Raw genomic sequence first — 144,179 nt, 5'->3', positions numbered from 1 at the left:
TTGAAAGCGTGCACAGCGGTGTTGATGTTGTGATGGATGTATTGTTTAATGTTTGAAAGTGTTGTTCTGTTTCAGTTGTGAAGGCTTCTCAGTTGGCTCTCTCATAATTAGTGTACAGTATGTGTGTCTGTGGGCAACTGGGATGATTCTGGTTTTAGTAGTGATGGTGATTGGGTAGTGGTCAGAGCCAAGGGTTCTGACCATTCTCCAGAATGTTGTGGGAGCGAGGTATGGGGAGCAAAAGGTGATGTCTGAGGATGATGGGAGGAAGAGGGTTTGGTGTGGGATTTGGGCATTTTGATGGAGATTATTCAGTATGAAAAGATTATCTGTTTGGGATTATAGTACCAGCCCTCTGTCTGTGTCAGGGTTGTCGACATGCCATGCCGACACCTTGGTGTTGAAATCACCACCCAGGATGATGATGGATATGTTAGTAATATGGTGTTTTGTGGAAAGTAATTGTGTGGTACTGTGGGGGACGATTGGAGGGGAAAGTATGTGTTGGCGATTGTTATATGTGATTTGTTACCAGTGCATATTTTAATTGATTGTATTTTTGTCGTGGTGTCATGTGGGGGGAGGAGTGACTTTGTGTTTGCACTGGTACAGTATCTGAAAAGTTCATGTATTAGTGTACCAGGGTGACGAGCCCACTGCCACCACCATCTGCCCGGTCTTGCTGATGGTGGTGAAATTTATGAAATGTAGGTGTTTATTGTGTTCTGTGTGGTTTTGTTTCTTTCAAGATGGCAATGTGTATGTTTTGTTTAATGAATTGTTTGAGTTCTTATTTTTGGGTGTTTATGCCATCTACGTTTAACTGAAGGATGTTTATGTTGCGTGTGCAATGTGTGTTGGGTGCTGCAGCACGGGGTGGAGGTGGTTGTGTGGGTAGAGGGAAAGGGGTAGGTGAAGGTTGTGATGAAGGTAAGGGTTGGGGTGGAATGGGAGGGGTTGGGGGACTGGATGGTGTGGGAAGGATCGGTGGGTTAGGCTGAGGAGGTGTGGAGGAGTAGTAGGGTTTGTGGGGTGGTTAGTGGGTGGGGGGAAGGAGCATAAGGAGCAGGTCCAGGGGTTTGTGTAATGTTTTCTGGATGCAGGTGTTGTGCAGGTGTTATATGGACCTGGAATGAGGTCAGTGTGTGTGAACTCAGGGATAAGGAACTGAATAGGGAGGCTGCCAGAGATCAAGCAGCCATCAGGTGACCAAAGCCATTGCAAGCTTGTTGGAGCCTTTACAATTGATATATGACCAATACAAAAATATTGAACCACATCTAAAGGCCCACCATGCACTCTTAATTTCAAGGTTATTTAAAAAGCTCAGTATATTTGTGCATAGGACTGAATTATATTAAAACACATCATCTGAGATGTAAGGGCACATTTTCCACTTACAAACTAAATACCTGTATGTGCAAATTGTGTTTTGTGTATAATGCCAGCAAAAAGTAATTCCTCATTTAAAGTTGATATATATCCCCATAAATTGCTGATAGGTGAACATTGCATGGGTTAGGGTTAGGTCCCAGCAAGGACTTTTTCTCAAGCATTTAAGGATCATATGCAAGAGTAACTATCAAGATATGTCTTTTTGTTAAATTTATACTATTTTTAGATGAATTAATCTTAACATTTCACAGCACACTTTTTGAGATTAATTAAGAAGAATATCATGTGAAAAGTGTTTGTATTTTTGACCGACAGATTGAAATTGTGCTTAGTGAAAGTATCATAAATGGGGAATTACTGATAGGGGTTTGCCAGTATGTTATTATTATTATTGACTAACAAGCAGTTTCTGAAGCTTAAACTAATGATATCCCTTGTTGGCATTATTCTACAAATGAAAAAGATTTGAGTGTTTATTTTCTGTGCTTTTGTATTTCATACAGATAAGTACTGAATTAGGCTCCTTCCCTCCATCTGCTTCCTCTTCTCTTCTTCCTTCCTTTCTCCTCTTCTCCTCTCCTCTTCCTTCCTTCCTTTCTCCTCTTCTCCTCTCCTCTTCCTTCCTCCTCTTCCTTCCTCCTCCTCACCTTACCACCCATCTAACCTCTCAACCACCACCACCCTGCAACCCATCACCCGCCAGATGTCCCTTGCTGTTCCTGCCAACCCTGTCCAGCCATCACTTACTTGCCCTACGCCCTTACAGTCCTCCCCTCCCCTGCATCCTTGGAATAGTCATATTCTCCTCTACACCCTCGCAATACGCAGCCACACCCTCCCCTACATCCTTGCAAAACAGCCATGCCTTCCCCTGCACTCTTCTTATGCTCTGGCATGTCATCCCTGCCCTGCCATCCCTATCCTGTCCTTGATCTGTCCTGCACCCTTACTATGCCCTGTCGTGCCCTTCCTGTCATGCCCACCTTTGTCTACCGTGGAACTTGCCCTGGTCTCATCTGCTGTTTTCTTCCCTCCCTGTCCTGTCCTGTCCTCCCATCCCTGCCCTACTGTCCTGGTGCTGACCTGCCCTGCACCTTTGCTGTGCCCTAATTTGCACATTTGCCCTGCCCTGTCCTGCCAAGCCCATCTTCTGCCACACTCACCTTTCTGTTGTGTTGTCCTTCCTCTGCTGCTGCTCTCATCGCTCTTTCTGTAATTTAAGTTTATATATATTTGGTTTGTTTTATATATTCCAATATTTTAATTAATTTCTTAGCCTCTATAATAATCAGTCCACACGCAGAAGTGTATCTCATGAATATAACTGTGTTCATGCATAGGATCTGTTTATAAGTCCCTAAGTCATGCTGCAGATATTGTACTAAGTCCCTCAGTCATGTTGCCGACGTTACCAAGTCTCCAAGTCATGTTGCCAATGTTATACGAAGTCCTTAAGCCATGTTGCTGCTATGTTACGAAGTCATGTGTTATCTCAATATTTTTCTAAGTAAAAAAAAATTCAGTGCATAAACAAATGGCTTCTTTGTATATATAGTACTAAGTGCTATCTCATTCATAGTGTGTACAAATTGTGTACTTTGAGAAAAATATCAGTGAATGATACCAAGACATATCAATAGTACGAAGTGATGTCTCCTTCGTACTAGTCATACATGTCTTGGTATTATTGTGATATTTTTTCAAAGTCCACATTTTTATATATGTGTACAAAAAATAAATGTCAAGAAAAGGTATATAATAAAGACATTGTAATAATACACAGGTTTTATTTCCATAGATATACACAAGAGTGGTGGAGGTAAAAAAATAGTTTATCTCGATAAATGGGCCAAAGAAATACGGACCGGTATCCCCAAGGTGTGAGGGTTGCCAGTCCGTATTTTCGTGGCCGATTTATCGAGATAGGTTCTGTGCCCTACCCCAAGATGCTTCCAAGAGCGTGCCCTTCAAATCACTTTGTAGATGCCATGTCTTGTATTGCTCTGCCCAGCTAATACCAGGCAGAGCTATACAAGAACACATGGCATACAACAGTGATCAAAAGGGCTACTTAACGTGCATTGCTAAACACTGTGTGCACCACGCAACGTGTGTTTGCTAATGCATGTTAATCAACACAAAATTGTTTCAGACACAAATCACAAGTCAAATTGGCATAGCAAAAGGACTGAGTAGGGACATTTAACCTTCAGTACAAGGACGTTTTATGCTTGCTGACACCACACGATTTTACTCAGCTCAAGGTGACATACTGAAGGGGTGCCATACAGGATAGGGGTGGGGAAGGGCATAGCTGGGTATAGCAAGGGGGTGACTTCATACTGGAGGGGTAGGGCAGAAATGGGAGGGCACAGCTATGCAGCTATAGCAAGAAGGCAGAGGAGGGCAGGGATGGAGAGAATTCCTTCCTACGATGGATAAAATTGTGTGGCAGCGGCAAGAATAAACCTTAATATGTGGTACGTAGCAACAGTAAACCGGGAAAAGACATCACAGTACTGAAGGGGTTCAAAGGTACTAACATGCACTGGTTGTGATGCATGTTAAATTTCCATCAACAAAAATCACATCGCACTGAACCTAACAATTTTTTACTCTTCACTGTAGTTTGGCCCAATTTCTCAATCTTTTCAAACTGTCACAACTTGGGGCATAGAAAGACAATAGTTATGACTCAAAATCCTTTTCACAGTGTTTGTGACCAGCATCATGTTTTCAGACTATTACAACTCATAATTCAGGTTGGAAAGGTTTAAATTTACGGCCAAATTAAGTGTTCCGAGTATAATCTTAGCAAACAAACCGGTAAAAATATGTAACTCAAGGCCATATTACTATAACCGAAAATGTGAAGGTGTGAACAAGCTAAGGTGACCCCGTCCACATGAGAGGCCAGTGCCCAACGGGCACAGCCCGCTGAGTGGATATCCCTCGCTTTTTTAGCAGTGTTTTCAGAACAAGCAGTCTCCGGCGGCCGTTGGTTACATACCGGCCATTAGCCTAGCAGGCAGTGCCTCAACAACGGGCAGGGAATTTCGATGGTTTGCCCGTGGTTTCCCTGCTTATGACGTCATCTACACTCGTGCCCTCCACCCACACTCTAAACGTTTGAATTGGAACGTGATTTGGTAACAATGTTTGCCCGTCGGGCACTGCCCGCTCGTGTGGATGGGGCCTTAGTCCCCTACTCTCCATTCCCCCAAACAACATCCCCCCCCTCTCATCTCTCTCTCTCTCCACTCCATCCCTCGGTCTCCCTCTGCCTCTTCCCTCACCTCCACCTCACGCACATACACTCCTAGTTAGTCTCCCCCTCCATCCCCCCAACTTACATCATCCTCTCTCCTATATCTCCACTACATTCCACTACCTCATCCTCCGTCTCCCCCTCCACCTCACTCACACACAGACTCGTAGTTAATTCTCTCTCTCTCTCCACTCTACATCCCTCCATGTCATCCTCAGTCTCCCCCTCCACCTGACACACTCTCCTAGTTAATTCTCTCAATCATCATCACTCCATCTCCAGATCCTCGTCTCCCCCAATTTTTGGAGCAAAAGACAATAATGACCTACAGTATTTCTGACTAGAAGCTGTGGAATGCAGGCATAACAGATCTACCAATAACAGATCTTCCTTAAAAAAACACCTTCACCCCAGTGATGGCCAAAAGTTATATATTTTACAAGTTAAGAAGTAACATTTCTCGCCTTTAGGAGTTTGTTCCTTTAAAAACCTTATGGGGAAAAAAAGGGGGGGGGGCTAGTTTCCGCTCTTATGAACAGCCTCCTACAGTTTACTCCACTTACTAATTTGATCATATAATAAACGCACACGCATCTTGACAGACGGGTTTAAGATTACATTTATCACTCATGGTCCGCTGCAAGTAGGTAATTAATAAAGTACATATAAAATCTGTATGCTATTTCTGGCCTACTTTGCCATTTAATACCTATGGCGGCAACTGGTCTTTGATAAGTCCAACATGACAGATGAACACTATGGCAGCTATACAGTTTTTTGGCGATGTTGTTCCTAGAACGATTTACATTAATTAAAATATTTATTAATGCAAGAAAGAAGGAACCAAATGCTAAAACGCCTGAAGGATTTTTCTCTCCAACAAAAAATAAAAAGCTGAGCCAAAGTCAAGATCCGTTAATTTTGAGATGCCTGGACACAAAGCATTTAAAAGAATGGAGGGTCATAGGCAGAAGGAAATTAAGAGGAAGGCAGTTCCAGTGTTTGCCTCTTGTATACAAGAAGGACTGGGAGTAACTGCTGATTCTTGCATTAGACAGCTGGACAGAACGGGGATGGGAGTTTGCTGCTAGATGGATGCTATGCACGCCATAGTGGTGGAAGGATGAAATCAAACAGTTCAGAGCAGCAGTGACCACTGACAGCGATAAAAACGAGATAAAGACGCACAGCTGTAGTCAGAGGGAATAAAAACTGGCATGCTGCATCACTATGTGCCACTAAGCAAAATGTCAAAAAGTTTTTAATAATTTTTTCTCTGCACCAGAGGCAAGGATTTTTTTTTTCCCCCTGCGGTTTTCAGGTTACGTGTTTAGTACGGTACCGGTAGTTTCTTTAAGAGTTACCTGTACAAAAAAAATTCACTCGACAAAAAAAAAAAAAAAAAAAGGCCGTACAGTGAGATTTTAAAGAGCATAGGCCTAATTTTTACGACTGCCTTGTTAAATTCAAGCGGTTTTTCATATTACAAACGTCTTTAAAGGCGAAAAAGTGTACTGCACTAGATAATACATTTTCATAACAATCATTTATTGGAATAAAGAATTATATTGTATGGTCAGCACATATAAATATATAAATATCGTAATGGATGTAGGACCATGAAGGCTGTTTACTAGAAATCTACATGTGAAGAACTACTGAAAAATCAAAGGATCTGACTGACGGGCCAAGAGATGCTCCCACATCCACAAATACATACTGTATACTGTACAGTGCATATACAGATGTCCTCATTTAATGTCACAGGCATGGCCTAAACTAAAAGTACTCCTCCATACAACTGGTAAGATTCTGAAAATTTTATACCCTGCTTAAGCCTTATAGGTAGACTAAAAAAAAAAAAGGGGGGGGGAGTTGCACTGTTAGACCCTTAGTTATGAGGTATGAATTAGTCTCCTTGGTCACTTCGTTTAGTTTCGTATTGTTTAAAAAGGCTCCAATATGCTTGCATGCGTTGGCCTTGGTCACCTAATGGCAACTCTATGCCATTCAGTCTCTGACGTCTCCCTGTTCAGTCCCCTATCCTTGACGTCACACTCTATGACTTCATCCCCAGGTCTTTATAGTCTGGCTCTCACAACTCTACCCTCATCATTCACACCTCTCACCCTCCACACCCAACTGCCATCCTCTATCCTCTCCACATGCTCAAACCATCTCAATCTACCCCTTCTCATCACAACACCAGTGCATTCCAAGTTCCATCCTTCATCTCAACTCTTCAATTACAATCCCAACCCCCCCAAGCCTGTTACTCAAGGACACAATACACACAAATCTAATCTTTATAGTTTCTGTATGTTTCAACCTATGAATATCCTCTTCCTTCACTACCCATATCTCACCACCATAGAGCATTACACTCCTAACTTGCCACACACAAAGATCCAGCCCCCAAAATTTCCTCCACCCACTCCTCAATCTTGCCACCGAGCTAGTTCCAACCCCACCTCCAGCACACATTTCACCAAAATAAAATTGACACAAACTCACGAGCATGAATCCTTTCATGCCTGACAACCTCCATGTGCTCTCCCCAACCCACCGCACATATGAAATCAGCATTATCTTGCAGTCTACCTCCAACACCACATCTCTTATGCACTCATCACAAACACTGAACAAGAAGGGATCAGGGATACCGTACGGAGCGAGTTACTTTCATGAGTCTCCTTGGTTACTAGTCAAATTAACCCTTCCATCTGAGAACTATCTATCTATCTATCTATCTATATACCTAGGCTGCTTCCCCCAAGGAAAGGGAGGTAGCCGAGACAGGACGACTCACTCTCCATTTACTCATCCATTCAAACACATTCATTCGCATCTTAGCTCCAAAGGGGAGAACGGACAGATCCTCACCGCATCACACCGCACAAGGGTCAACTGCGCTATGCAATCAGTGACATCCGCAGCAGGGCCCGACAGCAGAACTGGTTTACCCCTGCCACATCATAACAGACCCATCCCCTTACCCGCACCTGACCTGACTAGCTGATCAGACATACTGCCATCAAATGAAACAAAATGGAATAGGGACCTGTCAGGTTTGAAAACATTCTATACTAATGAAACTTTATAAGCAACAGAGTTGCCTTCATGAGGTCACAGTCTTCTTGGTTGCTAGTCATCAATGTGGTACCGTACCGGTATAGCAAAATGACTTTATAGGCACAGGAGACTGTTGCTTTCATGTCTACTTGCGTACTAGTTCCTAAGGCGGCAACCATCATGCATTTTCACCTCTCATTCTGTTTGTGTGTACCCTCTCCTGTCTTCCTACTTCTCCCTTTCGTTTCTGTCACTTCTTTTCTCTTTATGTGGAACTACACTGAGTGGCAAGCCAAACTGTTTCCTGCAATCCAGGAAACCATTTACAATGGTGGGTGGTAACCATACAACAGGCTGATGTGGAGCCTGCTACTGTGCCCATGTGAACTGGGTGGAGAGATGCAAATGCAGCATTCATCCAGGAACCAAACCTCCACAGTTTTCCCTGCACCTCGTTGTTGCAGGGCACTGCCAGCCACAAGCGAACACTGGTTCACTGCATGGAGTGGCCCTGTAAGGGGCTGTTGCTTGCCAGTGGTGGATGGGTCTGCTTGGCCCAACTGACTGGGGTTGATCAACAACTAGTTCCTCAATTCACAATCTCATTAAAGAAAACATCCCTCAGTTCCCTTCCTACCCTCCCTAAGGATAATAGTGGACTATAGGAGTTTCCTTGGTTACTAGTCATATACCTCCCTATCCTGCCAAGAACAATGGTGGACTACAAACGAAGGGCAAATTCAACTTGTAGTCCATTATGTTCGAACACAGATAAGCCTGGGGACAAAATAATTCAGCGCTTCTTCATAAAAAATAAAAATAAATAAATAAAAAAATAAATAAAAAAAATGGATTGAGAAAGCTACTTAAAAAAAAAAAAAAATAGCGCTTTCAGTATATAAAACTATTATTTCAGCAATTTCCACAGACTTCTTCGTGACTAGCACAAATGAGGACTTTCTGTATAGCCAGCACAACTATAGTTCTTCCACTTCAGCTCGGCCAAGATCTATCCTTTAGTAGCTTCACGTACTTATAAAAATCCCAAAGCAATTCTTCGTGACTAGCACGGTATTTTACAGAGGATTCAAACATCGTAACTTTAGGCCAAATTTGAACCCTTCCACAGCACTTCTTCATGACTAGCATGGTAATCTTGGGCCAAGTTAAAGCAAAAAGAGAGATGCAGTTTTAACACATTACCAATCTTCTTGGAACATAAGGTATATTTCTTTACACAGCTAGTTGATTTTGCTGTCTTGATACCAGCTTCAACTATCTTGTTAGAAGTCAACTTACCTCCTGCAAAGAGAAAAATATTAGCTGCTTTGTTTTCACCTGATGGAACTGAACCACTTCCAAAACTGAAATATTAAGCTGTGGATGCTGAGACACCAGGCAGCTCAACCCACTAACCTAGCCTCAGCCCACACCAACACACCTAATGTATTCAAACACCTGTCAAACTGGATCAAAGATCGTAAGTTTAATTCCATACCTAAACAAGAGACTATCTTTACAGATCTGCAGACAAAACTACTATACTGCCAGTTTTTAAGTTTGAAACTCATTGTGGAACTTTAAAAATTTATGACCAAACCTGAATATTGCTAAATAATCAGTTCATGAAACAACGGACATGTCAGATCAACTCAACACTTCTAGCTAACCAACTTTGTAAACTTAAATTGCTACAATGCCTCCTTATACCAAAAACTGAAAATCACCTAATACCGTTGTCAGCGGATACATCTGACGTCGAACTAAAAATTTCAAGCTTAGCAACTTTATAGTTCATTAGAAAATTGCTGAGCTTAATGACGGCTGTGTCTTCCAGTGCAAAATATATATGGTAAATAATATCTAAAAAAAAAGTTTAGTGGAACTTACAAAAAGCATAAATTTCCATACGAGAGTGTCAACACTACTGTCCCTAGAATAAGTGGAGCTTCCTAGAATAAGGCGTTCAAGAGCTTCCTTTTAAACAATGGGGGCTGCAGTTGATTCTGGTTTAACTCCATGAATAAATTGCTAAGGAAGAGGTGTTGGGGAGCCTGTCACTTTTAATTAGTTCCTACCAATCCAATTATTTTATCCAGCTTAGGGTTATTTTTGTAGTGAAGGGGTATGAACAAGTACTTAGCTTACGTAATTAACTGATTCCTGCTGTTTTTGTTTCGAAGTTGTGGATGCTGAGACACCAAGCCCGTCACACCAAAACCCTTGCCACACCATTTCTCTCTCTCCTCACTCTTAATGATGTCCACTGTCGTTTCCATCATTAGTGTTTTTTTTTTTCTGCTGCTCTTACTACCATCACTACCTCTCCGTTTTTGAGACATGCTGAGGGCCAAAAATAACGATAAACACAACCAAACAACCACACACTTTCCTCCTGAACAATAACCGCACGCGAACTGTAGTCTGGAAAAACTACGGGCACAGACGCCACGGTCGCCACCTGGTGCCTGACTAACGAAATAGGAAATGGCGCGCATTTTAAATAGAATACGTATTTATATATTCTTATCTTTGAAATTAGTTTTTACGTATTTTTGAATTTATGTAAGTAAAGGGATACCTATAATGGCTACATCTTCTACAGTTGCAAAACTAATGCTTAATAAAACCGTGTACTTGTACTAAGGAAAAACATTTACGAAAAGAGGTGAAAATTATGGTTGTTAGGCTTGTACCTACTACTATACTAACCCAAAAGGTATTTCCATTTAGCAACAGAGTTTTTAAATTTCATAAATACTCTTTGGTTATCTCTTCCTTGCATATAAACTATTACGTAACAGGCAGACAGATTGGTAGGCAGGTAGGTAAGGAGGTAGGTATGTTGGAACGTTAAGGAAGCATATACAAATTTAACTTCGTAAGCTATTTAACTATAGCCTTTAGTGCATTCTAACTTTCTATCAGCTATTGAGGCAAGTTTGGCAACCAACTGGATCTTGAATTTGGCTCTCTATTGTATTTTGTTTTTCTCTTGGAGGGAACTGTTACTGCGGGCTCATGGCCTTTGGTTCCTTCTTCCTCGCATAAAAAAAAAAAAAAAAAAATTAGCAAAAGCTCGTACCAAGGCAAGATTTAAAGAGAACTATACTAGTTGATGTATAGTGCACTCCACTAGGCCCATCAATGGTTATTTCACCAAACTGGAATCAAAGTAACGAAGTATAACATTTTAAGAAATATTCATTTTGGTATCCACCCGAGTTGCTCTCCCATATCAAAGGTGGTGGTGGTGGTGGTGACACTTGTGAAAGTGGTCTCCACTGCTATCAAGCTGCCCCTACCCTCCAACTGCCCTGAAGAACATGTAGGCTACGTTTTAGAAATTAACCCTTTAACTACAAAGAAGTGCTGCCTCAACACTACATTTTATGCTGAATGTCATAACTGAAGGCTATATCTAACCCATCCATCCCAAGTGTATCTATCCCTCAAAAAGGAGGATGGTGGACTGCACAAGGGTAATTTCGGCCTCGAGTCCCCCAGATTCACGTGCCGATAAACATGAACCCACAACTGAATTATGGGTTCTAGTAAACAAGTTTTTCTCATTTAAAAATACTATCAAAATCTGCACAGTAACCAATGCATCCCTTAAACAGTATAATACTACTTCCCTATTCGAGTTAAGCTAATGCAAAACGTGAATTATCTAGTGACAATCAATTTTCCTTCATCCCCATCTTTTCCACCTAATGATGGGGTGAGCTAGGGAGCAGAATGCAAGGGTAGAGAAAACACGAGGGGAGTTTTTATATCTAGATCATCTCAGTCTCTTCAACCCCCTAGGGATGCAATTGAGGTACAGTTCAGAAAAAGGGGGAGAATTAGCCAACATTTCCTTCATTCTTTCATTTATGAGGGCTCAAAGATGCTGGCATATATCGGTCTAACTCACCTAATGGCAGCTCTCCATGCTGTTTATCTCTAACAGCATCTCTGTTCAGCCCCTCATCCTATTGGTCACACTATGACCGTCCGAAGTCTTTCAGTCTCCCACTCACAACTCCTGTCTCACGAATCTCACCCTCTGCACCTAGTTGTCATCCTCCATCTCCACATTCCCAAACCATCTCAATCTACCCTTTCTCATCACAACACTAATACATTCAAATCTCATCCTTTCTCCCAAGCCATCTCAATCTACCCCTTCTCAGTATACCCCCTTCCTTTCAACTCTGCCCCGAACATTCACTTCTCTCACACTGCACCTAGTTGTCATTCCCCATCTCCACATTTCCAAACCATTTCAAGCTACTCCTTCCTCTCAACACCACCCTCAGTGTCCATACTTCTCATACTCCACTGTTATTCTCAATCCTCCTCACATACCCAGTGAAATGGACCACATTAAATTTCTATTTACTGCACCTACATCTTTATCTCTGCTTTCACCCACACTGGATAAAACAGTTAGGTCTCAAACTTTCAGTCACAATCGTTTTCTAATATTTCTTGCATGGTCTATGGTATATTCTGTTAACTTTAATTTGGAGTTAATCGGGTGAAAATTGACGATTTTATGCTCATTTGAATGTGAGTGCATTCACGTACTTGGGTAGTGTGATGAGTAAGGATGGAACTTTGGGGAATGAAGTACGTGAAAGGGTACAGCAGGGAAGAAAGGTTGTTGGTACACTGAAAGCAGTGATGAGAAATAGGGAGGTGAGTATGGAAGTTAAGAAGTCACTGCATGATGGTATTGTGATCCCTACCCTGACGTATGGAAGCGAGGCGTGGACCTTGCAAGAGGGGAACAAGTCAAGAGTGAGAGCAGTGGAAATGAGTTACTTGAGAGGAGCATGTGGAGTGACGTGGAGGGACAGGTTGACGAATGAAGAAGTGAAGGAACGTTGTGGGGTAGATGTGGATGTGGTTGAAAAGATTAGGAGAAATACACTGAGGTGGTTTGGACATGTGGAGAGAATGGAGAATGAAAGACTGACTATAAAAGAGGGTGTATGTAGGTGAGGTGGAGGGAGGGAGAGGGAGGGGTAGACCGAGGATGAGGTGGAGGGAGGGAGAAGGAGGGGTAGACCGAGGATGAGGTGGAGGGAGGGAGAGGGAGGGGTAGACCGAGGATGAGGTGGAGGGATGGAGTTGAGAGGTATATGAGGGAGGGGAGGTGAGTTGGGGGGAGGGGAGTCAAATGGTGGGTGACAGAGTGACTTGGAGGCGTTTTGTCTGCGGCCACCCTTTGCGGGATTAGGGCGTCGGGCTATAGATAGATAGATAGAAATTTTAGGCCCAACCCACCTGACACTGACCCCCCCTACCGCAAGCTGGGGGATGATCCCCCTGATGTAATGAGGCATGTTATAGGATCCAGATTTGAAAGATGCACCTTTAGATTTTGGCTTCATGTCGATATGAATTTGAAAGTTAGAGAATTTTTTTGTTTTACTTTTTTGGGGGCCTACAGCCTTTGCCTTTGCGCAAAATTTAATCAGGTGATCAGGTCACAGCCATCATCCTTGTTATTTTAGTCAAAATCGGAGGTAGGAATGAGTCTCCTTGGTTACTATAACCGGTTTGTTTTCACTGGACAAAGTAAACACTCCCACAACAATACTGTGTCGTTGCTTGAATTCATTTATCTATCGCCAGATATCTAAATCCCATAGGGAGTGGCTACAGACAAACTGCCTCCACACTGCCCTGTCCTCTGCCATTTGATTGCCCTTCCTCTAACTCACAGCCCACCTCCGAGCCCTCTCCCATCTCTCTCACCACTCCATCCCTCAATCTCATCCTTGGTTATAATGAAGGAATGAGTTCTTGGTCCATTCAGCCTTCCATGATTACCTGACTACACTAACAGCTGAAAATGTTAAGGAAAGCTATCAGGTAAAAAATGCTTTAGAGTGCTGTACTTATCTGAACAGACTTCTGCCACTCTCCCCAAGGCCCCTCGCTAATTGAGTCTCCAGGGAGTCTCCCACCACTCCACCTGAACCAGAATCAGGCTGCCCTCCGTCTGGAACAAGGCTATCTTGAATCTTTTTCACCCACACGACCTCATAGCCGTCATAGGAACACCACTGCAATGACTGTAGAAATATAGTACGTTTTTACATTTAGAGTAGTCAGTTATACGATAAATAACACTACTACTTCTACCTTCTACTTGCCCTAGACTTTGCTTTATGCAGCCCATTTCACACAGTACACTGACAGAACAAGATAATGCTACAGCTAGTTATCCTTTCCACAGCACTTTGTCGTGGTCATATTCTAGTATTCATCTACTGTCAACTCAAAATTCAAGATGCCGAGATATTTTGGGCCAAGTTAAAGTGAAGGGCATTGCATCATATTCTAATAACTTTTTGTTACAGCTAAGTATTCAAGGTGGGTAGTTGTCGCTTCTAGATATCTTACAGCCGGTTTTTCTGACAATGGGTCACTCCTTCAAAATACAAAGATGTGGTTGCATGGACTTTGATGAGCCGTAGTTAGGAGTTGGGAATTAGTTCCTGGTTACCATAATACTAATTCTCTAACTTGGCCTAAAGTTCACATATCCCCATCTTGAATGCTAAGTTGTTAATACTTAATACTAGAATATGATATAGTCATGAAGAGTTATAGGAAGAATGTATAACCATACCATTATCTTTTTCCTAATGAGCTAGGTACAATAAGTTACGAAATAACGAAAATCTGGGCCAAATTATTCTGAGAGTCAAAATTACCCTCCCAGTCTGACTATACTTGGCCATCAACGAACTGAAAATGGGCTATGGATCATTGTTAGATAAGGCTTATTATACCTTTTTTTTTTTTTTTAGTGTGAAAATTGAATATCTAATCTTCCAGAAAAGCCATGTGGAAATGACAAGCATAAACTAATTAATAATAATAATATTATTATTATTAGTAGTAGTAGTAGTAGCAGTAGCAGTAGTAATAAAGGCTAATAACTAAAGACTTGCATACTCACCAAATCAGTCCCTCCAAAGCATCGGTTATGGTTTTGTGGTTGTGCTAGTAGTGACTGTGGTAGTTCTGGTAGTTGTAGTGGTGGTAATACTCTGCAGCTAATTTGAAACCGGAAATGGCTGCCATTAATTCACCTCCCTGTCATTGTTCGCCATCATGCTGCCCTCTCCCTCAACTCACATTATGAAAAAGAAAATCCTTGTAAGCCATCACACTGAAAACTACAAACATCAACCACAAAATACCCATATAATACACATTGAAAACCAAAATTCAACTTCCAAAACCTGAGCACCACACCAATTCAAAACTACACACGAACGCACACATATACATACATACACGCACACATACAATACATACATACCCCAATCTCCACACACACACACACACACCACCGCCAAGTCCACACACAGCCCTGTTATCCTTCTATTTTCAATCATTTCAATTATCTGAGTAAGCTAAAGATATGCCCACGAGAGTTTACAATACAAACTACAATCAACATTATCGTCGAAAAAGCAATTGGAGCATGAAAAAGGGGGAATAAATCTTACCAAAATCGTACAGAGCCTTCACCAGTTCACATCTCATGCCAGACTGAGCAAAAGCCGGCTAATTCTCCCTTCTCCCCCCAGATTCCTTCCACTTGCCCCCTCTCCCTACCCCCACTAGTTCTCCACCACCTCCCTCCCGTCACATTCTCTCTCTCTCTCTCTCTCTCTCTCTCTCTCTCTCTCTCTCTCCCATTCCCTCCTTTCCTTTCCACCTCTTACTATACTTCTTCCCCCCACCTCTTCCTTCGCGCTGAAAAGCACTCTTTCTCCATCCCCTTCCCTCTCCCTCCATACCCCCCTTACCTCCTTCCCCCTCCATCCCCGCTTACCCCCTCCCTCCCCTCCATCCCCCCTTACCCTTCATCCCCTCTCTCCTCCTGCCTTCCCTCCACCCCCTCCATTCTCCCCCTTCCCATCTCGTTCTTCCATTTTCTCTGGCTTTCTAGAACATTCAGTATTTAAGGACTTATTCCACACACACACACACACACACACACACACACACACACACACACACACACACACACACACACACACACACACACAGATTATCTATAGGATGATGATGATGATGATGATGATGATGATTACACCACCAACCATGGCTCCATGACCTCAAACAGGATTATCACCACCGCAGTTATTACCACCAACCATAGTCATTACCACCGTTAACTACCACAATTACTATCACCACCACCATCAACAACAACAACTACCACAGTTACCACTACTGCCACCACCACGACCAATTACCGCCATTACCATCACCACAACCATTACCACCAATGCCTCCACCACCACCACCACCACCACCACCATCACCATCTACCACCATTACCTCCACCACCACCAAACTAACACCATTACCACCACCACCACCAACTACCATCATTGCCACCACCACCACCAAACTACCACCATTACCACCACCACCACCAACTACCATCATTGCCACCACCACCGCCAAACTACCACCATTACCATCACCGCAAGCAATTACCACCATTACTATCATCACAACCACTTACCACCATCTAGAATCTTATGCTAGTCATGAAGAAGTGCAATGGAACTAGAATACCTGGAAAAGTTTTGCACTACCTTTGTTACTCTCTCCTGGCCTAAAATTGCAGTTTAGAGTTCCAACAACAGTTTGACAACTAGAATGATGCTATTTAGTCATGAAGAAGTACTGCGAAAAGGGTGTAAAGCTTCAAAAGGGGGAACACAGAGGCCAGGTAGTATAACACTATGGCAGTGTTGGCAACAAATAGATATACAAGAGGCATAATGGTATCACAGGCATAGTGGTGTCAAAGGCATAATGGTATCAGAGGTAAAATGGTGTCAGCGGTATAATGGTGTCAGAAGTATAATGGTGTCAGAGGCATAGTAGTGTCAGAGGCATAATGGTGTCAAAGGCATAATGACGTCAGATGCAGATGAGATGGGGTAACAAGAACAAAAATAACTTGAAACTCTATCCTCAGTGTTCACATCTCTCACCCTCCAACCCCAGTTGCTCTCCTCCATCATCTTCATATACCTATACCATCTCAATTTAACCCTTCTTCGTATCGTTTATAAAAGCTCCAACATGTTTGAATGCTTCAGCCTTGGTCACCTACTGGTGGCTCTCCATGCTGCCTCCCTATTCAGTCCCTTATCCCTGAGGTCACACTCTATGACCTCATCCTAGGTCTTTTTCGGTCTGCCTCTCACAACCCTACCCTCGACGTTCACACTTCTCACTTTCTACACCCACCTGTCATCCTCCATCCTCTCCACATGTCCAAACCATCTCAATCTATCCTTCCTCATCACGACACCAATACACTCCAGTCTCTTAGACTTGTTAAGATTTAAAAATTTTCTGAAATTTATGTCCTACTGAACTGATTCCCATTTTTTTTTTTTCCTGAAAAAGCCAAATATCTCAACCACTTCCTTCTCAGATGAAGGAAATCCCTGCCTCAAAGGCCATGAAGTTTTAGTGTCTGAAAATCATGAGTCACATTGTTTGTAACACGTGGACTTGCAATTTTGGCGATATCTTCCTTAATACTCTAATCGGATTATTATAAATGGCACCATTAAAATGCTCACAAAATTTTCTTTCGGGTGGTGTAAAGATACTGTGTATAGATACGAATATTCATTTATTCATTCATCATCTAATCCAGTGTTGCCCCATGATGAGCGTAGCAACCCAGGGCTAGGCAAGTTGGTCCTGATATTTAAGATGAGTGACCAGCCTCACTCATCGCTGAGTGGCATTAAATTATGTGAGTAATAAACCCAACCATCCCTTGGATATAAACCTGCACCGGCTTAATCCGACTGGAGAGTCTTAATTGCCCACTAAACCACCGGGTGCCATTATTTGGTTATATGATTACCACCCAGCGTAGTAAGCGGTTTCCCGGTGTACAGGAAATCATTTGGCTTGCCAGTGTAGAGTCACCCGTAGGCAGCAAGACGACGACAGAATGAAGGAAAGAAGGACAGAAGGGGAAGGAAGGAAAGAAGAGAGGAAAGGGCAGGAACCCGAGAGGAGCACTACATCGAGTGAATGGATGGTTAGCGCCCCCACTTACCACCATAATACTATTATTAGTATCGAAAAATAATAGGAATTTGTGTTAATTTGACCGACTTCCTGATAAAAATAGGATTCCTATTAATATATGTCTAATACTTTATAAGATAAAAATATAGTTCAAAACAAAATATTAGTACCTTAGGACATTTCCATGCAGACTATGCATGTATGGTACATAAACCTACTTTAATATATTAAAGTACTGTAACTACTTTAATGAAAGGTGAATGTTACCTGTCCAGCTGTAATATGTCTCCTGATGTGAGGAAAACTGTATGCAGTTGTAAGAATATAATGAAAAATACTGTACGGCATGGGAGTGAAGGTGTTAAACATTTAAATACAATGTTTTATGTTGCCATCACCAGGCAGTGTAAATGTACTCCACCTTGGACTGGTATTGAACGGGTTGCAAACAATGTGAATTAACACCTTCATTTAGGAAGATTACTCAAACTGGAAAATATCTCAAGATAAGCCACATCTGGCGCTTCAAATGCACGATTATAGGTGACTGCTGCTGACTATCGCCCTACATGAAAGATGTGGCAGGCAGGCATTTAGGTGGGGGTGTGGGGGGGCTTACACTCCTGCTAATTTCAGAAGGTCAAGGATTACTTATAATAAAAAAAACAATGTTGTTTACCAAGGTTTTTGCAATATATATCTTCTTGCACTTGCATTGGCCTACACTCTTGTACTCCTGTCATTTAAACTGCTGAAGTAAAAATACAGGTTGATTTTTTGGTTGTTTAAATACATGGAAGGAAGGAGGGAATACTGAAGGACCAGCAGCAAGCCCTAACATAGATAAATGGCACAGAAGGGAGCAAGGGAAATACTTATATTAAATGTATGATGTGTAGAACCAGTAGGAGAGTTGGAATGGCCAATAGGAGAATTGGAATAGCCAGGAGGAGAGTTGGAATAGCCGGTAGGAGAGCTGGAAGGGAGGGAATAACGAAGAACCAGCAGCAAAGCCCTAACATGGCTCTATGGCACTAAAGCAGAAGGCAGCGGTGGAAATACTTATAATAAATGTATGATGTGAAAAGCAGTAAGAAAACTGATAATATTGGAAACAGAAACAGTGGGGGAATCACCATGGAAATCAATAAGCTGTGGGGGCCGACGTAGTGACGACAATTAAATACATGTAGTAATATATCTGATATCGAACAACCACACCACATAATGAAGCTAGGGAGGCTAAAGTCATATGTGATCAATTTTACAGTACAATGACAAAATCAGCAACTTCAGTGCTTATCGCAGAATGATGAACATCGTTAAATGGCTGCAAGTGAATTTGTGTTGTCTTATAAATTGTAAATAATGTATATGAAGTTATGTTTTTAACTTTTCGAATAATTACACGTAAAATTAATGTTTCCCTCGTTTCAGTAATGAACACATTTTATTTGAGGGAGTCATACTAGTATACACAGTGTGTCCTCGTGAATAATTTATTTCAAACATTGATCATTACCTCCGCCAACGAAGGTGGAGGTAGCAGCCAGTACTGTCAATGGTTGATAATTACAGATGGAAATGTATTTATGTCAGCAACCATTACTATCAAGAATGAACATTAATCCAAGGATATGTGTGGGTGAAGGGAGAACGTGAGTCTATAAATTTAAATTGGGTTGAAGGGTGAAAGACTGTATTTCATAAAACCTTAGGTATATTGAAGGCGACTTAATGAATGAGATAGAGCTCGAGTACACCTTACCCACCATCTTTAATATATCCTTTAGACTAGAGGAAGCGTCACTGCCTGGTAGCTTGCACGGAGGGACGCTCTTGCGTGGGGAAAGACGATAAATGACGGACTATGTGGCCCATGAGCCACAGCCACAGCCCCGAGTGAGCCTTATGACCACTGCCTTCCCCACACCTTGCCTCAAATGAGCCATATGACTCCACTGCCCTCCTCCCCCACCTTGCACCAAGTGAGCCATATGACTCCACTGCCCTCCCCCCCCCACCTTGCCCGAAGTGAGCCATATGACTCCACTGCCCTCCCCCACCACATCTTGCCCCAACTGAGCCATATGACTCCACTGCCGCACCCCCCCCCCACCTTGCCCCTTCTGATAGAGCTATTTCCAGTCACTTACATTATTCCCACACGTACAGTCACCTTCAAAAGTATCTTTCCCTTCTGCCACTTCATTGAAGCTGAGCTAATAATGAAACTTACTGTACAACAAATGGTGAGTTGCAAAAAATACTGCAATGATACTTTTGTACATTCATCCTTACACAAACGCAATATATAACATACTCATTCTTGGAGATGGAAAGGAACTTCTGCTCCCATCTGTACACTCATATTCCGCATTAACACCATTTTTTTTTTTTTTTTCATTCAAAAAGACTCACTAAACATTTCGTTGTCTACTCCCCATTAATTTTTCCTTTTAAAAAATTATTTCGTTCATTACTTTTCTGATTACTCATTTTCTTTGCATGTCCCCTTTTCACTCTCCACTTTCATTTTCTTTCTTTTTTTCTTTCTCTGTGTGAAACAGCCATAATGATCACTTGCTCACTTCTTCACTGCCACACCCATACTGACAAAGCCAGCACACACACACACACACACACACACACACACACACACACACACACACACACACACACACACACACACACGCGCGCGCGCGCGCGCGTGGATTCATAAACTTTGTGCCTGATGGTATTACAAAATAGAGAGAGACCAGGAAGTGAGGAGGGGGGGGGCCATTAGAGACGGTAGTCATAACAGGGGAGAAGAAACACCGTCACAACCACTACCACCACTACCACGTACATTACCACCAACACCACCATCACCACAGCTTACCACCACTGCCACTACTACAACCACTGCTACTATTACTACTACCACCACCACCACCATCATCACTACTACCACCACTACTACCACTACCAGCACCATAACTACCACTACCACAACCACTACCGCCACCACCACTACTACTACTACTATTACTACCACTACTACTATTATTACTACCACCACTACTACCACTACCAACACCACCACTACTACTTCCACCACCACCACCATCACCACCACCACCACCACCATTAGTACCACTAACACTACTACCACCACAACCACCACCACCACCACCACTACCACAACCACCACCACCACTACCACCACCACTACTGCTACCACCACCACCATTACTACCACCACTATCACCACCACAACAACAAGTACTACTACCACCACCACCACTACTACTGCCACCACCAGCACCACCACTATTATCACCACCACCACCACCACTACCACCAGCACCACCACTACTACTACCACCACCACCACCACCACCACCACTATTACCACCAGCACCACAACCACCACCACCACCAACACCACCACCACCACCAACACCACCACCACCACCACCAACACCACAACTACCACCACCACCACCACTATTACCACCAGCACCACCACAACCATCACCACCACCACCACCACCACCAACACCACAACTACCATCACCATCACCATTACTACCACCATCACCACCACTACTACCACCACCATCATCACTACTACCACCATCACCACCACTACTACCACCACAACCACCACCACCTCCAACACCACCTACACCAGTACTACCACCACCATCACCACCACTACTACCACCACCACCACTACTACCATCACCATGACCACCACAACCACCACCACTACGACTACCACTACCACCACCACCAGCATTACTGGTGGTGGTGGTGGTAGTGGTAGTCGTAGTGGTGGTACGGAGTGGTGATAGTGGTGGTAGTAATGGTGGTGGTGGTGGTGGTGGTGGTAGTAGTAGCAGTGATAGTAGTAGCAGTAGTAGCAGTAGTAGTAGTAGTAGTAGTGGTGGTGGTTGACAGTAGTAGTGGTGGTGGTGGTAGCAGTGGTGGTGGTGGTAGCAGTAGTGGTGGTGGTAGTAGTAAAATTGGTAGCGGTGGTGGTGATGGTGGTGGTAATGGTGGTGGTAGTAGCGGTAGTGGTGGTACTGAGTGGTGATAGTGGCGGTAGTTGCGGCGGTGGTGGTATAGGTTGTTGAGGGTCGTTTTTACTGTATAACCTGAGCCGCCTGGTTATATCGGTGCCACCATGTGAAGGCGTCTCCAGCCTCCTTTCACTGACATGAGGAATTAGTTGAGCCACCTGGCTATATACAGTAAACAGCTATGTAAGAGATATATGTAATAAACAGCTAAGAAATATATGTAATAAACAACTAAGTAAGGTGTATATGCAATAAACAGCTAAGTACGAAATATATACAATAAACAGCTAAGCAAGAAGTATATGCTATAAACAGAGAAGTAAGAGGTATATGCAATAAACAGCTAAGTAAAAGGTATATGCAATAAACAGCTAAGAGAAATATGCAATAAACAGCTAAGTAAAAGGTATATGCAATAAACAGCTAAGTAAGAGGTGTTAGAACGCCTCATAAGCCCAGAAGGATATGACTCAAAATGTGAGAACGTCCATGCTATATAGTCAGGGGAACAGTTTGCGGTGCGTCATAGTTATTTATTTATTATTATTGTTATTATACATTTTTTCTTGAGGGTGGGTGAAGGCTCTCTGGACCCTATCTCACCCTATACTAGTGTGGAAAAAAAAAAAAAGGGGTCAGGATGATGATGGCGATGATAGAGGAAACAGTATAACTGTACTTGTGTTGTCCGCAGACAGGGCACCACAGCATGACCAGTATCTAAGCTACGAGGGCATCGGAAGCCGGACACTAAGCCAGCGACAGAAGCAGTACACAACAGTCCGTGGCCAGAGAGCGGAGTCTTCTGGGTTAATCGAATAGCAGAGAGTCACCCAGACACAGCACTGGTGGATAGAGACCAACAAGAGGCTAGGAAGATTCGTACGAGAGAGAGAGAGAGAGAGAGAGAGAGAGAGAGAGAGAGAGAGAGAGAGAGAGAGAGAGAACCCTGGTTATGAGGTAAGCATAAGTCTTCTTGGTTACTAGTCAAATCACCCCTCCAGCTTGACTATACTTGACCATCAACTAAGGTATAAAGGGACAGGGTTCTTTGCCAGGTTAGAGTAAATGCACTATAGAAAGCCTAAGGGATGGCCACAAATTGCTTCCACGTCACGATGTCCTCTGCCATTTGGCTACCCTTCCTCCAGCTCCGATATCTCCACTTCACCCCTCTATCTCACCCTTGGCCTCCCCATCTACCAAACTCATACTCTTCTAGTCAGTCTCTCATTCTCCACATAGCTACACCATCTCAAAGTATTTCTCTTAACACTGAGTCACAGAGAAACACCCAGGACATCCTACTTATTTTGTTACCGGCCGCCTTTAGCAAGGCGAGGCAGTATAGCTTTTGTTTGTGTCTGTATGTGTGTATCTGTTGCCAAAATGTCTCTAAAAGTTGTGGACGAATTTTCATCAGACCATCAGTAAGGACAACTATGTGGATGTACAGAAGACTATTACAGTACTTTTGGTGGATCAAAGACGACCGAATACCAGCCGTTATTGATTTTTTTTTTTTTTTTGGGGGGGGGGGGGGGGGAGGTGGACGGATTTTGTGAAATGCGGTGACTGATTTCCGTAGAGTTTTTGCGATTTTTCTTCAAAACTTGTTTGTAGGTAGCCTGTACCTTAGCCAACAACATATTTTGGCTGGCGATTAGCATTCGACCCCTGAATGCTTGTTTTATTTATATATTTTTATTTACTTATTTATTTGTCACAAGTATGGCATCGATCGCAAGGTTGATGATGTCATTCACGGGGTCATGGCACGAGGAGAATTTATAACCTGAGTCTTGCTGGAAAACACCTGCCTCAGCGTACCGTCAGTCCTTTTGTTGATACCACGCATTAAGTTTAATGAGGTGTGATTACTTCATGATCATTATCGTCCTCCATCTCATCACTATCATCATCATCATCATCACAGTCATCATCATCACTCACCATCTTCGTCATCACTGTCATAATCATCATTCATTGTCCTCCTCATCATCACGGAATGGAACCAGAAATACTGAAGACTGGAGTGTGGAATTATGGGTTATATCAGTGCAGTACTAGTACTTGCAACTCCAGGCTCATCTGAATATGAACCCGTGGACGGCAGGCCTAAGCTGCCTCTATCCCATAGTCCACCATGATCCTTCCAGGGGGGTAGGGAGAGGACTGAGGTACATTTTAATTCACCTACAGCTAAGAATACGGTTACCTAAGCGTCTTACGGCCGAAAGTCCCAAACTCCTTCGAAAGATGGGGAATCACTGTGATGGGGAATAGCTCAAGGGCCAATTTTGTTTTGCTTGTTTACAAATCATTTTGCAACTTCGATTCTCGGTTCCTGCTTTCTGTGTATAGATTCATTAACTTTCCTGTTCAGTAACAGTCTACATGAATATTTTTATAGGGATAGAAAGTATTATTATCATCAAAACACCTAAGGTTATTATAATTCAAATTTCTTTCACATGACCTGAACCGAAGAGGATTCATCGCCGTGTAAGTAATTCTCCAAATATGTTGTCAAGAAGCCGCAAACATTGGAGAATTGGTTATGTTTGTTCAATCAGCCAGGGTAGACAACACATAACCTGTGGTATCAGAAGATGGTTGTGTACTGATGTACCCACAACCCCAACAATGAAAGGTAATAGGCAATAAATCTGATCACACACACACACACACACACACACACTTCATTCCAGGTATTAGAGGAGGTCATTATGACTTACTGTCGCAGATGCTTCACTTGTTCTTGGCCTAGTAAGGAGGAGAGGGATACTATACACTGAAATAAATTGAAATATTTATTGTAAAAGGTACAGAGTGTTAATACAACAAAAGGTGGTGGGTCTTGCCACACACCTTCAGCCAACAGTTGTATCTATCTATCTATCTATTGCCAGACGCCTCAATCCCGTTTGGGGTGGCCACAAACAAATCGCCTCCTTGTTGCCCTGTCCCCCGCCATTTCGCTGCCCCGCTCCCAACTCACACCCCCCTCTCTCATATACCTCTCCATCATATACCTCTCCACCCCATCCCTCCATCTCATCCTCGGCCTCCCCCTCCCTCTTCCCCCCTCCACCTCACTCACATACACTCTCTTCGTCAGTCTTTCACCCTCCATCCTCTCCACATGGCCAAACCACCTCAGTGTATTCCTCATAACGCTTCCTATCACATCCACATCCACACCACAACACTCCTTTATATCCTCATTCGTCAGCCTGTCTCTCCATGTGACTCCACAGGCTCCTCTTAAATAACTCATTTCCACTGCTCTCACTCTTGACTTGTGTTCTTCCAACAACGTCCAAGCTTCACTTCCATACATTAGGGTTGGTATCACAATACTGTCATGTAGTAACTTTTTCACTTCCATGCTCACTTCCCTGTTTCTTATCACTGCTTTCAAAGAACCAGCAACCTTTCTTCCCTGCTGTACACTTTCAAGCACTTCACCCTCCAAACCTCCATCCTTACTCATCACACTCACATTTTCCAATTCCTCACCATCCAACCTCGCTGTACATTCACTGACTTCACCTCTCTCAAAGACCATCACTTTATTCTTCCCTACATTCACCTTTAGATTCCGTTTCTTACACACTCTCCCAAACTCGTCCACCAAGCCTTGCAGCTCCCCTTCGTCTTCACTCAACAATACAGTATCATCTGCAAACAACAGTACAGGAAGTTTCCAAACACTATCCTCTCTCACCAGGGCCATTCCAACATCCACTACCCTACCTTGTACCTCTTTTATTACCCCATCCATTTACAGATTGAACAACCATGGAGACATGACACATCCCTGTTTCAACCCAACTTTCAAAGAGAAAAATTCACTTAGTTCACCATCCACACGCACTGCAGCCTTCGCACCATTGTACATACTCTTCACAGCATTCAACAACTTCCCATCTACTCCATATATTCTTAACACTTTCCACAATCCTTGTCTCTCCACCCTGTCATATGCTTTCTCCAAATCCATGAAAGCCACATACAACTTCTTTCCCTTCTCTAGAAACTTTTCCACTTAAGATCTAAGAATGAATATCTGATCTACACAACCTCTTCCTTTCCTAAAGCCTCCCTGTTCTTCTCCAACTAATTTCTCTGCTCTTTCTCTAACTCTGTCAATAAGTATCCTACCATACACTTTTCCTATTATACTAAGAAGACAAATGCCCCTATGATTACCACACACTTCTTTTTCCCCTTTTCCTTTGTACAAGGGAATAATTACACCTGACTTCCAATCCTCCGGGACTCTACCTTCCTCCCAGGCCAATCTGCACATCTTCCACATCCATTCTACTACTATCTCTCCCCAATGCTTCAGCATTTCACCACACACTCCATCAATTCCTGGGGCTTTCCCCGATTTAACTTTCTTCATTGCTTCCACAACTTCTATCCTACTGATTTCTTCCTGTCTTCTCACCTCCCTCCTTCTCCCAGCCATTCCCCAGCCACTTATACTCGCATTACTTCCATCCTCTGTGTTCAACAATTCCTTAAAGTGTTCTCTCCATCTGCTCACTTTTTCTCCCTTCTCCACTAGTAATCTACCATTTTTATCTTTCTCTCCCCTGCTACCTTCACTTCCACCCAGTCTTACTCTTTTCACCTCTTTCCAGAATATTTTCTTACAGTCCCTCCACTTTACACTCAAATTCCTTCCAAATTCCTCATCCACTCTCTTCTTACTCTCTCTTACTAATCTTTTCACCTCTCTCTTTCTTTCTACATATAACTCTCTCTTCCGCCTCTCAACTTCTTCCACGCCCCTATTTCTCATCCATTCATTGTATGCTTTCTTCTTTTGTGCCACAGCCTGTCTCACCTCTTCAGTCCACCACGCTGTTCCTTGCACCCCCCTCCGTCTTCTCTTCCTTCCACACACCACATCACATGCTGCACATATTTCTTCTGTAAATATCCTACACACACCTTCCACGTATCCCATCTGCTCCAGTTCATATTTGCCCAATCTTTCCTCCACTTCTCTCTTATACTCTGCCTTTTTCTCATCCTCTTGTAACCTTTCCACTCTCCTTGCAACTACTCCTTCCTCTCGTCTTTCCCTTCTTCTATTCCTCCATCTTACTTGAATTCTAATTCTGGCCACCACCAAACAGTGGTCAGAAAGTCCACTCCCCCAACCTCTATAAGCTCTTGCATCCATTACACATCTTCGCATCCTTTCATCCACACACACATAATCAATCATTGCCTTCCTTTCATTGAATTCACCACCCACCCTTCTCATCACTCGCCAGTTGTATACAGGTAGTAATTGGACATTCATGGGTGTGGCCACACCACTGTTTTCAGGTGCAGCCACATACTCTTTAATAAAAATAAGTTACACTATGTTATGAAATACAGAGGCATTCATATGATGTATTACATACAGGAGTAAGGGGTAATATTAGAGTTTTAAAGGAATACGGTGAACAAAACAGTACCAGCCCTGGCCAAAGCTGATGAGGTAAATTTTTACAAGTGGACAATACACCCCCCAGGTAGTGCAATATATTTTTCTGGCAGTTTTTGATGCGATTCAAATGTTTCTGACCTTCATTTTTGTCGGAAATGCCCCTCACCGAACACAGTAAAACTAACCAAACCAAACCCAACATACCTAACCTATCTTAGGGGAGTAATAATCAATTTCTGAATGGGGTAATGGGGGTTATTTATGATCCTTAGGGACTATACTATATGATAATGGTGCTAAACTTCCAAAACTGCATATTGTCCACTTGTAAAATAATACTGCTGATGACATAGCATTGGCTTATCAGCAGGTCAGTGAGGGAGACTGTACTGTACAGCTTTAAGCTTTGTCCACTGCCCTTTATGCTTTGAAATTAGATTGCGAGGTTATTAAAATGATGTGATAATGGTCCCAACTAAGGGCAGAATGATTCCCCCCCAACTTCCTTGCTAGTTACTAAATGAAGCATTTACACTGGAGAAGTCATAGAGAAGACCTCCTTAACCCCTAAAGACTCCAAATCTCACAGCTTCCCCATCCCCAGAACTGCTAAAAGGGTCCAATTATTTAACTTTTACCAAGGTAAAAGTTTTTTCATACAGGTTTCAAGAGCTTGAGTTTACACACCTGAAAATTTATATTTCACTCTTATGACTAATGGTTACCACAATATCGAAAATCAAAACTGAAAATCGTTACTCCTTGCGTGTAGAGAGACTGCAAAAAAAAAAAATTTAAGAGCTCGATTTTATATACCAGAAAATGTATATTTCACTCTTGTATGTCTAATGGTTAGCTGCCGCAGAATTGACCATCAAAATTAAAAAAAAGGCCCTGTTAGGATTACGGCAGCCAAATTCTAGCAGATAAAGCTGAATTGTAGAGGTATTAACATAACCTATTCTAACCAAACCTAACCCAACCAAACTACCAAACATAACTGCTAAATTCTAGTGGTTTCAGCTGAACTGCAGCAGGAATAACCTAACCTAACAACTCTAGCATTCCTTATGTATAAAAGCTCTATCATAATCGTATTCTGTGAGTGTATGTGTATACTTATGGCTGCTGTAATTCTAACCACTACCTAAAAAAAAAAATGTCACCCCCTGCTATGAATGAGAATGGGACATCCTTGAGAAATAAGGGGGAATATGGAAGTGGAGGGAGTGTGGGGGGCCATCAGGAGGGAGGGAAAGGATGGGAATATGTCTGCCACACACACCCAATATGGTGTAAAGGGGGTATGGGGGTAGTTTGGGTGGTGGGGACACATAGGGCAGGATCCAATGGGGCAGAGAAGTGGAGAGATGGCCTCAGGAGGGGGGCATCCCCACACCCAAGGAGGGGGCCAGATCATGCCTTCTATTACCTGATCTCTTAAGGGGGTATCACATGGTACCTCATATGAAGTTTGCCAAGGAAAAGTTCTGTGGAACCGGCCACAGACCCTATCACACACATTCCTCATATTGTCGGCAACAACGACACCTCTCACATTGTTGCCAGTGTCCATTTTGCTTGTGCCCACTCAAGGTCAGTGGAGAATGAGGTTGCTGACTCAACAGAGAAGATGGAGAAGCATTATTGTATACAAACAGACAGAATTGTCCAGAGACCCCCATTGGTTAAAGTGGCATTCTCAGAGTTTTTAGAAGCCGTGTTGGTGCTGAAGATATTGCACTGCTTAGAGGTACTGCTTTCCTGTGCTGTGTTTGCCTCATGGAAAAACAGACTGACAAATGAGGAAGTGAAGGAGCATTGTGGTGTGGATGTGGATGTGAGGGGAAGTGTTAGGAGAAACACACTGAGGTGGTTTGGCCATGTGGAGAGGATGGAGAATGAGAAACTGACGAGGAGAGTGTATGTGAGTGGGGTGGAGGGGGGGAGAGGGAGGGGAGAGGCCAAGGATGAGATGGAGGGATGGAGTGGAGAGGTATATGAGAGAGAGGGGTGTGAGCTGGGAGCAGGGCAATGAAATGGCGGGGGACAGGGCAACAGGGAGGCGATTTGTTTGTGGCCATCCCTTACGGGATTAAGGCGTCTGGCAATAGATAGATAGGTAGAAAAATCAATTATTGGTATGGTAATATCCAATTATTTAGTATCATATTATTCTGAGTACATAGTGCATAGTAGTTTAATGACAAACAAAAAAAACAAAGTCACTCGAGTATGGGCAACACCCTAATAGATTGGTCTCCAATGCACTGGTATCGGTATCGGTAGCAGTATCGGTATCGGTCCAAATTTTGTGGTATCGGTATCGGTCAAAATTATTGTATTGGTACATCTCTATACCGCATGATGGTACTGTATTGTGATACCAACTCTAATGTACAAAAGTGATGCTTGGACCTTGCTGGAAGGATAGAAGTCAAGATTGAGCATTGGAAATGAGTCATCTAAGAGGAGCAGATGGAGCTACATGGAGAGAGACTGCCAAATGAGGAAAGTGAAGGAGTGTTGTGGTGTTGATGTGGATGTGATAGAAAGCGTTAGGAGAAATACACTGAGGTAGTTTGGCCATGTGGAGAGGATGGAGAGCAAGATACTAATGAGAAGAGTGTAAGTGAGTGAGGTCGAGGGGAGGAGAGGGAAGAGGAGGCCGAGGATGAGATGGAGGGATGGAGTGGAGAGGCATATGAGAGAGAGGGGTGTGAGCTGGGAGCAGGGCAGTGAAATGGCATTGGACAAGGCGACATGGAGGCGATTTGTTTGTGGCCACTCCTTACGGGTTTGAGGCGTCTGGCAATAGATAGTTAATCGGTGATATTACTAGAGGAACACCTTCAGTTATATGGGGGAAAGGAACAATGCATCGTTAAGACAGGTGGGTAAAAAAAATTACTAGAGATGGGGGCTCCCATCATCCACTCACTCACTGTAGGGATGCCTTATGGTCTCTACACTGAGTGACAAGCCAAATGGTTTCCTGTACCCAGGAAACCATATACTGCATTGGATGGTAACCATATAACTGGGTTTTTTTGCTGGGTTAAGTGTCCCCTAGATACCTCTATCCAAAATCACTTAATTATGGCAGATGTTTCAGAGAGCCTTGGAGGGCCCAATACCTGCCCAGGGCCCCAACTAAATGGGCAGATTCTCATGGCCAAGTGGAGTATTAGAGGTGTGAGTGAGGACAGCAAGAGGATGGAAGTGATGAATGTATTCAAGAGTGCGAGATATGCTGTGAGGGCACTGTGTGAAACAAAGATGAAAGAGTGTGAAGTGGAGGAGTGGGAGGTGTGAAATGTGTAAGATCAGACATGAATGGGTGAGGAAGATGCAAGGAAGAGTTGCTTTCTTGATGAATGAGGTGTGGCAGAGTGGAATGAGAGCTTACAGATGCATCAGCACGAGTTTTATGCATGTCAAGTTCAAGTTTGAAAAAGTGAAAGTGGGAGTGATTGTATCATATGCTTTGTGTGATGACAGGAGTGAGAGAGGTAAAGACAGGTTTTGGGATGAGCTGGATGAAGCAGTGGGAGAAATGCCCCGGAGCTATAAAGTGATTGTAATGGGTGATATGAATGGAAGAGTAGGCATTAGTCCTGATGATGATATAATGGGTTGTAATGGAAGGAGAAAATGATAATGGGAAGCGACTAAAGGATATGTGTCAGGAAAGGAGGTTGTGCATTTGCAACTCATATTTCAAACACAAAGATGCACATAAATATGCATGGTATAGAGGGAACGGTGATTGTTTTGAAAAGGGAATGGTGATTGTGTTGAAAGGATCCTAACTGATTACATGCTCGTAGAAAGGTTGATGCTGGGAATGGTTGTTGACGAGGGCCATGAGAGGATGATGTCAGATCCTATGATTGTGGTATGCAAGATCAAGCTGAGAGGAGTGAGGTGGACCAGGAGAGAGAGGAGTAGTCAGGGAGAAAGACTGAAAGTCGAGAAGCTGAGGATCAAAGAAATGGCAGATGAATACAGAGCCAAACTAGGGGAGAAGTTGAAATCAGTGAATTGGAATTAAATGGATCAGGACAGCCTGTGGAATGCATTTAGGGACTGCTTAGGTAGGAATGCTAAAGTGGTGTGTGGTGTTGCAAGAGCAACAACAAAGAAGAAAGGTACAGCATGGTGGGATGAAGAGGTTACGTGAACAGTGGGGGAAAGGAGGAAGAAGTGGCTGGAGTGGTTACAGAATAGGGGTTCAGTTGAAATAAGAACTGAATATACTGAGAGCAAGAAGCACATAAAGACACTAGTGAAGAGGAAAAAGAAGGAGGTAAATGATGATCCAGGAAGAAAAATGGATGCAACTACAAAATAAGAAGTTATTCTGGAAAGAGGTGCAGATGTGTAAAAATGACAGTGGAAACAAATGTGAAAAGGTGTAAATGGTAGACTATTAACCCATGGAGATGAAGTAAGAACCAGATAGAAAGAATATTTTGAAAACCCAATGAATAGGAATTGAGAGAGCAGAGCAGCTGTAAATATGATTGGTTTTAGGGGAGTACAAAGAAGGAATCCAATGCTAGGAAACGTGACACTCACACAGTTGAAGAACACCATGAAGTGGCTGAAAAATGGGAGAGCAGCTGGGGTTGATGAGATTATGCAGAGATGATTAAGTGTAGTGGAGAGAGTGGAATGAAGTGCTTGTTGGAGATATGTAAGAAGGCATGAATAAGTGAAACTGTGCAACAGAGTGGAAGAAGGCTGTGATTGTACCTCTGTGCTAAAATAAAGGTGAGTGAAGTGGGTGCAAGAATTATCATGGCATAAGTTTATTGAGTGTGGTAGGGAAGGTGTATGGAAGAATTATTATAGAAAGAGTAAGAAAGCTATCAGAAGTCTTAGTGAGTGATGAACAGGGTGGCTTCAGAAGTGGCAGAGGATGTGTGGAGCAGATATTTGCAGTGAGACAGATAGTGGAGAAGGCTTGTGATAAGGACTATAAGGTGTTTGTGGCATTTACGGATCTGGAAAAAGCATACGGCAAAGTAGACACAAGGATTGTGGAAAGTTTTGTGCATGTAGGGCTTAGATGGTAAGCTGTTAGGTGCTGTCAAATGTTTTTATGGTGGTAGTGAGGCATGTGTAAGGGTAAATGGGCATCTAAGTGAATGGTTCACAATCAGTGTGGGCATGCAGCAAGGTTGTGTGATGTCCCTATGGTTGTTCAATATACAGTATATATACAGTACGTGGATGGGTGATGAGAGAAGTAAAAACACGAGTAATGGAGAGAGGGATGGCGTTGGTAATGAATGGTGATGAAAGGAATATCTCAAATTTGTTGTATGCTGATGATGCAGTGCCATTTACAAATACCAGAGAAGAGCTTGGTAGACTAGCGCAGAGTTTTGCTGATATCCGTGAGCATCATGCCTTGAGAGTAAATGTAGAGAAGAGCAAAGTGATGGAAATTGAGAGAAGGTGACTCCCAGTGTGATGTTACAGTGAATGGAGAGAGACTGGAATTGGTGAGAGAGTTCAAACACTTGGGTAAAGTGATAGAAAAGAGAGAAAAATGTGCAGAAGTGGAATGCAGAGTGACAAGGAAGGGAGGTAGCTGGTGCTATGAAGGCCTTGATAAAAATCAGAGGCTCGAGTGTTGCAGCTACACGAGGCTTACATGAAGGAGTGTTAGTGCCAACTTTAACATATGGATGCGAGACTATGGTGTGGCATGAAAATGAAAAGCCAAGAGTGACAGCAGCGGAGGTGAGACTGCAGAGGAAAGTATGTGGAGTACAGAACGTGGATAGGATACAAAATAACGTGATTCGTGAAAGATGCGGAGTGAGGAAGTCTGTGGACACCAGAAACGAAGAGAATATACTGAGATGGTATGGTCACTTGGAGAGTGGATAACAATAGGGTAGTGAAAAAGGTATATCTGAGTGAATTTGAAGGAGGAAGGAGGTGAGGTAGGCCAAGGAGAAGGTGGAGGGATGGAGGAATATGGTGGATAAGTGCGTGAGGAAGAGAGGTATGGAAGTCGATGAGGCTAGGGGACTGACGAGAGATCGAGTTGGCTGGATGAATGTTGTTACGAGAAGTGCATGATCAGGGATATGGCACCTCTTTTTAACATGAAAACATTTGGGTTGACTCTTGGGTACTCTTATGCGAAGCTGCAGAATGTGGTGAGAGTTTTTGGCAGACCAGATAGAGCCAAGATTCTTGAGGCTTGAATGATGAGTGAATGGAAGCATGGCCATTGGATTTGGCAAACTTGGGCTGTCTGGACGTTGCTACTCCTCACCCTGCCCTAGGGTGGGAAAGGAGGTCTGGATGATGATGATGAAATAAAATGCATGTGACCGAGTAGCATGGAGACTCTCCTGTCATGACTATCCACTGGGGGTGAGTTCCCAAGAGGTACAAAGGTATCAGGGATAATAGGTAGGTTGGGTTTACAAGTTAGCTCTTACAGTATTGTGCAAGAAAATTACAGGAAATGAATTAAATTAAATACATATTCTTGAAATCTGATGAAATTGTTGTGAATGGATTTTGATGCCAGAAAAATTCCTCTAGTTATACAGTATAGTATTTGGAACAGTAGCAAATACAGTACTGAACTAGTACACTGTAGTCTGTAAAAAATATTTGATGAAGTAGTCAGCTCTCTGTTCATATCAATTACTGTACGTGTATAATGAATTACAAAGTTTCAGTGATTCATTTCATGATATTCTTGCAGATCTGTCACATCCTCTGGCCTCCAAATACCAGCCTGGTGAAGTGGAGTCAGGCTGGTACCAGTGGTGGGAACAGGAAGGCTTTTTCAGGCGGACAGGAGCACAGGAGAAATTTGTGATGGTTCTGCCACCACCCAATGTCACTGGAACACTCCATCTTGGCCATGCCCTCACATGCTCTGTCCAGGATGCTATTGCAAGATGGTAATAGAGACTTTATATAAATTCTTGGCATGCTATTGAGCAGTTTCCTGTATGGTTTTCTTCTCTTTTGCTTTTGACTTTCATCAGCCTTCTACAGTGGAATCTCCTAAATGGCGGCTTTATGAGACTGAGCACATGCCACGATTTGAGAATTCTACGAGTTAGAAATAACTCATCGGGAAAATTACTTATGGGTCTGTCATCTCGGAAAAGTTGCCCCCCTTACCCCCAAGGCTACATCAAACTGGTCACCAGCGAACACTAACAGCCTGAAAAAGAAATTAGTAATGCATATTTAATGGGACTGAGCACTTTTGTAAGATTCTTACCAGACTCTGACTGACAATGTTGCTTGAATGGACAGGGGAAGAGGGAGAGGTTCTGAGACTTGAGGCAGACCACGGCCTTTCACTTTCAGCAGGAGGTGAGTGTGCTGCTGTCTCATGCTGCTACCTCTGTGCCACTTCCTCCTCATCAGCCTCTCTCAGGAACCCCTTGAAGTCCAGTGTGGAGACAACGGAAGCAGTGTTGTCGTCGCCCTGTGCAGCCTCCGTGTCGTCATAAGAGTCACTGATTCGTTGAGCTTAATTCTTTACCAAATGGGCACGGCCTTTCCATATTTTCAGTTGAAATGAGTCTTTCACAGGTTACTTGTTATTATACCTAGATTGCCACAGCTGCTGGGCATTTTTATAAACTTCCTCTGAAAACTATAAATGAGAATTTTGAATGCATGATACACTGATTCATCCAGTCAGAGCGATGGTTGGTAAACAATGCAACCAGTGGACAAATACTACTGCGGGGGACTTGCTCGTCCCTTTAAATACCCCAAAATAGGTATACAATAAAACCTCAGTTTAATGGACTGATTGGGGCTCAAGCAATTCGGAAAAAGGTGAAAGCCTGATAAAAGCGACATCTAGATATCCCCCTGCTAACCCGGACTTTTTCTGATATACAGTACATATCGAAGCAATTTGCCTCACAAGATACTGAAGAAAAGCCAGAGATGCATTCCAGGCCCAAACCAAATTCTTGCATACCTTACTCAGTCAACAGAGACTGACAGAAACACCATAGGTAATATTATTATCTCCATAAAAAATACTGTTGCTAAAAAATGAGACACCAAGCATCACAGGCAGGTAGGTAAGGCTGTGAGAGGGCAACTGACAGGCTACAGCCAGGCAGGCAGCAGCGAGCTATGGGGGGGCAGGGGGATGGGAGGGAGACAAGCAGGGGTGGGGGAGAGTGAGAGGACGGGGAGGGTTACAAGCAGGGGTTGGGGAGGATGGGGAGGGAGACAAGTGGGGGAGAGGGATGGCAAGGGGAAGGGGAGGGCAGAGGGACAGGGAGGGAGACAAGCAGGAGTGGGGGAGGGTGGAGGGACAGGGAGGGAGACAAGAAAGCCAAACTACCCTACTTCCTCCCCCCCACCCTGCCTCACTCACTCACTCATTCTCTCTCACTCACTCACTTGTTCACTCACTCACACACACACACACACACACACACACACACACACACACACACACACACACACACACACACACACACACACACACACACACACACACACACACACACACACACATCCCCTCCATCCCCCTCCTCTTCTCCCCCCATCCCTCCTCCATCCCATTCCATGCTCAGATTTTTTTTTTTTTTTTCAATTTGCTCAAAAACTATTGCTCATATCGAAATTCTGAAAGCACCACAAGAAGCACATAAAATTCCACATCTAGATATATGCTTTGCTTATGCATGGTGTGGGCAGGTTAGGATGTTGGGAATTTTTTAAAGCTATTTTTACACTTGAACAAGTTTTATTCTCACTGCATGTCTGCACTTTTATTCATCAGTTTTGTGTATTTTTATTAGCTTACAGTATAAATGCCACTGAAGATGAAGGTATACAATTTATATCAATATAACCAATTTTCGGGGACAAGTTTGGCCGTGGAATTTTTTTCTTTGTGCCCAGGCAGAAGCCCCCTTAGCTGGGATGGAGGAGGGATGAGGGAAGAAGAAAGGGGATGGAGAGAGGTCTGGGAGAGCTGCGTACACCACCACATCTGCATTCAGACGCGCTCGATTCTAACCTAGGGACAGGGGAAGCACTTAGAAAATAATTTATTGTTACAACTTAATTTTAAACACTTTTCACTTACTGTACTGTACACTTTATACACCTTATTATATATGATCTTACCAACTAAAGATGTTCACTTTGTCTGTATATTTCACTTATCACTCGTCACCCTCGGACTTTTCCCGACATATAAGAATTTAGTCTGGTCGGCTCCTCGACTCAGATAAAAGCAAATTCCAGTATTTGAAGTCCGTTATATTGAGGTTTTACTGTATTTTTTTTTTTTTTTTTTTTTTCCCCACTCCTTGCAGTCACAATTCAACAGTTCACTATCTGTGTTGCATATGTACCAAGATTACTTAACTTGAGATCATGAGTTTGTTACAGATGGAATTGCTGCACCCATTTGGTAAAGAATTACCTCGTTGAGATCGTAATGGTGGGCAACTTTGGCTTTCTCCTCCTCCTTACATCTAACTTTTGGATATAAGTTAACGTTGGTTTCTTCTTCTTCCCCTTCCTCAAAGAAGTTGTAGGCTTGGGAGGGTTATGATCAGCCATGGTAACAATGGGTAGGTGGAAGAAGCATGGGGGAAAAAAAAAAATCCACGTAAACTACACTGGAACTACAGTCTAACAATGGAGAAGAGACAATGCACTGATCTGGGTGGGTCAAGCATGTGCCTCCTTCATGCTTGTCGTGAGAAGGAAGCACTGTGGTTGGCTTTTAGTAAGTGCAATGCTAGAATATGATTGGTTTAGTAATTGTCATGCTTCACTATGATTGGTTTATGCCCTCCTAGATGCATGGGCTTGAGGTAAATGGTGACATGTATCACACAAGGCAATGGAAAGGCGTCACTTTTGAGGCTGCATTCTTGAATTTTTTGTAACTTCTGTAATTTACTGATACTGCACTCTGTTGCCTGCGTATTATGAATCCTCCATTTGGGATCGTGTGATTTAGGGGATTCTGTTGTAATATTGTGGGTCCCTACTTTTAGAATGTACTGGATCTTGATAATGTGTTCTTTTGGTGTGCCTTTTGTCCTTTCAGTTTCAGAGAAAAAAGTGGATACAGCATTATCTCAACTGAAACTGCAGTTGTTTGCCAGGTTGACTTTCCTTTGGATATTGACCTTAAGTACAGATCTGCAGAAACAGGAGTCACAAGAATGACAGATATAGTACAATGCAGTGGTAGGCCCTGCTAAGGAGGCCAGTTTATAACAGATGTGAAGAGTTTGTTTGAAAGCTTCATTTGAAATAATGGCCTTGCTTTGGGCATTAGTTGTGAAACTTCCTGAGGAGACTGCAGAGGTTAAGACCATGCAATGCAGTACTGTTCTCTGGGGGCATAGGTCACTTTTCTTCTGTGGAGCCTTCTGGACTGTCTTAGCTTAGTCTGAGACTCATACTCTTGGAAAAGGCATAATACTTTATACTGTGTACAGTAAGTATAGTATTTGTTGTTATATACAAAACCAAATAAATTTTGTGGTGGATGTTGATTTGCATTTTGTATATGATGCCAGAAGATTGCTGGGAATGTAATACATTACTACATTCATGTTGCAACTCTCATTACAGATACAGTGTTAGTAAAAATCCTGAACATCTGTTATTGTGATAGAAAACAATACAAAATTGAGTGATACCAAATAAGTTTGCATGGTAGTCAAATAGATCCTGAACACAGTACACACATCTGGTGCCATGTAGATTCTAGATAATCTATCTTGATACATCATTATCCCTGAAGGTGTTCTGTATTACAGAAACTTCATTACAGATGTAATAATGGTAAAAATGGCAAGAAAACAAGTAGATTACTATATCAGTAACAAGGCAGCTACTGGGCTTACTGGTTCCACATTTCCTGAATAACCCACATCATTTGCTAAAAAATCTTCATAACCCTTCATAAGGCTTTCCAGTTCCTCTACTTTTTACCAACCAGTCATCAAGTTTGATATCTCTAACCCCTGACTCATTACAGCAATCTCCATAAATCACTGAATTGGGACAAAATGACATTGTGTCATTTAATGCTAAGAAAGACATTTCCAGTTTACTAATAGACAGATACTGGTATCACCTGATTCCTATATTACCTTCAGTGCAACCAATATTCCTGTCTCTATAAGTATTGGAATTCTTGGTGTATTGCTTAACAATAGCCCCAGTTGGCCCTATCACATTAGATCACGTGCTAAAAACGCCTCAAAGAAACTTAGATTATTGTACAGGATCCGTAACTTCTTCACTGGTGAGTAGTTTATTGTAATTCACAAGAGCTGTATGTGTCCTCACCTTGAATATTGCTCATCCTTAATTGTACAGAATCTGTAACTTCTTCACTGACAAGTAGTGAACTATAATTTGCAAGAGTTGTATGTGTTCTCAGCTTGAATATTACTCACCCTTGTGGAGTGGATGTGGAGAGGTTGCACTACAACAAAAGGAAAAAATTCAGAACAGAGCTATAAGAATAATTAATTACCCAGCAATTACAAATGAACTGCCTCCCCTACAAGTAAAACTGAATGTTGCCTCCCTTGCATTATTTTACAGATACAGCAGGTGCTCACTTAACGTGGGAATATTGTACCCTGAGGTTCCTGCTTTATGAGAATTCTGCGTTGTAGGGCCATGTGTTTACATGTTAAAGGGTTTCATGGTACCTAAGCCAGCCCCAAGTTCACCTTTTGGTGCCATAGGTTTGAAATGAGTGCGTTGGAACACAGATGTGGTGGTTTGAAATGAGCATGTTGGAACACAGATGTGGTGGTGTACATGGCTCTCCCGGTCCTCCCTCCATCCCATCCCTTCTTCTCCCCATCCCTCCTCCATACTCGCTATGGCTGTTTCTGCATGGGCACAAATTAAAATTTTTCCACTTCCAAATGTGCCCTCGGAAATTTGTTATTATTGATATAAATTGTATACCATCATCTTCACTGGTGTTTATAAGATAATCTAATAAAAACACACAAAACTGATGAGTAAAAGTGCAGAAATGCAGGAGAATAAAATTGTTCAAGGGTAAATATGGCTTCAAATAACTTCCCAACATCCTAGTGCAACATTTTGCCTGCATCAAGCAAGAGCAAAGCATATGTCGAGGTGCAGAATTTCATGAGGTTTGTTGTGTTTTTTTTGGAATTTCAGTACAGCCATTAGTTATTGAGTAAATCGCCAAAAACTAAAAATAAAAAAAATAACTAGGTGTGGTTGGGGATGGAAGGGATATGTGTGTGTGGGGGCGAGGATGGGGGAGAAGAGGGGGGATGAAGGGGATATTGTGTGTGTGTGTTCTTACCTACCTTACCTAATTCTTACCTAATTGTATCTTTACAGGAATGAGTCAAGCTCGTACTGCCCCGTGTCTTAAACCATATTTATCGTACATATCCTTAAATTTGTGAATTGTTTTGGCACACACTATTTCATTCGGTAGTGCATTCCATTGATCAATTGCTCTGTTTGGGAAACTGAATTTCCTTACGTCTTTATCACCTCTCTTCTTATGCAGTTTTTTGCAGTGTCCTCTTGCTGATTCTCCATATGTTAAGTAATCATTTATGTCTATTTTCTCCTTCCCTGATATGCACTTATATAGCATTATCATGTCACCTCTTTTCCTTCTCTCCTGTAGTGTTGGTAGATTCAGTTTATTTAGTCTTTCTTTGTAGCTTAGGTCCCTTAAGCTTGGTATCCATCTTGTAGCGGCCCTTTGAACTTTGTCAATCTTGTCTATGTGCTTTTTGAGATGAGGACTCCAGACTACTGATGCATATTCCAGGGTTGGTCTAATGAATGATGTTATTATCCTTCTTAGCATGTCTTCATTTATGTATGTGAATGCTATTCTCATATTTGCAAGCAGTGTATACATGTTCCGTACCTTCTCGCTGATGTGGTCAGCCGGAGATAGTCTGTTATTGATAATCACACCTAGGTCTTTCTCTCTTTCTGATGTGCATAGGGTTTTATTTCCTAACTTATAATCGCAATCAGGTCTTTTTCCACTTTTACCAAACTTGATTACATGACACTTGTCCACATTGAATTCCATTTGCCATGTACTACTCCATTCATGAAGTTTATTTAATTCTTATTGTAGCTCTTTACAAGAGTCTGTGTTAGTAATTCTCCTTTGTATTTTTGCATCATCTGCAAACATATTCAGATAGCTCTCATTTCCAGTGTTACTGTTTATATCATTTATATACACTAAAAACATGATTGGTGCCAGCACTGAACCCTGTGGTACTCCACTAGTCACTTCTTTCCATGATGAGTAGTTTCCTCTTAGTACTGTTCTCATTTCTCTTTTTATGAGAAAGTCTTGCATCCAACAAAACAGTTTGCCTCAAATTCCTCCTTGATGGTACAGTTTCCATAAAAGTCTTTGGTGTGGTACTGTGTCAAAAGCTTTCTTGAAATCTAAATAGATACTGTCCACCCATCCTTCCCTTTCCTGTACTGTGTTTGTTACTCTGTCATAGTAGCTCAACAGGTTAGTAACACATGATTTTCCTTTTCTGAAACCAAACTGTCTTTCTGTTATCATACTGTGTTCTTCTAGATGATTTACCCAAGCTTTTCTTTGTGTGTGTGTGTGTGTGTGTGTGTGTGTGTGTGTGTGTGTGTGTGTGTGTGTGTGTGTGTAAGAATGAGAGTGAGTGAAAGAATGAGTGAGGAAGAGAATTAATAAAAGAATGAGTAAGAGAATGAGTGAGTGAGACAGGGTGGGGGGTAGTAGTTCTTGTCTCTTTCCCTGTCCCCCCACCATGCCCCACCCCTGTTTGTCTCTCTTCCCTTTCCCCTGCCTCCCTCACCCCCATTTGTCTTCCTCCCCTTCCCCCATCGCTGCTTGTCTCCCTCCCTGTTCCCCTGCCCACCCTCACCCCCTACTCATCTCTCACTGCATGTTGTCAGTTGTCCTCAACCGCACCTCCCACCGCCTCACCTTACTGCATTTGATGTTTGATGTCTCATTTTTTAGCTGATGGAATCTGCACTCTGTCCATCACCTGCCAAGTTGTGCGATTTCTAACCGTAATTTTATGCCTCACGTCACGTGTCAACAAGTGGGTTGGTGGAGGGTTAGTGCCCCTCCCCGTAAAACAAATAACTCGGAGTCAAATGGCCACCCCTTACGGGACTGTGGCCTTTGGCAGTAGATAGTAGTAGATAGATAGTCACAGTCTATCACTGGCTGCATAACATGACTTTCAAATATAAATTGGGGCCTCCCGTCACCCCATGTCCATTGCCACTGTGTAGTCAGGTCCTATAAAAATTTAGCAGCTTCCTTCGACCTTGATAATGTATCTATTTTATCCGCATTGTGGCCATATTTGGACATCAGATTTTGAATCCCATGTAATGTGAGTTTCGCGCTATACGATTGCTTGTTGTGTGAGTGCTCACTGTACTTTTATGGCAAATGCTTACATAAGTTACATCCTTCGTGCCACCTCTCGACACCTTCCTGCGTGCAACACAGGCATCTGGTAGTGCTTGTGACTTGACTGTCAAACTGCCATATTGCAGAATTTTTGCCTGTCAGAATTCCTTTATGCCCTTTTTGGAACTTGCTTCCCTAGATTAGTTTCCCTCCAGGCTTCAGCTACAACAGTCCAAGTTCACCCGTTACAGATTTTTTTGAATGGAGGATGCCTGTAATGTGGTGTATTAATTAATTTGGTTTTCCATCCTCTGTTAAAAAAAAGAAAAACAAAAATTGTGGTGTGGAATACAGTAGGCTCGCACTGTGCACGAGAGATTTGGCGGTCCACGACCTCACGCACTGGGAATACATAATCTTATGGGAATACAGTAATTACATATGGATAGTACCCCCTCATACCTGGACATTTTTTGGCCCTTACAGACATAATAAAGGTCATATTTTTCGGACACTGTGCTAAAGCTGTAGGTACAATAACAAAAATATGGGTAGTCACCTTAACAACAGTAGACAACAGGCCTGATGACCTTAAATAACAGGGGTTCCGAGGCGCGGCAACACTTACAGCGCCGCACTCCCCACCGCACCTCCCACCGCACCAACACTTCCCTCCACAGACTCCTCTTGAGCACCTTCCCCAGGAGCATCAAAGTCACTCACTTCGGCTATAAACCCTTCAAAGTCCAACGCTGACACTTCTGACATTGCATCCTCTTCATCCTCAACAGGAACAGGAGCAGACGATGTCGCTGGTTCCGCAATTTCACCAACTTGAGCCCGCTGTGTGTAGCTTGTTATGAGCGTCTGTCTTCTCTTGTTTATTTCTTCCCTGTGCCTGTCTGAGTAGAAACGGAAGAGTTTGTCGATACCAACCAGAAGTTCCTCCGTTCTTAGGTTGCTCACTTCCTGTTCCTTCACCTCTTCCTTGAGCTTATCCACGGCAGAAAGGATCTTGCTAATGTTTGACATACACAGCTCAGTCCTGCCTTCCATCACGCTAGGCTGCTCAACTTGACTCTGCCTGGCGTGAATGCCCGGGAATTTCTGCGCATCAACATGACGACACGTGACGCGCTGTGTGAGGGGTGGTCGCGCACTAATAGAAAATGGCATTTTTGAGCCACTCCTTGCCTCTGCCTCGCGTTCTATGCGGTAAACTTGCGCATTCAAGGGTTTTTGGTTATGATTTTTGGTCACTCGCGCATAATCCGCTCTGTGATGACGCGCACTGTGCGAACCTACTGTATTTCAATATTATAGTTCATTCACCTTATCTTGATGGAGATTTTTGTTCTTCTGCAGCTTACCTTTATTTCCTTTACAGTGCCTCATTGGCAAAAGGCAATACTACAACTGTACATCCATTCCATAGCAATTTCTCATGACTAGCAACATATTCAGGGTTATTCTCTTGCCACAGCTCAACATTTAAGATGGAGAGTGGGCAGTTTTAGACTAAGTTAAAGTAGGCAGAGTACAGGAATATCCCACTTTAATGATACTTAACAGTAAAAACCCATCGCATGGTGGGGTATCATATCTTGGGGTAGATTTAACGTGTAAAGTATAGGGATGCGTTTGTGAGCCTTGGGTTCCTCCTCCAACCAAGTCCTAAACTCACCAAATGAGTCCAAAAACAAGTCTCTAGCTAACCTAAATCCCCAAATAGCTTTAAAACAAGCTAAACAAAGCCTAAAAGCAGTTTATAACTCACCTAAACCCAAAAAATACAATATGAAAATCATCAAAAATAAGTCTGGAAAAAATCAAACTTAGAAAACTGTACCCCAAAATGACAATGTTCATCCCACCTATGACTAAGACACATTAATCTAAGTCTAAAAACAGTTTATAAATCAACCTAAGCACAAAATTTAAGTCTAAAATATCAAAATTGGTAAAAAAAAAAAAAAAAAAAAAAACACCCATCGTTATACCGGGGTTTGGCCATCGTTCAGTGGGATAGGATGATATTTCTACCCCAATCACCATAACAGAGTATCATATCTGGGGGTATCATATTTCAGGGTCTGTCTGTATAGTGATGATGATTCAGTACAGGCGGTCTTTGACTTATGAAAGGTCAACTTACGAATATTCGATTTTACAGGTTTGTACTTTCAGCACAATATTTAATAAATTACTTATTCAACACTTTACTATAAAATAAGCTTTGTGTTAACGATTTTTCCCAACTGTAGGCCACCGTAGGTGTTCTAAGCACGTTTAAAAGGCTTGGTAGGCTTGGCTTAGCTATGATGTTCAGTTGGTTAGCTGTATTAAATGCATTTTCAACTTAAGAAAATATCCACTTATAAGCAGTTTCTCAGAACATAACCTGTTTGTAAGTAGGGGACCACCTGTATTTGAGGGGCTCAGAAGTTATGGGAGAAGTGTCAGTATGTCATAACATTAGAATCCAGCATTGAAATATAGGAAAAGAACCACTGTATTTTGCAGTTATTTGTGGTGTTTGTTCACCTTCACTTTTTAGTAGCTCATTTCTGTTTTACATGGGTTTGCAGGCACCAGATGCAAGGGGCTGAGGTGGTGTTTGTGCCAGGCTGTGACCATGCTGGGATAGCAACACAGGTGGTGGTGGAGCAGCATTTGTGGAACACACAGGCCACCACCAGGCACCAGCTGGGCAGAGAAAGGTCATTATAGCACATTTACTATATCTCAGCATAGATCCCTAACCCCTTATAGCTTGTTTGTTGGCCAGGTTTAATCAGATTGGAGGGTTGATATGATTATTAATCAAGGAGACTCATTCCTTCTTCACAACCAAAACTCGTTTGATTTTGTGCAACCGTGTTTTGAGAAGCAGGATTTGCTAAATAGGTAGCATTGGAAGGTTCTCAGTACTTCTGGTATTTTTCAGTTATGTGTCAGAGTTGCCAGTTACCCTGCTGTTTGTGAGCCGAGGTATATTTAAATTGTACATTAATTTTTGTGCCCTTTTTCTCTGTGATGTTTTATTTATGTGATTGTATGTTAAATTATGTCATTTTATCTCAGTTTGTATCAAAATAATTTAGATTGTTATGCAGTGTAAGAAACCTCTGGATATTTTGGATGTCTCTGAGTTGGTAACTATTGCTTTTCTGAGAATGTAGTAGATCATTTTAGTATACTGGGAGCTTATATAAGGATGGGGAAGGGACTCGAGGAGTCTCAGCTCAGTGTCAGTTCAGTGTTAGTGCAGATTGTATAGCCCCAGTGCATGTGAAAACAATGAAGTTAGCAAGCATTAAGTCCAATTATTTGGAAAATAAAGACAGTGAACTTAAAAAGCCAGTGTTTATTTACAGTGCCTTAGCTGATCTCATTGTGGCACACCAAAAAGCTGACCATAAGAAGAACAAGTCACTGGGCAACGTCATTCCTATACTGAATGACTGCTGTTGGAGCCTGTGGCAGTGTGGTATGGGACGCAACAAAGGTGTCAGAGTGTGGATCATTAGAAAAGTGCTGCAGCGATTCAAACCTTCGACATGGAGGCAGACGGTGTATGGTACAGACAAGAGGCCAAGCTAGGCAAGAGAAGGCATTGCTGGCTGCAATTATTACAGTATTACAAGCACAAAATGTACAACTACAAGCACAAAGTGTACAATTACAAGCACAGAATGAAGGCCAGAAAGAACTCAAAGAACAATTACAAACACAGAATGAAGGACAGAAAGAATTCAAAGAACAATTACAAGCACAGAATGAAGGACAGAAAGAACTCAAAGAACTATTACAGGCACAAAATGAAAGACAGACACAAAATGAAAGACAGAAAGAAATCAAAGAACAATTATAGGCACAAAGTGAAAGACAGAAAGAAATCAAAGAACAATTGCAAGCACAGAGTGAACAACTTGAGGCAAAAAGTGAAGAACAGAAAGAACAATATGAACAGCTTCAAGAGGCATTACAGGAGCAACAGAGGGATTTGCAACTGAGGATGCAAGGACAGCTAGATGCTTTCATGGGGGAAATGAAGGAAGAACAGCAATAGTTTAAGGAGGAAGTAGATGCCAAGCTTGAGCAGCAGAAGTATGAGGTAAGCAATAATGTGATGGAGTGCAGGCAGCATGTTGACGACCATTTGAAGCAAGTAGATAGCCATTTGAAGATAATTAGTGAGAGAATTGAGGCTGTAGAGAAATCTTGCACTACTGAGCCTCAGCTTAGTGTACAGGGAGGATATGAAAAATGTAGACTGTGTATGATGGATCTTGATGAATTGCAAGCATTTAAAGGTAGAATAATGGGGCTGAATAATCAGAATTCTGAAGTTTTAAGTCCTGGACTTAATTATGATGCCCCAGTTTTTACCCCCCAAACCAGTGAAGTGCATGGCTATAATGGGGATCCAATTACCTGTAAAAAGAAACCTTAGGATTCTGATGGTAGAGTGTCTTTGGAAGCTTACCATGCACAGTTTGAGTTACTTGCTGATCGGAATGGTTGGGATGATAGGCAGAGGGCAGTGCAGCTTGCTACTAGCCTCAAGGGTGCTGCAATAGAGATTCTTGGGCAGATATCAGAGAAGGATGGGAACAGTTATCAGTCCCTGGTAGAGGTGCAGGAGCGCAGATATGGGACCATGTGCCAGACTGAGGTTTACAGAGCAAGATTCCAGAACTGTGTACGGGCTCGAGACAAATTCCTTCAGCAGCTTGCTTATAACCTGGAGAGTATGGCACACAAAGCATACCCTGGACAGCACCTAACCTGTTGTTATTCTTCTGAGGAACCAGTTCATTGATGATCTTGATAGTGCAGAGTTGAAAGTGCATGTGAAGCAGGCACAACTAAGAAGCATATGAGAGGCACTGCACTAGCCAGGGCTCTAGAATTTGAGTTCTACGTCAGTTCCAGTACGTCCACTTTTCAGGCAGGTTGTATTGCAGGATTCAAGGCAGGAAAGGGGCAGGTATGTGAAGCGGAAAAATTTGAAGGAAGTTGCTGGTACTGTGAAAAGCCAGGACATCGGAAAGTGGATTGCAACAAATGGAAGAGAGAACAGGAGAAGATCAGAGGTTGGTGGTTCTACAAGAAGCCAGGACACAAGGTGGATTGTTGCAACGGAAGAAAGAGCAAGAACGGAACAGTCCAAGGAAACCCACGTTTGCAACAGATGGGTGTTGGACATGGCGAGATGGGACACTTCAGCTGCGATTGTCCAAACGAGAAGGACGGCAAGAACAAGGCTGCAGAAGATGAGAAAGATGAGGGTAAATTAGCAGAGTCTGTTGACAAGAGGCAACCACCAGCTCGCTTTTCCTAAGTAGTCCTACCACTCAGAAAATGCAAGAGAACTATGATTGATAATGTGCGAGAAAATGGAAGAACAGACGGCAAGCAGTGTAATAGGAATGGGAATCTTAGTAAGAAATTCGGCCATACTATATTGACAGAGCCAGTGTCAGCTGAAGAAGACCTGAAGAGGATGCAGATGGAGGATGCAGATTTACAACCAGAGCTAAAGTGGCTGCAGCAGAGTACAGTGCGACCATCTTGGGAAGAGGTTTCCAGATTCAGCCCTGTGACCAAGAGCTACTGGAGTCAGTGGGACCTTCCTCGTTTGAACAACAGACTACTGGAGCGTCACTGGGAGACACCTGATGCCCTCAGCAAGTATTGGCAACTGGTGGTTCCGAAGAAAATGAGGTCTGAGATCGGTAGTGGGAACCTGGGAATGAAGAAAACTCTACATCGGCTGCGACAGAGGTTCTATTGGATTGGTGTGGGGCAGGATGTTGAAGAGTGGTGTTGGGCCTGTGATGTATGCTGTGCCAAGAAGGGACCCAAGAAACATGGTTACACCCGTCTTCAGCTGTATCAGGTAGGTGCACCAATGGTAAGAGTTGTGGTGGACATTGCTGGACCCCTGCCACTCACTGAAAGAAGAAACTGGTATATACTGTATGTGTTGCCATGGATTACTCCACAAGGTGGCCAGAAGCCTATGCCATTCCCAATCAAGAGGCCATGACTGTTGCTCAGGTGTTGGTTGACCATTTTTTCTGTCATTTTGGGATACCACAAGAACTACATTCAGACCAGGGTAGAAACTTTGAGTCTGCTATGTTCTATGAGTGCTGTAAGTTACTGGGGATCAAGAAGACCAGGACGACCCCACTGAGACCACAGTCAGATGGGATGTTGGAGAAATTCAACTGGACCCGGGACAAGAACTGGCTAAGTACTGCATAGAGGGACAAACGGAATGGGGCCAGAAATTACCTGCGTTGCTGATGGCATATCGGTCTGCATCCCATGAGTCTACCGGCTACATCCTTGCAAAACTGATGCTGGGCAACGAGTTATGTTTACTCGTTGACTTATTAATGAGAAGACCACCTGGCGAAGCGCTGCCCTACAGACACTTCCAGGTGTGCAAAGCATCTTCAGAAAAGACTGGCTGAGGTACATCATCAAGTGCGAGAAGCTCAAAAGTTTTCAGGCAAAGTGATGAAGTGCAAGTATAACGCCAAGGCATGTGAGGTGACCTTCAAGGATGATGACAAAGTTTGGCTATACAATCCTCAACGGAAGAAGGGACAGTCACCGAAGCTGGAGAGCTCGTGCGATTGGTCTTACGCTGTGTTGTGCCTATCAGATGTAATATACTGGATCCGGGGAGGCAGGAAGTCTCGCCCAAAGGTGGTACATGTGAATAACCTGTGGCAGTACCATGGGCCAGGACAGTACAGCTGGGACATCTCTGAGGAAGAGTGCTCTCCCGCAGCCGAGGATGGTGAGGAGGACCAAGGAGCTGAAGTACAAGAGGATGGTGACAGTTTTCCAAGAGAAGAAGTGCATCTTAATGAGGACCAAGACATTCCAGGAGAGGACTGCATGGAGGAGCAGGGACATTGTCGGAAACGGCGTAGGTGAAGACCTGACAAGTTGAAGAATTATCTTGTGTTTAGTTTTGATTGAGGATTATGTTTGTATGCACTGTATAATTTTGTCAGGACGACAAAGGACTAGGGAGGGGGTAGTGTTGAGAAGCAGGATTTGCTAGTCAGGTAGCACTGGAAGGTTCTCAGTACTTCTGGTGTTATTCTGTTATATGTCAGAGTTGCCAGTTAGCCTGCTGTTTGTGTGCAGTGGTATTTTGTAAGTTATACATTAACCCTTTGAGATTCCGATGACACATTTTAGAGTAATTTCAGATCCAACCTCAGAGATTCCGATGACTTGTTTATGCGTCATTTTAAGATACTTTTGTAAAATATTCACCATAAATTGCATTTACGCGTCATAACAAAGAGACTCGGCCATAATGGCACGGAATGCTTGATCTGTGCATGGCTGGCAGTAATTTGTAGTTTTGTTTGGTTTAAACCAGATTTTGATATCTTTTTTTCCATGCTTAATATTTTCTATGGCAAGGTATAAAATTTCTGGTTTTTGTCCAGCTTCAACTTGTCATTTTGACTTTTTGTTTTTTTGTTTTCCTTTTTTGAAAAATACAGCAATAATGTACAACTATTCAGCTTCAAAATAACAGCACAACCAGCATCCTATCATAAAAAGTGTACTTAATGTACTCAGACCGATCAGAGAAAAAGATCGCAAAGGGCATATGCTGCCGAGTCTAGAAATTGTGCGTCTTTTTCCTTTCATTTTATTGCACAATAAAATGCAGAAATAACCATAATCTGTGTATCACTGTAAAGGTAATTTATTGTAGTTTTGCATGGTTTAAACCAGATTTATATATCTTCATTAGGTTTTATTTGCCAAATATTTTTCTATGGCAAGGAATACAGTTTTTGTTTTTTGCCTTAATTCAGCTCATCATTTTGTCTTTTTACTGTCTTTGTTTTCCATTTTTTTTATATACTACGATAAAGTACAGCTACTCATCTTCAAAATAACACCACAGTCAGCATCGTATCATAAAAGTATTTACACTGACTGATCAAAAAATTGATTTTGAAGCGAGTATGCGGCCGACTCATAAAATATTGTGTATCTTTTCCCCTTCGCTTTACTGCACAATAAAATGCTGAAATACAGTAACTATGATCTAAGTATTATTGTCAAGGTAATTTATTGTAGTTTTGCATGGTTTAAACCAGAATTATATATTTTTATTATTATTTTTTTTTTTTCTGAATATTTTTGTATGGCAAGGTATAAAATTTTTGGTTTTCGCTTAACATCAACTTGTCATGATGACTTTTTATTTTCTTTGTTTTCCATTTTTGAACATACTACGATATCATACAACTATTCAGCATTAAAATGACACCGAAATGAACATTCTCTCATGAAAAGTGTATTTACACAGAGTGATCAAAGAATAATATTGCGACATGAAGATGTAGGCCACCGTGAGAGCAGCTGACTCTAGCACAGACATGATCTGCCCTGCCCAGAAACATGATAGGGTTAATTTTTGTGCTCTTTTTCTCTATAATGTTTTATTTATGTAATTGTTTGTTAAATTATGTAATTTTATCTCTATGCTAAATAATTTAGATTGTTACACAGTGTAAGAAAACTGGATGTTTTGGATGTCTCTGAGTTGGTAACTGTTGCCTTTCTGAGAATGTAGATTATTCTAGTATATAGGGAGCTTATATAAGGATAGAGAAGGGACTAAAGGAGTTTCAGTTCAGTTTGAGTTTATTCAGTGTCTGTGCAGTTAGCGAAGATTGTATAGCTCCGGTACTTGTGAAAACCGTGAAGTGAAGTTGGCAAGCATTAAATGTAATTATTTGGAAAATAAAGACAGCGAACTTAGGAAGCCAGTGTTTATTTACAGTGCCTGAGCACACCAAAAATCAGACCATAAGAACAACAACTCACTGGACAATGTCCTTCCCGTACTGAACTACTGCTGTTGGAGCCTGTGGCAGTGTGGGACAGGGATGTAACACATAGTATTCAAGCTGTGAGAGTGACCCAGTTCAGGTTGATGAAAAACAGTGTTACCTGCAGTCTTTCACTCCATCCCACTCAGTCTTCTAATATTCTTGTCTACATTTTTTTTTTTTTCCCTGAGAGAGACATGAGTTTCATCTCCAGTTATTGAAAGACATACCAAGCATTTTTCCATTGTATCATAGCTCACCAGCCCTTCTTTCCTTTCCAGACAGTCTTCTGCCACATTTTCCTCCATTTGGTTTTGTTAATACATATTCGGTCATTCATTCCATCACAAACCACACTCCACCATCCTGAAATCTGTCATTTGAAATCTGTGCCATGGCTTCTTGAAAAGTTCGTTCAGTATTAATTTTGGCTTCTCTGCTGAAGATAATTATAGTTCTGTCAATATCTTTTGGGGAAGGATTCATTTTGTGAGGTGTGAGCACTTGGTGCACTTTATGTGTAAAGAAAACAAATCCTATAAGCGAAGAGGCATGGAAACAGATTTGTCATGGCCATCCTGAATGAATTCTGAAAGTAGGAACTGGTATGTGGTAATGGATTCATAGCTTAATGGTTCCCATATACTCTGTATAGTATTCTAATGTCTACTTTGCAGACAACAGCTGACTCATATCTATCTATCTATCTATCTATTGCCAGATACCTTAATCCCATAAGGGGTGGCCACAAACAAATCGTCTCCATGTCTCCCTGTCCCCAGCCATTTCACTGCCCTGCCCCCAGCTCACACCCCCCTCTCTCATATACCTCCCCACTCCATCCCTCCATCTCATCCTTGACCTCCCCCTCCCTCTCCCCCCCTCCACCTCACTCACATACACTCTCCTCATGAGTCTCTCGCTCTCCATCCTCCCTACATGTCCAAACCACCTCAGTGTGTTTCTCCTAATGTTTCCTATCACATCCACATCCACACCAAAATGCTTCTTTACTTCCTCATTTGTCAGTCTGTCTCTCCATGTGACTCCACATGCTTCACTCAAATAACTCATTTCCACTGCTCTCACTCTTGACTTGTGTCCCTCCAACAAGGTCCAAGTTTCACTTCCATACGTTAGAGTTGGTACCACAATACTGACATGTAGTAGCTTTTTCACTTCCATGCTCACTTCCCTGTTTCTTAATCACTGCTTTCAAGGAACCAGCAACTTTTCTTCCCTGCTGCACCCTTTCAAGCACTTCACCCTCTAAACTTCCATCCTTATTCATCACACTACCAAAGTACTTAAACACTCACATTTTCCCAGTTCCTCCTCATCCAACCTCACTGTACATTCACTGACTGTAATTCTTTCAAAGACCATAACTTTACTCTTCCCTACGTTCACCTTTAGATTCCGTTTCTTACACACTCTCACAAACTCATCCACCAAGCCTTGCAGCTCCCCTTCGTCTTCACTTAACAACATAGTATCATCTGCAAACAACAGGCCAGGTAGTTTCCAAACACTGCCCTTTCTCACTAGGGCCGCTCTGACATCCACTGCCCTACCTTGTATCTCTTTTATAACCCCATCCATGTACAGAATGAACAACCATGGAGACATAACACATCCTTGTTTCAATCCAACCTTCAAATAGAAAAATTCACTCAGTTCACTGTCCACACGCACTGCAGCCGTAGCACCATCATACATAATCTTCAGGGCCTTTAACAACTTCTCATCTACTCCATATATTCTTAGTACTTTCCACAATCCTTGTCTATCCATCCTGTCATATGCTTTCTCCAAATCCATGAAGGCCACATTCAACTTCTTTCCCTTCTGTTATCTCATTACAGTAATTTTAGTTTCATATTTGTTCGTCTATCTACCTATCTATCTATATAATATATATATATATGTATATATGTGTATGCGCCAACGCAAGATTGTGCTAGAAGAGTGAGAGAAGAGTTCTGGACAAATGTAGAAGTGTGCATGGAAAAGTTTGGAAGGCATGAGAGAGTGTTTTTGATTGGTGATATGAATGGTAAAGTTGGGAATGTGAAGGTGGATGGAATAGTTGGCGAGTGGGGTGTGCCTGCTGAGACAGATGAGAATGGGAGTGCGTTAGTGGACATTTGTGCTGGGAGGGGGTTGGTGATAGCCAATACCCTCTTCAGGCATAAAATGATCCACAGGTATACATGGCGAGTGATGAGAAGGGTGGGTGGTGAACTGAATGAAAGAAAGGCAATGATTGATTATGTGTGTGTGGATGAAAGGATGCGAAGATGTGTAATGGATGCAAGAGTTTATAGAGGTTGGGGAAGTGGACTTTCTGAGCACTACTTGGTGGTGGCCAGAATTAGAATTCAAGTAAGATGGAGGAATAGAAGAAGGGAAAGACGAGAGGAAGGAGTAGTTGCAAGGAGAGTGGAAAGGTTACAAGAGGATGAGAAAAAGGCAGAGTATAAGAGAGAAGTGGAGGAACGATTGGGCAAATATAAACTGGAGCAGATGGGAGATGTGGAAGATGTGTGTAGGATATTTACAGAAGAAATATGTGCAGCATGTGATGTGGTGTGTGGAAGGAAGAGAAGACGGAGGGGGGTGCAAGGAACAGCGTGATGGACTGAAGAGGTGAAACAGGCTGTGGCACAAAAGAAGAAAGCATACAATGAATGGATGAGAAATAGGGGCGTGGAAGAAGTTGAGAGGCGGAAGAGAGAGTTATATGTAGAAAGAAAGAGAGAGGTGAAAAGATTAGTAAGAGAGAGTAAGAAAAGAGTGGATGAGGAATTTGGAAGGAATTTGAGTGTAAAGTGGAGGGACTGTAAGAAAATGTTCTGGAGAGAGGTGAAAAGAGTAAGACAGGGTGGAAGTGAAGTTAGCAGGGGAGTGAAAGATAAAAATGGTAGATTACTAGTGGAGAAGGAAGAAAAAGTGAGCAGATGGAGAGAACACTTTAAGGAATTGTTGAACGTAGAGGATGGAAGTAATGCGAGTATAAGTGGCTGGGGAATGGCTGGGAGAAGGAGGGAGGTGAGAAGACAGGAAGAAATCAGTAGGATAGAAGTTGTGGAAGCAATGAAGAAAGTTAAATCGGGGAAAGCCCCAGGAATTGATGGAGTGTGTGGTGAAATGCTGGAGCATGGGGGAGAGATAGTAGTAGAATGGATGTGGAAGATGTGCAGCAGATTGGCCTGGGAGGAAGGTAGAGTCCCAGAGGATTGGAAGTCAGGTATAATTATTCCCTTGTACAAAGGAAAAGGGGAAAAAGAAGTGTGTGGTAATCATAGGGGCATTTGTCTTCTTAGTATAATAGGAAAAGTGTATGGTAGGATACTTATTGACAGAGTTAGAGAAAGAACAGAGAAATTAGTTGGAGAAGAACAGGGAGGCTTTAGGAAGGGAAGAGGTTGTGTAGATCAAATATTCATTCTTAGATCCTTAGTGGAAAAGTTTCTAGAGAAGGGAAAGAAGTTGTATGTGTCTTTCATGGGTTTGGAGAGAGCATATGACAGGGTGGATAGACAAGGATTGTGGAAAGTGTTAAGAATATATGAAGTAGATGGGAAGTTGTTGAATGCTGTGAAGAGTATGTACGATGGTGCGAAGGCTGCAGTGCGTGTGGATGGTGAACTAAGTGAATTTTTCTCTTTGAAAGTTGGGTTGAAACAGGGATGTGTCATGTCTCCATGGTTGTTCAATCTGTACATGGATGGGGTAATAAAAGAGGTACAAGGTAGGGTAGTGGATGTTGGAATGGCCCTGGTGAGAGAGGATAGTGTTTGGAAACTCCCTGTACTGTTGTTTGCAGATGATACTGTGTTGTTGAGTGAAGACGAAGGGGAGCTGCAAGGCTTGGTGGATGAGTTTGGGAGAGCGTGTAAGAAACGGAATCTAAAGGTGAATGTAGGGAAGAGTAAAATGATGGTCTTTGAGAGAGGTGAAGTCAGTGAATGTACAGCGAGGTTGGATGGTGAGGAATTGGAAAATGTGAGTACGTTTAAGTACTTGGGTAGTGTGATGAGTAAGGATGGAGGTTTGGAGGGTGAAGTGCTTGAAAGGGTACAGCAGGGAAGAAAGGTTGCTGGTTCTTTGAAAGCAGTGATAAGAAACAGGGAAGTGAGTATGGAAGTGAAAAAGTTACTACATGACAGTATTGTGATACCAACTCTAACGTACGGAAGTGAAGCTTGGATGTTGTTGGAAGGACACAAGTCAAGAGTGAGAGCAGTGGAAATGAGTTATTTAAGAGGAGCCTGTGGAGTCACATGGAGAGACAGGCTGACGAATGAGGATATAAAGGAGCGTTGTGGTGTTGATGTGGATGTGATAGGAAGCGTTATGAGGAACACACTGAGGTGGTTTGGCCATGTGGAGAGGATGGAAGGTGAAAGACTGACGAAGAAAGTGTATGTGAGTGAGGTGGAGGGGGGTAGAGGGAGGGGGAGGCCAAGGATGAGATGGAGGGATGGGGTGGAGAGGTATACGAGAGAGGGGGGTGTGAGTTGGAAGCAGGGCAGTGAAATGGCGGGGGACAGCGCGACTTGGAGGCGATTTGTTTGTGGCCACCCCAAACGGGATTGAGGCGTCTGGCAATAGATAGATATATATATATATATATATATATGTAGATAGACAGATATTGAGAGGGCCATACCTGCATGCCAAGGGATCTTTGTATGCAGCATGTGTTTTGGAGTGTAATGCTGTATGGTAGTGAGACCTGGGCAGTAAAGGAAGAGGATATTCGCGGGCTCATACGTACAGAAATGACAATGATTAGGGGGATGTGCAATGCGTCCCTCAGTGCAAGGCCTGGGGGGGCTAGGTTTACGATGGAAGAGTTGAGAAGTAGGATGGGATTGAAGTGTGTTGGTGTTGTGAAGAGGGGCGGTAGATTGAGGTAGTCTGGGCAAATGAAATGGATGGGGAATGATAATTGGGTTCAGAAAGTGAAAAGCGTTAATATTAGGGATGGGGTTGCGAGGGGAAGACCAAATTAGACGTGGGACGAAGTCATTAAGTGTGAACTCAGGGATAAGGTGAGTGGTGATGGGCTTGGGGGGAAAGGGGGAGGGGTTTCTGAGGCTGTAGGAAGTCCTATTGACCCCCTGGAGGAGGGCCTTCAGGATCCTGAGGAGGCCTTTCTGCCTCAACGTCCCTCATAAATCCTTCATAGTCACACTCTTACACATCGTTGTCTTCGTCATCAGGGGGAAGTGCAATACTGTAATTTGACTGGCACAAGTCACGAGTCTTGAGGAAAGCGTAATGGACTTGAACAGCGTACTAGGGAAACGTTCCTCGGTGTTGGCAATCTTCCCGCAGGTAGTACTGTAGTACTGGATGCTTCACATCCGTACTAGAGAACTCCTTGGATTTGGCCCACTTTGCACGGCTGATCCGTACTAGCCCAACAAATCCGTACTACAGTAATAAATTATTTAATTATTTTGCCAGCAGTACTGGGCAAGCTTAGTACTGGAGAAACGCATACTGGACGCAAGGGTACTGTATAAATATATCTATCTATCCATCTATCTATCTATAATACAGCATACATATATTGGGTGGAGGAGATGGTGGATGGTATGGTTGGGTTTGAAAGAATATGAGGGTAGGAAGAAGGAAGGTGGTGCTTTTTTCTTATCACAGAGAATTGAAAAAGTATGTGAAAGCATAGAAGTGTGTCGATTCAATGCTTCTGTTGTGTAAGATGGTTCTAGAGATACATATATGTGAATATGTCTCAGTAAACAAAGAAACAGAGGGTTGGGAAAGACTAGAAAGTTTTTGGAGCAACTGTACAAATATATAAAAGAAAGAGAGGAGAATACAGAAATTACTGTTCTGGTTGATGTAAATGACAGGGTAGGGGATGAGGAAGAAGAAAATATCGTCGGAAAGTGGGGTATGCATATTTGCAGAATTTATGTCACCACTTGGTTCTTTGCCAGCCTGTACCTCTCACATCAATTTGAGATTGCTGCTATATTACCACTACAGAAGATGTTACTTGTCTATGCAGGTCTTAGCTCAGATTTTAATAATAAGTTTTTCTATATTGTGTTTTCTCTTATATCTTACAAGAAGCTCTCTCCTTAACATTCCATGATATACCAAACATTTTCCATCCATTCTTCTTATAGGACTGAGCTAATGTTCCAAGTTTATGATTCTTGAGTTGGAACAATACTACTACATTAGTTATATACCTGTCTTTATGAACCTATTGTATTTAAACATTATGTACATGCTCACTGTTACCCATTCCAGTGGCATGGTGTCTGGAAACCTGAGAAAACAAACCTTATTCAAGCACAGTCAGTCTTTTACCTGTCACGCAGTGGTGTACTGTATGCTAATGTTGTTTTAAACTATCCACAGCCAGGCTTAACTAATTTACATTTTGCCCCAGTTGATTCACTTTTTTCCTAGAAAGTCATTCTCCTAAGAAATCACTTCATTCTGGTTTGTGTTGTTTACAGTAATACATGGTTGTCATCCTCTTGGAAGCTCAGACTTCTATGATTCAAAATCTTTTGCACCACCTCACCTTTTCTTTGGCCTCCCTCTTTTTCTTACTTCCTCCACTTCTAATTTGTATTTCATAACCACTGTCTGTCATGATATTGCTCTGCTTACTGAAAGCCTACACTTCTAGTCTTGTACCTCACATGCTTGTCAAGAAGCACATCCAGGTAACAAAAATTAACTCTTTAGCTGCAGTGAGTTTCTGTGATTGGAATGAACTGTTGTAAGCTGGAACACAAATATGAAGTTCTTCATTCTAAGCCAAAGTAGTATTTCATGGGTGGTTGTGACTCATATTCAGACCACACCTAGATTACTTAATACAATATGATTTAGAAGAATCTAAAGTTGGAACACTGAACTCCTGGAATATCAGGTGGTTTGGATGCTTGAGTGTCAACGTATTTCTTGGTTTGTTAAAGAAATGTGTATTTCTAGGTTTGTTGATGAAGTGTGGAAGTGGAAGAAGGAAAAGGGCAACACAATATATGAACAGATGAAGCGTCTGGGCACAACCCTAGACTGGCACCGTGCTGTCTTTACCATGGATCAAGTAAGTTGGGCTGTGTAACATTAGTAAACATCAGATAAACAGCAGTGTGTTGTATTGATTCTAGTAGCACAGCTTTTAAGTTTACGATTTGTGTTTGGAAGTGAAGCTTGGACCTTGTTGGAAGGACACAAGCCATGAGTGAGGGCAGTGAAAATGAGTTATTTGAGAGGAGCATGTGGAGAGACAGACTAACAATTAAGGAAGTGAAGGAGCATTGTGGTGTGGATGTGAACATGATGGAAAGCGTTAGGAGAAATACACTGAGGTAGTTTGGCCATGTGGAGCGGATGGAGAGCGAGAGACTGATGAGGAGTGTGTGTGTGTGAGTGAGGTGGAGGGGGAGAGAGGGAGAGGGAAACTGAGGATGAGATGGGGGGATGGAGTGGAGAGGTATATGAGAGAGGAGGGTATGAATTGGGAGCAGGGCAGTGAAATGGCATTGGACAGGGCAACATGGAAGTAGTTTGTTTGTGGCCACCCCGTACAGGATTAAGGCATCTTGTAATAGATACATAGATAGTTTGGATTTATAATTTCACTACAGTAACAAAACAATAAATTAACATAACATTTTCAAATACTGATGTTGCTGGTACATTATTGTATTTTGTAATGTTATGCTGAAGTTTCAGACTTCTGTTGTAGAAGCTCACGATAACATGCAGTATACAAATGAATTTTATACTGGCAGTGGAAAGCTAAATGTGTGTTCTTTGATAGCAGGCAGTATATGCTGATAGCTTCCCTTACCCTTGCATTTTCTTTTCCTTGATAGTCATTGGATAGAATTTGTTTGATAGATTATTATGAAGCACATATTTGTGGAAGGTGTGCCTGTAAAATGAATTTAGGGGACTTGGTTGGTAAATGACTGAGAATGTGGCCCACTAAATTGGGAAGACCTTGGTTAGTTCTCTTTCTGCCAAGTTCTTTATTTTTATCTTTTAATTGTGACCCTTCCTCACCCCATACTTACATGGGAAAAAGAGTACTGGATGATGATTATGATGATGATGATTCTGGTGCTTCCAAAGCCTTTCTCATTATGAAAAATAAGGGTAAGATGATGACCACGTTTCTGACTACTGTACACGAGAGATTGTGCCAGCAAACAGACTGCTATATAAATTAAACTATTAGTACAGAACTGTACAGTATTTAGATCACTGATATTAACTACATCACTCTGATAAGATGTTTATCATTTGACTTTTGTAGCTTGCAGACTAATTTTATTCAGCTTAGGAGAGACTTTTCAGATAGGAGGGGTTAGAAACAGCCTTCATTAACCCATTTAGTATGAGAGATCTTTCTTAATCTGATTATTATAGTCAGGGAATTAAAAGATGAAATAAGAATGACATCCTTTGAATTAATAGGTAAAGCTTAACTTTAGGTGAGATATCAGTATGATGAAGACTTATAGCTACAGTTCCTGACAGCACATGAGTGATGCAGTGAAGGAAGCATTTATCCAACTGTTTGACTGTGGCCTGGTGTACCGCAAGAAGGCGCCAGTCAACTGGTGCTGCAGTCTCCAGTCCACCATCTCTGACATTGAGGTTGAACACACACACCTTACCGGACCCAGTGAGCTCATGGTTCCTGGATACAAAGAACCAGTTACATTTGGCAAGATGTATGACTTTGCTTATAAGGTGGTTGGTTTGGGTGAGTAGGGTGAAATTTATTTTGTATGGAGTTACTGGAGAGTGTGTAGACAATGTGGAGTGCAGGTAGGCAAAATGTTTAGTAAATGTGTACATTGCATATAGCTACAAATGAGGATGTCTAGATTGTTATTACACTGATGCATATATGTTTCCTTTCCCTGCCTCATTTATTGAAGTAGTAACCTACCCACCCCATTTTGTAGTGGACTATTGGATTAGGAATATGATGATGATGATGATGATGACTTTTTCCCACAACAGATGAAGAGCTCATCGTCTCAACCACACGGCCAGAGACAGTTCTGGGAGACACTGCCATTATGGTTCACCCAGATGATCCACGATACTCGCGCTTCATCGGCATGTCTGTGTTTCACCCTTTCCGCCAGGAACCCATTCCCATCATAGAAGACGAAGCTGTTGATCCTGATTTTGGGACAGGTGAAGAGCAAGGAAGAGTGAGGGGAGTACTGTACAATAGGTTCTTCTCATTTTAAGTCAGTTTTTTTTTATGTTCCTTGCATCTCTCAAATGCACAGTAAATTACATAAAGATTGCCTGTTAAAGTTCCATTGTTGCATATAAAAGTCCCATTGCTACATATAAAGCTAGCACACCAGTGTCCCACAGTTTGCAGTGTTGGATGTTTGGAAAAGTTTTGATGTTTTGGAATTAACTTCTGACATATAATTAGCTGTATGTGTAATGTCAGTCATCAAAGTCTTAGATGTTCTGAATGCAGGCAGAATGTTACTTTGAAATGAAACAGTTCTGAGACATGCTTCTAATTCATAAGTGATCATCAGCATTATCATCATCATCATCTAATCTTGCGTTGCCCATTGAGGAGCATACATGCCCAGGGTTAGGCAAGTTGGTCCTGACATTTAAGATGAAAGTGACCAGCCTCACTCATCCCCGAGTGGCTTTACGTAAACAGTAAACCCCAACCATCCCTTGGATATAAACCTTCCCAGGCTCAATCCGGCTGGAGCGCCTAAAGTACCCACCAAACCACCAGGCTCCAAATTTGGTTATATGGTTACCATCCAGTGTAGTAAATGGTTTCCTGGTGTACAGGAAACCATATGGCTTGTCACTCAATGGAGAGTCACCCATAGACAGAAGGAAGAGGAAAGGAAGAAGAAAAGAAAGACAGAAAAGGAAGGAAGGAAGGAAGGAAAGAAGGAAGGAAAGAAGGAAGGAAAATAGGAAAGGATAGGTAAAAAAAAAAAAAAAAATGATTTTTTACTTCAAAACATCTTTGTAGTGAATCATAAGCAGCTTTAAATGAAGATGTGTTAATTCATCAATAACTTAATGGTGAAACAACTGTAAATGGCACAGTACATAGTGAAGAAAAGGTGTTACAGTAATTCATTAGCAGCATGGAGGAACAGCTTTAAACAAGGGCTGTCTGTGTAGTATAAAGGACTTCATTTCAGTCTCTCAGTGTTACAACATCCCACTAATCCACATCCTTGGTCCCTATAGAATTATAATGATAACAGTAATTAGTAACAGCCAGTCCCATTTTAACCTCATTGAGGTACAGGGGCTAGGGGACCATGGTTAGGCTAGTCCTACTTCCCTTGGTCTTCATCCCTTAAATGTACTAGACTTCACAGCTGAGCTTCAGCTATTTTATAGATCCACCAGTCCTGTTAGATCTGAAATAAATGAGGATTGTTGTAATACATGATTTGTGAGAAGGAGAGAGAAAGGTGGAAGGAACAATTATGATGATGTGAGTTGTGAAAAAGAAAAGAATACATTGGGAGAACAGGATTGGAAAAAATCCCATTTTTTAATAAAAGTGGAACACATAGATTTTTTAAATTTAAAATCAGATTTATTAAATGAAAATCAAATTATAATCAGAGGATGACAGAAACTAATTATAATCAAAGGATAACAAGACCAGACTATAATCACAGGATGACAAAGTCAAATTATGATTAGAGGATGACAAGATCAGATTATAATTAGAGGATGACAGAACATGTAATTTTATCCAGCTGATATTCCTCATTGGTATGTCTCTACGATGATTAATAACTAACGGCTAGACAGCGATGAAAAGCAAAGCCATAGTAACCACTTAATTACATTGTACTTTGTTAGGCAAATTGCTATTGCTGTGGCCTGAGTAGCATATGAACATGAACCTGGTGGACTACAGACTGAAGCCGCCCTTTTCCTCAGCCTTCCATCTTCCTTATAGGGGAGAGGGAGGAAGTTGAGTAATCTTTGTATAACTGAACAGTGAAGCTGCCTAGCAGTGTTAGTGCTACCACATGAAGGCATCCCTATAGAACTCTAGTGAGATAATAATGATGAATTATGAAACTGAGTACAAAAATATCATCAGAATCCTACATGAACACAGAATAATAAAAAAGTAAATTTACCAAGTTGGTATTCATCACCAACAGTTCTATTACTACTGCACAAGTCATGTCTTAAGAGGCAGGAACAAAACCTGAATTGCTCCAATGTGTTTGTATACCTGTATGTTGTAAGATTTTTTTAATGACAAATAGTGATGAAGTACACAGAATACTATACTGTAAAATATTTTTTGAGGTTATTTAAAATAAAAACTTTATCATCATGCGTTAGTTTTTCTCTGATTATAATTGATTAGAATAATTTGGTTTTAGTCATGCCAACCCTGAAGAAGAAATTGACTAAGTTTGAGGTGAAAAGATAAGGACAACAAGCAGGGGTCTGTATTCTGTCAGGCAAATTGTACTGAAGATAGGACTGAGGCTAAGCTGGGATAGATTGGAAGTTAATAGTGTACTGTAATCCAGAAAATGAGTGTATATTACAGTAAAATATATGATATCTTGTTATCCTGAAAACCATTTACTGTGCTGAGTGGTAACCATATACTGTACCGTAACCAACAAATAGGCCTACTGGACTAAGCTATTCAAACTGAGTATGACCCTTATGGATCTACAAGCAAGGAATTGATAGGCTAATAGCCCACATAATGCTGCTTAGGGCAAAAGCAACTGGTCATCTTTGCTTTAATTGTCTAGACTAAGTAGCTTAGCCCCAGCCTGTAGAATCCTGATGAGGCAATAGAAGATTGTATGATTGATGAAATAAGTGCTGGTAAGATGTAATTAAAGTAAAGGCACTCCATGGATTATGCAAGGACTCTGTTCTGGAAGGCTCTGCAAACTTGAAATTAGCCTTAGTCAGATGTAACCTTTGATAGTAAACATAATCCGTGAACACACATAACTGTACTATAAGAACTGTAATATTGCAAATATGCATATGTAAACTTTATAAAATTAAACAAGCTGTGCAGTGCAGTTGATAAATATAAACCCACACAGTAAAACCTCTCAGTAAAGTTGAATTTCCCAGTCAAGATTTGTGTAATTCAGAAAGCATTTATACTGCACAATCATGTGTTCTGATCAGGACAAACTTTCAACAGGTGTGGTTAAAGTAACTCCAGGACATAGCCAAGAAGATTTTGAGGTTGGCCTGAGACACAACCTTCCACAGATCACCATATTTGATGAGCAGGGCCATCTGAATGATGTTGTCAAGGAGTTTAAGGTTGGTGGAAGCTTTGGGGGAGCAGAGGAGGTGAAGACTGAATTGGGTTGTGTGGTGTAGCTAAAAGAGATAACCTTTGAGTGGTGGGAGGGAGTAGCCTAATGATGAATGGTGACAGAGAGGTTTGGAGTAGTGATCATTGGTGATAGATTGGGATTGTGATGTGTGGTGTTAGAGAGGCTAGAGTGGTGGAAGGAAGTGGTGATGAGTGGTGGTAGAGAGGCTGGAGTGGTGGGAAAGAGTAGTGATGGTTGGTAACTGACAGGATTTAATGCCTTTTTTATGTTTCAGTCACTGTGAATGAGATCTCATATTAAGGTGTGAAAACTTCCATTTGTCATCATCACCCAGACCCTTCCCACTCTGGGGCAAGGTGAGGAGTAGCAACACCCAGACAGCCCAAGTTTGCTCAATCCAGCGGGTCATGTTTCCATTCACTCATCATTCAAGCCCCTGGAATCCCGGTTGTATCTGATATGACAAAAAACTTCCACCACATTATGTAGCTTCACATAAACGTATCCGAGAGTCAATCCGAATGCCGTCATGTAAAAAAGGGGTGCCAAATCCCAATCGTGTACTTACAATTTTCATCCAGCCAGCTCGGTCTCTTGACAGTCCTCTAGCCTCACTGACTTCCATACCTCACATCCTCAACTACTTATTCACCATATCCCTCCACTTTCTTGGCCTACCTCACCTCCTCCCTCCTTCAGATTCGCTCAGATATACCTTTTTCACCACTCTGTTATTATCTGTTCTCTCCACATGACCATACCATTTCAGTATATTCTCTTCGATTTTGGTGTCCACAGATTTCCTCACTCCTCATCTTTCACAAAGCACATTATTTGGTATCCTATCCACTCTCTGTACTCCACATACATTCCTCAGCAGTCCCATCTCCACAGCTCTCACTCTTGGCTTTTCATTTCCATACCACACCTTAGTCTCACATCCATACGTTAAAGTTAGCACTAACACTCCTTTGTGTAAGCTTTGTGCAGCTGCAACACTCAAGCCTCTGTTTCTCATCAAGGCCTTCATAGCACCAGCTACCTTCCTTCCTTGTGTCACTCAACTCTCCACATCTTTTACACATTTTCCTTTCTTTTCTATCACTGTACCCAGGTATTTGAACTCTCACACCAGTCCCAGTCTCTCTCCTTTCACTGTAACATCATACTGGGAGTCAGCTTCTCTTGATTACCACCACTTTACTCCTTTCTTAATTTACTCTCAAGGCATGGCACTCACAGACATCAGCAAAACTCTGCACTAGTCTACCAAGCTCATGTCAGGTATTTGGATGTAACACTGCATCATCAGCATATGACAAGTTTGAGATATCCCATCCATCACCATTCTTTACTAATGCCATCCCTTTCTCCATTACTCATGTTTTTGCTTCTCTCATCACTCCATCCATATTTATATATTGAATAACCATGGGGACAGCACACATCTTTGTCGCACGCCCACATTGATTGTGAATCATTCACTTGGATGCCCATTTACCCTTACACATATCCCACTACCATCATAAAAACTCTTGATGGCACCTAGCAGCATACCATCTACATGTACGGTACATGCGCAAAACCTTCCAAAATCCTTCTCTGTCTACTTTGTCGTATGCTTTTTCCAGATCCATAAATGCCATAAACACCGTATAGGCCTTCTCAGAAGCCTTCTCTGCTATCAGTCCCACTGCAGATATTTGATCCACACATCCTCTATCACTTCTAAAGCCACCTTGTTCATTACCTACCAGGACTTCTGATATCTCTCTTACTTTCTCTCTAATAATTCTTCCATATACCTTCCCTACAACACTCTGTAGCTATTTCTTCTACTGATAAAGCAGATTTCTTCACCTGGACTTTCTCCTCCAATTCCGCCTTAGACGATTCCGGTGCTGTTCCTCCATCACTTCCCCCCTCTGACTTCCTCATGGCTGACATTAAAATTTCTTCAGCTGATGTATTTTCTGCCATCACAGGCATCAGTACTAACAAGGCATATGGGCCTGATGGAGTCCCTCCTGTTGTTCTCAAGAACTGTGCTTCTATGCTTACACCCTGCCTAGGCAAACTCTTTCACCTTTGTCTATGAACGTGTACCTTTCCTTCTTGCTGGAAGTTTGTTCTCATTCAGCCAGTCCTGAAGAAGGGTGACCATTCCCAATCCTCTAACTATCGTCCAATTGCTTTAACATCCTATATCTCAAAAGTTTTTAAGTCAATTCATAATAGAAAAATTTTAAAACATCTTTCCTATCACAACCATCTTTCTGATTGTCAGTATGGGTTCCGTCAGGGATGCTCCACTGGCAATCTTCTCACCTACCTTTCAGACTCCTGGTCATCTTCCTTTCGGGACTTTGGCATTGCAATTGACATCAAAGGCTTTTGATCGAGTCTGGCATAAATCTTTAATTTCTAAACTGCCCTCTTACGGTTTCTATCCTTCTATCAACTGCCCTCTTACGGTTTCTATCCTTCTGTCAACTGCCCTCTTACGGTTTCTATCCTTCTATCTGTGCCTTCATCTCTAGCTTCCTTACGGGTCTTTAGCTGCTGTTGTGGATGGCCATCGTTCTTCTCCTAGATCTGTCAACAGTGATGTTCCTCAGGGCTCTGTCCTATCACCAGCTCTCTTCCTTTTATTCATCAATGACCTTCTAAGCTGTACATCTAACTCTATCCACTCATATGCTGATGACTCCATCCTTCACCTTTCCATTCAGTTCCCGCAATGCCCATCTCAGCAGTTACTTCAACAAATAAGGGATGAGGCTATGGCACACCCAATGTCTGACTTGGCTCGTATCTCTGACTGGGGTAAAAATAATCTTGTTGTTTTTAATGCATCAAAGACTCAGTTCTTACACCTATCGACCCGACAAAATCTTGCACAGGTGTACCCACTAATGTTTAATAACATTCAGCTTAATCCTGCATAATCCTTGAACATGCCTGGGGTTTCATTTACTTGGGACTTGTCTTGGAAAGATCATATTACATCTCTTGTAAAATCTGCTTCTAAGAGATTAGATGTGCTAAGCCGACTCCATTCCTGCTTTACCCCTGCACAGTTGTTGACTCTATACAGGGGTTTTATCCGCCCCTGTGTGGAGTACAACTCTCATGTGTGGGGAGGTTCCCCATATACAGCTCTTCTCAATAGGGTGGAGTCAAAGGCTTTTTGTCTCATTAACTCTCCTCCTCTTACTGACTCCTTTCAACCTCTGTCTCTTTGCCGCACTGTTGCATCTTTATCTCTTTTCTGTCGCTACTTCAATGGTCACTGCTCCTCTGAACTGTCTGCATGTATTCCTCCACCTCTACGACGGGCGCGTAGCACCCGTCTAGCAGCAAACTCTCATCCTTTTTCTGTCCAGCTCTCTAATGCAAGAGTTAACCGTTACTCCCAGTCCTTCATTTATGCAACAAGTCAACTCTGGAACTGTCTCCCTCTGTCTGTATTTCCTGCTTCATAATTATGATCTCCAGTCTTTCAAACGCAGTGTGTCCAGGCATCTCGAAGTGATCGGATCTTGAATTTGGCTCTCTCTTGTATTTTGTTTTTCTCTTGGAGGGAACAGTTATTGCAGGCTCGTGGCCTTTGGTTCCTTCTTCACGTAAAAAAAAAAAAAAAAAAAAATCAAGAAACTTATGCCATGATAATTCTTGCACTCATTTTGCTCACCTTTATTGTTGTACAAGAGTACAGTCACAGCCTTTTTCCACTCTGCAGGCACAGTTTCACTCATCCATGCCTTCTTTCATACCTCCAATAAGCACTTCATTTCGCTCTCTCCACTACACTTAATTATCTCTGCATACACCTCATCAACCCCAGCTGCTTTCCCATTTTTCACCCGCTTCACAGGATTCTTCACTGTGCGAGTGTCGTATTTTGTGGCACTGCATTCCTTTTGTACATGTTCCAAAAACTTATAAATTTTTCGTTTACTGGTATTTACCTCTGTTATTTTATTAACCATTCTGTTTACATTTGCATTATGTTTGGGGACTGTTGACCCATATTGATCCTGTCACCTGATGGCAGCTTTCCATTGGTAACACAGTCCTGAGTGTTTCCCTGTTTAGTTTACTCAAGATTTGTTCACTTATACTGGACTGAGTTTGAAACAAGAAAGTTCAGCATATTTATTGTGACTGATAAAAGTAAGGTTTGACAAAGTAGCATTTAGTGAGGTTTTACTGTACAGTAGTACATAACCCTCATACCAGGCGCAGTCTTTCGCTCCATCTCAGTTTGCCCACAACTCCATACAGTATGAGTTTCCGTATTATCTTAACTTAGCTGCTATCCATCATCCCAGCTCAGTTAGCCCTCAACCTAAACATCATACGTTTCTACCAAGTCTTAAACACAGATGTCATTACCAGCTGTTACATCTTGGTCTCCTCTTATACTGCTGGTTGGACGGGGACTAGGTTGTTTTTCCCTCATTCCTGTTCAGCCCAGTAGTATAATGGGGACCTGGATGTAATACTGACTGTTGTGGGTTGTATTCTAGAGGAAGATTAGGATGAAATACTGTTTTAATGATGCACAGTGTAGCTGACAGGCATTAATCTACGCTGTCTTCTACTTCTTCCCTGATTTTCCCACCGCCAGGGTCTTCCGAGGTTTGCAGCACGACCAGTCATCACCGAGGCGCTGAAGAACCTGGGACTGTACCGTGGCTGCCATCCCCATCCCATGATGCTGCCACTGTGTACCCGCACTCATGATGTCATTGAACACATGCTCAAGCCTCAGTGGTATTTGTCCCTTGAACTAGTATATTGTTGCCTTACTGCTGTTAGAATTTCTGTAGAAGTTTAATTATCCAGAGTCTTGACTGTCTGTCAGCAACAGCAGGAAAAAAAATAAGTAGATAAATATGCAGTTTTAATAAATAAATAAATGGAGAAAGAAAAATAATCAATAGCACATTCATCATTTTGACAGCCCAGTTTAGCTTTTTGTGTAGGGTGGGGATATGTAGAACTCATAGATCATGGATCACATGAGACCATTCTTTGTCTATTTTGTTTACAAAGGCTCCAGCCTGCTTTCCTTTGTCAGTCTTGGTCACCTAATGGCACCTCTGCATGCTGCTTCACCTCTGGGAGCATCCCCACTCAGTCCCTTATCTCTGAGGTAACACTATGAAATCATCTTAGGACTTTTTTTATGTCTGCTCCTTGCTGCCCTATCCCTGGCATTCACACCTCCCACCTTCTGCACCCAGTCGTCATCTTCTATCCTCTCAGTATGCACAGACCATCTCAGTCTACCTTTCCTCGTCACAGCACTAATTAATTTAATAAGTCTCCTCCTTTCCCGCAGCTCCTCAGTCGCAGTCCTAACCTCCCCAGGTCTCTCATTCAAGGATGTACTACACATCCATCTAATCATCGTCATTTTAATATGTCTGAGCTTACAAATATCCTCTTCCTTTACTGCCCAGGTCTCACTAACACACAGCATTACACTCCTAACATGTACTGCATACAAGGACCCCTTAGCCTGGAGGGAGAGCCCTCTTAACGTCAGGAAAAGCAGAATCTCCATGACCTTCCTCCAACCACTTCTTACCCTAGCCACAAAGTTAGCTCCAGCTCCACCTTCAGCCATAACATGCCCCTCATATAACTCCTCTACACACTCATGAGGCTCTCCAGCAAGATCAGGCTTTTCACACCTCTGTCTTTGCTGGTATTCCAGACTCACCACACACATGAAATCAGCATTATTTTACAGCTGAATACCACTACCTCTCTTATGTACCAATTTATCACAAACACTTCACAAGATGGAGTTCCTTCCTACACCCTTATGGCAAACTGCACATGGCCACACTCCCTCTGCTTTAACAGTACTGCCAACAGCCATATATATCATGACTTTACTGTATCTGCATTTACTCTCAAACACTTGTACCCCATTCCATCACTCCACTTCTTAACTCTTTCCCCACCTCCCTCTCATTCTTAGCAGTCGACACCAAGTCATCAGCATACAACATATCCCATGGGACTCCAGTTCTGAAGTCATATTAGAGAGCTTCTGGCACCATCATAAACAATAATGGTCATAAGAGTATACTGACCCCCGATGCCTGCCATCATTCATGGAAAACTCATCACTTAAACCTCCGATCACTCTCACCTCAGTGTGAGCACTCTCATACATTGCCATACCCATTCTAATCACCTACTCCTTGATCCTCAAACTTTCTCATTGCCCACTTCTCCACTTAGGAAGTCTGTCAAAGGCCTTCTCCAGATCAATAAAAACAATGTACAGCTTCCTCTTCTTCCCTATTTATATTTCCAGAAGTTGCCAGACAGTGAATATTGCATCAGTTGTCCTTTTGCCTGGCATAAACATAAATTGCATCTTATCATTATTCACCATTTCTCTTATCATACCATCCAGGACTCTCAGTTACCTTCATTAACTGGTCCAAAAGTTTTATGCCTTTATAATTTCCTCTTTCCAGGGCATCACCCTTCCCATTATACACATTTACCATCACACTCTTCAACCAGCAATCTGGAACAGCAGACTCATAAATTATCAAAAAATTTTTAATCATTGATAAATCCACTTCTATGTCTCTTGAGGCCTTCAACATTTCGGCAGTCAACCCAGACACATCCATCGCCCTCCCCAGCTGCATCCTGTTGATTGCCCAGCTTGCAGTAGATCACTCATCATTCTGTTGACAACTCTCTTTATTTTATGCATTATTTTTCTGTTCTGGATCTTGCCCATCTAGTTTTGTAGTGAGTGTGAAATATGGATAGTATGATGATGTCACATTAAGCATAAGAAATTGTTCTAGGAGTAATATTTTTACAGAAGTTTAGATGATCCTGTTATGGAACTACTGGTCATGGTTATTGCCTTATTCTTCCAGTGATCTTCTATTAATTCTTTTACTGCTAAGGATGTATTTGGGTAATTTTATGTAGCACCAGATCATGATGTTCATCTAAGAGAAATACTAGCAATCATAGGAATGTAAAAATGTGAAATATCATGATTAACATCATGTGATATGGAAGAAGAGAATGGGGCAGTATGTTGGTGAGAAAAATGGAGAAAGAAGAGGAGTGTTTGAGAGAGTGTGAAAGGTATATGATGATAAAATAGCCTGGAGGCATGGGGTTGGTGGGCAAGATCTTAGGGGTGAGATGATGATAATGATGAGCTGAAGTTTTCCTGTATGCTCACTCTACCTCTTGTCTCCAGGTTCATCCGGTGCTCAGACATGGCCACAGAGGCAATCAAAGCAGTTCGCACTGGTGAATTACAGATTCACCCTGACATGCACCGCCGCACATGGCAGGAGTGGCTGGAGAGTGGACGGGAATGGTGTGTGTCGCGGCAGCTGTGGTGGGGGCACAGGGTTCCAGCATATTGTGTCACCTGGCGGGATGGCCACCAGTTGTGGTTGGCTGCACACTCAGAGGATGATGCCAGGCACAGGGCCATGGAGAGGGAGGGTAGGTGGTGTAGCAAGCTGTATATCTAGCTTTGTCCATGGGGGCACTTAGTGGTAGGTGGGGTCACTCACCATCCACTCACTCAATATAGTGTTGCTTTGGGTGTCTGCCCTTTCCTCTTTTCCTTCCTTCCTCTTCCGTCTTTCTTTCCTTCATTCTTTCCTCTTCCTTCTACCTACAGGTGACTTTACATTCCCTCTTCTGTCTTTCTTTCCTTCATTCTTTCCTCTTCCGTCTGCCTATGGGTGACCGTACACTTAGTGATTAGCCAAATGGTTTCCTGTACACCAGGAGACCATTTACTATGCTGGGTGGTAACCATGTAACCAAATTAGGGCGCCTGGTGTTTAGTGGGTAATTAAGGCGCTCCAGTCGGATTGAGCCTTTGTAGGTTTATATACAAGGGGTGGTTGGAATTTATTGCTCATATTATTCCACTCAAGAGATGAGTGAGGGTGGTCATTCTCATCTTAAATGCCAGGACCAACTTGCCTAACCCCAGGCTCCTTCGCTCCTCATGGGGCAACTTAGGATTGGATGATGAATGGATAGAATATACACTCAACCCAATCTGTCTTTTAAATATTAGTTGAAATGGTAATTTATTTGAATATGTTACAATCAGAAGTATGGAAATTGAAGAAAGAAAAGAATTTCTAAGTAATTGAACTGTAAGCATGAAATTTTCATTACCATGATGGGAAGAGTGTTGTTCCTTTCAATGACTGACAATTCAGGAAATGACTAATTGCCTGGTAATGATGAAGCAACTTGTTATGAATTGTTTAACATGTGACAGAGATCCATCCATCCATCCAATCCTACGTTGCCCCATGAGGACAGTAGGAGCCTGGGGCTAGGCAGTTGGTCCTGACATTTAAGATGAGAGTGACCAACCTCACTCATCCCTGAGTGGCATTACGTGAGCAATAAACCCCAACCATCCCTTGGATATAAACCCTCACCAGCTCAATCTGATTGGAGCACAATAATTACCCACTAAACCACCAGGCGTCAAAATTTGGTTATATGGTTACCACCCAGTGTAGCAAATAGTTTCCTGGTGTACAGGAAACCATTTGGCTTGTCACTCAGTGTACATTCACCCATAGGCAGAAGGAAGAGGAAAGAATGAAGGAATGAAAGACAGAAGAGGGAGTGTAAAGTCACCCGTAGGCAGAAGGACGAGGAAAGAATGAAGGAAAGATAGAAGAAGATGGAAGGAAAGAAGGATGGAGGAGAGGACAGGGCAGACACCCGAGAGCAGCTCTACATTGAGTGGGTGGATGGTGAGCGCCCCCACCTAGAGATAAGAAATTTAAAAACTGAACTTAGGAATAGTAGAAGAGTGGCCAAGGTGCTGTAGGGACAGCTTTTTATACTTTCCATGCCTATTTTTCCTCTCTGATTTACTGATTTTACCATGTATGTCATGGCACATTTTTTACTGCCATATTCCTGATGTACAGTAGTCCATGGTGCCTACAACAAAAATGTTCCCAAAATTCACTCAGCTTCCAACACTTGCCAGGACTACCGGCATCCAGTATCATCTCAGTAACACAAGACGATGATGTTCTTGACACTTGGTTCTCCTCGGGACTCTACCCTTTTGTGGTGTTTGGATGGCCACAAGACACGCTGGAGCTGCGTGCACACTACCCTATCACACTGCTGGAGACTGGGCATGATATTCTCTTCTTCTGGGTGGCTAGGATGGTTATGTTGGCCCTTAAGCTTACAGGAGAGTTGCCCTTTAAAGTGAGTTAGTCCTCAACCTCATAAAGTTCTTGTTGTTTTGTGACATCTGACTTGGTGGACCATAGATCAGTGATCTTTTAGGGTAATAATAAAAGAGTTCTCTTGTACCAGCTGAGGCTTTGGGTCTACTTACCTAATAATTTCAAGTCAGTTTTGGCAACAATTATGTAAGTTGTGGTCATGCCTGCAAGTCCTTTAACTGGCTAGTTTGACCTAGGTTACAAGTTTATAAGAGATAGTAACCATCATCCTAATAATAACTGTGATTCACTTGCCATTGTACTTAAGTCATTGAATTTGCATGGTAGCCTACAGTTCTTGAAGCCATGTTCATCCATATCAAGCCTCAAAAATGCATAACGATGTAGATTAAGTGTTTTCTAAAATGGTCAGAGACGACAGTCGTCTTCCTTGTCTATTTAAGGCCTCTGATGAATTTTGCTGCCACTGCAGATGAAAAATTTAATGCAGGAACTTAGAATAATAAGGAGAGTGTTTGAATGTGAGGTAATTGATGATGCTGGAAGAGGAAACCTTCAGCTACTTAGGAGGAGGGAGTTGGACAATGGATCGATGTGAGAGCTGATAAAGGAAAAGGAGTACCATAGATGAGAGAGCAGGAAGATGTAACCTGGAAAATTGTCATGTGAAAGTTTGTAGGAGGAAGCAAGGCATCAATAGTGCTATAGATAGATGAATACGCAGAATAGGAGTAGGTATGTGAACAACAAAAAATTTTAATGGCTAGGCCCATGATGTCCCCCCACTGGATGTAGAGGACCCAAGACTAGGCTGTCATAGTTCAGAACATAAGGTACAAGTTTTAGCATAGCAACTTGCATCCCTACATTTTTCATGATAGAAAAATGCTTGAACAGGTGTGTTTCAGACACAGTTGTCTTTGACAGTTTATATACCTTAACAAGAGAGTTACTGTATGTCAGACTTAGAGGCCCATGTATGGGATAGTGCTTTCAAATTGACCCTGTGTAGGACTGTACAGTACTTTCTTCACATACCGTACCATTGTTTGACCCTGAGTACTGTAGGTGTAAGTTCAGGTTACACTTCCAAGGTTTCATGGAGCCTTGTCAGGGTTGGAGTAAGCATTTAGGCAGTCATTTTGAATGTTTGTGCATTGTGTTGTTTTATTGCAGACAGTGTTACTGCATGGTCTGATCTGTGATGCTGATGGTCACAAGATGTCAAAATCGAGAGGGAACATTGTCGACCCACTTCATGTCATCAACGGGGCTGCATTAGAGGTCCACCACTGTTACTCTTTTGTGAAGAAAACATAACATCTTTATCACCATCACCTTATCTTTGCCATCATCATCTTTATCATCATTGTTTATAATTATAAACTCCATAATCATAACTCTGTAAGCATTAGTGTCATTGCTGGAACCTACCACTTCCCTTGATAGACATCCCACAATTCATTCATACTGAATACTCAGTTGATCTTTTCTGGGCACACAAATAACATCTCTACAAATACCTCATATAGTCAGTAAAACTAGCTAAAAAGGCTTAACAGAGCTAGTTTTTATTTAAAAATATATATATATACTGTATTAGTTTACACAAGCAGTCTCTTCTTATCTCTTGTAAGAAGTCACAGACAAAACCTCATAAACTCATCTTCTCATCTCATAGAACTTGGAAACATCACATGAACTCGTACCAACACTTCCTCTTCGTCCCGTCTTGTACAACTCCTGTGTTTGATTATCTGAGAACAAGACACACCTAAAACCTTATAAACTACCCTTAATACTTCCCTCTTAAGTAATCATAACTCTTATTGTTATTATTATAACACCAGGAGTTAATATACCATATACTGTATACCCAGAACCTTACCAACTTCACCATCCACCACATCCTTACAAGTTCCACTTTCAGTCATCCTATACACCCAACACTTTAGAAACAGTTGGCTTCTGCTTTTGCTTCATTTTTTACAACTAAGATATCTTGCATAAGAAGTGATTTAGACAACAGTTCTCCTGGTGAAGCATACTCAGTTGACTTCCACTCATGGTGCATTGGGAATCATTTGCTTTCAACGTTTCATCTGTTGGATGTAAACAAAGTCAAATGTTACATAAGAGAACTTAATAAAACATTTTGCCCACTCGACCCGTGTAACGTCACAACTGCCTGATGTGTACGAGCATGCTGCAGAATTTATCTGCAACATAATAAATAGATGCTTCTTATAAAGTAATTTTGTGCAGTCTGAGAAATGTGCTTTGCTTAGGCCCCAAATATAGAAACCTGGCCTTGATGTCGAGAGCATAACAATTTATCGTCCAGTCTCTAACATGTCTTTCATATCCAAGATTACTGAGCAGGCTATACTCAATCAACTCTTACCACTACCCGAACACAAAAGAGTTGTTCCTGTTGTCCAGTCAGCATACAGAAAATACCACTCAACTGAAACTGCACTAACAAGGATTCATAGTGACTTGGTGGCAAACAACTGTAGTGGGATGTCCTCTCTCCTAGTTCTGTTGGATCTGTCTGCAGCTTTTGATACAGTAGAGCACAAGCTATTGTTGGATGATATGTATTTTTATGGCGTTCGTGATAGTGCTCTTTTGCTTCTTAAGTTGTATCTGTCGAACAGATCTCAGAGAGTGATTGTTGATTATGCTAGCTCTGATTCTGCTCCCCTTCTGTTCGAAGTCCCTCAAGGATCAGTTTTGGGTCCAATTCTATTTACTATCTACACAAGTAGTTTATCGTCTTTACTTGATGCTTACGATGTGTCCTATCATTTTTATGCTTACAATTCCCAGCCCTATGTTAAGATGTCAGATATCAACGATGCTAAGACTAAGCTTGAATCTCCAATGTCTGATATTATGATTTGGATGGCTAATAGGAAACTTAAGCTGAATAATGGTAAAACTGAGATCATCATCATCAGAGGAAACAGAAGAGGTGACGACACCGATAATGCCCTGGCTTTGACCATTGGCATGTCACAGCTTCGGCCAGTCAGTTCTTTTTGAAATCCGGGTGTTTATTTTAATTCAAAGTTAAATCACAAAGAACATATTAATCAGGTTGTCAGACATTGCCTCTTAACATTGGTCCATGCAGTGGTCTGGTCTCGTGTTAATTGTTGTAATTCATTGTGGACTGGTCTTCCAAATAATATACTGTACCAACAAAAGTTCAGTCTGTGTTGAACAGGGCAGCACGGCTTATATTTGGTCTCCCCCCCCGAGAACCTCTACTATCCCGTTCCTAATTGAGTTGCATTGGTTACCAGTACAGGTTAGAATTGAATTTACACTGTCTTATTACATTCGAGGTTCTTAAGTTTGGTGAACCAAAGTATCTTGCTGAATTGTTAAAACTCCCATCGGCACGCCTGGGTGTGATGTTACGCAGTGAAGATGACTCCTTGCGTCTTAATGAGCCTGGAGCCATTCACCAGTCATCTTTCTCTGATCATTCTTTTGTGTATAGAGCCCCTAGGTTATATAATAGATTGCCATTGTCCATAAGACAACTCTTCTGCTGAATCCTGTGAGAGACAGCTGAAAGCCTTTCTTTTTCCAAAATGTTATGACCTTGAGAGAGGTACTATGATGGATGATCATAGGGTTTAATTATTGCCACTTTCATATATATATGACGTTGCTTGTGTTATACATGAAAGATGTCAATTCTCGTAACTGTAAAAATAATTTAGGTGTTGAGCGCTAGTGAATTCCCAAAGGAATAACTGCTGCTTTTGAGAAACAAAAGACCAGATTATTAACCCTTCTTCATACCAGCTCCTTTTCATATCACTTCCTTACCACACCACCTCCTCCTTACTCTTCTTCATATCACTTCCTTACCACTGCACCTTGTATCATCTTACAAACTCAGAATCTTTACATATAAATCATACCAGCTCCCTTTCCTGCCAGTATGTGCACTCATAACCTTACAGTTTTACATTATTGTCACTCCAGGAACTGAAGATACACTCGGGATCAGGGCAAGAGCTACTGAAGACTGGTGGTTCTCAGATGTTGGCAGCTATTCCAGAATGCGGTGCTGATGCTCTGCGCTTCACTCTATGCTCCACCAACTTTAAGAGTGAGAACTGAGGGAGAGGGTGAGAGAAATGGAAAAGGAAAAGAAATGGTAGAGGAGGAGGGAGATGGAAGGACTGGGTAGAGAGAGGAGGGAGACTGGGAGGACTGGAGAAGAGGAAGGATACTGGGAAGATTGGAGGAGAGAGAGAGAGAGGCAGCAGGCAGAGAGGAGGGATACTGTGAGTAGTGAAAGAGAAACAGAAGAGGGAGTAGATAGAGAGGAGGGAGAATATGAGTGGAAGAGAAAAGGCAGACAGTGAGATAAAAACTGTCTAGTATCAAACTACACAGAGAACTTGGAAGACAGCTTTTGTAATTTTTTTTTACCTATCTTCTTTCCTGCCAGCTGGTAAAAGCAGTGTGTTTAGAGATCTTGATCATAATAAACACAGAATTTAGCTATTCTACATTTTGCTAGAGTGGTTTTTATGCATGTAATCATTCATTCACCATCTAATCCCGTGTTGTCCAGTGAGGAGCATAGGAGCCCAGGGCTAGGCAAGTTGGTCCTGGCATTTAAGATAAGGGTGACCAGCCTCACTCATCCCTGAATGGAATTATGTGAGCAGTAAACCCCAACCACTCCTTGGATATAAACGTGCCCAGGCTCAGTCTGATTGGAGTGCCTTAACTACCCAGTAAACCACCAGTTCAAGTTTGAGAAGTGAAAGTGGCTGTGATTGTAGCATATGCACCATGTGATGGCAGGAGTGAGAGAGAAAGACAGGTTTTGGGATTAGCTGGATGAAGCAGTGGGCGAAATGCCCAGTAGCTATAAAGTGATCGTAATGGACGATATGAATGGAAGAGTAGGCACTGGTCTTGAGGATGACATAATGGGTTGTAATGTTATAATGGAGTACTAGGAGAAAATGATAATGGGAAGCAACTGAAGGATATGTATTGGGAAAGGAAGTTGTGCATTTGAAACTCATATTCAAACACACAGATGCAAATTAATGTACAGGCGACCCTCCACATTCGCGGGGGTTAGGAGACACAGACCCCCGATAATGTTTGGTGCTCCCTTCCGTAAATGCCTCTACAGTTGCAAATCACCCCCTGTGAGCAAGTGTGCACATACTGCACCTAATAAACCATATCTGGGACCTAAAAGCAGCATAAAATATCACACAAATAGTAACAGACCTACTGTATAAAAAAGTTTAATAACAAATAAGTTTTGACTGGGTATGGCTGTACTAAGTTAGGGTAAATATGTACCTGGTGACTTCCATAGACTTCTGCGACCGAGTGCTTCTTGCACACATCCACACGAGTGTGGGAAATTCATCAGCTACATATTTACCCCAACTTCTTATGACCATACTCATTAAATTCAAAGTTAACTCACCACTGTCCCTGAAGTTTTGGTGGATGAACTCTGACGACTTGTCATGATGATGATGAGCATGACAAATGTGGGACAAAGGTATCACATGTAAATTGCAAGTAGATTATTAACCAATGGGGATGAAGTGAGGACCAGATGGAGTAAATATTTTGAAAGCCTGATGAATGGGAATAGAGAGAGCAGAGCCATTGTAAACATGATTGGTTTTGGGGGTGTGCAGAGAAGGAATGCAGTGCCAGGAAACGTGACACTCACACAAGTGAAGGAAACTGTGATGCGTCTGAAAAATGGGAAAGCAGCGGAGGTTGATGAGGTGTATGCAGAGATGATCAGGTGTAGTGGAGAGAGCGGAATGAAGTGCTTGTCGGAGATGTGTAAGAAGGCATGGATGAGTGAAACTGTGCCAGCAGAGTGGAAGAAAGCTGTGATTGTACCCCTGTACAAAAATAAAGGTAAGCAAAGTGAGTGCAAGAATTATCATGGCATAAGTTTATTGAGTGTTGTAGGGAAGGTATATAGAAGAATTATTATAGAGAAAGTAAGAGAGATATCAAAGTCCTGGTGAATGATGAACAGGGTGGCTTTACAAGTGGCAGTGGATGTGTGGATCAAATATTTGCAGTAAGACAGATGGTGGAGAAGGCTTCTGAGACGGACTAAAAGGTGTTTATGGCATTTATGGATCTAGAAGAAGCATATGAAAAAGTAGACAGAGAGGGATTGTGGAAGGTTTTGCGCATGTACGGTGTAGATGGTAAGCTGCTAGGTGATGACGGCACCTAGCAGCTTGTGATGGTAGTGAGGCATGTGGGCATCTACTGTATGTGAATGGTTCACAATCAGTGTGGGCGTGTGACAAGGCTGTGTGATATCCCCACGGTTGTTCAATATTATATACAGTGGGCTTGCACAGTGTGCGAGTGGATGGGCAGTCCATGAACTCACGCACTGTGATTTCGCGTACTTTGAATACATAATCTTGTGGGAAAAATAACATATGGGTGGGACCCCCTCAAACCTTGACATTTTTTTAACCTTAGAGATATAATCAAGGGAAAGTTTTTAAGACATATACTACAGATACAAGTAAAATAACAAAAATATGGTCAGTCACCTTAAAAACAGTATAAAACAGGCCTGATGGACTTAAATAGCAGGGGTTCTGGGGCGCAGCAACACACTTAGAGTGCCCCCGCCGCCCAGGTCACACGACGCATGTTTAACGGTTGCCTATGTTGTATTCCGGGCTTTGACAAAGAAATTTACGGCCTGCTGAACGTTATATTTCTTCCAGAAATTCAGAATGCAGCAACAGTCATTATGGTGGGGGTTGCAGGTATGCCAGGTGAGGCAGGTGGTGCAGTGGAGGTGGAGGGGACAGTGGCAGGCGAGTCAGGGGACGTGGTGAGGGGAGGATCCTTCATCTCCTCCTCGCTACTGCTCACATTTTTGGCGATTTCCTTCATCTCTTCTTGTTTGTTTGTTTCATTCCTCATCTCGTTATGGACGTATTTGCAGTACAACAACTTGGCATTTGTGAAATAACTGTTATTCAAGTGAATTCAAACGTTATTATACAAACCGGACATCTATTCTACCTTATCATTACTGCCAAAAGTGTTATTGTTGAAGTAGTTATTGGCGAGATCTTGCTGTATACTCCTCTTGAGCACTTTCCCCACAAGCCTCTAAGTGCTGTGCTATATCAATTAAGTGGATGGTGAGTGCCCCAACCTACCACATAATAATAATAAGGCAGCTGAATATGATAAACATTCAGTATGATCTGTTACTTTGCTGCTAGTTGGGCTGTAGGCTTGTTTGCTCGAGTATTGGAGCAGTGTTATGAAACAAAACATTTAACTGACCACAGAAGTTGGTACTGATTTTTCTTATTTTTCTTTCTCAGATACTACACTCAATATGTGTCTGTCTCCCTCATGACTGTTCCTTCCACTCTCCTATGACAGCACCCTGCATCTCTGTCTCCCTCGTAACTGTGTCCTGCATCTCATCTTTCCCCAGCATGACAGTTCTTTACTTCTCTTTCTATATATGCTGTACTTGACTCTACCTTGCATCTCTCTGCCTCCCTCATGGCTGTACCCTTCATCTATCTCCATCATCACAGATCAGCTGCTGAGTGTTGACATTACTCGAGCAGAACAGAATCGGTTCCTGTGTAACAAGATCTGGCAGACAGTGAGGTTCCTGGTGTCTGCACTTAAACGGACCCAGGATAAGTCACGCGTCACCTCCCTTGTACTCCCCCAGCAGAGGTGTGTGCTACTCATTGTAATAGTTCTTTAACCCCTCATTGCAATGATGTCTTGTTTTTATTGCAGGCACTAGATAACTCGACAGCATTAACACTGGGATGGACAAGAACTAGTAGAGTGGTGGCCGAGTAGGGAGCTGTAGGCAGCATTGTTAATGAGAAGTACAGGGCTCTCGAGAACAACTTCTTGAGAGTTACTGACTCGGTGTCAGGATGGACAAGGGGCCCACCAAGATTTATGGCAACATGGTGGTAGGATGAGAGTGTAGAAGTTGCAGTTAAGAAGAAAAGAATACTTCTCTTGGAATGGAAAAGAGATGGTAACAGAAAGTATATTAAAACCTCAATATATTGGACTTCACTACACCGGAATTCGGTTTTATAGGAGTTCAGGAGCCGGTCAGACTATTGTCTGATATTTCAGAATATATTCCGAAAAATGTGACTTCAGTCTTGACCGGAGAAAGTACAGTACTCTGTGTCAGAGTATTGTCCGCGCAGTTTGTGTGGTCTTGTGTTGGTAAGTGGTGAGCTGGCAGCATCACTCCCTACCTCAGTGTTACCAACCATAGGGTAATTCAGCCTCAGTTCCTGGTCTGTGGGGCAGCAGGGTAAGTTTACAATATCTTAGCAAAATGTAGGGTAATTACAAACTTTTTGTATGAGTGATACTTATTTTGCAGCAAAAAATATATAATATGGTGTATGGAAAGGGAATATGCTAAAAAAAAAATACTCATTTAAAAAAAGGGAATCGTTAGGATTATGGCAGTTAGAATTTAGCAATTAGGTTTGGTGGTTCAGTAGAAATGGATTAGGTTAGGATAGGTTAGGTTTATACCACTACAATTTAGCTTAAACCACGAGAATTTAGTGACAATGTGTGGTGATTCAGTTAGGGTAGAATAATCTTAACCCCTGCCTTTTAGAAATTCTCTATTATCCTTTAGAGTCTACTATATCCATAGAAAAAGTGCTTTAGCGATAAGTAATAAGTCACCCATCATTATAAAAAATGCTTCTCATGAATCTGGCAGCCAACAGGGCATCAGCTGCTAAGGCCCAAGTCCTGCACTAAACAAGAGAAACCACATATTATTGTTGTTGCTACATACCGGCATATAAATAAAAACAGTACCATCTAGTACAGTAATATTTTCATCCTGAGCCATAGGGTAATGATGGGAAATGTAGGGTAATATTAGTGTCTGTGTAGGGCAGAGAGGTCTTTGGGGGTTGGCAACACTGGCCTGAACTCTCGACCCAGGCCTCAACTCAGCCCGACTCACTGTGCTCCTGTGGTAGGTATACTCCTAGACGCTCTTACCATCTCGCAATTTTACCCCCTACGAATTACAAAATGGCTTCTCCTGCCCTCGTGCTTTTGGTGCTGCTGGTGATGATGATGAAGATGATGGTAATAATAATGATGAAGATGATGGTGACGATAATGATGAAGATGGTGGTAATGATGATGATGATGTATACAGGCAGGTCCTGATCTTACGAGTTAACTGGGAGCAAGGATTTTGCTCATTAGCTGAATTCTCGTTAAACGAAATGAAGAACTTATGGGAAAAATAGGGTTGGGGGGCAAGGCCTCTGAGCAACCTCCCCCAAAACCACCAAAACCGACTTTCTAATCATTTTCAGCTGGAATAGGGGGTTAATACAAGAGGGTAATACACCTAACAACATTAGAAAATAGAAGAAAAACATATTCAACAAGCAACTGGATGTCTTATTTGGGTTCGAGTGCCTTCCGTGACGTATGCCAGCTGTGCTCTACCACTGCTCGGCTGGCTCGTTTCTTCTATCCGAGGCCTGAGAGGGTGCAGTGGTGGGAGGGTGGTGGGAGAATCAAAGACCCAACTCCTCCACCTCTGCCTTCGATGATGGAGATGAGAGGAGGCTCTTGAACCCATGGAAATCTTCCTTCTCCCCTTGAGGCGGTGACGGTGATGAGGGTGCTGGTGGCTGTGGGGTGCGGGATGCTGAAGGCTTGGAGGGAGGAGGTGTAGGGAAGCTGAATAGAGTCCAGGGAATTGCCTTGCTCATACTGGGTCCTGTCTCCAACGTTGATGTGCTAGTCAAGGGGTGAGGTTTCTTCTTGAAGAAACTACTGATGGTGGTCTGGGATGCTTTTGACTTCTTCTGATGGAGCAACTTCTCATACTCCAACAGCAGCTTCACTATCCCTGTCTTCAAGTTCATAGCCCGGTTAACAAAAGGGTCTGTGTCCAGCATATCATCTGCCAGTCCTATCACTTTGTTGATGATGTCACTAAGGAACTTTGTGGTTAGCTCCTTAACCTCAGGCAGCTTATCCTCCTCCACCGCCTCCTGCTCTCGGTGTTCATTGAGCTGGGAGAGGTCATTCTCTGTCAGCTCCTGTGAGTGGGACTGCAGGAGCTCCTCCACGTCCTGCTGGTTAACCTTGTCAAAGCCGGAGGTCTGTGCGAGGGCAACGATGTTGTTCTGTACATCAGCCACCGGCTCAGCCGGAAAGCCACGGAATGAGTTCACACACTCGGGCCACATCGACTTCACACTCTGTTCAGTTTCCCCTCCTTCACCTCCTCCCAGGATTCCTTAATGCTGAGGACGGCTTCCTTAATGTTGTACACCTTCCAGAATTCTTTGACAGACTTCCCAACATCCCAAGTTTCCGCATACACCTCCTGGTGTAATATGTCTTAAAGGAGGCAGTTACACTCTGGTCCATGGGTTGCATAAGGCACTGGTGTTAGGTGGGAGAAACACCACTTTTACATTCGGAAACACTTCCTCGATGGTTGTCGGGTGGCCCGGGGCGTTATCCAGGATGAGGAAACACCTGTTTGCCAGGTTGTTCTTGTCACAGTACTTCTTCAGGAAGGGCACAAAGTATTCATCAGGTACTTCAGGAACAAGATCCTTGTCACCCAGGCCTTCTTGTTTGCCCGCCAAACAACAGGGAGGCTATAGAGATATATGCCATGCAGCGCCCTTGGGTGTTGGGAGTAGTACACCAGGAGAGGTTTCAGCCATGCATCCCCTGCAGCATTGCCTCCGAGAAGCAGACTTAGGTGATCCTTACTGGCCTTGAAGCTAGGCGCTGACCTCTCCTCCCACGAGATGTACGTGCAGGAAGGCATCTTCTTCCAGAAGAGGCCAGTCTCACCAGGTTAGAGACCTGCCTCGCATTGTACCCGCCCTCTTCGATGATCTTCCGCAGCTGCTTGGGGAATGCCTTGGCTGCGTCCATATCAGCTCTCGCCGCCTTGCCTTGAATGCTGATATTATGGAGGTTTGCACGCCTCTTAAAACGTCCAAACCATCCATCACTGGCCGAGAAGGTGTCACTAACAGGTGAGGGCTTGCCACGGGCCTGGCTGGGACCTGTACCACCACTATCCCCAGAGCTAGCACCACCACTAGGGTCAGCACTTGACACGCCGCCGTCAGTGGTCACATCACTCCCACTACCTGCACTACCTACAACACTTGCATCATACTCTTTCTTGCACCTCTCCCACACTTTCATTGCTTTGGCTTGAAACAGGGCCTTGGAGTGGCATGTGGGCTTGGGTCTGGTCCTCCACCCAGACTAGCAACAGCCTCTCCATTTTCTCCATCACACAATCATAGGCGCAGGTCTGGGTAGCACTCATAGCAACACTGGATAAAGCAGCCAGATCAGTAATTTTCTGCTTGTTCTTCAGGATGGTGCACACAGTCGAGGATGAGAGCTCGTAGGTACAGCAAAGCTCTGCCATGCACACGCCACTACCGTGCTTCCTAATTATCTCCAGTTTCTGGGCGACAGAGATAGAGCGCTGAGCATGTGCATTGGGAGCACTAGGGGCCACAATGGAATGCTTAGAAGACATGGTGATACAGTAATACTAAGCACAGAAAAAAGCACACTTCAAGACTGATCTTAACTGGGCAAGCTTGGCTGGAGGAACATTTACAAAAATAAGACGGGAAGAGGCTTGCAAGGCTAGCATGTGGCTCGTTTCCTAGCCGTTGAGGTAAACACGGCGGACAGCTGCGGTGCGACCCTTGTCTCGATTCTCATAAGTGCAGGTTTTTACCTGCTCATTAAACAGGCAGTGGTGCACATCCCAAAACCTCGTATTAGCAAATTCTCGCTAAGCAATTGCTCATTAATTGTGACTTGCCTGTACAGGCAAAGTGAACATCTTTTGTTTGTTCATTCATTCATCATCCCATCCTGTGTTGTCCTATGAGAGGTATAGGAACCTGGGGCTAGGCAAGTTGGTCCTGACATTTAAGATGAGAGTAACCGGCCTCACTCATCCCTGAGTGGCATTACATGAGCAATAAACCCCAACCACTACTCGGATATAAACCTTCACCGGCTTATCCCCATTGGAGTGCCATACTTACCCACTAAACCACTAGGTCCCAAAATTTGGTCATATGTGGTAGGTGGGGGCGTTCACCATCCACTCACTCGATATATTGCTGCTCTCAGGTGTCTGCTCTTTCCTCTCCTCTATCCTTCTTTTCATCCATCCTCTTCTGTCTTTGTTTCCTTCATTCTTTCCTCTTTCTTTTGCATGTGGGTGACTTTATACTCCTCTTCCGTCTTTTTCCTTCATTCTTTCCTCTTCCCTCTGCCTGTGGGTGACTCTACACTGAGTGACAAGCCAAATGGTTTCTTGTACACCAAGAAACTATTTACTATGCTGGGTGGTAACCATATAACCAAATTTTGGTGCCTGGTGGTTTAGTGGGTAATAACAGCACTCCAGTCAGATTGAGCCAGTGAAGGTTTATATCCAGGGGGTGTTTGGGGTTTACTGCTCATGTAATGCCACTCAGGGATGAGTGAGGCTGATCACTCTCATCTTAAATGCCAGGACCAACTTGCCTAGCCCCGGGCTCCAATGCTCCTCATGGGGCACCGTAGGATTGGATGATGGATGGATGGATGGTTATCGCCTAGCATAGTGAATGGTTTCCTAGTGTACAAGAAACCATTTGGTTTGTCACTCAGTGTACTGTAGAGTCACCCACAGGCAGAAGGAAGAAAGAATAAAGGAAAGAAAGAAGAGGGAGTGTAAAGTCACCTGTAGGCAGGAGGATGGGGAAAGAATGAAGGAAAGAAAGACAGAGGAGGATGGAAGGAAAGAAGGATGGAGGAGAGGGAAGGGCAGACACCTGAAAGCAGCATGACATTGAGCAAGTGAATGGTAAGCACCCCCACCTACCATATAAAATGCTTGACGTGGTGCAAGGCATTTTTAAGACCGTAAATAATAAGGTGTATAAATCGTACAGTACAGTATCTGAAGTGCTTAAAATTATGTTGTAACAATAAAGTACAGAACAGTAATCCCTCCAAGATCTGACGTAACAGAGCCAAAGGCATGTCCGGGACTTGGGAAAATGCCCCCTGGACAGGCACTTATGCACCCTAACCCAACCTAACTTTGAAAACCACCTAATTCCCTACCAGACCTGCACAGCACCTATTTAAGACCCTATTCACACAAATAAGGGACAAAAACCATGAAATAAATGAAAAGGAACCAGAGAATGAGAAATTAGAAGTGAGTATGGAAAATATATAGCAGTGCACAGAGTACTTACTACACGTCAATGGCCGTCATGAAGATTAACCCGCCTCCTCTATGGCTCTGACAGTGGTAAAGGTACACTTGAAACACGTAAAGTAATACAGTATTGTGCTGCACTTAATCCTCTGCACTGTGAATTATATTTGTTTAACACTGCACATTCTGTTCTTACTTGCGCCATGCCAGTGTTGCACTCTGCACTTAATCCTTTGCACTCTGAATTCTTATTTCGTAACACTGCACAACACTAAATTCCCATGTGGTCTAGTGGCGAGGTATTGCAGTTTATTCACTGTTTATTCACAAAAACAAGCTGTGGGCAGCCATGGCGATAAGCACACAGTCACAATGGTGGTTTGGCGGGAATTGGGGAGGAATGCAGGGGCGCTCTAACGGTCATCAGAGTAACCATGCGCCAAAACACAGCTGTTCATCACTGCGCGGCAAAATTAAAGTAGGGATGAACACATATTGGCTTTTTTTTTTTTCTTCTTTTCATCTTTACGATTTTTGGCCATTTTTGGTGGCCAAAGACCCGAGCCCAAAATGTCCAGGACTTGGGCATCCGGGTCTTAAAGGGATTACTGTATTCTCTAAATGCTAAAAACTTAGAAAAGTGGTGTAATGGTTTACTGTAAGTCCCATTAAGTTTATTATGTGCATCACCTTCCTCTCCAGCACAATCATCTCGACTGTACGGACTCCACTAATGGACCACTTCAGCTATGTACACCACAATAAAGTAAAAGACATGTTTATCAGTGTACAGTACATATATACAGTGGGCTCACACAGTGCACGAGAGATTGGCAGTCCTGGCCCTCGTGCAGTGTGAAATCGCTCACTGGGAATACATAGTCTTATGGGAAAAATAATATATGGGTGGTACCCCCCTCATACCTGGACATTTTTGGGCCCTTAGAGACATAATAAAGGTAAGATTTTCCAGACATTGTACTACAGATATAGCTACAACAACAAAAATATGGGCAGTCACCTTAACAACAGTAGACAACAGGCCTGATGAACTTAAATAACAGGGATTCCTAGGTGTGGCAACACACTTAAGAGTGCCCCTGCTGCCACTCCAGTCACACCATGCTTGTTTATCGGTTGCTAATGTTGTATTATTCCAGGCTTTGATGAAGAAATTTACGGCCTGTCGAATGTTACATTTCTTCTAGAATGCAGCAACAGTCATTATGGTGGGGGATGCAGGTATGCTAGGTGAAGCAGGTGAGTCAGGTGGGGCTGTGGAGGTGGAGGGGCAGGCAGCTGGTGAGTCAGATGGGGCAGTGGAGGAGGGGACAGCAGTGGGAGAATCAGGGGAGGTGGTGAGGGGAGGATCTTCCCTCTCCTCCTTGCTACTGCTCACATTTTCGGCAATTTCCTTCATCTCTTCTTGCTTGTCTGTTTCATTCCTCATCTAGTTATGGATGTATTGGCAGTATACCAACTTGGTATTTGCGAAATAACCGTCATTATTATAAAAACTGGGTATCTATTCTAACTTATTGTTATTGCCGAAAACGTTATTGTCAAAGTTGTTATTGGCTAGATCTTACTGTAGACTCCTCTTGAGCACCTTCCCCACCAGCCTCTAGGTCACTATTGGCACGTTGTGTTGGGGGGTGGGGGTTGCATACTAATGGGAAATGGCGTTTTTGAGCCACTCCTCGCTTCTACCTTGCGTTCTGTGAGGTAAACTCGCACATTCAAGGTTTTGGTTATGATTTTTGGTCACTCGCGCACAATGAGCTTTCCGCACTCTGAGCTCGCGCAGTAGGCGAGCCCATTGTATATACTATACCATTTGATTATTGTAGTGAATGTATAATACATTACAATACTGCAATGGTTGTGGGAACAGTTGATGACGTTACAGTGAAAAACTGTTGGTGCGATCTGGACTAATGTCAGACATACTGTATGGGAAAAATTCTGGGTTAGCAGGGGGAAATCCAGATGTTGCTTTTATCGGAATTTTTCTTTTTTTTTTGGACTGGCTTGAGCCTCAAATTAATCCAATATATTGAGGTTCTGCTGTAATACTGTATGTAGCTATCAAGTTTAAAAAAATAAAATGCCAATAGCAGGGAGGAAATTACTTAGGACAGTTTTTGAAGCTTTTGAATAATAGGATTTCTCTTTGTTGATGATAATGAACAAAATTGTCTGATGTTAGCCTAAATTAAATATGAAATGCCAACCACATCCAAAGTGTAAACCGTGCCATTTTGATTATTATTATGTTCTTGCCATCTCTAGACAGAAGTATTTAGTTTAGGAGAGTTTTAATTGGTAATCCCTTCTCTCCTTTCCATTCTTCTTTGTTTTCATTTACATTTCATCATCATCTTCAGTATTTCTTCTGCATGGTGCTACTGAGGGGAGCCGAGGCACGCCTAAAAGGTTAAGGTTTTAATAGATATTAGGTTTCACGGTCGAGGTTGTCCTCCCTAACCCCACTGAACCCACAATATATCAGTCTTGCTATGCGATAAGTTTTCACTTGACACAGCCCTATTGTATGGCAAGACCGGGCTGTATATATATTTTTCCCCCCCTCTTTCCATTATACCATTATCACCATGTTGTCTGCTTTATAATATATTACTCAATCAATTTCCAGGGATGAGCTTGCACTGATGGACCGCTGGATCCTGAGTCGTCTTTCTGTCCTGGTTCATAGTGCCAGTAGACATTTTGAAGCCTATGACCTCCACCTGGTGACAGCTGCATTTACGGACTTCTGGTATTACAACCTGTGTGATGTTTACCTGGTGAGTGTAGGTAGAGATTAGGTTGGATTGTTTTGAGTGTGTGGTAGATGAGGTGATGTGCATAAGTGTGAATGGTTATGCCTGTGACAGTAAGGATTCTGAGGCTCTGAATGATGAGTGAATGAGATGTAGTCCATATATTTAGGCATACTGTTTAGTAGGTCTCCATGAATCGGGTTTTTTCTTGCTCTCTAGACCCAGCATCACCTTATCCTTGGGTAGGAAAAAGAGGAAGAGGTGATGCAGATATGGTGAGTGAAACAGGGACGTGTCATGTCTCCATGGTTGTTCAATCTGTACATGGATGGGGTAATAAAAGAGGTACAAGGTAGGGCAGTGGATGTTGGTGTGGCCCTAGTGAGAGAGAGCAGTGTTTGGAAACTCCCTGTACTGTTGTTTGCATATGATACTGTGTTGTTAGGTGAAGACGAAAGGGAGCTGCAAGGCTTGGTGGCTGAGTCTGGGAGAGTGTGTAAGAAACGGAATCTAAAAGTGAATATTGGGAGGAGTAAAGTGATGGTCTTTGAGAGAGGTGAAGTCAGTGAATGTATAGTGAGGTTGGATGGTGAGGAAATGGAAAATGTGAGTACGTTTAAGTACTTGGGGAGTGTAATGAGTAAGGATGGAAGTTTGGAGGGTGAAGTGCTTGAAAGGGTACAACAAGGAAGAAAGGTTGCTGGTTCCTTGAAAGCAGTGATAAGAAACAGGGAAGTGAGCATGGAAGTGAAAAAGTTACTAGATGACAGTATTGTGATACCAGTTCTAATATATGGAAGTGAAGCTTGGACGTTGTTGGAAAGACACAAGTCAAGAATGAGAGCAGTGGAAATGAGTTATTTAAAAGGAGCCTGTGCAGTCACATGGAGAGACAGGCTGACAAATGAGGATATAAAGGAGTGTTGTGGTGAGGATGTGGATGTGATAGGAAGCGTTAGCAGGAACACACAGGTGGTTTGGCCATGTGGAGAGGATGGTGGGTGAGAGACTGATGAGGAGAGTGTATGTGAGTGAGGTGGAAGGGGGGAGAGGGAGGGGGAGGCCGAGGATGAGCTGGAGGGATGGAGAGGTATATGAGAGAGGGGGGGGGTGAGTTGGGAGCAGGGCAGTGAAATGGGGGGGGCGGGGGGGGACGGCAACGTGGAGGTGATTTGTTTGTGGCCACCCCGTATGGGATTAAGGTGTCTGGCAAAAGATAGATAGATAGATAGGGGTGTGGAGGCTGATGAAATTGGGGAATTGGCTATGGAGTAAGTTGGTTGGGTGAAGTGTCATATGTACAGAGGAGCACATGACAAGACTCTACATAGGGAATATATAAGAAATGCATCTATAAAGAAAAATACAGCAAAAATATTTGCAGCTGGTTAGGCTTGGGAGATGGAGCCAGAATTTAGGGAACTTGCATGATGATTGAAGGATTCTTTGGCTCATTTCTCTAGTCATACTAGTGAGGGTTCTTCAATCTGTGCTTAGTTTTTGGATTCCTCCTCACTCCATCCTTATTGGAAAAAAAAAATAGGTAAGGATGATCCTTTTTTCCTTCCTTCCTTCCTCTTCTGTCTTTCTTTCCTCTTCCTTCCATCTACAGGTGGCTGTACACTGAGTGACAAGTCAATTGGTTTCCTGTACACCAGGAAACCATATACTACAGCAGGTGGTAACCATATAAGCAAATTATGGCACCTGGTGGTTTAGTGGGTAATTAAGGTTCTTCATTCGGATTGAGCCTGGGCAGGTTTATACCCATGGGGTGGTTGGGGTTTATTGCTCACATAATGCCACTCAGGGATGAGTGAGACTGGTCACTCTCATCTTAACCCCTAAAAGACGGATGTGCGTATATGCTGTTCAAGGGTACTAGGGCCAAAAAGACGGGTGTCCACATATGCGGTTACGCCTCCCTCACCCCCCCAAACCCACCCCAACTCCCTACCACCACACCCACACCACCACCCGCCACCAACCCCCACCTTCACCCCCCACCCTTCCCTCATGATGCCCCACCACCCCACCCCCAAATCCCCAATACCCTCCACATCCCCCTACCACCCCTAACCCCCACCCTCCCACCACCCCTACCCTCACCCCCATCCCCCATGGCCCCCACAATCCCCAATCCCCCCAACCACTTCCCTACCACCCCCACTCCCACCACCATCCCCCCACTACCCACCTCCCCCTACCACCACCACCCCCAACTCCCTACCACCACCACCCCCAACCCCCTACCCTCCTCCACCCCAACCCCATACCCCCCAAACCCCCCACTCCCTTCAAACCTCACCCCTTCCACATCCACTGCCACCCCCACCTTTCTCCCCCACCCCCCTCCCAACCCCCCAATTACCACCACCATCCCCCACCTCCCCAAAGCACCCAGTCTCCATCCCCACACCACCCCACAACCCCCACACCCCTCCACACCTCCCTCCCCCACAAATCCCCCACCATATAGCACCCGCCAATTATGCCCATCCTGAGCGTGTCAAAACATTACGATGCCTGTCTTTCAGGGGTTAAACGTCAGGACCAACTTGCCTAGCCTTGGGTTCCAACACTTCTCATGGGGCAACACAGGATTAGATAATGAATGATGATGATGATGATGGTACTGTAGATACGTACACCCACTAAAATAATAATCGGCACCCCATGCTTTGATACCCTTTACAGCTATCACTGGCACAGAAGCCGTGAATACATGATAAGAGTTGGTACACCTGATCCTCGTCCACCCTTCAATCTCTCTCTCCCCCCCTCAAATATAGTCTAACACCTATAGCTTCATGTGTATAATGAATAATTCATGGCAGTAGACAATCTTCGAATCAAGGTCTCAAAACTTTATCCACTAGGTAATGTAGAAATCACAATGCCATTTGTCTCCTTGGCACCCATCATATGATTTTCTTACACATTGTGATACACTGACAACAACCATTAGTATTTTAACCCATTGTGTCTGGCATAAATTCCTGTCAGCCTTCTCTCAGCTGGGCATTCCTGAGGAAATTATCTATTTTTAAACCTTCATATCTCAGCTAATAATCAAAAATAAAAAACTAAGTGTCATAATACTCACCAGTCCTTCGACTTCAAGCTGACGGCCCCAAATTGTCTGGGAAGACATGTAGTCAGAGAAAGTTAGTGGGGAAAGGGGGCATTTTTGTTGTTTTTTTGCCCGGTCCCGTATGTGTGGCAGATGTGCGGTGACATGACTAAGGCTTATACTAGCCCTCCACAATAATGACACTTCCAGAAGACTGCGTCCTCCACAAACACCACTTCCATGTACATTTTTTAAAAATGTGGCAGTAGTGCTGCTGTGAGTCTGGTAACCATAACAATGACCTTGAGGCAGGCTGCCTCGGGTACAGGCGTGTGCCCTTGCTCGCCTCACCACTGCTTCACTACCACTGCCACACACACAGCTGTATGTTTGGCTTGCACTGTCACCATTCTAGCACCGCTGTGCCACTAGAAGTCTGGGTATCACAACAACTACTACAAATACTACTACTGCTATTACCAAAGAGTATAGAGAAAGATAAGAGAGAACAGTTGCACCATCCCCATGTAACTCTGGGTGACAGTGGCGCCCCAAGCAGCGGGCATGGAAACAGAGCAGCAGAATGTAAACATCATGTCGGGCAGTCAGTTCTGTGCTGCTATTCACTGCAGACATTCTAGGCTAAGAAGGCCGGGATTATCTTTTTTCCGATTCCCAAAGGACAAGGAAAGGTGAGCGATATATTGACAATCACATCTTAGCTAAGTTCACGCTGGTGAAATTAACAGAAATGTTGATCTGGTTGGTTATTCTCTCATTGTTGCTTTGGTATTTAATTCACCGTGATTTATCTAGACATTACAAGTGGTTACTGAGTGTTGTTCTAGGGTATCAGGTTCTTTTTATGTTGCACATGCTATGGAATTTCTCAGTGTTTTATCTATAAACTGCTATGGTTACTGAGTGTTGTAAACTTAGAGGTCAAGATGGGTCCAGAATTCGAGGAGGGCAGATCTCCTGGGGAGAACATCTGAGTCTCTGTTTAGAAGTTGTGTTTTTTGTGCTGAGCACTTCGAAGGCATCCAGTTCATGAACTTTGACATAAAAAAGTGAAAATACGGTTCCTGATTTAGTCTAAAAGCAGGCTTTTATCAGCCAGCTACATTTGTCTCACATGCTTTTATCAGCCAGCTACATTTGTCTCACATGCTTTTATCAGCCAGCTACATTTGTCTCACATGCTTTTATCAGCCAGCTACACTTGTCTCACATGCTTTCAAATCACTAAGTTATGGTTTAGTAAAACACGGAAGACCTCTTTTACTTTTGCGATCGAAAATTTATTAAATTTAGTCAGAGGAGAGGAGAGGAGAGAGAGAGAGAGAGAGAGAGAGAGAGAGAGAGAGAGAGAGAGAGAGAGAGAGAGAGAGAGAGAGAGAGAGAGAGAGAGAGGAAAAAAAAATTGGTTAAAAAAAAAAAAAAAGAATGCTTCGTTTAAACCACTGGTTTATAGCCACCAACCCTGTATATATTTTTATAAGGGCTGGCATTACACCTCCCACCAAAAAGTTGTGGTTATTTTCTCTATTAAAAAAAAAAATAAATAAAAAAAAAAATAAAAAAACATTGTTGGTACAATAATTCCTCATTTGCAGCAAAAGTGCTCTGATTAATATTAACATTGACAGGTGGTGGCACCCATCATCCACTCACTTGATGTAGTGCTGCCTACTTCTTCCTTAGCCTTTATCATTATTTTTCTGTGCCTGCCCTCCTCTCTTCCTATTTCTCCCATCTTTCCTGTCACTTCTTATGCTTTTCTTTCCTTTATAGGTTTCCTGTAATCCAAGAAGCCATTTACAATGCTGGGTGGTGACCATATAACCAAACCATATGTGCTCCCTACGTGTCAACAAGTGGGTTGGTGGAGAGTTAGTGCCCCTCCCTGTAAAACAAATAACTCAGAGTCAAATGGCCACCCCTTAAGGGATTATGGCATCTGGCAATAGATAGATAGATAGACATTATCATTATTCCATGATTGTTAACATGGAGAGGTTGAAATATTTAACAGAATAATTTGAACCAAGAGATAATCTTCAGCTACTGGTATATGTTCATCACTATTATATTTATCTTTTCTGATAATTTACTGGTGACCCTCCCTTTCTCCCTTTGCTTTATCATTCTCCCTCTCTCTCTGTCTTTGGGGGTAATCCTTATGTTCCCAAGGATAGATTAGATTAGGTTAGTAGGTTAAGTAAATAAGGTTTGGTTAAGTTAGGTCAGAAGGACAGGTTAGGGTAGGTTAAGTTAGGATGTAGAACTGGGGAACATATATATGCTCCCTCTGTTTGCATTCATAGCTGTACATGCAGACAGAACAGATATTTTCTTAAAATCATACTAATGCTGCTCCAGATTCAGTATTGTTATTATTTACTTGCAATGTAGGGTTTCAGTTTCTTAATAGACTGGCCTGATATATCTCATTTATTTACTCCCTATGTCTCAGCCTTTTGAATGACACTTGATTTAGTGCCAGGAGTTTTAAATGAAGATGTAAACCACACAGGCCAGTGTGTCAAGTCAAGAGGTATGAGCTGTTAGTGATGAGCACTGCTCTCATTTGAATTTATTTACTAATTTTTTCCTGCACAATATTTAGTAAGATTTCCAAATTAGTGCATCGTTTTATATACTGTATATAGGCTACAGTGGAGCTTAAGACATTGTTACAATCCACATAAGTGCTAACATTTGCCATAAACACTGGTATGGTGTGAGCCAGCACAAATGACTGCTATCACAGTTTCCGCACCCGCCGTCGGGCGGCGCCACTGTTCCCCGAGTTACACTTTTCCCGTAGAGACTCACGCTACTGTCCTCTCTTATCTTTCTCAATACTCTTTGCTATTACTGCTACAACTACCACTACTACAACTACTACTACAACTACCACCACTATTACTACTACTACAACGCTGTCGGGTGGCGCCATCGTTCCCCGAGTTACACTTTTCCCGTAGAGACTCACGCGACTGTCCTCTCTTATCTTTCTCTATACCCTTTGCTATTACTGCTACAACTACAACTACTACTATCAATACAACTACCACTACAACTACTACTAGTACAACTACCACCACTGCTACTACTACAACTACTACCACTACTAGTCTACCACAGCTACATAAAAAAAAAATTATAATAATAGTAATCACTCCAATATCCGATATAATAGAGCCATAGGCAGGTCCGGATAGTGGTCCTGTCCGGATATTGGGCCCCAGCTTCCGGACTTGTACTTATGGACCCTAACTCAGAGAAACACCTATACAACTCCCTCTGGACATGCATAGCACCTATTTAAGACCCAAATCACACTAATAAGGCACATAAATGACTGAAATAAATGCAAAAAAAAATAAAATGAGGGTTTAGAAGTAGGTTCATACAATATTAAACATTCTGGTGACTGGCTCCTGGACTGGTACTTATGGACCCTAACCTAGCCTAACTCAGAAAAACACCTTCCTACTGCACATGCATAGCTCCTAACACCCTATTCACACCAATAAAGGACATTAAAGAGTGAAATGAGGTAAGTATAGTATGGAAAAAAGTACAGTATGAAACATTCTGCCTACTTACAGCAAGTCCATGGCCACCTCGATGAATAACCGCCTCCTCTCGGACTCTGACAGTAAGATGGATTTCCTGAAGCACTTCCAGTACACTGTTCCTGAAGTCTTGCACTGAACTTAGTCAATCGCACACAGAAGTCCGTTCTCTTCACAGTGCGCACTCTTGTCTAACTAATGCTCCATTGTAACTTATTAAGTGTTGCACTCTGCACTTTAACTTTTCCCATTCTTCTAATAATTTTCCAAAGCCAAAACAGACAAGTCTATTTATGTTAAATTTTGTTCCAATTGAGTCTTTTCTCTCACAACTGTAAATCCTTAACACACTATTTTTTTCACTGCACAACACTCTAAATTCCCGTGTGGTCTAGTGGAGAAGGTCTTGCTGTTTATTCACTGTCAGAGTCCGAGAGTATCACTGGCAGGTGACCTAGGGGTGCGTCGCTGGGTCGTGGTGATGGCGTACCCACTGCAGACGACTCTGAAGACAGCCGGAAACTCACGTTGAGCGGTGACTCCACCGTGGCTGATGTGCTGGGCTGTGGCTCGGAGCATGAGGGCCTGTCTTGGGGAGGCAACGGAGTGGAGCCAGGGCTGGGCACAGCGGGGGTCACGGGCCTGAAAAAACTGTCAATGGTTGATTGACGCAATGACCGATGATTCTGACGATTGATGATGCGCTGCCTGAAAGCACGCACTTCCTCCACAATTCCCAAGGGCCCCATCTCCCTGTCGCAGTCTGGGTGTTCCAGGTAGTCTAGGACGAACTCTAGATGTTCCCGGAATGCGCTCAGCTTGGGGGTGGCTGGAGTAGTGTCCTGCTGAGAGGAGTCCACATCATCGTTGCCTTCGTCGTCGGAATCTTCAAGTTCGGTACTGACACCTGCAACTGAAGACGCGATCTCGATATCAGACAATGTCTGATACCCAGGATCGCCCTCGTCATCATCCAACCACTCACGAACATCGTCCACATCAACATCGTCGCCGTGCGTACGCAGCCATGCATGGAAGTCATCCATGTCAAACCCTAGAAAATCGTACTCCACATACGTTCCGAGAAGCAGACGAGACCAACCATTTTCCAGAGTCTTCGCAGGGACTTCCTTCCATGCACTAGCCCAGTTGTACAGCGCAGACTTGATGCTGTAGCAGCGAAGGTTTTCCAAAGTCCGCTTGCCTCGTGTGTCCTGTCCCTCCCTGCGCTCGTCCTCGTCCTCGAGAACAACCATCACCTCGTCCAGCAACTTCCTTCGGTATAGGCGCTTTGTTGCCACGATCACTCCTTGGTCCATTGGTTGGATGACAGCAGTCGTATTAGGTGGCAGAAACATGCACCTAATACAGCCATCCTCAGCAACCAAGTCCTTGTCGCAAGGGTGGGCAGGTGCATTGTCGAGGAGAAGAAGGGCCTTTACCTGGTCGTGCGGGATTCCCAGTGTCTTCGTCTGGTAACTGATGACCTCCTTGACAAAGTGGCGGTGGAACCAGTCTTTGAAGATCACAGCTGTAAACCATGCCTTCAAAGAATGGTACCAGACAACAGGAAGGACATCCATCACCCCACGAAGACACCGAGGCTGCTTTGTGCGGCCAACAACAACGGGCTTAAGCCGATGCATGCCGTTAGCATTGGCACAACACAAAGCAGATATCCGTTCCTTGGAGAGCTTGCGGCCAGGTACACGCTTCTCTGTCTCCTCGGCTAGAGTGTTCGTTGGCAGCAAGTGATAGAATAGACCAGTTTCGTCTGCGTTGTAGACTTGACCGAGAGTGAGGCCCTCCCTGTCAATCAAGCCCTTCACCTTGTGCCGAAACTCGTCAACTCAATCCTCGTTAGCGTCCAAAGCTTCGCCATGAGCTTTACGGTTGGTAAGGCCATGCCGTAACTTGAACGCAAAGAGCCAACCCTCGGATGCCTTGAAGTCTAGGGCGTCGTGAAGCCTGGCGAACTTCTCAGCAGCAGCCTTCAGCTCCGTTCCACGTACCATCACACCAGCAGCACGTTGTTGTTGATACCAAATCAACGTGGATCGGTCGATTTATGCAAACTTGGGGGTAAACATTACCTTCCTCAACACATTGCATTTGCTTCTTGACAAGAAGTCAGCCGTGTACTGCATAAGTTTGTCTCGGGATCTCTTAATATCGAACAAAGTAGATTGGGCCAGGTTAAACTCGCGGAGAATGCGGGAAGAAGACCACCCCGCATCTACTTTCTCCAATATCTCCCGTTTCTTCTCCAGAGTCAACACCACTCTCTTCTTTTTCTCAGGTGGCAGGGCCATCATCACACACACTAAGAGGAGGCCTGAGAGCAGCAGGAGTGCCTGCAGCAGGTATGGCACCACCACAAAAGCGATCACGTGGGCAGCCATAACGACGAGCGTGCACTCACGGCGAGAGACAGGCGGAAAGTGGGGAGGATGCAGCGGCGCTCTATCGGACGTCAGAGGAATGACGCGCCACAACAATGCTCTCCCGCACCACGCACGGCAAGTTCAAATTACGGGCGGGAATTTTGGGGGGGGGGCAGACCATTTTGGGAATATTGGATCCCAGGACGATTATGTCCGGTTAGTGGGGATGTTCGGATATTGGGCATCCGGATATTAGAGTGATTACAATACACCGTCATTATCGATGTTTTTTTTATTGACGGATTTGATTATCAACGTTTTTTTTTTCTCCTGGGAGTTAAATGATTATTATTTAAAAAATAAAAAAATAAAGAATTGTATTGGCACCTCCTAGCAAGTTTGCGCGCCATCCCGCCAGGTGTCTCTGGCTGCTCGCGGCATGTTCCCGCTGATCCAACAAACAACAGCATCAGTACACGTTTGTCTGTTGTTCTCATATCGTGTTCGGCCACATCTATCGTGCTTTCGCGATCATCATGGCTCCGAAGCGCCCTTGTAACACTCCAAATGGAAATAAGGCAGCTAAGAGAGCAAGGAAAGTACTTACCTTGGAAGTAAAGAACAAAATATTACAAAAACTTAGAAGTGGAATGAGCTATGCAGTGGTTGGTCGCGAGTATGGCATGAATGAGTCCAGTGTTCGTGGCATAAAACGGAGAGAAAAAGACATTAAAGATGTTCTGGCTTCGTGCACACCAGGATCAGATAAGTAACGATGCATGTGAGAGATGATGCCTTGCTGAAAATGGAAAAGGCACTGAATATTTGGATTGAGGACTTAAACCGTCGACACGTGCCGCTAGACTCCCAGTTCATCAGAAACAAAGCAAAACAACTCTATGCTCAGTTTGCTGGTGAAAGCAGTGGTGTTGGTGAAGATAATGGTGATGAAAGTGAGGCAGGTGAAAATAGTGATGATGGTGATGAAAGTAATGACGATGGTGATAAGCCTAGTAATGTTGGTGCTTCTAGGCAAAAGAAATTTTGCAGCCAGCAAGGGCTGGTTCGAGAATATTAAGAAAAGGTATGGCCTACATAACATTAGGATGACTGGTGAAGCAGCTTCAGCAGATCAGATAGCAGGAGAATCATACCCACGTGACTTTGCTGAACTTATAAGGGAGAAAGGGTACAGGCCTGAACAAGTGTTTAATGCGGACGAAACAGGCCAGTGGTGGAAGAAAATGCCTAAAAGAACGTACATTTCGAAGGAGGAGAAAAGTGCGCCAGGCTTTAAAGCAGCAAAAGATCGTGTGTCTGTGCTGTTGTGTGGTAATGCAGCAGGACATATGATAAAACCCATGCTCCTGTATCATTTGTTATAATGTTAAAGACGAGTTGGATTTTTTGTCAATAAAGGATATTTCTTGCAAAAGTTAAGCAGAGATTAAATATGAAATATACGAGCATAAGGAGAGTTGAATTTTCCTAAAAGAAGATCCTAGCGAAAGCTAGGCTAAGATTCATCTTTGATAGCATAAACTGCCATACAGTCGTGAAAATTTAGGTCTGGGAGAAATGGAATATCAAGAATGAAAGGAAGCGCTTGAGAATGAAAGTAAATAGGAGAGCGTGGTCTCTCTGGTAAGAGCTAGCAGCACCACGCGTGTGTTGTGATGATCGGTGCGAACAGGTGATCTAACGTAACATTTGCCTCACACTCTTAGCTATTAGAACGTATGAATGACCACCACTGCTGCTGCTTTTTTTTTTTTTTTTTTTTTTTTTTACACACTCGGTTATGTAAACGTGTGGATGGCTACAACTGCTGGTTTCGCCTTTTATTTTTAGATGGCATTAGGTGTAAGTGGAGAGAGAAGTGACGATACAGCAGCCATTACAAGTTGAGGTCCAGTGTACGACCACTATGCATCAACATCAGAGATTATGCTATTTTTTCCATAATTCTGTACTTAATATAAGTAGTTTTATTATGATATTCAGTTTTTCAATTGCCTAACAATTTATTTCTAAGAAACACTAAAACTAAATTGCATATTACATACGAGTGATTGAAGGGATACTAAAATATATAAACAAAGGGTACCTGACCAGACGAAAATCGGTATCGACGGTTTTAGGCATCGACGGGTATCTTAGGTACCTAACCCCCGTCGATAATGAGGGTGTGCTGTACTGTATTGTGAACAAAATAGTTATTCATGTACTATCCATAATCAAAAATACTTTCCACTATAACAATTTTTTTCCTGTGATTGAGACTTTTTCATGATAATAAATACACACACAAAAACTTTCAATAAATAATAAGGAACTGATTTCATCATGAAACAAACTTGCTGCATCTATTATTCACGTAAATAGACACAGCGGTGGCGCGAGGCTTGCCGCACTGAGTTTCCTCCTCCCTTTCTCAACTTCCTACCTCCTGTTCCATCTCCTCATCCATGCCAATATCCCCCTCTACAGGATCATCAGTACCCTCTGAACCGCTCCCATCATCGGAAATAGTAGATGAACATACAGGGGGAAACGATGGGCGCACAGTGGGGTACTGACATCCTCCGCCCTCCTCATGTGACTCATAAATATTGACACTCATTATGGCTGTTGCATTCCTCAGAGGAAGAGTCACTTTCTCCACTCACAATTGGCAATAATGTCACCCCGAGTTCTCTCCCTATCGCACTAAGGCCTTTTCTTTTCTGGCCTTTAGACTTCATTGGTGTTGAAGTCGGTGGCTGCAGGCGCTCAGACAAGTATCCAGACACAGAGAAAACTTTTTGCGGAGGTCTGTCCATTACCGAGGTACGCAGGTAACTGGAGCATGACTTGGATGCATGCAGCAGGGTTGGCAGTGGCTTCATTTGGTGAAAATAACCTGCAGAATATTCAGACAATGCCATGAAGCACTAGATCATGTATACGTGTCACCTGGATGTCCCCGGGTCATCATGTATACATGTCACCCAGACACAATTGGTTAAGAATGGATTTAATGGCAAACTTTATAGGCCTAACTGTCCAGCACATACAACACCCCATGAACATTGCACGTAAAAAATATATGGTGTATATCGTAGTATTGCTATGATGTTAACCACGTCAGTTACATGTGAATGTAATAGTGCTTGGATTATGCAGCTTAGAACTGTATAATACCGATTTGATGAAGATAATAACAACACTGCGGTGGAGGTGATCAGTAGGCATATTTGTTTATTTTAGGATAGGCTTTTACGTTAGTTGGTTCTCGATTTGCATCTAGGCTAATGTGAGGAATGTGTTGCCTATAAAACTGCTCCAGCTTGGACAGTTTCAGCATCAGATCAGCAGTGTTCATATAAAAGCAGCTTTGGGTTCTTTCGTAACACTTCCTAGATAGCGATTTATTCTGCACATTACACATCAACATCCTTATTTATAATTTTTATGAAAACCATGTTGGTACTCAAACTCTCTAAGTAACCAAAAAGGCAGTGATCTTAAACAAAACAAATAGCTTTGTAGACGATGCTACGAAGTCTTCCATACCACTATGAATACAGATCTAAGGCTCAGTAGATCAGGGATACCAAACAGGCACGTTAACTCAGTTTATTTTCAGATCCCTTGTCCGATGTGTCAAATTTTAAAACACTTATAGAGTGCCGATAATTTTTTTTATGGGTGTACAGTATCTGGTGGTGTAGTGCTTCGAGTGATGATCTTGCCATGAGCTTAAGTTTAGTTCCAGAGCAGTATTTTTATTTATTTATTTAATTTTTTATGTAATCCCTCTTAGGGTAGTAAGCTGGTCATATGTCATTTTATATATTGGACTTTGGTCACATAACTCTGGCCCTCAACTTCTTGAAGAATGTAATAGGAGACTGGTACAGCCTGAGGTTTTTAAGATTGATGAATTCCAGATATTTAGACACTATATTCGGTTGTTCATGCCTGAGTACTTGGTAATATGCAGTACAGAACTTGTTTCCTTGCTTAATGACAAGTTAAGCAGTATAACTGTATGATGACCAGTTTCCTTTCTGTCCCATGCCCCAATGGTACTTTTGGGAAAATAAAGGACTGGATGATAGATGGATTAAGTCAATACAGAATACCCAGTATTAACATGTGGACTGCTGTCAGAATATAGGTACAGATAGCTACGTTATGTGAAGAGGTTATAAAATGGTGTAATGGAAGAGTTGATATAGGTCCTAAATTCTTGGTGCTCTTTTTGTTTGTGCAGGAAAGTATTAAGCCAACACTAAAACATGGGACAGATGATGCCCGGACTGCAATACTTCAGACATTATGGACTGCTGTAGATGTTGGTTTGTTGGTTCTCTCACCATTCATGCCATACCTGACCGAAGAGTTGTACCATAGGCTGCCCAGAGCTGAACCCAGCACTAAGAGCATTATGCAGTGTTCTTACCCACAGCCCAGTGAGGTGAGTGGTGTTGGAGTGTGGTTACTGGTGATGTAGTGCCACAAATTTAATATTCATGTATGTGTTTAGAGGTACTGTAATTTTAAGTTAGATAGGATGTAACCTGAATACTAGTCTATAAATTCCTATCCTAAGTAGTAATTCATATGTTAATGATTAATGTAGGGTTAACTTTATTTTTATATGTATGTATCTCTGTATCTATGCATTGGGTGTTGTAATTGTGGATGTTGAGCTACGGGAATTCCTCCGTCTGGTCGAGTAATGAATAACAGATGCGCGCAGCTTTTCCCCTCCTTTGTGCGTCGTTATTGGGCGCAGAGTTTAAACCTTAAACAGAATAATTATGAGTATACAAATCTTTCCATATCCTAGTTGTGAAATGTTTACTAATGAAGCTGCTAGAACCCAAATATGTGAGATTAACAGTCAAAAAGGCCGAAATAATGTCATTTGTGAGGATTTAATAGTCCCGCTTACCTTAGCCGTCACTAGATGGCATAAGCTGCCCCAAAATTCAAGGCGGGATAGTGGTAAAATCAGTATCTAAATTAAGTAAGGATTGAATCCCAAATTTTCCCCAATTCAATCAAAAGTCCTGGCATCATGGGTACACTGCTAAATAAATTGTGAAGAGAATTGAAACCCACCATATTTCAAAAACACCACCTTATTTGACCTAGCAGTGGCGTCCCAAGCATACCCAGGAAGCCGCACTTGTTGCCCAGACGTCGTGTATAATGGACATTGGTTCAGGTGAGCTGTCCACATTTCTCCTTCCCCCCCCCCTTTTTTCTTTGTTTAATCCTTACTTGGCATGGAACATATGAAGTAATATTGTTGAAAGCTTAACGTAGATTTGTTGCCCAGACGTAGTGTATAATGGACGTTGGTTCAGTCCCCAGACACCGGCGACGTCAGTGTGAGCACGAGGCCTTCCCGTGGTATTGTCCATAGACTAGTCTGCATACACACTTACACTACCCATGAATTATTTTATAAACCAAATGTAATGGAAATAGTATCATTGATCTATCTAGTGAACTTTTTTTTTGTAAATAAGAAATAGAAATTTAAAAGTGATGTGATCTGGTAACGGAAAGGCGAAATTTAAATCCATTAACCGTTTTCTTTCTCTTAAATTAATGTTAGGAAATTAGGAGCGTGGAAGGGAACTAGTGGTTGTGAGCAATAACGTAATTTTGAATTGTACCTCGAGGCTAAACAAGCCCGAGTGATTATGTATTCTTGGTGATTATGCAATTTTTGAATTGTACCTCGAGGCTACACAAGCCCGAGTGATTATGCATGTTTGGTGATTATGTAGTAATGATGATTATGAACTAGTAATCATTATGAATCGAAAGTGTTTGTGGATTATCGAGAGTTACATGATGAGAGTATACTATTCGGACGAAATAGAACACGAGTAATTATTTTTTTTATTGGTTCGAGGCTATGCCAGCCCGAAAAGACAACCCAGGCTCGTGAAAAAGCCCCTGTCTTGAGGCTATTGTTGAGCCCAAGAATAACTGACAAAAAAAAAAAAGTAAGGTACAATGACCTCATAAATCGCTTGTATGTATCAAATTGTTTTCGCCTGGTGACAATGTTGGAGGAATTATCATCCAAACCATGGTTTTAATGTACAATTTTCTTTCATATGACAAAGGGTCGTGTAATTAAAAATGTCTTTTTTTTTTTAAACCAACATAAAGTTATTAAAGTAGAGTAAAGTATATATCATCTTTCTTTCTTGGTGTACCTACTCAAGGGAATTAAGTCCTCATGCCTAATTCACTCCCCTTTCCAATTCAAGATTCCTTCGCTGAGGGAACGACGACCACCTGTGGTACTGACAATTTAGGCTTGGCCAAAAACTACAAACGCTACCAAAATTTTCTTAAACCATTATCATCTACCATACTAAGTCAAAATACCCCCCCTCCCCCCTTTTGTTTTATTGAAGTGAATTTCTTTTTTTATTAACCAAGGAGGGGAGACTAAGTCGAGTACCACCTGTATTATCAATGGGTAAGTTGACCAGTACAAACAACTGGTAAAATTATAAATCTCTAGCGTTACACTGGTGTCAACCGGTGGGATAAAAAATTCCTGGTATTACAGTGAGAGATGTGGGAGTGGAAGAAAGGGAGGGAAAGAAAGGATGCAGAAGTGGGAGAGATGAGGGAGGAGTACGGGAGAGGGCAAGCTTGAAGAGGGAGAGGGTTGGGAGTGTTATTCATGTACTATCCATAATCAAAAATACTTTCCACAATAATTTTTTTCCTGTGATTTAGATTTTTTCATCATAATAAATATACACACACAAAAACCTTTAATAAAAAATAAGGCACTGATTTCATCATGAAACAAATGTGCTGGATCCATTATTCACGTAAATAGACACAGTGGTGGTGCGAGGCTTGCCGCACTGAGTTTCCTCCTCCCTTTCTCCACTTCCTACCTCCTGTTCCATCTTCTCATCCATGCCAATATCCCCCTCTACAGGATCATCAGTACCCTCTGAACCACTCCCATCATCGGAAATAGTAGATGAACATACAGGGGGAAACGATGGGCGCACAGTGGAGGACTGACATCCTCCACCCTCCTCATGCGACTCATAAATATCAACACTCATTATGGCTGTTGCTTTCCTCAGAGGAAGAGTCACTTTCTCCACTCACAATTGGCGATAATGTCACCCCAAGTTCTCTCCCTATCAGAGGTGTGGATATTGGTGAAGTGGGAGGGATGAGGAAGGGAGTGGGAGGGGATGGTGAAATGGGTGAGCTGGGAGAGTGGGAAGGGATGGACTGGTAGGTATGGCATTAGGTATGAGTTAGAACTGTGGATGTGGAACTTGTGAGTATACTGTACAGCTTATAGGTTACCAGTATGTTGACTGGATAGAATAAGAAAGAAGGAATTTAGGAGGGATGTGGAGTGAGGATGTTAGCTGCACAAAGAGTAGATGTGTTTGCTTAGTTGGTATGGACACAGGGAACATGGATGTAACTAAAGGCAGTGTCACACTGGGACAGAAGTGGCTAACATGCGAGCCAGTTTTGCGACCCGCTAGCCAAACTAACTCATGGTGAGCGAGATTTCGCATGCAAGGTGAAATGGACTAATTCTTGCTCACAGCCTGTTGGTGGGATTAGAACTCAAATGAGCCTATGTTAATTCTGTAATTGGTGAGAAAATATTCTGTTATTCACAGAAGGAAACTAACTAAAATTGTTACGTAAATACAAATTAATTCTTGTGGTTTTTATTCACTTTTATTTTTTTCTTGTAACATAAAATAAATATTCGGACACTCAGGTGACCAGCCCGGGGAGGCTGTCTGTTTTGTCTCCAAACAACAAGAGGAAATCAGATTTCAATATGGATCCTGCAGCAAGGAAAACTCTAGTAGACTGTTTTGTGGTTCTGGAGTTGCTAAAGTACTTTAGGAGGTTGCAGAAACTGAGGAAAAGGGAGTAGGTACTCCATGGTGCTTTGTTTACAAATGACCATGAGGCACCAAGGCAGACGACACTGTTAGCCATTTCGGTTCACAAAAACACACGTGTGACGGACACTCTACTCTGCTAGCCGTTTTGGCTCGCAAAACTGGCTCGCATGTTAGCCACTTTTGGTCTAGTGTGACGCCACCTTAAGGGAGACCTTTTGGTCTAGTGTGATGCCGCCTTAAGGGAGACTGTGTGTATGTGTGTGTGTGTGTATGTGTGTGTGTGTGTGTATGTGTGTGTGTGTGTGTGTGTGTGTGTGTGTGTGTGTGTGTGTGTGTGTGTGTGTGTGTGTGTGTGTGTTTTAATCACAAAGTTGGAGGAGGGGGGGTGAGAGGGAGGGATTTGTTAAATGTGGAGTGGAAGGAGGAATTGGGTATTCATGGAATGCAAGGTTTGGTGGATCAGTAAAGTTACTGTGTATGGTAAGAGGTATTTGTGCAGTGTAGAGTAGACAGTGGACTAAAGTAGTAAGGAGTGGGAGGCAGGCTAGGCAGCAATATAGTTTGAAAGGCTGTACTCATATAACAGACTTGGAGTGCTAGGTAGTCTGGTGGAGTGAAGGGTGCAAGCCCATTGGTTGGCTGTAGTGAAGAATGGGGGAAAATTCTGTAGTGATAAATTACTGATTGACGCAGAATGCTTTTGATGTTAATATTATGATTATCCTAATAATATAGAATGGAGTGACTTGGTGTTGCATGTGACTGATGAATAAAGTGTTCTGTGTTGATGTAGTATGATGTAAAGGTGATATATAAATGGAAGGCAGCTGAAGCACTATGTAGGGTAGCTATAAAGTTGTCCGAGTTGTGAATTGGTGTAGTGCAACAGATAGAGTAAATGCAGAGATCTCCTCTAGCACAAGAGTGTTTCGGTGCAAGATGAATTATTCATTGCGAAGCTGTTGGCAATAGTAACATGTAAAAGAAAAGCAGGCTTCACTAATTCCATAATGTGATTCTCTTAATAAAGTGGAGTCACATGGAGAGACAGACTGATGAATGAGGGTGTGAAAGAGCATTGTGGTATGGATGTGGATGTGATAGGAGGCATTAGGGGAAACACACTGGTGGTCCGGCCATGTGGAGAGAATGGAGAGTGAGCCACTGACAAGGAGAGTATGTGAGTGAGGTGGAGGGGGGGAGAGGGAGGGTGAGGCCAAGGATGAGATTGAGGGATGGAGTGGAGAGGTATATGAGAGAGGGGGGTGTGAACTGGGAGCAGGGCAGTGAAATAGTGGGGGACAGGGCGATGTGGAGGCGATTTGTTTGTGGCCACCCCTTACGGGATTAAGGTGTCTGGCAATAGATAGACAGATGGACAGATAGATTCACTTAATTACTACCTCTCAAATTAATTGCTGACATGGGTGTAAGATTATACATATATATACCTGTATATATATATATATATATATATATATATATATATATATATATATATATATTATATATATACATATATATATATATGATTGGTTGTTGGGTCGCGATTTTCAGTTTGAATGCTGCGGTTTACGGTTCTCCTCAGAAAAGGCCCACTTGGGTGCCTAGATGTGCGATTTTCATGACTTAACAGTGATTTAAGGTTGCCGGCAGTCTGACGGCCACCTAGCCATGATTTACGAATCCGTGATTTATGAACATGCGAATTAAGAGGATTGAGTGTATATATATGCATGTACTGTATGTCAGGATGACAACAGTTCCCTTTCCTGTTGTTGGGTGGTACCGTGCTACACTCCTTGTTGAAGTAGTGGAAAAGTGGGGAAGGATGGTGACAGTGGTGATTATAAAGATGAAATAGAATAGGAAAAATGCAAGTAAATTTGATAAGCCATTTGAATTATCAAGTGTGTGGATAATCAAATGTGTAGATGATCTGTTGTTTTGATAATCTGGTGTCACAGTATTCATATTTTGGACTGTGAGAGTTATATAATGTTAGTATTGTTGTCATTTTGTGTCTGTATGCAGTGGTCAGTGTGGAAGGATGGCAAGGCAGAAGAACTGGTGACCAACCTCCAGCATGTAGCGGCTGCACTGCGTTCCCTTACTGCACAGTACAGCATCCCATCCAGCAAGGCTCAAGGTATGCACACAACAACAAAGGTTATGTTACATTAGTTTAGGTTAGGTAATAGTAGTACAGTCACATTCCTTCTTGAAACTCTCAAGTAAATTTCATTCCTCCACCTTTGCTTATGAAAAACCATATAAGGCAGTGGGTGTTAGTTATTATTACTGTAGGGGGTCTTAATTATCAACTAACAAAGCGGAAAAACAACTCACCATTATATACGGTATGTGGATGGCGCTTTAATCAATACTCTGTATAAATATTTCAAGGCCTAGAATAAATATTCTGAGTACTTAGCTGTGGTGTTGGTGGTATTAAGTGCAGAATGATGGCCGATTGCTGTTAACTGTCCAGTTGCCGGAAGAGAAGTAAACTATCTGGTGGCAAAGAGAGAACTGAACTCTCTGGTAGCAGGGAGAGAACTGGGCATCTTTGAGCAACTTCATGCACGAAGTAATTAAATGAAACTTATCATTACTGAATATACAGGTGTATAACTGAATATGTTGTTTTCTCCATGACCAGATTTATCTCCAGTGATAAATAAGCTTGGACGTTGTTGGAAGGACACAAGTCAAGAGTGAGAGCAGTGGAAATGAGTTATGTAAGAGGAGACTGTGGAGTCACATGGAGAGAGAGGCTGACGAATGAGGATATAAAGGAGCGTTGTGGTGTGGATGTGGATGTGATAGGAAGTGTTATGAGGAACACACTGAGGTGGTTTGGCCATGTGGAGAGAATGGAGAGTGAAAGACTGATGAAGAGAGTGTATGTGAGTGAGGTGGAGGGGGGAAGAGGGAGGGGGAGACCAAGTATGAAATGGAGGGATGGGGTGGAGAGGTATATGAGAGAGGGGGGTGTGAGTTGGGAGCAAGGCAGTGAAATGGCGGGGGACAGGGCGATGTGGAGGCGATTTGTTTGTGGCTACCCCAAACGGGATTGAGGCGTCTGGCAAGATAGATAGATAGATAGGTAGATAGATAAATAATATCTTACCCAAATTATTTACTACAATAATTTATTTACAAGAAATGTGCTGTCGTGGGCGGGAAATTCAAACCCAAAATCCTCGACATACTCCCCGCCCAAAATATAAACAACATTTACAACTGTCCCATCCCAATCAGGGTACGCCATAGTTGGGAGGAACCGAGGGCAGTCCGACGTGATGTCCTCAACGGGGCATCACATCGGTCATTTACAGATGTAGGAAGGTGTTGGGTAGCGCCGGTTTGGCTGTCATCTTCTTTCACTACTAGATCAATTTCTAGTGGATACAGCTTAACCACCGGTCTTGTGGTTAAACCGGCGCTTGTCCTTAGCTGTACTACCCTACAGTCTTGATCAGGACCATGTAACAATTTGATGATCCAACACGTCGTCGTGTATCAGCATGACATCCTCAACTTGAGGCGCTGCCTTCCCTTTCTTGTATGTCAATTGACGGTGTTGCTCCCCGAGTGATATTAGGTAGTCAGTGGTCCATCTCCTTCACAGATCTTGTGAAATCTTTTACATATAGGAGACGTCTGTTTATTCCCGAATTAGTCCGCCAGGTGATGTCCGTGAGATCATCATCCCTGACTTCCTGTTTCGGGAACTGTCTAAGACGCCTCCCGTTAATAAGTTGTGAAGGTGTGATAGGGAGTGGCTCTTCAAGGTCAAATGTATATCCAAGTGGACGGTCATTGACTGTGGCCTCAAGTTCCAGTTCTTCACGGGTTACTAAAGCTTGACCCAATACCTTTCTCAGGCCAGCCTTTAGGATACCTATCACTCTTTCCCAGATGGCACCAAACCATGGTGCTCTGGCCGGTATGAACCGCCACTCACAATTTACCTTTACCAATTCATTCTGTAACCTTGGATCATTTTTCAACTCCCTCAACACACTGGCTCCACTTATAAATGTAGTGGCATTATCACTAATTATGAGTTCAGGGAAGCCTCTCCTGCTACAGAACCGATGGAAGGCATGAATGAAGGACTCACAGGAGAGGTTTGACACCGTCTCAATGTGTATAGCCCTAGTAACTGCACAGGTAAACAAGACTACATATAATTTTCCTACGGTACCCTTTTCTTTAATGGGTAGAGCACCTATGTAGTCTACTTCTGTTACTTGAAATGGGTTCACTTCCTGAACCCTACAGTAGAGTAACGGCGGAGCCTGTACAACACCATATGGGGCACCTTGTAACCTTTTACAAGTTATATATTTCCTTAAAACCTTCTTTACAACTTGTCTGATCCTAAGAATCCAAAATCTTTGTCTTATGTAACTTACACTCAACCCTCAGCTATCACTCCCAATTGGTCCCGCTATGGTTGCGCTATAGCCGAAACCGTGATAGCCGAATTGAAGAACTTATGGTAATAATTCTAATTGGTGCCATGAGCTCAATATTTACCCCTAAGATACCATTTTTGTACCACATATTAATATATAATAGTTTAAAAATGAGCATGTTTTATGATGTGATCACAGTTCTTATAAATACCCCTCACAGTTGATTCATTGATGTTATGTTTCTTCCCCACACTTCGCTTGGTCTCACCATTCTCTGTCAGTTTCACATTTCCAGTTTATCTGCATAAGTTAGGTTCTCCCTCTTCTTTATTTCCCTGCCAGGTGCCGCAGCATTATGTTGGGTGATGGTAGGGGGACGGGGAGGGGGTACGTCAGCCATGGTCATATAATAAAAAAGGTTATTGTTCTCGCTATCACTGTTCACGGTCTGAGGGCGCGCACTTGAATGGTTTGGCGGGCAGGAGACTCGGTTGGGCGGCCAATCAGCGCTCAGCTGGTGCTGAAGTCACACGACCAATCACGGAGTGAAGCTTTTGTTGGCTGGGCTGAGCACTGGAGCCTGGCCTTTTTAAAATTGTCGAACATTTGCGGTGTGCAATAGCAGGCATTTAGTGCATGATAAAGGGTATTTGGGTAGTTTTTTATATAGGCGTGATAGCGAGATATGCTATAGCGGAACCCGTGATAGCCGAGGGTTGAGTGTACAACATAACTTACTCCACCATGGCTACACACCTTGTGGCAGTACTCGGAAAGGAGAGCCGCTAACCTATGTTTACTAGGTATTAGGATAGGGTACTTTGCTTCATCCTTTAAGTCTGACAACTGTAACCTACCCTTACAACACAACAGCCCACCTTCCATATAGAGGCCTAACTGCTTCACAACATTACTTGGTGTGCCCGTTCCAGTGGATAAATAATGGTAATCCTCAGGGTACTCTTCCATTTGAGCTAACTTAATCATTACTGATTCTACTGTCCTTATTTACGGCACCGTCAAATAAGCCGGCATTGCCTTGTGTGTTCTTCGTCTCCTATCTTTCTGTGTCTTGATAAATCTCAATACCCATGCCATCACATGCCTTGTCTTCACATAAGTCATATCGGTCCCAATTCAATATGGCAGGAAGGGTTACCGATACTGGCAATGACAGGGTCTCCTCAAGGAGACAACTTGTGGTGGCGTCCCCAACTTCCTCAAATGGACCCTTATCCAGCCACATATTTTGGTGAGGTAGCCATGTGGGCCCTCTCCGCCACAAAGAGGAATATATTAAGGACACATGTGATGTCCCTCTGGAAACCATATCACTGGGGTTGTCCTTTGTAGACACATAACGAAATTCAGCATCAGGGACTAATGCCTTTATTTCATCAATTCTGTTCTGAACATATACAGGCAACAGTTTTTTACTAGACAACCAGTATAGGGTTATCTGGCTATCTGTTCAAAGGTATATGTTCTCTGTGCTGAACTTGTCTGCATAGGCCTCAAATATACTTGGCGAGACGAGCTGCTAGCATGACAGCAGTCAGTTCTAATTTTGGTATAATGAGGGGTTTAATAGGTGCTACTTTGGCCTTTGCCATAGCTGATCTGCTACTTCCCTCACTAACTATGTAGGCTGCTACACCATGAGCAGTGGTGCTTGTGTCACTAAATAGATGCAGCGTGACCTTTTTACCATCAGTGACTTGGCGGGGAAATACAATACTGGTACTGTTAATCATATCCTCATATACTTCCTACCATTCAGCCTACATATCTTCCGGTATGGGAACATCCCACCCAGATTCAATACGCCATAGATCTAGCACAAATTTTCTTGCACGGATGGTCACCGGTAATAAAACTCCCAGAGGGTCAAACACATCTGCAGTTATGCTCAACACCTCGGGTTTCGCCAATATTGTGGGTCTACTTTCGTGTCCCTTCACCTGTAGCATATCCATATCAGTTTGCCAATTAATGCCAGGTACTTTTACCTTGTCCTGAACTTCAGACGCCAAACCCTTTAGGTGGAGTAGCTTCTGCAGTTTCACACTATTTGTTACCCACTCTCTTAAGGACAAATTGGCACTTGAAAATACTCTCAGGGCATCCCTACACAATTGTTGTAATGCATCCTCATCTCCTTCGGTTCCTTGCAAATTGTCATTATACAACCCTATCCTTAATTTATCAATCAAGGCTTTATCCTCCTGAACCACTGATAAATGTTTTTGTATGGTGGCATTCAAGAGGAATTGGGAACAAATGGCTCCAAACAACACTGTCTTGAACTATATATCAAGTAAGGGCTATTTAGATTTAAAGGTTCAACAGGCCAAAGAAATCTAGTGGCATCCCTATCCCTTTCAGGTAACCCCACCATATGAAATGCCTTCTCGATGTCACTCACCCAGGCAAAACGATGACACCGAAAGCACAACATCTGTGTGAGGTCATTAACCAAAGATGGGCCTGCGTGTAAGCAGTCATTCAGACTATATGCCCTCTCATGCTCTCTAGCTGAACTTTAATTGGTGTTGTTAAGCTATCTTTAGTGGCACCATGGTGAGCTAGATAGTGTACAGGATGGCTTACCAGACTCTTGTCCTCCACCCTTTCTATGAATGCTCTTTCTAATTGATCCTGGATGACTTTACAGTATTGTTTGCAATAATTGGGATCCTTTATGAATTTATGCTGCAAACCTCTTAATCTGCCCAAGGCTAACTTAAAATTATCAGGCAATTTATCAACGTTTTCTTTCCACAGTAATTCCCCAACATATTGTCCCTGTTCTTTGGAATATTGCACCTTTTCATTAAAGTTACCTAATACCTTCTCTCCCTTCTTATTGGTCTCATTGGGACTAATACCTAAATGATCTAAGTCCCATAGAGCTGTCAGATCCTTGATTTCTGGAGTAGTATATTTGCTAACTCCATTATCGGATCTACTGCCAGTTTCAGAAGTTACCACCTCTACACGAGTACCTTCTTCTGACCGATAAGTACCACTCAGTGTATAACCTTAAATTGTGGGTAACGAAATTATGCCTCCTTCCCTTATATAGCCAGTGTGTACAAAGTGATAATAAAAGTTCGCCCCAATCAGCAGTTCGACCATATCCCCACTAGTGACACTTGGATCTGCTAACTTGTAGCCCCGAGCCTTCAGATCCCGCACATTATGTTGCAGCCCCTTCCCTGGCTTATAGTTAGGTAGTTCGTCTACAACCACCGCCCTCAACTTGCGCACCTTTCTACAATGGCGGTAAAACAACTCCATTACCTCATACTCATCACTACCCACAGAGCCAGTAAATCCTTGCAGTTGTAAACGTTCCTTTCTCATCTTATTAACTTTCAAGTTCGCTAAACTTGATCTTGGAACAAAGGTACGTTGTGAGCATTGATCTAATAGAGCTCTAACCTTGTTCTGCTGGCCCATTTGAGTAACCAATGGAATCTGAATCGTTGGCAACAACACTGCATTACGACTGGAAGCCACAGCCATTGTCACTGTTGGTTCTTGGGTTACCGTTTCTTCATGGGGATCAGAACGAGAAGTCAGACATAAAGAGTTGTAGTGTTTCTGTTGGCAGTATCGACGTGGCCTTACTTTGGGATTTGTACAACCCTGACTACCATGATCTGCCGACAAACACCCGACACATACTTTTATACTTTGCACACTTAGCCCAAAAATGTCCTGGTTTAAAACATAAAATGCGTGAACTGCAGCATAGTGCCTCCGGAAACTCCCCGATACCCCCACCAGGACCCCACAGAGGAGCTGCAGCCGAACCGTGAGACTCAGTGCGACAACGGCACAAGTCAGCCCGGGCCGTGCGCCCCTGTGCCATGCAGCCACCTCACCGTCGCCTTAGCAGGAATCCAACACTACCTTCAGGGAGAGGTACCGCCGGATCAGATCGGGGTGGAGCTGCCTATCCAGCTCCAAACAGCGCCCCTCAGGAGTGTGCCTATAGCCACTCCCGCCTTCAACAGGAGTGTGCCTGTAGCCTCTCTGAAGGTGTCTTCCTCTTTGGGACGGCCGGTAGCCGCCTGCCCCTCATAAGGGAATTGGTGTCTCACTGACCCGAGGGTAATCAGGAGACAGCCGGTAGCTGCTCCCGCCTTTGTCAGAAGGTGTTCTTCCAGGGACGGCCTGTAGCCGCTCCTCCCCCTGGCAGAAGGAGATGGCCTGTAGTCGCTCCCGCTTTTGTCAGACGGCCGGTAGCCGCTCCGAAGGTGCTGCCCCCGAGTCGGCCTGTAGCCACTCCTCCCCCTGGCAGAAGGAGAGTCACTCCCGCCTTTGTCAGACGGCCGATAGACGCTTCAAAGGTGCTGCCCCCGAGTCGGCCTGCAGCTGCTCCCCCTCCCTCCTGCAGGAGACGGCCTGGAGCAGCCCCCATCTTCGTCAGACGGCTGGTAGCCGCTCCGAAGGTGTCCAGAGGCGTGCTGATTCTCCCACTCAGGCCACGGCCAGTAGCCGGGCCTTGGCGCCTCATAGCCGCGCCCTTGGGCAGCCATGGCCAGTAGCCGGGCCTTGGCGCCTCATAGCCGCGCCCTTGGGCAGCCACGGCCAGTAGCCGGGCCTCATGGCCAGAGACAGGTGAGAGCAGTACTGCCGCCCCAGCATGAGACGAGTGCCCGGACTCTCAATGCAGGAGACGCAGAAGGATACCGGAGAGGCCCTACCGTCTCCCCTGGCCTCTGCTCCCTATGCCTGGCCCTGGAGAAGACCCACCTGACAGACCCTGATTCAGGTCGGTGCCGCAGCCTCTCCCTGACGGCGCCCCTTGACTCTGGGGGCCGCAGTCCTAGGGTAATCCAGGCCCTCCCCAGGACGCCCAGGCGGCGGAAAACCACCTCCGGCCGAGACCTGAGCCAGAGATTTTTGGACCTGTTTGGCCCCAGTCCTGAGGGCCACACCCCTGTACCCAGCCTGGAGAATACGGGCATCTTCACCAACAGCAGCCCCGGACGAGAGAAGACGCACCTGCGAGTCGTCCCATGCCATCTTGGCACGCCCTCTCCTGGTGGTGCCCCTGTTCCAGCAGAATTGTCGCCGGCGTGTCTTCCCGCCGCCCCCACCGTATAAGTGACTTATGTTAAGTGTGATGTTGCCCCAAGTTAGTGTAACAGAGATATAGTGACATAGTGCATCCCGAATAACAGGTCAAGTGTTCACAAGAAGATAACGGGGGAATAAGTAATACCACGGGTCGGACTAATAATAAGTGCAGAGTATAAGTACTGGTGAAACAGACTCACGGAGTGACGCCCTTGTATGAAATCAGTAAGACTCCCAACCCGAGAGATTCTCATTAGTAAAATATCCAAATGTCCCTTGCTACCAGGAAATAGTGAAGAGAAAGTGTTATCAATACCCTCCCGCTCGTATTACCATAAACACAACGAGACTCTCAGTGTCTTACCCCCTCCCTTAGTAAATCTCCTCTCGGCATTCGACGCGTATGTGAAAACCTGGACTAGTAATATAATCAATTATCAAAACCCCTTGCTACCAGAAAATACCAAGTCAGAATCTGTAACATCAATTCCCACTCGATATTACTATAACTATAATCAGACCCTCAGCGCGTCACCCCCCCCCCCTGTGAGACTCACCCCCTGCTCCCCCACCGCCCACGTGCACCGCGACCCAAGTAAACCTGTACCGTACACTAAATCCAGAGTGTTAGCATCAGTGTCTGTTAAGCTAGAATCCTGCGAGATACTGATTATCTAGTTAAGGTTTTATTATCCACCATATATTGTGTTGTACTATCTGCTGTATTGTCCTGTGTCTGACTGAAGTCATATACGTGTAAACGTTATTGCCTGGAGTTTTTGTGTCCTACCTCTATTGCACTAAGCCTTGGTCTCGAAAGAGGACCCCGCTACATGTTAGGTGTTCTAGGACCGAGGAGTCGGGCCTTTTTCACCTAGCATTACAAAACAATTTACATCCATTCCTCTGCGTAAGTTCAGCGTGTTTCACTTGCTTACCTGCATATGCTGCCGTAGCGGTCGCACCAAAATGTTCCAAGGGATTCTGTCTACCTTCAATATTACACACCTCCGTCTTTAGCACACGAACATAATCATCTACATCCAACCACTTCTCTTTAAGTTCACGTTTGATCACTTCCGAAAGTGTACTAGGGAGTTTATTATGCAGCAAAACAGCACAAATTTCACTTACAGTCACACCCCACTGCACGTAGTGATTCTAACGCACATTCAAAGGATGCAGAAAAGTCTTTTAGTTCATTCACTTCATGAGCTGGAGGAGGTAAGTTACATAATATTGCAATGTGAGCAGTCTTAATGCGATCTTCTTGACCGTAGGTATTCTTTAAAACTGTGACTGCCGATTCATAACTAGCTGCTGCCAAACTGAATCCACTAATAATTTGGAGCGCTTCACCACTTAATTGTCCATTAAGATATGTAAATTTCTGGATGTCTGTCAGATCTGTTCGGGAGTGCACACTACAGTCAAATTGCTCCCCAAAACCCAGCCACTGAATCGGATCACCATCAAATATTGGCAGTTTCAGAGACAGTAATTTAATTCCAGTTGTTTTCCGACTCTGTTCTTGTACTACCGAGTCCTTGGCGGGTAATTCTAGAGCACTCTCTAATTCTATCAAGTGTCTGTTGACCTTATTAATATATTCCATGTCACTGACCACTTCTTCCAGGTCTTCATCAGGATATAATTCATACAATTCCTGATTGTAAGACTCTATCTCTGCGAGGATCTTCTCAACAGTCACTTTCATACCCTTGATGTCATGAACGGTTGCCGCATGTTCTATAAATTCTATAAAATTAGTGGTCAGTTTAGTGATTGCTCCCTTTTTGGCTGCTCAAAGCCTCCTTAAAGATTTTATTTTATTCATTTTACAGATAGGCAATTAAGCGAAAGAAGATGACAGCAAATGCAGAAACTACCCGCAATAGCCTCCTATTATTTATCACTAGATATAGTCCTCGACACCAATTTATGGTAGTTATTATTACTGTTGGGGGTCTTAATTATCAACTAACAAAGCGGAACAACAGCTCACCGTTATATACAGAATTGTACTCAGTATAAATATTTCAAGGCCTAGAATACATATTCTGAGTACTTAGCTGTGGTGTTTGTTGGTGGTATTAAGTGCAGAATGATGGCCGATTGCTGTTTACTGTCCAGTTGCCGGAAGAGAAGTACACTATCACGTGGCAAAGAGAGAACTGAACTCTGTCTCTCGTAGCAGGGAGAGAACTGGGCAGGTTCGAGCAGCTTCGTACACGAAGTAAATTAAATGAAACTTATCATTACTGAATATACAGGTGTATAACTGAATATGTTGTTTTCTCCATGACCAGATTTATCTCCAGTGATAAATAGTATCTTACTCAAATTATTTACTACAATAATTTATTTACAAGAAATGTGCTGTCGTGGGCGGGAAATTCAAACCCGAAATCCACGACAGTGGGACTGCCGTTAAATAAATATATGTAGATATATATGTGTGCAACATTGAACTTTCATTATCAGCATTTTATTATCATGTTCCTCAGTGCCATATGAAGTGAAAGTGAAAGCATTTCAAGCATAGCTTTCTTATCTCTTTAGTCAGTTTGATGAAAAGAGTCTCACATCCATCCTCCCCTCCCTCCTCTTGTTTCATAGGAGTCATAAGACTGCTTGCACCACAGATGGTTGGTGGTTAGATTGCCATATAAGTACATTAATATAAGGAGGAAGGATTTCAAGCATTTATTCATAGTACTTCCCATGAGTTTCCATGGTGTGTCATTTGCCACTCATTTTCCAACAATGTGGGTGATAATATCAGAGCACCATAAGTTTGCAATATCTGTGTGCATGCCTGTGTGTTGTTTTAACCCTTTAGTCATGACCCAGAACAGTTCTCATGAAGTTGATTCACTTAAAGCAGCATTTTGCTTGCACATTTCCTATGTATTAAGATTGTGTGAATGTTGCTTAATCCATCAGGCAGCATAGTGACAACAGACACAGAGCTGGCTGCCGCACTGAGTGAGAATATGGTTGTGATGAAGACACTGGGCCATGTTGGTTCACTGCAGGTAGTGGTGGGACCAGACTCACCACCACCTGCCTCTGCCGTCGTTGTCATCTCTCACACCACATCAGTTTACCTTCACCTCCAGGTACCTACTTATCCAGCAGTCTGTCTGCATCTCTTATATAACCATTCCATGTATTGAGGATTATTCTTGTTCAGGAGAGGGATGGCATCTTGTGACACTGACATAACTGGGTAGCTCACTGCGGCTGCCATGTTATAAAAACATCCATCATTCCCACCCCCCCACACACACACACATACACACAGATTAATAGAAGGGATCAATAATGATGAAAGAAAAAGTCAGAAATTGGCTGTGGGAAGTAGAAGACACCAACCTTCACCTCGATAAAGCCAAGCCACCATTGTAATTTATCTTACTGTTGCTTGGTGCGTCATCCCAGAATTCTTCCAGGATGGCTTTAACAAATATTCATCTAAGCTTCCCTGTTGTTTCTTAATGCTATTCCCTCTTGCCTCTCACGTGCACTGTCTCTGGTCTTGCTCAACTCAGTTATTCTTCCCCTGCTGCAATACTTGTATTTTATTCATCTTAGTATATCTCCCAATTTATTTTTTTCATCTGCCATTAGGTGACCAAGGAAGTCACGCAAGCACATTGTATCTATTATGTGCGATACGGTACTGGTATGATTCATTTGCTAGTGATGATGATGATGATTACAAAGCAGTATTGTTTATATATTCATCCATCATAAAATGTGTTAACCCCGAAATCAGGGGAGTATGTGCTCAGGGATAGACATTTGAACCCTGAGTGGCAATTTGTGAGCAATAAATCCCAACCATCCTTTGAACTCTAATCCTTATGGTCCATATCCAGTAGAAGAGACCCTACTAAACGACTAGGCATCCTTTTAATGGTTCTGTGATTACCAGCCACAGGAAACTACTTGGCCAGTTACTCAGTTTAGAGTCACCTGAAGTGGATTGCGGAAGCCCCATGTACCGCAGTGCTGAATATTGTGCTGTGATTCATCCCAGTGTGGTTTGTGATTAATAGAAATATGTCTTAAGTTGGTTTGACAGATAAATAGAATTATGACTCCTGTTTTTCTTTCCAATGCAACAGTCATCCTTCACCCCTTCTTTCCACAGAATATTGTCAACATTGCTGCAGAAATAGCAAGATTGCACAAGAAAGCCAGAAAGCTGGAGAAGGAGCTAACAAAATTGACTAATCGAATGACAGCACACAAATACCAAGAGCATACACCAGATCACAAACAGGAGGCTCACAGTGAGAAGGTAAGAAAACAGTGAAGTTTTGTATAGATGATGACAGTCCACTGTATCTTTGCTCAGTCACAGTCATTCATGACATCCCTCTCCTTTGCCAGTTCCAGTATTATCCTTTCACCTCATTCATGGTCTGCCTCATTCATCTTATTTTAGGTTTGCTGTTGTCCTTCACCCTGTTCCTCTTTCCCTTTGAGTATCAAACTATATCCCTCACCTTTATCTTTCCTCCACCCTTAGGTCCATATTCTTATAGATTGAGAAGACTTCCTAGCAAGTGTCCCATACCACATTATTTTTGTCAGGAATGTTAATATATTTTTATGTTATTTGTGCAGAGTGTTTTGATATAAAGAAGACATAAATGCCATAATAGAGAATATTAAGGTGTAATATAGAAAATAAATGCCCAAGAAAGTGGTACTGTAAAGCTTCCTAACTTGTTGGGAATGTGGTCCTTTACCCTTTCAGGTCTCCTGGCCACAATCGTGGCTTTATCCTTATGGGTCTCCTGGCCACGATTGTTGCTAGCCTATTTTAGTGCATCTCAGAACTCTTGCGGGAAGCTGGTGAATGTTATCAGAATTTCTCTCATTATTTTCTCATTTCCAGGGAATTGGACAATCCAGTTGAGAAGATATATATAACAGAGATTTATGATTTTAGGTTGGCAGGAATGTTTCATTATCATTTTGTATACAGAAATGCATTTATTTGTGACACCACACACCACTTGCTATGCATTCTTATTACAGCTCTTGTCTGGTATGCACAGCCCTACTATTTTGCAGACAGATGCATATTAGTTCCTTATGCATGAATATTATATTTTCCTCAAAATTTACAAACCTTGTTTTTTTTGGTCGACTGCGATTTTTCAGAGTGGACGTACAAACTACTGTATTTGCAGCCCAAAAGGGTAAATGACTGTCTTTTTCACCCTTTCCTAGCTCATTCTGTCCCACTCTGCTTTCCTGTATAAACTTAACCCCATTCTTCCACCTCACTTATGGTCAGCCTCTTTTTGGTCTTGCATCTGATATCAGTTTTCTTGGGAAGAGTAAGTATGAAACATGAAAGAATTCTATCTATCTATCTATCTATTGCCAGACGCCTCAATCCCGTTTGGGGTGGCCACAAACAAATTGCCTCCAAGTCGCCCTGTCCCCCGCCATTTCACTCCCCTGCTCCCAGCTCACACCCCCCTCTCTCATATACCTCTCCACCCCATCCCTCCATCTCATCCTCGGCCTCCCCCTCCCTCTTTCCCCCTCCACCTCACTCACATACACTCTCTTCGTCAGTCTTTCACCCTCCATCCTCTCCACATGGCCAAACCACCTCAGTGTGTTCCTCATAACGCTTCCTATCACATCCACATCAACACCACAACGCTCCTTTATATCCTCATTCATCAGCCTGTCTCTCCATGTGACTCCACAGGCTCCTCTTAAATAACTCATTTCCACTGCCCTCACTCTTGACTTGTGTCCTTCCAACAACGTCCAAGCTTCACTTCCGTACGTTAGAGTTGGTATCACAATACTGTCATGTAGTAACTTTTTCACTTCCATGCTCACTTCCCTGTTTCTTATCACTGCTTTCAAGGAACCAGCAACCTTTCTTCCCTGCTGTACCCTTTCAAGCACTTCACCCTCCAAACCTCCATCCTTACTCATCACACTACCCAAGTACTTAAACGTACTCACACTTTCCAATTCCTCACCATCCAACCTCGCTGTACATTCACTGACTTCACCTCTCTCAAAGACCATCACTTTACTCTTCCCTACATTCACCTTTAGATTCCGTTTCTTACACACTCTCCCAAACTCATCCACCAAGCCTTGCAGCTCCCCTTCTTCTTCACTCAACAACACAGTATCATCTGCAAACAACAGTACAGGGAGTTTCCAAACACTATCCTCTCTAACCATGGCCACTCCAACATCCACTACCCTACCTTGTACCTCTTTTATTACCCCATCCATGTACAGATTGAACAACCATGGAGACATGACACATCCCTGTTTCAACCCAACCTTCAAAGAGAAAAATTCACAAATAATATAACTCCGTTATTGGAGACAGCTGATTATTCAGAAATCATCAGCAACAGTAGTGCAACTGTATATCTAGTTTTATTTTTTTTTCATTACTTTAATTTTGCTTTCAGGTGTCTTCATTAAAGCGCGAGCTGGCACATATAAACAACCTCATAACACATTTGGAGAAGACATGAGATCGTGCACCCGATGTTTGTGTTGTACATGTGTAAGGTGTTGCTGACCATATGTATATAAAGTATGTTACTGCCAATAAATTAATTAAAGAGAAAAATAAATCTTTTTAAAATCATATGTTTTTTTATGATACTGGGTTCAGGAATGAAATGGACTGACTAACTACTAAATACCAGTTTTGTGGGTTTCAGTTAGGTCAGATTTTATACCGGTATCTTTACAGGACTCTGTACCAGACCAGCCTGGTAAGGTCATCTTATTGCAGGCATGATTATTGATTGCCAGTGATCATTATTTTGAACTTTTAAAGTATTGGTATTCATTATTAGCAAACAAAAGCTAATGGAAATTTTGAAATGAATTTTACATGTGCAGTCGACTCGTACTCTCTTGATGATTAAACCCTCACTCACAGATTGTGTGCCCGAAGACAGAACCCTTCCCTTTTCAGGTCCCAAGATGGGCAGGTATGCTTAGCCAGACAAACCTGGGATAAGCAACAACAACAAAAACATTAACAACAGCACCAACACCACCAGCATTAGAAAGGCAAAGTCAAATGCTAGGGTCTTATTTCATAGTTTTATTATTCTGGTATATCTCTTACAATACAGTACATGATTTTTGTTAATTATCTGGTATTTCATCACCAATCAGGAATTAACATCAAATGAAACACATAACATGTTCCAGATTATTTAATTATCAGACCTACAGTATGATATACATAAAACCATGACACATTAAGTCTCAGAAGTAACACAGCTTTTCCCACTGTACTCATACACACTAAATATAAAACAACTTTGTGGTGCATGTTAAATTGTCAGCATGCTTGCACTTTAACTACAGTACGTAAAATAATAAAAAAGGTAGTTATTAAAGTGTAAATGCTGAAACATTGGAGTCATTAAAAGGAATGACTGCCAACCAAAACATTCTTTACCTTTGCAGGCCACGGTATGTAAAACATTGATTTGGTAAGCATACTTTGTTTCTTTAATACTATTTTTGAATTATCAAGTAATTACTTTAAAACCTATTGTCACACCAAAACTAACAGGAAAATATACTTACATATACTATCAAAGGGAGAAGCAACAAATGAAACAAATACTTCCTGAATAATATTTATTTTAAGATATAGTGTAGATAAACCCTCTTGCTATTGTTTAGGTGTAGCTACAAATTGAGTCCAAACATTTCTTGCAAGGTCTAAGGTGAAATGAAGGAAAAGAACTTAAGAAAATAGAATTTATTGTACAATAAATATACAATATACAAAACTAGAATTCACTTATCATGAAGAAATTGATGAGCAACCAATACCCAAGGTGCTAACATCACAGATTCTTAATATTATATCAGCATCAACTACAATAAAAACACTTATATTTTCACACTGAAGATTCACATTCAGTATTTTAAAACAGCCTTTGCCTCATTATAAAATAACAATTTCTTAGTTTCAGTCAGTCATGCCCATTATTTAAGCATCATCATCATCATCATCCAGACCTCCTTTCCCACCCTGGGGCAGGGTGAGGAGCAGCAACATCCAGACAGCCCAAATTTGCCAAATCCAATGGGCTATGCTTCCATTCACTCATCACTCCAGCCCCCGGAATCCTGGCTCTATCTGATATACCAAAAACATTCACCGGGTTCTGTAGCTTCACATAAACAAATTCGATAGAGTCAAGCTTACAGTAATATTTCCAGTTTTCATTTCCAACACCAGCAGTGCTCAGTATACCACTATGTCAAGTGTTCTGTTATTCACCCTCCATGTATTGCATTACTGTACTAAAAATCAAGGTAGGGAGATTAATCACATGGGTCACTTATTTAGTACTTGCAGTGAATAATGAATATGAACCATTTGTGACAGGTGCACAGAGGTAATGGGTAGCTTACAGGTCCTGGTAAACAATGGTCATGTTACTGAGAATGAATAAAATGTCATGTACATCAGTAAAAATTTTCCCACTGCTTTGTGTGCCAGAATGAAGAAACATTTACTGTCATTACCAAGTACAATTCCACCTAGCCTACAACCAAAATCTACTTATACTCAATAATCAGGGATTAGCAATACAACATTAAGTTTTTGATAAGCAGCATCCCATCCATAATGTAACAGAAGATAAGCAATATTAATCTGTGTAACAGTTATGTCTTCAGTAACTGTCTATTAGAACAGAGAATTGTTTCAGCTGTAAAAGTAACTCATCAAACCAGGATAAACATTGCACAGTCTTAAATAATATCAAAGAGGATGTGTACTCTTCAACAATGAGTTACAGTGCAAATAAGTTGCACCAACTTTGAGGCACCTTTGGTACAATTTTTGAGCTAGCATCCCGTCACAATTCTCCCACAGAAATGACAGTTAACTATATCCACCTATATCAATGAGATTTAAGAAGGTACAATTCATCACTAATAATCATATCACAAGGCAGTGACACTGCAAGTCTGAAGTTGTGCCACCTTGCGATAGTAATGGCTGAATTAGACCCTTACAGTCATGTCCACGATATACTGCTCGCAAAAATTATCACTCATTTTTATCGCTACTGGCACACTCAAAGGCAGGTGTGCAAGCTATGCATGGTGTTACCTATTTCCAGGCAACATGTTCAGATATTCATGAAGGAGTAGTAGTGAGTGATGATACGAGTGGCTTGAAAACATTTCTATTGTGACTTCCCTGCATCATCTAGTGAAAGTATTAGAGAAAAAAAATGTGAAAATACGACAAACTAAACTGCCTTCTCATTAGTGCTAAACTTCCCTCTCCCCCATCCACAACCAGACCAAATATATTTAAATACTACTGTACAGTTACACCCTCACTTTACAGACTATATTAGGGGATGTTGCACTTGTATCTTAGCAGTAGTAGTTATATTTCACTATCATCACTCCTGGCAATCAAATTCTTGGAACAAAATTTAAAACAAAAACAGCAGCTGATGGCAAACATATTTTGATCTGACTAATACCTCCCACTGGAAAACTTTCAATCATCCAAGCAACAGTCTCTGAGTGACCCACCTGCTAATCACATATATAACAGCAATGAGTCAATCTCCAACATTAACCTCTTTGCACCCCATGTCCTCAATATAGGAGAGAATTGGGCGTTTTCAAAATTTTATAAAGAAGGGAACCCCCGGGTTGGGACCTATGAGCTTTGCGACTATGAGCCAACAGGCAGAGGGTGGTGCGCCTGGCACCCTTCCAGCAAAATCCCTCACAAAAACAACTCTGGGAACTAAGGGGTTAATGATAGATTGGCAGGATGGCAAAGCAAAGCTACATCTATTGCCAGTACTGTACCTAATTCTATGGTTAATCCAGTGGAACTTCTTCAATAATGTCTCCAAGCCTCTTACCACCACTCATCACTATATCCTCCCATTAATTATGCGTTGTACTTATCCAATCTATTTCTGCACTTCTCTCTCTCTCTCTTTCTCAGCTTTCTTTAACCATGTAATTCCTATGTCCAAATTAAGACTCTCCCCCCCTTTCTCTCTCTCTCTCTCTCTCACACACACACACACACACACACACACACACACACACACACAGCCTATGGCATTCTTCATATCTATCTACAGTAGCAACAGCCAGATGCCACAATCTCACATGGGGCAGCCACTTGTCCTCAAGTTAGTTGTATTACAAGGAGAGGCACCAACCCTCCACCAAGCCACCTGCTGACATGCAGGAATATATTGTATATATACTATAATTCTAGCCGTGTGTCTCTGTATAGTGGTCAAAAATGGAAAAAGGTTTCTGTGAAAACTTGGCAGGATGACTGCAACTGGGTGACAGATGGATCTGTTTCATGATGACTGAAAATTTCTGTATGAGTGTTTTGGCCCTCACTGTTCCCATTGGTTTTACATTATGCAGAATGCATCAGGGATTTTCCAGAGATTTTCTTTTGTCTCCACAGGGGCAAGTGCTGAGCGGTCCGATAAGAGCTGGATGCACTTGTACTAACTTATAAGATCTGTAGCCAAGACCACCATTGGAATAATGGATGCCCAGATAACAAGACTGTGTTAAGGTCAGTTTGTTATGGCCACCCCGAATGATATACAGTGTAGGGATCCAGCATCAAAGGTAAAGGAAAGGTAAAGATGGAAGGCAGACACCATAAGACTCTTAGCTGCAGTGATCATCTCCGTAACACAGGCTTTTATGCCCATAACAGATTATTCACCCAATATCCTTGGATACAAGACCACTGCATTATCCAGTTTAGCACGGTTACCTCCCCTAGGTGTTACCCTAGGTACTCATTATACCTACCCACACACAAAGGGTGGATGGATACCTGAGCTGAGTGACACCTGCTGCTCGCACCAGAATAAGACCCCTGGCACTAATGTTAGGTACAATATAAACAGACAGATTGATATCCAGACCAAGAGAGAGACAAATTACTTGAGAATCAGATAACAGGAACTAGCTTCATCAATTCATTACTAATGAGTCAAATCCTTCTAAACTTGCATAACTACCTCCCCAACCCTTGACTACAAATCATATCAATGCCTATGACCCTTGGCATTACTGTATACTGTTTACCATACACTGTCATATTCACACAACAGCAGTGGTAACTTGTCATAATGGCCACCTTCCTTGGTTTACATGACTGAGCAGAGGCCTGACATCTCCTCCCCTCTCAACACTGGCGGCTGGTCCTCCAACTCAGCACCCTTGAAGGCTGGCTTGAGATTGTAGTCAACGGTGAATGGAGGTGGGACGAAATCCTCCATGTCCTCATCTATGCTGCTGGAGTTCACGACGTGATGATCTATGGGAATACATTAGTTAAGATCCTTGTAGTCCATAAAAAAAAAAAAAAGTTAATCTCACATCACCCTGAAAAGTCAGAGGCTAGGCTAGTCATCCAAAACAGCAAATGATAGTGACCAGCCAATGCCTTGGGTGGAATACATGATTGAAAATCTCAAGCAGCCCCTTTGGGATTTGAACTGAAACAACCTTGGCTTCACCAAAATCATACTGGAAGTGGGGGTGTCTTGGTGGTCGGTGGGAGTGCCAGCCCATTCACATGATATACTGCACTGTTGAAAATCTCAAGCAGCCCCTTTGGGATTTGAACTGAAACAACCTTGGCTTCACCAAAATCATACTGGAAGTAGGGGTGTCTTGGTGGTCGGTGGGAGTGCCAGCCCATTCACATGATATACTGCACTGTTAACTTCCGGTGACTACAGTCAATGACAAGCCAAATTATTTCTTGTACTCCAGGAACCCATTTACTACATTTGGTGTTAACTATACAACCAAATGGACACCTTGTTGTTTAGTGGGTTAACGCACTTCCATCGGATGTGGCCCATGGCATATGGGAGTTTACATGCAAGGAGGGTTGGTCAGGGGTCAGCAACTGGTCACTTTCACTTTAAATCTGTAGACTAAAAAGTAGTTTAGCCCTGGAGCCCTATGCTACTGATGGGGTAGTAAATGACTGAACAATGAATAGATACAGTATCATGAACTTAATTGTTGCAATTTTTATTCACACACGTATATTTTATGAAATGCGTCTGATATCACAAATGCTAAGGGATGGAGAGAAATTAATCAGACAATCATTCTGACCTATTTTCCCATCTAAAACTGGGGTGAGGTAGGATCCAGAAACATGGAAGAGGAATGCATGAAAAAGGGAGAAGTATCAACAGCAGGCCCAGTGAAATTAGCCAACCCTCATTCACTCATTCAAAACCTGGTTCCACTTCACAGGCCTAATCAACTGTACATATTTTATATTATTCTTTATCGATGCACTTCACATACACTCACCAAAGTCAATTTGTTAAATATGAGGTTAGAAAAGGGAGTGCCAAACCCTTCTGTAGCTCCCATACACTAAAAAATTCATCCCAGCAACACAATCTCCTGTCAATTTCCTACCCTTATCAGCTTCCATACCTTCTTTCTTATTGAAATACCATATTCATCTACCTTGAGGGCTACAATGCATGCCTTTTCCTACCTACAAAGTCATTCACATATCCTACCATATTCACCATTTTATCTAAATCTGTTCTCTCTACTGTACATGACTAAACAATCTAATCACACTTTCTTGTACAGTTATCCCTTGGTTATCATGCAAAATTGGTACCACGCATGAAGCATGATGATGAAACTGCACAATGATGAAAGTACAAAATCTATGGAATTTATCCTAATTGGTACCAGGCATCCCACATTGCAAGCCCAAATTTTCCCTTTTACAACAGTTTACACAATAACCACACACAGGCATGGTTAATAGAGTGTGATGAAAAGGGCAGAATATGGAAGAAACACGTATGATACAGAGACCTAAGATGGGCCTGAGGTAAGGGGTTCTGAGGCTTGGGGGTGGAGAGTCAGTGACCACCACCACTTGGGATTAACTCCTCGAGTACGGCCTCATCTTCAAATCCTCAAAGCCATCCGGAACCACAGATTTTGGACTATTATTGTCAGCAGAAACCAGCTCAGGTGCAAAATAACGATTTATTATCTTATATATATATTTTCTTACGCCAAAAACTGCATGATAACTGCAGATTTTTACCTTGCAGTGATGATAAAAGCCGTTATAACCAAGTGCGTGTAAACAAAGGATTACTGTATTTTATCATCAAAAGCCTTTACTCCTCATCTTTCATTTTGTTTCACTTATTAAGACTCTAACATGCTTGCATGCATCAGCCTTGGTCACCTAATACAAGTTCTCCCTGCTGCTTGATCTCTGGCAGCCTCCCTATTCAGTCCCTTATCCCTGAGGTCACACTCTATGACCTTGTCCCAAGCCTTTTATTGGTCTGCCTCTTGCAACCCTACCCCCAACGTTAATACTTACTGCTTTTTGCACCCAACTGTCATCCCCCATCCTCACTACATGTCCAAACCACCTCAATCTACCTCTCCTCGTCACAACACTAACATACTCCAATCCCATCCTTCCTCGTAACTCTTCCACTGCAAACCTAGCCTCCCCCCAAGCCTCACATTCAAGAATGCACTGCACATCTGCCTAGTCACTGTCATTTCTATACATCTGAGCCTGTGAATATCCTCTTCTTTTACTGCCCAAGTCTCACTACCATACAGCACTACACTCCTTACACATGGGGTATACAAAGGTCCCTTAGCACAGAGGAAGAGCCCTCTCTATGCCGGGAGAGGAAACAGCTACCAGAACTTCTTCCAACTACTCCTTACCCTAGCCACAGAGCAAGCTCCAACCCCACCTCCAGCACATACCATGTCTCCCAAGTAACAAAACTCTTCCACACACTCGAGACTCACCAGCAAGTTCAATCCTTTCACGCCTGACAATCTCCACATGCTCTCCCCAACACACCACACACATGAAATCAGCATGATCTCGCAGTTTACCTCTAATACCACAACATTTCTTATGCACCCATTAATCACAAACACTGCACAGGATTGAACTGCTTCCCATGCCCTTGTGGCAAACTGCACATGGCCACTGCCCCTCTACTTTGATAGTACCATCATTAATCACAATACTTCTTATCCTATTCCATGCTATGCACTCCGTACTAATTCCTAAAGTATCCTATTTCCACTGCACTCATTCTGGTGATTTTGATCTCCTGCCATTAAAAATTCTCACACCCATAAATTGATGCTGAAACTAATACCTAAATAGAATCCTCTTGCAGCCTGCAACTGCTTAGTATCAAGGTCTTCATAGCACCAGCCTTCATCTTTCACTGTGCCATTCTATATTCCACTTCCTCTGCATATTTATGGTAAATCTCTGTCCATTTCACTGAGATACTGTCACAAAATTCCAATTCAAGTGTCTCTATTCACCAGTACATTACTTTGAATAACCTTTTCCCTCAACAAGTGGATTACAGGCAGCATAAGTCGGCAATATTGAACCATCCTGACCTAAAGTACTCATTTAATATTCAATCATCAATATCATTCTATTTCTGACCCTTGGACAGAACTAATGACAGAACATGGACACACAAATCATTAAGATGGGATCTCTATCAAACAGCGTGCCCAGTGAAATGAGCCACACAATAATTCACACATTATGTAAGCCTCAAATTCCAGGCCACACCACTCTGTTAAAAAAAGAAACTGAGCTTTTTAAATAAAGCACCAACTTGCCAGCCTGGTGTGATCATGATGGGAGCATTATGTTCCAGTGACTCTGAGCTTTAATACTAGCCACATCACGCCACGTCATTTAGTGAGGAGGTACACAAGCTTGAGTGAATGTGCGTTTAACGCACTTAGTATATTTTCTTCTTCTATCGTCTGAAATCAGCAACCTTTCCACGTGGATTTCAACTCTGAGAACAAGAAGAGTCTGCAGGGGCCAAATCCGGAAAGTAGGGCTGCTGGGGACTATAGTCATCCTGTGCTTCGCCTAAGAGTCACAGATAAGGAATGATGAGCGAACAGGTGCATTGTCAAGGTGCAGCATCCAGGCTTTGTTCGTCCATGCCTCAGGCCTCTTCCTTTTCACTACCTCCCTCAAATACTTCAAAATATTAAGTAAAACTCTTCATTGACAGTCTGACCACGTGGAACAAACGTATGATGAATGGCATCTTTCCAATCAAAGAAGACGATTAATGTCACCTTCACGTTTCGGTGACTCTGATTTGCCTCCACCCCCCCCCTCTTTGGGGGGTGGGGATAGGGGGTCCTGGTGACAGTGTTCCAACCCACTGTGACAACTGTATTTTTGTTTTGACATTGTAGCCGTACACCCACATTTCATCACCTGTTATAACATTTTTCAGATGTTTTCATCAGCATTAGAACAGTCAAACAACTCCTGACTGTCTGTGACATGATTCTCTTTTTGCTCATCTATCAGCAGATGTGGCACAAATTTTCTGGCAACGAAATGCCTCTTCAGTCTTTAAGTTACAACTGCATGGCATGAACTTTTACTGATGGCAATTTTTCTGGAAACTTTGCAGACAGTACAGGCCACGACTTTTATGGACAACAGCATGCACTTTTTTCAATGTGATCATCTTCTCTTAATGTGAAGGGCCGCCCAGATTTGGGATACTCTTTGGTGGATGTTCTCCCTCATTTGAACCCCTGGAATCACTTGTGACACTGTGTATGTGTACAGCTAAAACAATCCTCCCCATAAGCCTGCCGCAACATGTGAACAGTCTCTGTAAAAGCTTTCCCAATTTCAAACAATTTCACACAAATAAGTTGCTCTTCAAGATCCTTCATTGTTCAACTTGCAACAAATCGCCAGGTGCACTAAACGCATGTTCACTCAAACATGTGTACATTGATGACCAAGTGACGTGGTGTAATGCGGCCACTAGTGTTAGACTAAAGCTCAAAGTTGCTGCTACACAGCGCTCCTGTAACAATCATGCAAGACTGGCTAGTTGGTGTGTTATTTAAAAAGTTTAGTTTCTTTTTGGACAGATCTCCTATGCCTACCAGACAGTTATTCTGCCAACTACTGCAATAAAAGAGATAGCCAAACACTTGCCATGCATTCCTCTATTCAGACTTTGTCCAACCAAATGTCTCCTGCCAATTCTCTAGTGTCATCAACTTTCCTACCTTCTGTTCTATTTTTCTTATACATGTCTCTCATAAAACATTTAGACAGCATACCTAATAATATCCGCACTCAATTCAATCACCTTTACCTTTATCCAACAACACAAACACAATGTACTTTCACTCAATTGTGCAACTTTACTCATCTGTTAATAAATGGAATAAGCATGAACCATGACAATGAACACACAAAGCATTAAAACAGGAGAGCTATCAATCTCAGTGAAATAGTTTATCATAGTTTTCATTAACCTATCCCCATTTCACACACACACACACACACACACACACACACACACACACACACACACACACACACACAGGTCGCTGACAGAGATGGAGCTCTTTGTGGACTGTGGGGAAATAACTGCCCAATCAGCGTCGAAAAGGAGACCAGCCTATTGTGATTATGTGAATAAATATGTGAGTGGTGGCCTGTTGGATATTTAAAAAAAAAAAAAAAAAAAAAAAAAAAAAAAATCGGACATAAAATAGAGTATAAGACACTGACACAGTGGAAGTACAAAGTTTCCGTTCGATTCCATCATGGCAGAAAGGGATAGTTCATTGTTTATATCTGGTGGCAGTGAATTTGTGAGCTCTGATGAAGATATGGGTAAAGGAAGTACTAAACTGGACCAAACATGAGTAGCAGTGTAATGGGGTATATAAAAGCCCGTGTTGCTCAGAGGCAAAAGGGGTATCCTCTCTTTGGCTCAGTGGTAACGTGCGTGCATATGATGCGAGAGGGCCTGAGACTGAATCTCGGCCAGGACAGTGATTACTTTGTCAAGTTTCAGTTTGACCATTACACTGGTTGGCAGCAGTGTGGGATGTGAGGCAAGGCTTTGTGGGCAATGATGTTACTGTTGACAGCCTTACATCCCAGGGGTGAGCTGTCCAGTGTGGTCCGCAGCATCCCCTGTGGTGGCCTCCAATGTGCTACGCTTCCACATGTGTTCAAAACTGACCAAATTAATCACCAAGGGGAGAAAAAAGTGATGTAATGGGGTATATAAAAGCCTGCATTGCTCAAAGGCAAAGGAGGGATCTTCTCTTTGGCTCAGTGGTAACGTGCGCGCGTATGAAACGCTGGGGTCTGAGTTAAAATCTCGGCCAGGACAGTGATTAATTTGTTAAGTTTCATTTCTGTCATTACAGCATGAGTGGAGAAAATGGCAGAAAGGAATGTCCAGGAGTTAAAAAGGGCATGATCAATCACTACAGAGTTGCATGAATGGACCTTAGAACAGGAGAAAGAGATCAAAGAAATGCAGAGTAAGTTGGAAAAAGTATGCACACGCAGTGCTGAACAAGAAAGAGAAGTTACAGAATTAAAAGCGAGTAACAAATCTGCCTCAAATGAGCTAAAACAGCTCAAGAGGGAAAATACGAGGTTGGAAGAGGAAAGGGACAGGATGAAAAGTAAACCAGATGAGCATGAATCAAAATCATGGATGCAAGATGAACACATTAAGGAAATCAAGGAGCAACACAAGGGGTGAAGAAAATCCAAGAGGAAGGAAATATGCATCTGAAAGATTATAGAACAACAAAGCAAGGAAAACATGGAGAAGGAAGTGGTTAGGGTACTAAGAAGTACAGAATTTTTAGTCAGGGATGTTGCAGACAAGAAAAAATGGTTGATAATTTCAGGAGTAAAAGAAAAACGTCTGACAGTAAGATCAGAAAGAGAAAGAGAAGAACTGAGTAAGGTTCAAGAGATAGTATCAGCTGTTATGGAGGGTAACAATGAAGCTCAAGAAGAAGTGTTTAGGTTAGGAAAGTACAGGGAGGAGGGGCATGGTCACTAAAGGTAGAGTTTAAGTCTCAGGTAATGATAAATGAAATCATCAACAGAACATGGAAATTGTCAGACAAAGAGGGGTTCAAGAGTGTTTGGATAAGGAGAGATGCAAACAAGGAAGAAAGAGCTAAAATACAGAAGCTAGTAAAGGAAGCAAAGGAAAGAAATGAACAGAGAATGGAGGTAGAGAAGACAGTGTTCTACTGGAGTGTTATGGATCAGAAACTGAGGAAGTGGTACTGACAGAGAGAGGGAGAGAAGAGGGAATAAAAAACAATGAAAAAAGTTAGAAAGTGGTATATACTAAAGTTCATGGTTTAATATCGGCAAGATTAGAAATCAATGATTTCTTGAGGGTACATGAACCAGATATTATGTGCTTTCTAGAGGCCAAGTTAAGAGAGGATATTGATATCCATATGGGAGATGGTAGATACTGTACAAACTGTGGAGAAGAGATAGAAAAGAAAAAATGGGAGGAGGAGTCATGATAGCAATGAAGAACATAAATGTGGACACTGTGGAAAAGGGACAGTGATAAATATGAAATTGGAAACTCGAGAGAATGGCATGAGAGACATGGCAGTAGTATACGTTCCCCCTAAGACAGCATTTCTTGAACTTTTCTGACCTCAGCACCCCCACTGTAATAAGGTCTCAGTCCAGCACCCCTTCACATCTGGCTACTTGGACTACAGATGCTACACTACTGGAGGGTTAAAGTGAAGTACCGCCTATTAGTTTATATTATAAATTCTCAAAAAAAAAATCAAAATGCCAAAACTATGAAAAAATAAATAAATAAAAAATAAAAAATAAAAAAAAATAATGCAGCATTTTTCAGCACACCCTAAAACTGATTTCAGCACCCCAGGTTAAGAAACACTGCCCTAAGACAAGGGCATGGAATGACGATGAATACTGAATGTTGTCAGGCATGGTTAGTTATATACAGAAAGTGGCAGAGAAAAACAACAACATAATTCTGATGGGTGATTTTAATTGTAAAGAGGTGAACTGGGAGGACTGGGACTCAGGAGGCTGTGAAGATTCATAGGGCAATATACTGTTAAATATAGCGATGAACAATGTAATGACCCAGTGGGTCAAAGAAGAGACAAGATTCAGAGGTGATGACATACCAGCAAGACTAGATTTACTGCTAACCAAAGAACCTGATGTAACTGAATCTTTGATATATCTGTGTCCTATAGGAAAAAGTTATCATGTGGTCATTCAGTTCCAGATGATAAAACGGAACGTGGTGTCAAGAGATGAGCTTTATAGGCAGGGAGGATACAACTTTGGGAAAGCAAACTTTAAAGGACTTAGGGAATTTTTCGAAAATGCCGACTGGAGAAACTTCAGAGAAACAAGAGAGATACAGAGGAAGTGGGATATCTTTCTAGACCTTTATAATTCAGGAATGGAAAAATATGTGCCAAGAGTAAGTGGGAAAGAAAACAAGAAAAAGGACTGGTTTAACAGAAGGTGTATGACTGCAAAAAAAGAGAGGGACATTGCATGGAACAACTGGAGAAAGGTAATAATAAAACAAAGGAAGAATATAGAAGAACTAGAAATAAATATACAAGAATACATACAGAGGAAGAAAGGAACTTTGAAAAAGGTATAACTGACAAATGTAAGGAAGAACCCAAATTGTTTTATACATCTGTTAATGGCAAATTGAAACAAATGGAAGGAAAGGTCTATAAAGATGCAGCAATGCAAGCTGAAATAATGAACAAATGTTTCCAATCGGTTTTCACTAACGAAAGGGATTTTGTGGAGGGGGAGGGAGTGACTAGACATGTTGTGATAAAATATATAAAAGTGGGAAGTGCAGGAAGTGTATAAATTACCGGAAACTCAAGATGTAAGGAAAGCCCCAGAACCAGACGGAATCTCTAATTGGGTACTGGAGGAATGCAGAGAACAACTGGTGGATAAAATTCACGGTTTAACTGTGTGTTCTCTGGAAGAAGGGAAAGTGCCTCGGGAATGGAAGAGGGTCAATGTGGTACAAATTCATAAGGTATGAAACATGGAAGAACCCCTGAATTATAGACCAGTGTCCCTCACCAGCATGGCTCCAAAATTGTGTGAGAGAATTCTGAAAGACAGATGGATAAAATATTTGGAGGAGATGAACATTTTGTATGAAAGTCAGTTTGGATTCAGAAGTGGAAGATCATGTGTTTCCAACTTGTTGAGCTTTCACTCAAGAGTGATTGACGTGCTACAGGAGAAAGACAGTTAGGTGGATTGTGTGTATTTAGACTGGGTGAGAGCCTTTGACAAGGTACCCCACAAGCAACTTATGTGGAAATTGGAACACATAGGAGGACTGAAGGGAAATCTCCTGAAGTGGATGAGACTTTTTAAGAGACAGACACATGAGGATAGTAACAAAGGATAGGATGTCTGGATGGAGGGAAGTAACAAGTGGAGTCCCACAGGGCTCGGTGTTGGCGCCAGTAATGTTCCTGATTTACATAAATGATATGGTAAATGGAGTGAACAGTTATGCAAGTCTGTTTGCTGATGATGCAAAGATCTTCAGGAAGGTAGAGGTTGAGGAGGATAGTAAAATGCTGCAGGAGGATCTGGATAGGATACATGATTGGAGCCGGATGTGGGAAATGAAATTCAATGGAAAGAAATGTAAAATATTGGAAATGGGTAAAAGTACCAAGAGGCCATCATTGAATTATCTGATGGGTAATGTACCAATTACAAAGTGGGAGAAGAGAAAAATTTGGGAGTGCTGGTCCAGGACAGCAGTGTCACCTGAAAAACGCATTAACAAGACAGTTAGAGAGACGTATAAACTCCTGACTAATATAAGAGTAGCTTTTCATTATATGGATGAGGTGATGATGAAGAAACTGATAGTGGCCATGATTCGCCTCAGGTTAGAATACGCATTAGTATTGTGGTCCCCACACAAAAAGAAAGATATAAACAAGATTCAGAGAATACAAAGAACAACCAAAATGGTTCCCAGTCTGGCAGATCTGTCGTACAGAGAGAAAGGCTGGAAAAGATGGATTTGCCTTCCTTAGAAGAAAGAAAAGAGAGAGGCGACATGATTGCAGTGTTCAGGACCATGGTGGGAGTAGATAAAATTGACAAAGAAGATCTGTTTTTATGGGATACGAGAGTAACAAGAGGACACGGAATGAAACTGAAGAAACCAAGCTGCTTGAAGGATATCAAGAAATATAGTTTTCCTTATAGATTTAGACCTGTGGAATAGCCTGGACAAAGAGACTGTCCAGTCTAAAAACTTAAATGAGTTTAAAGCTAAATTTGACTTATTAAAAATCAGAGATGGGACCCCACGAGCATAGATCATTTCCTGTATATCACAATTAGGTAAATACAATTAGGTAAATACAACAGGATTTTTTTCCTGTGATTTGTAGTTTTTCATCATACCAAATATGTACAGACACAAAACTTTCAATAAAAAATAAGGCACTGACTTCATCATGAAACAAACTTTCTGCTTTCATTATTCACATAAATATACACAGCACTGGTGCGAGGCTTGCCCTACTATGCCTCCTCCTCCCTTTCTCCACTCCACTATATTTTCCACAATAACAGATTTTTTTCCCTGTGATTTGTAATTTTTCTTCATAATAAAATACACACACGAAAACTTTTAATAAAAAATAAGGCACTGATTCATCATGAAACAAACTTTCTGCTTCCATTACTCACACAAATAGACACAGTGCTGGTGCGAGGCTTGCCCTACCGCACTTCCTCCTACCTCCTTCCTCCATCTCCTCCCTCTCTCCACTCCCTACCTCCTTCCTCCATCTCCTCCCTCTCTCCACTCCCTACCTCCTTTTCCATCTCCTCAACTGTGCCAATATCCTCCTCTCCAGCTCGTCAATACCCTCTGAACCATTCCCATCATCGGAAATAGCAGATGAACGTACAAAAGGAAACAATGGGGGCACGGTGGAGGACTCACGTGATCCACCCTCCTCATGCGACGTATAATATCACACTCATTATCCTGGTTCCTTTCCCCAGAGGAGGAGTCACTTTCTCCACCCACAATTGGCGATGTCACCTCAGGTTCTCTCCCAGTTGCACTATCACTTAGGCCTTTTCTTTTCTGGCCTTTGGACTTCATTGGTGCTGAAGTCAGTGCTCAGCCAAGGATCTGAACACAGGCAAAACTTTTTGCGTAGGTCTATCCAATACGGAGGTAAGCAGGTAACTGAAGCGTGACTTGGATGTGTGCAGGAGGAATGCCAGTGGCTGCGTGTGGTGGAAATAACCGGCGGTACATTCAAACAATGCCACAAAACACTAGATCATGTATATGTGCCACCAGGATGTCCCCGGATTATCACGTATGTATGACACCTGGACACTATAGGTTAAAATGAGAGTGACCAACCTTGTTCATCCCTGAGTGGTATTATGTGAGCAATAAACCCCAACTTCCCCATGGATATAAACCTAAACAGGATCAATCCAACTGGAGCGCCTTAATTACCCGCTAAACCACCAGGCACCATAATTTGGAGATATGGTTACCACCCAGTGAGGTAATGGTTTCCTGGTGTACAGGGAACCATTTGGCTTGTCACTCAGTGTAGAGTCACCCATAGGCAGAAAAGGAAAGAGTAAAGGAAAGAAAGACACAAGAGGGAGTGTAAAGTAGGCAGAAGGAAGAGGCAAGAATGATGGATAGAAAGACAGAAGAGGAAGGAAGGAAGAAAGGAAAGGGCAGACACCCAAAGCAGCACTACTGTACATCAAGTGAGTGGATGGTGAGTGCCCCCAAAAGGGAAAACATAACAGCAATATCAACTGCATGCCCAATGAAATTAAAAGTACATTTATTTATTCATCATTAAAGCCAGTTACCAGTAAACTGGAAAAGCGAGTTAAATAATATTACCTTCATGCAACTTGTACAACTTTACTGTAATCCTGAAATCATTATCATCATGCAGACCTCCTGTCCCACCCAAGAGCAGGGTGAGGAGTAGCAATGTCCAGGCAGTCAAAGCCTGCCCAATTCAATGGGCCACACTTCCTTTCACTCCTCATCATTCAAGCCAAAAGAATCCTGGCTCCACCAGATAGACCAAATACAATTTCACCACATTCTGTAGCTTCACATATACCTATCTGACAGAGTCAATCAAAATGCTGTCACATTAAAAAGGGGTGCCAAATACCTGGTTATGCGCTTCTCAGCACACAAATCATCCTGTTACTTTTCTAATCTTCCAGCTGTCCTATTATAAAAGGGGAGTTACTGCAATGTGTACAGCAGATGTATACAGGTCCAGAACAGATGACATGCATAATGATACATGTCATCCTCACTGTAAGTTAAGGATGCCTTATAAAATATCCCAACTTCTTCCTTACAACTGGTACTCAGATCTGCTGAACAATTCTTTTAAAGATCTGTGGATGAGATTACACAGTGTATACTTGTTCCTCTTCTTCCTCTCCTACAAACTTTCCATGTTAATTCATTCTAAGAAGCATTTTTTTTTTTTTTTCCCCCCCTGCCAGTTTACCCAGATAGTGTGGTGGGTGGGGGAGAGCCTTCTTCTTTTTCATCTCTTTCTCCTACATGCTGGTTAGATTTTTTTTCTCCTTTTTTTTCTTTTTGTGTAAGCAGATAACCTCATCATGGGCCATCAGGCCTTCTGCTATCTGCACTTCCTATGTACTGTAAGCTGGGAGATGCTACCATGTAGGTTTTACAAGTAGCAAAGGAACTTTTACTGCACTCTTTCCATAATTTATTGTGGACTTAATATTGTGGCCCTAGGATCATCTAGATATGAACCCTGTATACAGGATGAAGTTGCCCTTCTGCTGTCCGCCATCCTCCTTTTCTAGGATAGAAAGGGAGTTACAGACATCTGTATAAACAGGCAGCTGAGCCACCCAATTATAATGATGCACTTATGTGATGGCATCCCTTTCCAGAATAAAAGAACATAAAAAATGTTAACTTATAATGAGGACCTGAACATAACACCACTCACTAGTTTCAGCACTGTCATTATTATTATTATTGTTGACAGTGGATGACGGCTTGGATATATTGAGTCTGATCTTGGTGATGGTTGGCACTGTATCTGTTGGTGCTGGTGTGGACAGCTCCATGTTCCCGTCGATGGAACTGGCAATGTCTGTTTCTGCTGCATTGATGTTCACTACTGGCTGTTCAAATGTGGGTTCCTCGATGCTCTGTTGATAGAATGTTCATTGAGAAACTATTCATTGTCAGAAAAGTCTATTCCTTGGCCAGACAGTCTATATTTCATAATGCTGTGTATCTACTACCTGACAATTAATAACAGAGTCCATTCTGAGTTGCCATGGCAAATAAGCCTCCAAACCTTTGTATTACATACATCCTCCAATAAGATTCAGTATTTTTTGTATTCCTTTAAAAACACAGAAATTACTCTGCATCAAAGGGGAATTCCAAGATTATGGACAAATGTTACAACACTGACCAAACAGTATTAACCCTTTCAACATGGAGGGGGTATCTTTTATTTTACAATTCCTATTGCCAGACAGTTTTATTCAACTCACAAAGGATCTATAGTAATAAAGATATTCAGTAAAGCTATATTTACCACAAGATAAATACGTCTTCCATGGCTGAAATCTGGTAAATGGAACATAATACAAAATCCTTTGACTTAAAAAAAAAAATCAGTATGAAGGGTCTCATAAACTGCAGTTCAAATAAATGTCATTACTGTGAATGGGTTCATATGAGAGAGGGGGGTGTGAGTTGGGAGCAGGACAGTGAAATGGCATGAGACAGGGCGATGTAGAGACGATTGTTTGTGACCACCCCGTACGGGATTAAGGCATCTAGCAATAGATAGATAGACAGGCGTTCAGTAAGTGCCTTTCCTTAGATGAATTGTTTATTAAAAAATAAACATAATAAATTAAAATAATACTGAGGCTGTGTGCAGTTGCCCCAAGAAGTGCTGGCAAAGTTTCAGATTGCTTCAGTCACTCTGCACTACCATATGTTTAATGAAAACTTAGTGAACATCAAGTAAAACTTCCATGCCTTCATCAAGTCATATCACGCTAAGAATCATGTAAAATGAATATCATGAGGCAGTGACATTTTAGAAGTTAACACTTACATACATTTCCCGATTTGAATGAATGTGTTATTCCGTGTGAGGAACGCAGAACAACTCAGTGTTCCAAATGTATCTGCACCCCAGGATTCCAAATACAGGTGCCCTAGTTTCGATGAAAAGTTAAGCAAAAATTCTTGTGGCTGAAATACAATACCCTGTTTGCAGATGCTATGATGATACTGCAACATGGATGCCACAATCATGAAATAACTAATAGTAATGATACCCTACCTGCAGTAGCAGCAAGACCATTATGCCTTTTATTCCTTGTCTTACCATCGCTTATAATAATTATATTAGCTACCGTAATTTATCCACAACTGATGCCAAATTATTTTCAGGTGTCAGGAAGTATGACAGATCTTACCCTTTTCTCTTTCACTGTGCAATAAAGAGAACCAAAATATGAGTTTATAAACTCTTGCAAAGCAAAAGCATAAACTTCTTGATCTATCTTTTAATCTGTAACATATTTAAAAAAAAAAATACACTGCTGTCATCCTTAACTAAAAATACTGACTTGGAAGATTTGAACTCAGCAATCTGTTTATGAACCTATCTATCTACTGTAAATACCTATTGTCAGACACCTTAATCCCATAAGGGGCTGCCACAAACAAATCGCCTCCATGTCGCCCTGTCCCCCACCATTTCACTGTCCTGCTTCCAGCTCACACCCCTCTCTCATATACCTCTCCACTCCATCCCTCCATCTCACCCTTGGCCTCCCCCTCCCTCTCACCTCCTCCACCTCACTTACATACACTCTCCTCATCAGTCTTTCGCTCTCCATCCGCTTCACAGTGCCAAACCACCTCAGTGTGTTTCTCCTAACACTTTCCATCACATCCACATCCACACCACAATGCTTCTTCCATTCCTCATTTGTCAGTCTATCTCTCCATGTGATTCCACATGCTCCTCTCATATAACTCATTTCCACTGCTCACACTCTTGACTTGCGCCCCTCCAACAAAGTCCGAGCTTCACTTCCATACGTTAGAGTTGGTATCAAAATACTGTCATGCAGTGACTTTTTTACTTCCATGCTCACTTCCCTGTTCCTCATCACTGCTTTCAAAGAACCAGCAACCTTTCTTCCTTGTTGTACCCTTTCAAGCACTTCACCCTCTAAACTTTCATCCTTACTCATCACACTACCCAAGTACTTAAATGCACTCACATTTTCCATTTCCTCCTCATCCAACCTCACTGCACATTTGGTGACTGCATTTCTCTCAAACACCATAACTTCACTCTTCCCTGCATTCACCTTTAGATTCCATTTCTTACACTCTCTCCCAAACTCATTCACCAAGCCTTGCAGCTCCCCTTTGTCTTCACTTAACAACACAGTATCATCTGCAAACAACAGTACAGGGACTTTCCAAACACTGCCCTCTCTCATTAAGGCCACTCCAACATCCACTGCCCTACCTTGTATATATCTCTTAAAACCCCATCCATATACAGATTAAACAACCATAGAGACATAACACATCCCTGTTTCAATCCACCCTTCAAACAGAAAAATTCCTCAGGTCACTGTCCACGTGCACTGCAGCCTTAGCACCCTCATACATACTTTTCACGGCATTCAATAACTTCCCATTTACTCCATATATTCTAAATACTTTCCATAATCCTTGTCCATCCACCCTGTCATATGCTTTCTCCAAATCCATGAAGGCCGCAGAAAACTTCTTTCACTTCTCTAGAAACTTTTCCACTAAAGACCTAAGAATGAATATCTGATCTACACAACCTCTTCCCTTCCTAAAACCTTCCTGTTCTTCTTCAACTAATTCCTCTGTTATTTCCCCAACTCTGTCAGTAAGTATCTTACCATATACTTTTCCTATTACACTATGAAGACAAATGCCCCTGTGATTACCACACACTTCTTTTCCCCGTTTTCCTTTGTACAAGGGAATAATTATACTGTACCTGACTTCCAATCCTCCAGGACTTTACCTTCCTCTCAGGCCAATCTGCACATCCTCCATGTACTTTCTACTGCTATCTCTCCCCTATGCTTCAGCATTTCACCACACACTCCATCAATTCCTGGGGCTTTCCCCTTTTTGACTTTCTTCATAGTTTCCACAACTTCCATCCTACTGATTTCATCCTCTCTTCTCACATCCCTCTTTCTCTCAGCCATTCCCCAGCCACTTATACTCGCATTACTTTCATTCTCTATGTTCAACAATTCCTTAAAGTGTTCTCTCCATCTGCTCATTCTTTCTCCCTTCTCCACTAGTAATCTACCATTTTTATCTTTCACTCCCTGACTAGCTTCTTTAACACCCTGTCTAACTCTCTTTACCTCTTCCCAGAACATTTTCTCACATTACCTCCAATTTACACTCAAATTCCTTCCAAATTCCTCATCCACTCTCTTCCTACTCTCTTACTAATCATTTCACCTCTCTCTTCCTCTCTACATAAAACTCTCTCTCTTCTTTCTCTCAACTTCCTTCACACCCCTGTTTCTTATCCACTCACTATATGCTTTCTTCTTTTATGCCACAGCCTGTCTCACCTCTTCATTCCACCATGTTGTTCCTTGCACTCCCTTTTGGCTTCTCTTCACCTCACACACCATCTCACATGCACAAATTTCTTCTGTGAATATCTTGCACACACCTTCCGCATCCCTCACCTGCTCCAAATCATATTTACCCAATCGCTCCTTCTCTTCTGTCTTATAGTCTGCCTTTTTCCATCCTCTTGTAACTCTTCCACCCTCCTTGTAAGAACCACTTCCTCCTGTCCTTCCCTTCTATTGCTCCACTTCATTTTAACCTTGACTTTTACCACCACCAAGTAGTGGTTAGAAACTCCACTCCCCCAACCTTTATATGCTCTTGTATCCATTACACACTTCTCATTCTATCATCCACACACACACAATCAATCATTGCCTTCTGTTCATTCAGTTCACCACCCACCCTTCTCATCACTCGCCACATATACTTGTGGATCATTTTGTGTCGGAAGAGGGTATTGGCTATCAACAACTCCCTCCTGGCACAAATGTCCACTAGAGCACTGCCATTCTAATCCACTTCTGCATGCACACCCCACTCACCCACTACTCCATCCACCTTCACATTCCCTACTTTTCTATTCGTATCTCCAATCAAAAACACTCCCTCGTGAACCTCTGCATATTATTACTCCTGCCAATCGTTTATGCACTGAGGATACTAGGCTAAGACAGTAGTTGGCATTCTCCAAGGAGCTCTGACTCTCTACGAATTTTTGAGGTTCTTTCTTTATATTTCATTCATCGACAGTCCTCTGGCTTATGTTAAACCTTCCAGAAATTATCTTAATGGAAAACTGGCCAAATGCAGTGGAACAAGTGCATGTCTTTGAGTAATGCTGGTTTCCTTTCGTGCTCGTTGACTGAACCATTTAAAATAGCCTACTAACTTACGCCGCTTTTCTGTTTTCTTGTCATCCATGGAGACAACAAAAACGGACATAAAAGGATTTAAATTATCCTCTAGTATTGTAACAGAAATTTTATAAATAATAATGACTGATTTTAATAATTTATTGAAGCTCTTTCCTTTTCAATCTTATGCTACTAAAAAATTACTGCATGTTACCACACTAGATTTGAACTTGCAAATTACTCCTGTCCGTCCCTGAGAGATAGTTCTGAAATTTCAATTAGTTCCGCTACAGATTTCCTATTATCATAACAAACCGCTTCCTAAAATTTTTAAATAAACAGGTACTCTAGCATTTGCTTACTGTTTTCTGTAAACTTTACATAACAGGCTTAACCCTGTAAAGATATAAGGAAGAGTACATGCATATCGCTGACCGAAATCTTCTGGATACTCTGCCGTCACTTCTTAGGCCAACTGTATTTACTGTCCCAACAAACTGCTACACTACATGAAGCAACAGATATACAAGCTTCAGGCCCAATCACAGAGAATTATATGATATACTCACGGATATACAAGCTTCAGGCCCAATCACAGAGAATTATATGATTTACTCAGAGTTCACTTCTGACACCAAAGCAACTTCCTAAGTGTACAT

The 144,179-nt window shown here is 42.5% G+C and overlaps 2 protein-coding genes across 2 annotated transcripts in view; one reads left to right on the top strand and one right to left on the bottom strand.

Annotated features, from left to right (window-relative positions):
• Positions 1-34,208: 34,208 nt before the first annotated feature.
• Positions 34,209-121,522, top strand: LOC145402811 (valine--tRNA ligase-like). The gene is made up of 18 exons (XM_080274710.1): positions 34,209-34,296; positions 44,396-44,527; positions 57,689-57,803; positions 59,246-59,474; positions 59,738-59,917; positions 62,937-63,061; positions 67,712-67,857; positions 70,340-70,593; positions 72,125-72,354; positions 73,512-73,619; positions 76,341-76,467; positions 79,952-80,099; positions 88,322-88,472; positions 101,748-101,951; positions 107,449-107,563; positions 117,879-118,054; positions 119,092-119,241; positions 121,409-121,522. The coding sequence occupies exons 1-18, from the start codon at positions 34,211-34,213 to the stop codon at positions 121,472-121,474; spliced, it is 2,742 nt and encodes a 913-aa protein (XP_080130836.1). The 5' UTR covers positions 34,209-34,210; the 3' UTR covers positions 121,475-121,522.
• Positions 121,523-126,024: 4,502 nt separating this feature from the next.
• The window catches only part of LOC145402931 (uncharacterized), a 224,655-nt gene continuing 206,500 nt past the window's right edge, over positions 126,025-144,179 (bottom strand). Inside the window, exons 19-20 of the mRNA XM_080274826.1 lie at positions 138,981-139,185; positions 126,025-126,318 (exon numbers count right to left, since the gene is read on the bottom strand). Coding sequence (XP_080130952.1) covers positions 126,149-126,318; positions 138,981-139,185 — 375 coding nt within the window. The 3' untranslated portion in view covers positions 126,025-126,148. The remainder of the gene's footprint in view (positions 126,319-138,980; positions 139,186-144,179) is intronic.

Source organism: Coenobita brevimanus, chromosome 59, assembly GCF_032717465.1.
Source record: "Coenobita brevimanus isolate Jiangsu-jjx chromosome 59, ASM3271746v2, whole genome shotgun sequence".
NCBI lineage: Eukaryota > Metazoa > Arthropoda > Malacostraca > Decapoda > Coenobitidae > Coenobita > Coenobita brevimanus.
Note: the sequence above shows the minus strand (reverse complement) of the source record. Positions and strands in the feature narration are given on the sequence as shown.

Excerpts from the sequence above, each read along its gene's own strand:
- LOC145402811 (XM_080274710.1), top strand. The coding sequence starts at position 34,211 with ATGGTTCTGCCACCACCCAATGTCACTGGAACACTCCATCTTGGCCAT. Across the intron at positions 73,620-76,340 it reads TCAACGGGGCTGCATTAGAG|GAACTGAAGATACACTCGGG; the intron begins GTCCACCACTGT and ends TTGTCACTCCAG. Across the intron at positions 118,055-119,091 it reads CAGTTTACCTTCACCTCCAG|AATATTGTCAACATTGCTGC; the intron begins GTACCTACTTAT and ends TTCTTTCCACAG.